This window comes from Natator depressus, chromosome 2 (genome assembly GCF_965152275.1).
Source record: "Natator depressus isolate rNatDep1 chromosome 2, rNatDep2.hap1, whole genome shotgun sequence".
NCBI classification, from domain to species: Eukaryota; Metazoa; Chordata; order Testudines; family Cheloniidae; genus Natator; species Natator depressus.
The window spans coordinates 189,531,726-189,654,337 of NC_134235.1; the positions used below are offsets into that span (position 1 = coordinate 189,531,726).

The following is a 122,612-nucleotide window of genomic DNA, read 5'->3' on the forward strand; positions in this document are numbered from 1 at the left end:
CCAATTCCTGCCAGCTCCTCAACCTTGCACCATACCATCTTGCCCTGGTCAGAAGGCTGCCCCTCCCTCAATGTGGAGAGGACAGGCACCAGTCTTGTAAACTGAGCTGAGATTTCCCAAGCACTTCAAGCAAGATACACTGTTTTAGGTAAAGCATTAAACAGATTTATTAACTACAGAAGGATAGATTTTTAAGTGGTTATAAGTGATAGGCATAAAAGATCAGAGAAAGTTACCAAAGAAAATAAAAGATAAACGTACAATGTAAATCTTAAACCTTCTTACACTAAGCAGTCTTTAGATCAGCAATTTTCTCACCCCACCGGATGTTACAGTTCTTAATGCACAGGCTTCTCCTGAAGCCTGGACCACTCTCCTCAGATGACCTTTGTCATCTCGGCATTCCTGTTGCTTCCAGTGTAGGTAGGGGAGGAGAAAGCAAAAGCATGCAGCAACTGTTCCCTGTTTTATATCCTTTGTCCATGTGCCTAGAAAACACCACCCTGGGTGCTGGTGCTGGGGGTGCCGTTTTGAAGTGGATTCCATTATATACAGGGGTTTACTGTTTGGTTCAACGGCTCTCAGTATCCCCGCTATAAAAATTGGCCCAGCACTGCTGCTTGCCCAGACATGTCCTGGTGGGCTTTGCTGAGTCACTGGGTGGAGCAATCCCCCTGGTGGGGTCTTTTGCAACTGAATCATAGAGTTGATCAGTGCCCATTGTGTGGTGCTTGGGCAGCTATCATTGAATTGTAAATCCCTTGATGACAACTCCCCTACTGATTAATGGTCGTTGACCACCACTTAGGCGGGGTCCTTCATATGTCATTAGCAAATTTACAGCATATTTCAGTAACAACCATACAACAAAATCTCATAACTTTATACACATTAATGATATGTATATTTGGACAGAACAATGGGTTTCAGCAGATCATGACCGTTCATATGCTATCTTACATGGCATGCCTTGTATGAAATATATTCATCATTCACATATGGCTGTGATGAGGGTTACAGGGTGCCATTCTGAGGTACAGCGTGTCACAGGGTACCATCTATTGCCCCACTGCAGTTCGGGAACCCCATTGCTGTAAAATCCATCCACTATATCCTGCAAGAGTCACAACCCTGCATAGCAGGAGACTATTAATAGCCCTGCACACTTGCATGACAATGGCCCTCACGGTGCATTTTCCAACTCCAAAATGATTTCTCACTGACCACTAGCAATCTGGCATTGCAAGTTTCCACAGTGTCATCGCCACTCACTTCTCCACTGTCAGTGTGTTATCCCAAAAAATGAGTTTTAGGGCATTGATACAATAACTTACCTATTGCCTCTTTAATCTGTTCTTTCCGAGGTACAAGTTCCCGGGGTTGCTAAGGAAACACTAAAGGACACAGATATAACCTTTCGATAAAGTAATTGACACAGGCAGTATTCTTCCCACAATAATGTACCTTTTTATTAAAGGTTTCAGAGTAGCAGCCGTGTTAGTCTGTATTCACAAAAAGAAAAGCAGTACTTGTGGCACCTTAGAGACTAACAAATTTATTTGAGCATAAGCTTTCGTGAGCTACAGCTATGTGCTGTACTCATGTCTGTAAGTACACTGATCTTTTAACCAAAACTCTCTCTCTCTACTTTTTTAATAAATTTTAGTTTAGTTAATAAGAATGGTCTGTAAGTCTGAATTTGGGTAAGATCTGAAATATTCATTAACCTGGGAGGTAATGTGTCTGATCCTTTGGGATTAGTAGAACTTTTTTATATGGTGAATAAGATTTTCAGTAATCCTCATCATATTTGACTTGGGTGTCTGGGTGGAGGCCTGAGGCTGGGTTACTTTAAGGTAACTATGTTGTTGGCTTCTGGGTATTATAGAGGCTGTTTTGTGCTGGCTTGGTAAATCTAAGTATTGGAATATCCACCAACTTTTTGGGGATTGTCTGCCCTATTCTTTGCAGTTCACCCTAATTGAGTGACCTCAGTGGGCTCCCCGGGAACCCTGGTCACATAAGCTTACTCTATAAATCCGTTGCTGCTTTCTTTTAAAAGTCACATTACTGCTGCTGCTGTTCAACTCCTGGTCAGTCAGCTCAGCTCCGCTCTGCTCCAGCTTTCTTTTCTCTCTTTGCTGCAGCTTTTCTTTGGCTTCTCTTGCTGGCTCTCCGGCTCTTCCTGCACGCCTATCTCCTTTTCAGATGCAGCCTCTGCACTCCAAAACTGTTGCTGACAAAGGGCCTTTTATGCTCTTTCTTTATCTAGCTTCCTATTCCTAGAAACAGTTCCTTACTTGCACATGCACAGTCTTGACCATTATCTCAGAATTCTGATTGGCACTCTGACCTTTACAACAAGTTGTGACTGGTATGAGTGAGTTCTGACCAGCTAGCTGCTTCTCTCACGGACCTGTTACCCCTTACTGCACATATTCAACAGTTGCCACTACTGCACATGCTCACTGTTGGCCTTTACCTCAGAGCTGTGATTCTACCAAGCCACACCCATACCCACACCCACTTGGGCTCTGTGCCAGGGCACTTCATTTTTTAAAGAAATCCTAAGTTTTCACTGAGCGTTCTCAGGGTCAGCAGTGTCCATCTCAGGGTGGAGTGATTTTTTTGTTTATTCAGAATAGGGATCAAAAATACAAAGTAGAGACTGGAGAATTTTCTCTGGTAATAAGTGCAGCTCTCATTCTGGTGTTCCTGCACTGCAGGGCTGGGGAGAGCTCAGTACACACATCCAGAAATGTGGCCTTGCTCATTCAGAAGTCCTGCAGCCACTGCTCATCACCCCAAGCTTGCCTTATGATGGGATCCCACCAGTCAGTGCCCTTTCCTCAGGCCCAGAAGTGCCGCTCCACTATCTGCTGCTGCTCTGTGAACACTACCAAGAACCTTGACTTGGGTCTTGCTATATCCCACAGCCATCTGTCCTCCATGAAACTGTCAATTTCTCCACTGATTTGGTGGTTCTTGCAGCTCTGCAAATACCAGAGGCCCATGTGTCCTGTGCTTACAACACTCGTGACAATAGTGCAGAGCTGTGCAGCTTCCATACTTCTGACTGAGATGGAAGGCAGCAAGGAGGGCCATGGGGATTCATGGGAATTTTAGCAAAGGTGTGAAAATTATGGGATACACAGGACATTATGGAATGGAGAAAGTTGCATGCTGGGAAGTTGATCCCTTGTTTCTGCCCCCACCCCCATCCATTGCTACAACTTATAAAAAGACAGTGCACTGAACGGTGGCAAATCACATGCTGGGATACCTACTCATGGTGCACCACACACTGTACATCAACACAAGCTCTCCTGGTGAGTATACGCAGTTCCGTTGCAAGGAGCCAAAGCATATTCACAAGTGATATACCAACTACGGTGGCTTTATGCCAACACAAGTTGTGGGGGCAAAAGTTTGTAGTGTAGAGCTAGCCTTGATCTAGTTAGGCCAGGAAGAATCTCAGATGGAAGTCGCCTTTTGCATTACTTACACTTCTCAGATTGCACATGAGAGGTGATGCCATTGTCATCACCAAACTGTGATGTGCAAGTTGCAAAATTAACCTAGAGAACCAGGAATTCAAAGGAACTGCTCTTTTCCCCTCAGTCTGCTGTGTGACTGTATCTAAACACTTTCACCTGACTCGATTCTTCTTAAAGCCCGGCAGAAACCATAGTAACAAACTGCACCATCTATTGACTGAGGGCTAAATTATCCCTTAAGAAAGGAAAAGCCATAAATGGTCTAGAAGGGATTTAGTATGGCAATGCAGGGAAAACAACACAACAGCATGGTCAGCAATTATCTGACATTCTGAGGTGTGGGCTAGATTTGGTCCTATTGAAATTAATGGCAAAACTCCCATTGATTCCATTAGGGTCAGACTTTGGTCGTTTGTAAAGGCAATACAAAAACTCTGTGCTTCAACTAAGTTATTAAAAAAGCAGCCTGTCTAGTGAAAAAGAGAGGTGCCTGAGGGAAAGAATGGAATATGAGATTAATTCCAATGGCTCACTCAGAAGTATGTATGTAAGACTCCGCCTAAATTAATGTTGGCAGAAATTACTTCAACAGGGTTTAATGTGCAACAGATTATCTGTCAGGCAGTGCTAGATACTTCAGTGAGGTAATATCTTTTATTGGACCAACTTCTATCTCTCTCACCAACAGCAGTTGATCCAGTAAAAGATATTACCTCACCCACCTTGTCTTCCTAGTATCCTGGGACTTACATGGCTAGAGCACTGCACAGAATCTTCTGCGATCCTTTATACCTTAAAATGCTACTATTCCTCCAAGTGGTGCTGAGATAGGATTTGGATATACAGCTTTGTCATCACAGTTGCAAGCTTTGGGACCCCCTACCTCCAAACGCAGTGGATTTATTGGGCTTCAGTAATTTCTACTACTGCTCTGAGGCCTTTTGCAATATATCTTATGGGGTCTTTGATAAATCTCACTCCTCAAACAACGCGGTCAAGACCACAGATTTTTCTTCCACCTAACTTCAGACCCCTAGTGAGGCTTTTCCATCAAATAGAATCTGGGCCTATATAATATAACCTAGCATAAGGTCCAACTTGTGGGAATTAATATATAGCCATTTATTTTAATGCAAGAAGCTGCTCACGTATTCATATTGCATTTTTTTCAAGCTTCTTGCAGAGGGCTCTACAAGGCCAAGGCTGTTACTTTCCTGATGCTAAAAATAATCACTGCAAATTAATCTTTAATGATTTTTCAGCTCAGCAAATAGAGCAAAAAATAATTTACCTTGAATATATCCAGTTCTACAATACACTCTGTCTTATTTTGCTATACAGGAAAAGAATGTGGTGCCTACGGCACAACTTCCCAGTGAATTCCCCATGTGTCTTCTCTCTGGTTAATGACAGAGATTGGCATCTAATCTATATATAGTGTAGCATAGCACAATAAAAACAATACCTGCATTCAGCACATATAGTTGATGTCAGCAGTTGATATTTCATGGCATCATGGGAATTGAGAAGAGAAAGAAATGGAGAAGAAAGAGAGAGGAGGCCCCTTGCCCCCTCACTTCACATAACTTCCTTTGCTGCCAGATGGGAAAGCATGGGAATCCTTCTCCTGAATCTTGAGATCGCCATCCTCGGATCCTGGCATAGTCACATCTGTTTCCCCGATTTCCTACTTTTCTGCTCTCCTTCACCTGCACTATACCCACTGTCTTTGTAAAGCTTCCTGAGATGCAGCTTCTGCCATTTGATTTTGCTTTGTGAGTCAGAGCTCTCTCCTTTCTCATGATTACTACTGATTTGCAGTACCACCCAAAAGATGCTAGCACTTTTAAAACACAGAGGAAGACCGTCTCTCTCCTATAAAACCCTCACAAGCCACTTAGCTGTTTTTATTTCAGAAACAACCTTCCCCTCCCGCACACACACAAACAGTTATCCTTAATGTTACTGGATAACAAAAGGGTCTGTCGGATTTAACATAACCCCAACTCTCTCTTTCTTTTAAATAAAATAGATACAAACGATCTATAGCACACCAGCAGATAAATTTGTTTGTTTTTCCTTTAAAATGAAAGGCTATATTCTTCTTTGTAAATGGTGTAGACAATCAGTTATAGTTTCCCCAGACTGAAACCTGCAGCTGTGACCAGATAGCTGATGTCCTGGAGTTTGCCTGAATGGGGAAGCGCTGTCTTGATTTAATGTTCCTGCACCTGAAATCTATACCTACAGCCCCCGACATTTTCAGAAAGTTACCCTTTGTTTTTTCAAATAGCCTAGTTATATCTCCCATGCCAGGCCCAATCAAGGTGTTTCAGAATAGGAATATGGAATGATTTTATACCTCTAGTCCTGTTTGCATTTTTGTACACAGAAATTAAAAACATAAGAAACAGATATTTAATATCTTCCCTAAGAACAAGTGTATACATATATGCTTAAAACCTGGGCCAAATCATTCACTTCAATGGAGCTACACCAATTTACACCCACTGAGGATCTGGCCTTGTATGTTTTGGAAATCATACATGGCATCCTCTGGGGCATGCAAAAAGAGTTTTGTACTGTATACAAGTAATATGATTCCTTTTGAAAATACCTCTGTCATAAAGGGGACACCATGCTGCTCACTCAGAAAAGTAGTATTGAAGGGACACTGCCTGATCAGGATTGCCTTGCAACATGGCTCCTTTGGAACCAAACTGTCAGGGAACTGAATCAGGGGCCAGAAGGAGGACTAACAGCCAGGGTCTCTACACAGATCACCCTGCGCCTCCAGAAAACCTCTGGACATCCCTGGGACTCGGGGGGTGGAACCCCTTGCATCTTGCATGGGTGTAAATGCCTCATCCCATTCCCTCCCCAAACAGAGGAATCTGGAGGAAACTCTACAAGACTAACCTTGCGAAAACTTCTCCTAGTCCTCTCCCTGGCTTTTCCTACAGGAGCCTGATATTATAAGATTACATGGGAAGACTTCTGAGAAACTTCAGCTAATGCAGTATGTGGCTCTCTCTTTATTAAGCAGTATTTCACTGAAGGAGCATGTTACATTTGTGTGCACTAGACTGCACTGGCTTCCAGTTAGTTTCCAGCTGAAGATGAAGGTGTTGTTTTTGACCTATAAATCCTTAAATGCTTTTGGATCTGATTATCTCAGAGACTATACCTCTAAGAGTATATCTTCACTGCAGAGTTAATTTATCTCACTCTACATTCAAGTTATTCCTCTCAAGTTGGCCTACCTCAAACGTAAGCAGCCGCACTGTGAAATAACTAGGTGTGGAAGGATTAGATTTTTGTGGGTAAGTGTTGATTTCACCCTACACCCAAACCAACCAAAAAAAATATTTCCATCCATGATCACTGAAATTTAGAACTTATTAAAATTTTAATTTAAGGATATTTACTTTGAATATTTTGATATGTAATACTGACAACTTGTGTTTAAATGGTTATAAAGCTTTCCCTCTTTGAATCAACATCTACTTTCATTAAATTATTATTGTCTAACTCTCCCCTCATGATTTCCTGCAACTGTGAAAATTTAAATAGATAAAATAAAAATTACTTACAATCCAGTTTTGTGCAACTGAAAATCTAAATTGATAAAAATTGAAACAAATGCTTAAAAATAAATATAGATATCTGTGAAAATTATAAAAAAACCATCAAATTCTGTCAAGCCTAGAAATAACACTCAGGTTGCTGTATCCACACTCACCCCCATGTAGTACTAAGACTTCTGGAGGCACATCCCATGATTGTTAGCACAGCAATAAGTTGATCTGCACTGAATTCTGTCATGGTGCATTGTGGGAGAATTAGTCTGGGCACACAGGGGGAAGCCATTGGAGGAGAGCAGCACTTGTAGAGTTAGTCTGGATTCACACAGTAGTGTGAAAAAAAAAAACCATGAGGATTACTTGTGGCACCTTAGAGACTAACAAATTTATTTGGCCATAAGCTTTCGTGGGCTAAAACCCACTTAATTCTGAAACAGTAGTGTGTGGATGTGTTGGCAGCTGATGAGTTGTATTCACTCACTGCTTTAGCCCATTGCCTGACTGGCCAGCCAACTTGAGTTTAAAACACCACCACACTCAAGTTAAGGATTTGTGTGTGTGAATAGGAGGTGAGTTAGTGGCAACATTTGAATTATAACTTGGGTTAACTGTGCACTGAAAGCAATCCCTAAGTGGGATACCATAGCAGTTGCAACCTCCTGGAGTGCTTCAGTGGATAGCCACCTCTGCTCCCTTCCCCCTACCTCATGCACTTTAAACAGCAGGGGGCTAGTAGCAGTGCATTTTCAATTATAAGCCCTCAGTGCTGGAACCTGGTCTCACCTACTGCCTGCCAGGAGCCTGGATTTCTTGACTTTCATGGTATGTTACAAGGCCTATCTATTCTCCTAGCCTTTCCTTGAAGTGAACTGAAATGTGGGCTGATTGATATAGAGGGAGAGATCTTATTTGGGGTGAATGTGATGTTTGTTGAGCAGGGGGAAGTAATATGAAGGGGGCAAAGTTTATTTGGAGATGGGCTTGGGAGCTTTTAAATATTACTCTAGTGGCTTTTTTGTATGCATTTTATAAACTGTTTATGGCATCTAGTCAGTGGGACTGTGAGCAGTTGGTATCTGAAAACCAGGCCACTTATTTAGCAATCTAGATCTTAATTTAGCCATACTTATCTTTAGGCACCCAAGTTTGAAAACTGTGGTGGATTAAATGACTTGCCCAAGGCAAATCACTGGTAGGTCTAGGATTAGAATTTAAGGAGTTCCCAGCTCCTAGCTTTGAGCATAATTTGGAGAGGTAATGACTATAGTGTAGTCACCTGGGATTAAAACCAGCACAGGTGTTCAATTGAATGGATGCTCAGTTTGATCATAGGTTCATAGTAAGTATTAGAGCGGTTGTATAAGAGGAAATTGTGACAACAGACATGCACTCAGCGTTAGCGATATTGGGGAACAGAGGGGATAGAAGTCCTTGTGAAATTAAATTGTAATAAATTATCAGCACTGGATGGCACTCATTTGACAGTTCTGAGGCATTAAAAAAATCTGTATTTTCTCTCTCCCAGATTGTACCCCCCCACAGTAGTAGCAGAGCTGGAGGATGGCCAATGCTGTTTTCATGTTTGAAAAAGGTGACTCAGAAATTACAGCCCAATGAGCCCTTCTTTAGAACACCCAAAAATACAGGCTGTTCACATGCAGGAGACAGGAAACTGAGATTCTTCTCATTCAGTTCCCTACACATTCTTGAGGGGAGCAAAGTTTGACTCTCCATGGAAGTGAGGGGAAGGAGGGTTAATCAGAAAAGCCAGTTGATTTTAAGGGACAGAGACATCAGCCACCTGGATGAAGGCCCTGTCTCTGGACTGGCCCCTCTCTGCCCAGCCAGTATGACTGTACAGGAGCCATTCTGACATAGGCTCCCTGCTGGCCCCTGAAGGGTGCAGAGCAGGAAGGTGGATAAGTTAACTTACCCTCCACAAAAGTTCCATAGACTTGGTGTGGGGGGAAGGCTCTGCCTCCCCAGCCATCCCTCTTTCCCAGCTTGCAGCCTAGTTTTCCCACAAACAGATCCCAAAGCCAGCTAAATCCACCATAGAGTCTTGGGAACTTGGATGAATCATGATGAGTAGACAGTTCCTGCAGATTCAGGAGAATTATGTTATGTAGGCAGCACTTGCCCTTTCTGTGCCCTCTAAGTCAGGATCCACTGGATCTTATAAAGGTAATTGGAAAGTCACTTAGGGAAGTATCGCAGAGAAATATAGAGAAAGTTTGGTTTATTACTGTACTTGCTCATGGATGGATATGTAGCTGAGCAAGAGTCAATGTACAGATGGGGAAATCTTGTACTTTCTTAGCTGACACAGTAAACTTGGAATCTGGGGTCGCTTTAGCAGTTGTGAGGATCAAGCCCGAAAGAGATCAAACCAGAATTGATTTGGCTGGATTTAGATGGTGCAGCTGGGACTATCGGTTATTCAAATGGTGTGCAAGCCAAACAGAGACAAGATACTTTTCATGGTATTGTGCATTGTATCAGCCACAACCATAAGCTAGCTATTTTGGATCTCAAAAATATTATCCCTGTCTAGAGTTAATTTTGAAATATGGTGTCATATTTTATTATTTAAATCCCAAAAGATGATGCCAACTTTGAGCGCTTGCTGAAGCCTTTGGAAACAGAGATATTTTGGATTTAACCACCAAGTATACTTGGTTGTTAGAGCACAGAAGGAAATGATAAAAAGCTATGGTTTGTCCATCACTTATTTGTAATAAAGTGAGTCAGGGGCATTCTTAAGGAGATCAAGACATGCAGGTTTGTGGGCACATTGTGTTTTATGATGGACTTATTCACCAGGAGAGGATCTTGTGTTGCGTGAGGCTGTGCAAAAGCTAAAAACTAATATGCTAGAACTCAAAGCAGTGAAAGGCAACCCTGCCTTTTATGTCTACAATCTTATCTCCAGAGATAGATAATTTGACAGGGTAAACATTTCTGGGTCTTTGAAGGTAGAGATGCAAAAAACAAAAACAAAACCAACCATCAGATCAGTATGCTTGTAGCTGTCAATGCACATACAGAGATCAGATTCCCCAGGCTACAGCAATTACCATGTACACGGTTTCAGTGCTTTGACTCTATATACTGCCTTGTTGATAAAATGAGAATTGGTCCAGTATGACAGTGTACAAATTAACAATCAGCTGGACTGCTTTACATAAGTGTTGAAGGAGGAAGAAAAGGAGAGCTCCCTATATCAGTGGTTGCCTCTAAAATTACAGTTAAATGCTACCAAATCCACAACAAATTACAGTGCACATTCATGTTTACAAAAGCTTTTAACCAGCAGGTAATCTGCTTTTCAGGATGTATTAGAATACAATAATAATTGTCCTGTAACACTTCAGTGTTAGAACATGGGCTTTCCATGATGACATTAATCAAAACAAGCCTCCACATATATATTGGCAAAAGCATGCTCCAAGATGTGATGCAGATTCCAGTGAATAGCTCAAGTGCAGTTGCTTTCCAGCCCCATCATGCTATTCTCCACTGGTTTGAAGAGGGACCGGAACAAAACATTCATAGACACAGTTATGATGAGCACAGGGAGACAGCACTAATGGAGGACTAGACAAGTGCTATTGTCAGATATAGATTTCCAACTGAATGGACATTAACTCTAATATTGTTTAGGTATTAGAATTTGTACTTTAATTCAAAATAAATTATTAGTCTCAATTCTAACTCATGGTCTCAAACTAGCATTGGTAATGATGTTTTAATTTATATTTAAGTCAGGACAAAATAAAAAATTTAAGTCCAAGTGTGAGTCAAACACATTAAAAGAAAAAGAAAAAAAAAGTGGGGGGGGGAACACTGGCACAATAGTCCAAAAGAGAATTAACAGAATGCAGAGAAACATTACTAGACAAACACAGAAGCATCAATATTTCGTTTTAGCTTACAGAAGAGAATGAGACTATGGCCTGAAAATTAGGACAATTTTCACAAGCAAATTTTAATTACCTGCCCATGAAAAAATTAATAGAAAAATGTTTCTAATCATGCTTTCTACCCATGAAAGTGGAGGTTCTTAGGCTGCATCCATCACCTTTAGATTATTACATCCACTTTTGCAAGATGAGGGTTTTAGTGAACAGTAGATGATTTAACACATTAGGGGGAGGAAATGTTTTTTAACGTAACAAAATTTTGCTGATTCAAAAATGTGGGGGCAAGCACGTTCAGCAGAAAAATCCATTAAGCTATTAGCTGTGCAGTTAAAGATAGACGAGGTGTATATGAATGATCAGTTAGCTAATACTGGTGTGTGGATCTGACCACTTTTAGAACTAAATGCAAAACTAAGTTTAGCTTTACTCCAATATGTTTTTTTGGACTCAAAATAAAAACCCACCCATAATCAAAACAAGTAACTTGCTCTGATCTTTAAAGGGTGAGGGGGAGGTAGAATTTCAATTTAAAAAAACCACTGTAGGTGTTCAGCTCTGAAGGTGATGGTTGTGGCATATGAAACGCTGTAGATAGCTAATTGTTTACAGCAGTTTACAAGCTCTGTTGCTGAAACAGGAAGAAACTGTGTGCTGTAAGTCTTAGAAAGTTTAGCACAAATACAGTGGATCTTGTAAGTGCTGAGGAGCTTACAGAATGTGTGTGAAACAGTGGGACCCTAGTAGAGGCACTTGGAGCATGGAGGGGCAAAATTCCTTTGTTCAAGTTTGTTAGCTGAAAAAGCCAAATAGTGTCACCATGCACAGCAGGGGTGTATGCTGTACATGGAAATAGTCCACCTTGGAAATTCTGTCTGATTAGATGATGATTTCTGAATGAAGAAGCTGACAAGAGCTTCCACCAGCTTCCTCAGCGGATCTTATCTGAGCAACCAAGTGACCATGTTTGCACGTGTTAGCTGTTTGGTGAGCCAGTGCACCTTGCAGTATGAATCAGCCAACTAGCTCTACATTAAACAGAAAAAGCTCCCCAGTAGTAGAGTCCTCTGCTGGTCCAGTAGACCTAAGCTTGTTCACATTTTGGGAGACACAACTGACTTTCAGATAACAGAATTCTGGTTAACCAGACTTCAGATAATAGAAGTCTGACTGTGGCACAATGATTTTGTAATCTCCCCTCGTCAAGCCTGTAGTGCGTTTAACCTGTACACAATGGATAGCTTGGTATTTTTCCTTTTATTGCTTTGGGTGAAACAAAACAACAAAAACAGAATGAGGAAATTAAATGCAAAATGGATGTCTTCTGCAGTATTACCTCAACCACATTGGACATTTGTATATGTAGTATAAATGTATATAGCATCAGGAAGCGTGCTAGGTCCTTTATAAATATGACAAATCCCTGCCCTGAAGATATTACAATCTAGGGCAATGATCCTGTAGTGTAAACATTTGTACCTATACATAAATGAATGCATGTGAGCAGTCCCATCAACTTTACAGCCCACTCCCATAGTCTGATCTGTATGTGTGGACTTTTATGTTCTCAGGGAGTCCTCTCTTGTCAGTGAGACTGTGCAAGAGAAAAGGTCCTCATTTGCAAATCTCTTTGCAGCATCCGGGACCATACAGAGTAAGGCCCCTGTTCTCCAAATACTTAAACATGCGCTTACTTCTTGGCACAAAAGGAAAGCATGTGAATAAATATTTGCAGGACAGAGCTAAAAGAGGAGGAAGAATGATATACAGTCCTTTTACCCTGTTTTTCTTTTTCCTATTTTGCTCATTTATTTTATTAGCTTTTGCCTTTTAGCTGTTTGTTTCACACCCTATTTATGTCATGTTTTGACAGTTTGAGCACTTTCCTAATATTTTCATTTATATATTTGTACCCTTTCGGGCTTTGTAGCTCATTTCTAACTCTAACCCTACCTCATTTTCATTTTTTAAATCTCTTCCGTAGTTTGTTTCCCTTATTATTTCTAAAACATCATGTATCTGTTCATGTATGGTGCATTAAAGCACACCATATATACAGAGGATAGGCAATCTAGCTGAGTTAACAGTGAGGCAGCAACTTTAACTCTTGGAATTTCCTGCCTTTTGAGAGCTTGGTTAAAACACTAAACCTTTATTTAAAAAAAAATTATTTTGCAATATTAATATTACATTAAGGCTAGTTTTGTGTATTTACTTATCTTCTTAAAGAGCTCTTAAATACTAATCCTAGAATCCTTTCACCCACCCCTTACATTTTGATACAGGATTTCTTGTTGTTTTAATTTTAAACTGGACCACAGGTATGGGGGTTTAGTCAATAAATAGTTGTCCAGGACATAACAAGAGGTGTTATTTAAACTGAGTGATTTAAGGCTTAGAACTATATTTTTAATTAGATGTTTTCAAAATTTAATCAAAGTTGTATAATTGTCCTCTCAATAGCTTTTAACATCAAGTCACTCCTTCTTTACAAATGAGAATCACGATTACACGTATAAAAGACAAAAAGTAAAATAATCACAATTCGTACATGTTAAACGTATCTCGCAGTTATAAAAGGACTAATTAATATAAAGACGGTCAGACAAAGCATTAGAATCCTTAAAATACTATAAGCAGCCCTCGCAGTCTTAAAAAGCCGAATTACTAGAAGATTCAGGAATCCACGGCTGCTAGGGCAAGAGGCAGCACAGAAAAGCCAGCAATAGTAAGAGGGTTAATGTTTCCTGTTTGCCTTTAGACCCCCCTCCCCCTAGCCACCCCCTCAGAGCTCAGGCGGAAGTGAGTTCGCTCCTTTGGAGATTAAAAGGATTCCGAACTCTGATCAGTTTCAATAACAGGCGTCCAGAGAGAGGGAAAAGGAGAGGGCGCGTACCCAGAGCACGAGCTGCCCAGAGCCCCTGCAAAAGCCATGCTCTCAAACGCAACCTGAGGGGAAAGCAACCACTCCAAGCCCCCACCGCGACAAAGAGGGGAAGGGGAGAAGCCACCCATTCCCCACCCCCCCCACCCCGTGCGATGGCTCTGCTGGAATCCAACATTATCTGTATCACTTGGGATTCTGCTGCTGCTGAGTGAGTAATTGCCTTTGCTGCCGCTGTTGCTAATTCAAACCCGGTGCCAATTGCTCGTGGATTTGGTCGTGCAAATTGCGGGGGAAGCTGCTTTTTTTTTTTTTTTTTTTACTTTTGTTTCCTAATAAAACACCACACGAAGAGGCGAGATGACAAAGGAAATGTGATCCCAGTCGTTGCAGAGGCTCAGGCAGGCGAGCGAGCGAGCACCGGAGAGGAGGGGGGTGAGCGTGGGACTCTCGGATAGCATTGCACAGCGGCTCCAATTTGTGCAAGCGAATATAATACACCCCCCATGAATAATTCAGGGCGGCCGGCGGGGACCTGCCGCTGCTACTCTACCCGGCGGCTACCGCTGCTGCTACAGCGTGTGCAAGCCACCCTGAGCCTGCCCGGGCTGCGAGTCTAGAGGGGAGACCGCGTGCTGGAGCGAGCCGGTCTGGGGCTGACCCGGAGCGGGAGCAGAGCCAGCCCAGGGGGGCGTGCGGGCAGCGGCTCGGAGCGACCCAGGGCTGGGGAGAACGCGCTTAGCTGGGCCGAGGAGCGCCGAAGCGATTTCGCTGCAGTGCTGGGTGCCTCTCTTTATTGCATCCCGCCAGCCTGAGTGTCTCCCGGGGCGGGGGGGTCCGGCACCAACACCGCCCTCCATCCCCATCCCCCAGTCATGCGGTGGTGGAGCAGGCGTCGGCGGGGGAGGACTGGAGCCGGAGGAGTCTGCTTGGCCACTGTGTTTCAGTGTCTCTGCCTCTCCTAGAGCTGGACTGAGCCGCAAAAGGGGGAAAACCGAAACAAAATATTTCTCTCCGTCCTCTTTCCCCCCCCCTCCCCAACGAGAGGAGCTAAATTGGAAGCCCTTTGCCTCGCCGCCCAGCAGCCCCTCGGGGTCGGGGGGGGGGGCTTGCCCCGCAGACCCCCCGACGCTATTCTCCCGCTGCTGAGGAAATCGGAGCCGAACCTCCCGCAGCGCTAGGTCCAGTTCACACTGGATTGGGGGGGAGGGAGATTACAGGAGTGGCGCCCATGCACTTGAAGAAGAACATAGTCACCAACCACGTTGTCGAACTGCCCACCCCGGGGGAAACAGGCAGAGACTCTGTGTCAGCCAGTGACTAGTTTTGGGGAATCGATACAATTTGTCCAATGCGAACCGGGATTGGAAGCTAAGTGCGGGTAGGGAAGGCGGACTCCACTGGCAAGCAGCGAACGGGACAACCGCACCCAGCGCCCCCCACCTCCCCCGGGGGCGAGGCGCTCCGAGGACCCGGCTCCCTGCAGACACCGACTAATAATCGATGCCAGGCGATTTGCAACCCGGCTCCTCCATGAGTCCCTGCTGCTGAGGCGCTTGCACCCCGCGGCTCGTGCCCCCGCCCCCCCGGCAGCCAGGCCGCTTGCAAATGGCTTCGTTTCCCGAGGCGGACTTCCAGCTATGCCCGCTGTGCAAGGAGATGTGCGGCTCGCCGGCTCCCATCTCCTCCAACTCCTCCACCTCCTCCTCCTCCTCGCAGACCTCCAACTCCTCCTCGGCGGGCGGCTCGTCCTGCGCCCCGTCCCGCCGCCTGCACGTCCTGCCCTGCCTGCACGCCTTCTGCCGCCAGTGCCTGGAGGCGCAGCGCCAGCACCCGGGCGCGGGGGACGCGCTCAAGCTGCGCTGCCCCATCTGCGACCAGAAGGTGGTGATCTCGGAGCCCTCGGGCATGGACGCGCTGCCCTCCTCCAACTTCCTCCTCAGCAACCTGCTGGACGTGGTGGTGGTGGCGGCCGCCGCCGCCGAGGAGCAGAAGAACAACGGCCGGGGGGGAGGCGGCGGCAACAACCGGCACCACCACCCCCGGCAGCAGCAGCAGCAGCAGCAGCAGCACCGCTCGGCCGGCAGCGGCTCCTCCGCCGCCGCCTCTGCGGCCGCCCCGTCCCCGTCCGCCGCCGGGGGGGGCGGCTCGTCCTCGCTGCTGCTCCGGCGGCCGCACAGCCGGCAGGGCGAGCCCCGCTGCAGCTCCTGCGACGAGGGCAACGCGGCCAGCTCCCGCTGCCTGGACTGCCAGGAGCACCTGTGCGACAACTGCGTGCGGGCGCACCAGCGCGTCCGCCTCACCAAGGACCACTTCATCGAGCGCTTCGGCGGGGCGCCCAGCGCCGCCGCCGCCCCCGGGCCGGCCGCCCCGCTCGCCCTGGGCCAGCCGTACCCCGCCACGCCCTACAGCATCCTCGCCTCCGTCTTCCCGGACCGGGCCAGCTACTGCCAGCACCACGACGACGAGGTGAGCAACCCGCCCGCGCCTCTGGCCGCGCCAGTTCCGCCCCCCGGCGTCGGCCGGCCGGGATTTCACTCCCCTCAGGGCTGCCCCTTCCCGCGCGCCCCGTCCCCCACCTCCCTCCGCGCCTGGAGCTGTCCGCGCTCCCCCGCCTGAGAAACCTCCCCGCCGGGCTGACGCCCGCTCGCCCTTCTGCCTCGGGCCCCTTCTCCCAGCTCTTCCCGTCGGGTGCCATGGAGTCCCTTCGCCCTTCTGGGCTCCAGGCTACCTCCGCCTGCACCCGGAGAGGGCTGGCGGCGGCTACTCTGCCCGTGCCTGGATTCTGTTCGCACCAGCCGGCGGCTCCTCTTGAGTCCTCTCCCTTCGGCTAGCGATCACTGTTAGCCCTGGGAAACCGAGTCGGAAATATTCGAGGGGGTGGGAGGGAGCTGGTTAGCGTGTCTTAATTTTACACTTCTGTTTCTGACGGGAACATCAGAGTGTCTCTTGTGTAACGCTGGCTGTGGTAAACTGGGAGAGGATATTTGCGTTCAGAACAAGCACTTCCGAATGGGCCTGAAAGCCGGATAAGCTTTTAAAAGTTCTTTCCCAGAAACCGGTTTACTGGTTGGCAGGGAGAATGTGCTGGTTTGCTTCAGACTGTCCTGTTTGGGAGGCTTCCCATCTCAACTGCACTCTCCTGCCTTAATCAAAGGAGGGAGGGAGGAAGAGAGTTGTTCTAAACCTTTTTCCACTTCCATTTGGTTTCAGTTGGAGATTGTTTCTTGTCCCCATGAGTGTGGTTTCTTTTTTTTTCTTGATTGTTTAAGAGCACTAATCTATAAATTTACTCTTTCATTGGCTCTGAACCGCTAGAAGACCCACCAATGTTCTTAACAGTTCACTTGGTATTGTAAATATAAATATTTCAGAGGAAGAAGTATTAACTTCAGGGATCTAACACCTATTTTTGCTAACCAAAAAGTACTGTAGGTGAAAAGTTGTCATTGGGTTTCATTGCTTACTTCAAAAGATGGTTGTGCATTTTTGAAATTCTTGTTTTTCTGTGGTGGAGAAATTAGTACACCTAGACAAAGAGTATGATTGTGAATCTGCCTTCTGGTCAGACCTGTGAGATAGGGAATGTGTATAGCTTTTCTGTGTTTGTGTGTGTTTGTTAAATATGCATATGTAGTCCTGTCTGTCCCAGGATATTAGAGATACAAGGTGAGTGAGAGTGTTTTATTGGGCCAACTTCTGTTGGTCTCTCTAACCCACATTTGTCTCATTTACTTTTTTGTGGAGGAGGGGGTGGTTGTGGGGGGAGGGATGTATGCTTTCCACAGCACAAACTACTTAAATAGTTTGGGTAACGGATTTCCCCTAAAACTTGAAAACACATATAGTGAAATTAGAAACCGTCTTAAAGAGTCCCTGAATCTCAAGCTTATAGCTGATCAAAATTTTGGAATACATGGTAAACTGGCTTGAGGGGATAGGGAATCATTATATACTTTTTTCAAAAGTTTAAAAACCAAATAACATGTAGAACTGTATTTTTAAAGATTTGAAGAAGTTTGTTGGAATGCAGAGAATATTTACAAAAAGAAAAGGAGAACTTGTGGCACCTTAGAGACTAACAAATTTATTTGAGCATAAGCTTTCGTGAGCTACAGCTCACTTCATCGGATGCAATGTGAGCTGTAGCTTACGAAAGCTTATGCTCAAATAAATTTGTTAGTCTCTAAGGTGCCACAAGTTCTCCTTTTCTTTTTGCGAATACAGACTACTCTGAAACCAGAGAATATTTAGATAGTCAAGTTTACTGTACTTAAGTCCTGACAGTAAGGAATCTTACTTCTGGAGTTAACACCATCAAAATGAATACTTAACAGTAAAGATGACAGACTTGTCTACAAGATATTGGTGTAGCATTAGCAATGCTCCGAATACTCCATTGTAGAAGTAGAAAACCATTAAAAGGTGTTAGAAGAAGACAATATGATGTAGCGGGAAAAATAAACTTTCAAAGGAAGTAATCAGTTTTGGCAAATGTGTTCATACTTGTCTACATACTCCTGGTTAAGATTATAGCTATATATTTGTATTACAAAGGAGTTTTGATATTACCAAACTAATTTTTTTAAAATAATATAGTTATTTTTGGCTATAGTTTCTTAAAGACGTTAGTTGTGAAGACATGCATTTTTCAACATATAGCTGAAATGTCTGTCTGTCCTAAAATAGTAACAATGTGTCAGTTTGGACTGACTTAACTTAAAATTGGAAAATGGCACTCCTCTCTTTCCCTTTCCTCTTTAGAGCTTAGCATGATGCCTCAGTGGAATTTTCCATTAACTTCATTGTTCAGGATGATTTACTCCCTTCTAGTTATTTTTTTTTTGTTGATTCTGTACTACTTTTGGAGATAAGATCCCTGCCTGAAGACTGAATGAGTGCAGAAAAATTTCATGGTCGCTGCTGAATAAATATCTTTTCAATTGGTTAAAAAACTGGATGCATTAGGAAGCGTTAGTTCTATTTAGTAGGGACAGCTAGGCTACTAGAGTTTATGCCAATGTAATTCTAATTGATTTGTTTTCTAGTTCAGTTTTTTGATAAGGTTGTTAGAGGAGCAAAGAACAGAACATTTAAATTTAATAGAATGAGTGTTTTAGAAAGACATGTTCTGGAGAAGGGGGAGGGACAATGAGCGGAAATGCAAAAATCTCCTCATTAGCACTTGGACCTCCTGTAGTGCTTGCAAAATTCCTCTCTGTCTACTAGTGGATGTCCTAAATAACAAATGTAACTATCAGTGTAAAATCCAGAATGGGGTAGACGATTACCCTTTGAAACAATACTTGTTCAGCATGAAGGGCCAGATATTTTTAAAGGAAGGAAATTTGGCCCATAGTGCTTTAGTTTAGAACAGACTTATTGGATGTGTGGTGATAACTGTAGTGAAATTCATTCACTCTTAAAGTTCTTTGTCACAATTTCCTACCAAAGCACAACCACATGCAGTAAGACTATGAGAAGAGTGGTGTTACAGTTTTCAAAGTGTGTGCTCCGTACTCTCCAGCAACCAGCTAAGGGCAGTTCAGGAGCTCGATCTCCCACTTAATACAGGTTAAATTCCAAGGGAGGAGTAAGCCATCTTGCATTCTTCTTCTTTTTATTTTAGATGTATGTGTTTTCTACATAAAAATGTTTTCTGGGGTACTTTTTAAAGTTTATTACATGAGCACTGGAGCTCCTCCTGTGATGGTTATCCTCTTCTATAAAACTTCACTCTGACTTCTTTGTAAAATGGCAAATGTTTCATTTACATTACAGCTTCAAATATAGGAATATGGATCTGTGAAATTTAGTAATATATTTGTAGCATTTCATTATTGAAGTACTAATTGATGGCCGCGTAGTGGTGGTGGTATATTAACTGATGTACATGTGGTGTCTGATAAATGAATAATAAGTACTTTGAAAATACTAAGACCATCCTCTGGAAGAAACCTCCTAATTGTTCTACAGAAACATAACTGACCAAGAAATAAATATCTGTGGTAGCAAAACTATACTGCATGGGGAAGAGTGGCTGAGAAATGGTGAGAATTGTCATCTTGTTAACAAAATGCATTGTTAAATGAGGGTTTTTACTTTTAGAAGCCTCTAATGGAAAAGCAGCCTTCCCTGAGCCACTATTTAAACACTCCACTAAAAAGAAAATATTCATTCAAATAGCTAATAATGTAACTAACAAAAGCCAAGAAACTCCAAAGGAAGGCTGGAGTGGCAGCCTCAGCTTGGAATCTTCTTGCTCTAACAGTAGTTTAAAACATAAGTACGTGTGCATTAATGTTAGGAGAGGATAGAGGTGAGTGTTATGGATAGTTACTTGTTCACAGTTTCAGAATTGAAGTACCCAGGTTCCTTGGGACTGGAAGTTAAAGTTACAACAGGATCAACATAGTCATTCAGCCTTTTACTGTAGATACATGAAGTTTCTTGTAGTCTGTTTGGGAGGGTCTCTTTAGATAAGTTGGGTTTTGTTGTGCTCTATACTGTTGATGCTCAGACTACACAGCTGTGTCGTGTACCATGACTGTTTCTATACAAAGTTATTGATAGGGCCCTACCAAATTTATGGCCATGAAAAACACATTATGGACTGTGAAATCTGGTCTTGTGTGTTTTTACCATATGCTCTACAGATTTCAAGGTGGAGTCCAGTGTTTCTCAGATTGGGGGACCTGACCCAAAAGGGCATTGCAAGGTTATTTTGGGGTGGGTGGGAAAGGGAGGGGTGTCGTGGTATTGCAAGGCAGTTGGGCAGTGGCTGCTGACTGAGGGCCCAGCACTGCAGGCAGTAGCACAGAAGTAAGGGTGGCAATACTGTATCATGCCATTCTTAGGCCTGGTCTACCCTTTTTTTGCGGCGGGGGGGGAATCGGCCTAAGATACGTTGACTTCAGCTATGCTATTCTCGTAGCTGAAGTCGGCGTATCTTAGGTCAACTTACCTCGCATCCTCACGTGCGGGGTCGACTGCCACCACTCCCCCGTTGACTCCGCTTCCACCTCTTGCCACGGTGGAGTACAGGAGTAGAAGGCGGAGCGATCGGGGATTTATCGAGTCTACACTAGACGGGATAAATTGATCCCCGATAGATCGATCACTACCCACCGATGTGGCGGGTAGCGTAGCCGTACCCTTACTTATGTGCTGCTGCTGGCAGTAGTGCTGCCTTCAGAGCTGGCCTCCTGGCCAGCAACCACTGCTCCCAGCTCTGAAGGCAGTGCTGCGGCTGGCAGCAGTGCAGAAGTAAGGGTAGCAGTACCACAACCTCCCCCTACAATATCCTTGTGACCCCCACACAACTCCTTTTTGGGTCAGGACCCCTACAATTACAACACTGTGAAATTTCAGGTTTAAATAGCTGAAATCGTGAAATTTATTATTTTAAATGACCAAAATGGATCCTGAATTTGGTAGTGCTCTAGTTATTGACAATTCAGTGAGACTTTATGGCAACACTGAAAATTGCATAGAGCCCCATTTTCTTTAATGTTTTAATATGATAATGTTGCACTTAAGAAAAATGAAGCAAACTGGGCTTTAATCTTGTTTATGTAGACTATTTCTGTTCAGGACTAAGGGCTTGTCTAGATGGGAAGTTAAGCCAAATTAACTGCAGATGTGAATTTAAAGTGCATCAAATCCCTGTGTGGATGCCTTCTTTCAAAAGTAAAGTGGCCTTTGTGAATTAAGCTAAACAAGTGAACTAAAGCCACTTTCTTTCACAATAAAGTGTTCATGTAGGGGTTTAATGTGCTTTGCTTTGTAAAGTGCCTTGAGATTTGTGGCTGAAAGATGCTATGTAAAAACCTAATATTAAGCAAAATTTAGTGTCTGGGTTTGTTGACAATATCTACAATATGAAATTTGAAGAATTTCTTAGCAATAGTAGTTTTGAGCATTACTGTAATGGTAGATGCTGCACACAGATGCATCTTTATTAAACATGGCTCTACTTCAAGAACTAACTTTTAAAAAGGTATTGTGGGATTCAGTGTTTGGGTCCCAATGATAACAGTATCAAGTGAGCCCAGCTGATATTCCTTAGTTCGCCTGGTATTTAAGTGATCTTTTAATTTTTCTTTCACATAATTGACAGTTGTTAAAGTTCTGCACCTCAGATGAGGATCGTGGCTATGTTTGAGCTCTCCGTTGTCTCCTAGGATTTGCAGAGGGCTAACTAACTGTCACTTAAACAATTCTCATGAAACACAGAATGAAATGGTAACCACATCTCCCTCTTAAAGGGTGTCTACACCAGGGTTTTTTTGTTTTCATGCACAAAATTTTCAATCCCTACGACCACCAATTCAGTTGTGTTGCTGGTAATGATAGGCGTGTTAGTGTAGACGGAATATCATCAATTGCCAGGAGCCATCTACATTAGTGTCCCCATTATTACTGACTTTGTTGCTGTCACTGGCTCAGCTCCATTTGAAAATGGGACGGGGGGGCAGGGGGAGAGAGGGGGAAGCCTAGTTTAGTCAAGGTCTTTGCAATGTTGACTCTTCGATGATCACAGGTGCCTTAAGCAGTAAAACAAATTTAGCAATATGATTCTGATAAACAAAAGAAAAATGGATTTTTTGAGTAAGATCCTATTTTAAATTTGCAATTGAACACTTTACTGTCTGTAGTCTAACAATCATGTTTTTCTTTATTTTAAGACTTTCTCTTCCCAGACTTTTCTACATGGGAAGTTACTCCAAATTTACTAAAGATGTGACTTTTAAGTGCATTTAAACCCCTGTGTGAACACTTTCTTTCAGAAGAAAGTTATTTTAGTTCACTTCAGCATAATTCAAAAAGGCCACCTTACTTTTGAATGAGGGCATCCACACAAGTGTTTTGTTGTTTTTTAAATTCACACCTGGAGTTAATTTGGCTTGTCTTCCTGTGTAGACATGCCCTTAGTCCTGAACAGAAATAGTCTATATAACACGATTATAGTCCACTAGGGTGAATTGTTTTTGTTGCTCAATACATACTTTAATTTAGAAGAGTATTAAACCAGGACACTATGTAGCCTATTCTCTGTCCTCCCAGTGCACATGTTTAGAGCAGTGCAAACCCTTTTCATTTTAGGAGTGTAGAAGTAAATATCTTCAGCTGTCTAGCTTTTGTAACAATGCACAAATTTTACTTGTTTGATGCAAAATAGTGCTCTGATATTACAGTGAAAGAATCCTCTGTTTCTGAGGATTATATGGATATGTATTGGACTGGTGTATTGCTTGCTGATTCTTCCAGAAGTTTCTCTGGTCCCGAACTTTTCATATCTAACATACAGTGACTTCATATGTATCTTGTGTTTTAAACATCAGAGGGGTAGCTGTGTTAGTCTGTATCCACAAAAACAACGAGGAGTCTGGTGGCACCTTAAAGACTAACAGATTTATTTGGGCATAAGGTTTCATGGGTAAAAAACCCACTTCTTCAGATGCATGCTCCTCATTGTTTTTGTTTTAAACATGTAGTTTTTCCTCTTTCATGCTTCATCACACAGAGATTCTTACTTTTTACTAATAGTGTTTTTTTGGTGTTTAACATGGCCAGTTTGCATTCCTTGTTATGGTAGCAAGCACCATACAGTCTTTGCCCAAACATTCCTACAGCATTTTTGGCTAAACAAACTAGAAATCTTATTATTCTGGTGTCAGTAAATTCTGACATCACTACTTTATTTGCCTAATTAAGCATGACTTCAGACAGTTTCCACTGAAACAAAACTTGAAGAAACTCAAAGTCCCTGAAACTGTTTAGATAAGTGCTTTTTTGTGTGTGGGTGGTTGTGTGTTTTTTGTTTTTTCTTTAATTAAAAAAAAAAAAAGCCTAGTCTGTCTCTTTTAGAAATTGGCAACACTGGCTAGAAATTGTATGCAGACTAAACTATAATTGCTGAGTATGTAATAGATTACACGAAAAACACAGTGAAGACATGCATATTGTGTGCATGTACAAGCTGCTCATTGGTGTATATTGAAATTTTGCTTCTCTGGCAATACTGAAATTATGCAGATCTCAAGAGATCAAAAATCATGAGTCAGACCCCCAAAATCATGCTTTTATTTTCTTTTGTTAAAATTATATTGTGGGCTTTTTAGTCTCTTGAATTTTTTAAAAATTCTGTTGGGTGTATGCGAGAGAGTTAGTGTTGCTCTTCTCACAAGTGTATTGGGAAAGGTGATTTTTTTGGCCCTGCTAAAGGAGCTCTCACCCCCATTCCCTGCCCAGCAATTAATCCTGTCCCCCATTCTTTCTCAGTTCAGTCCCCAGCCTGATCACTGCTCCTCTTAGGGTTCTTCGGGTGCAGAAGGGGAGGAGGAGGAGGCGGCACTGTCCTGTTCACGTCCCTCCAAGGAGGGGAAGAGGGAGTGGAGCTCTGCTGAGCTGCTGGTTTGTTCTCCCAAGAGGGAGCAAAGGGGAGAGACTGCTAGCTTCCAGCAGGGCTGAATTTCGCATGGGGTTGGAGCTTCTCTTGTCATGGGGAGACCAACTCCTGCACTCTCAGAAATCCTGTTGCTTGTGATGGCTAGCAGTACATATCCTATGCTAGATGGACAATGCCAGGTGACATCATAACTGATGCGTACATGGGTAAGATTTAAGGGGTCATCTACTGTCTGGGCCTCAGTGTGCCATGACTGTTTTTAACACAATAATTATTTAGAATCTTTGTTTTAAAAAGATCTCAATGTATTTGTAAAACGTCTTTTAAATATTTTGATCAGTTATACAATGACAATAAATCAGAATACATTAATTTTATTTTAAACAATCATAACTGCAAGTAGCTAGGTGTAATTTGTTTCCCTGGGCTCTTCCACGCCTCCCTTTCACCTGCTACCATGACCCTCTGCTCCTTTCATAGGGATGAAAGCAGGGCAGTGGCAAGGACAGGTCTGGTCCTCCAGAGGGTCTCTTGCCCACAGCTGGGCACCCCTGTTTTCAAACCAACTCTGAAAATCACTGGAAGAAAGGAGATTTTTGCATTTTCTCAAGAGCTGCTGCTACAGGCTCCAAAACTGTGTGACTCACAGTTAATTTGCAAGGAGTTGGCAACAGTAATATCAACACTGAGAACTCCTGTCTGCTTCAGTACTATTTAACATTAAAACCTGTGAGTTCAGATGCCTTTACAATTGTTTTTCTTCTCTTCAAAAGAGAAATGAAGAGCTGTCAGAACTGTGGATTTTTTGTGGGGGGTAGGGGTTTCTTTTTGTTTTTTTTGTTTTTTGCTGTAGCAGTTAGATCTTGTATTGCATTACAGTTTTCCTTTCTAAAGGCTGATTGATATTATATATATCAAATTAGAAAATTCAAATGTACCTGCATCTGCTACATTAACAGCTTAATACCTTTTTAAACTTGTGCTAGCTGGTTGTGGTGTAACTTGGGCTCCCCCTAGGACATATTACAACCAGCTAGCTTATGTTAAACTATGCCTATACTAGGTGCTAAGTTGTTTCAATTTTAACTTGAGTTAAAATAAATTTAAACACCTTTTTCCTAGCCTACATAATGTCAAGAGTATATGATATTCAAATGGCTTTCTATGTTGCTGTTATGTAGGCCTGGCAATATTATATATTTTTTTTATTTTTTATTATTTGATGGGTAATAGAGGCTTCTTATTAAGCAATTTTTAAAACATTTCTCTTAAATTCACAGTTGCAGGAAATTATGCAGGGGACAGACAATTTAATGGTAGACATTGAGATTCCAAAAGTTAAAACTTCATACATCATAATGCAAATTGTCCACATGACAAAATATACAAAGCAAATATCCTAAACTCAACAAATCATACCTATTTTACGATTAATTCACTAGTCCATTTTTAACCAGCCTAATTCAAAAGTCTACATCACTGGATTTTGACTAAGTTCTGAAGCAGCATTTTTCTTACTTTGCCTAAATTTCTGTTTTATTATTGGTGGAAGGTGGTTGTCAGTTTGTGTGTACAGTGAGATGGATGTGTACCAATTAAAAAATATGTAATCCTTCCAAGCCTACTGTTACTGCTTTTCTACCAGATCCATTGCTTATCTCTTTTCAAATACAATGCCCACACATGCTGATGAACTGCAGGAACTGTTACAGGGTTTTTTTCCTCCTGCTCTTGAATGTGCAAAGTTTTAGGATTTTTGACTGGGATGACTGGCTGATGCAAGTAGACTGTTACCCCTTTATGTTTAGTTTTTTACTATCTAACACTATTATGCAGGTTAATTATAGCTACAAAGCTTCACATTTCCCCCCCAAAAGTAGCTTTAAAATTCCTGAAAATAAATATTTATTTAAAAAAAAAAAAAAGACGGAACACTCCATCACCCTAGGAATCTTTAGAATATGCTGCACTAGAGAACCATTTGTTTGGCGCTGTAAAGTAAATTATGACTACATAATACAACCTACTATCATGTCAAGGAACCTGGTAACATTGTTTTCGTACAATATGATTCTGTTTAGTAGTATGGATGGCTTATGAGTAGCCACTGGACTAGTCAGTATTGGTCTGTCATGGGACAAGCTTAATATTTTTGTGATCTTGACCCATGTCATGTCAGGTAACTGGGTGCAGGGTGTTAAGATAAAGATTTTCTAGCACTTCTGTGTTGCAACTTTTACATGGTACTGGAAGTAAAACTATATGCTTGCAAATAGTAGAGCAAATGAAGCCACCTGAATCCCTCACTGTGGAAGGGAACTTGTTAGAACTATTCTATATTGACTTTTAATATGCTCATTGATAGGGCCCTACCAAATTCACGGCCATGAAAAACGTGTCCCGGATCGTGAATCTGGTCGTTTGTGTGCTTTAACACTATACTATACAGATTTAATGGGGGAGACCAGCGTTTCTTAAATTGGTGGTCCTGACCCAAAAGGGAGTTGCAGGGGCGTTGCAAAGTTACTTTAGGGGGATCGTGGTATTGTGACCCTTGCTTCTGCACTGCCTTCGGAGCTGGGTGGCTGGAGAGTGGCGGCTGTTGGCCGGGCCCCCAGCCTTGAAGGCAGTGCCATGCCAGCAGCAGTGCAGAAGTAAGGGTGGCAATACCATACAATACCATCCTTACTTCTGTGCTGCTGCTGGCACTGCATTCAGAGCTGGGCCCCCGACCCGCAGCTGCCTCTCTCCGGCTGCCTCGCTCTGAATGCAGCGCCACTGCCAGCAGCAGTGCAGAAGTAAGGGTAGTAGTACCACAACACACCCCTGCCCCTCTTTACAATAGCCTAGCAAACCCTGCCACAACAACTTTTTGGGTCAGGCTCCCTACAACTACAGCACCATGAAATTTCAGATTTAAATATCTGAAATAATGACAAGGAGTACTTGTGGCACCTTAGAGACTAACCAATTTATTTGAGCATAATAAATTGGTTAGTCTCTAAGGTGCCACAAGTACTCCTTTTCTTTTTGCAAATACAGACTAACACGGCTGCTACTCTGAAACCTGAAATAATGACATTTACTAATTTTAAAATCCTATGACCATTAAATTGACCAAAGTGGACCATGAATATGGTAGGGCCCTACTCATCACTGTAGCCTCTGAGCTTCCAGTAGTGAATTAAGCAACATGACTCTACATTTGTCGTGTGTATGTGTTCTCTCATCATCTCCCCAGAGGGGAAAGCATGTGCAGTGGAGTGTCTTGCTGGGTAGGTGGGGTTGCTCCCTGTTCCCCCGAGGCCAGTGCTTCCAAGCGTTTCTGAAGAGCAAATGTTACTGCAGAGAAATTAGAGCAGAATCAAGGATGTCACAGCTTTTTACAAGAAACTGTCTGGCAAGTTAGATCATTGAGCCTTATGCTACAGATCTATGTAATCGAGCTAAGTTGTGGGAGTAGATGAACGAAGTGGAAGCTAAATTATTCGTTGCAACGGATAACTGGGCCAAAATTTAAACCACAAATGGATGCGACCCCGATGCAACTCAAGAGAGCGATGGGCATTGTAGCGCTGATAAAAATTGTGCCTCTCAAATTAGAGCGTTGGCAAGCAATGAAAACTGAAGTGCACCTAACTTAAAAAATACCAAAGCACAAAGACTGAATACAAAGGCAAACAAATAGCAGATACCAGATTTGTTGACACATTTATTGGAAACAAACTGCAACATGACAAAAGCGCAAGGGGTTTGGCGTCACAAATGCAATTAAAAACAACGTCTCTGAGACTGTAAACCCTTGGGAGGCCATGTAACATAAACCGTTGAGTAGAGGCAGAGAAGTTCTGTTGGAGCTAGGCATGGATGCTGCCCCTGATAGTCAGGAATCAGTCCGAAAACAGCAGTAACTACAAGAAACAATGCAAAATAACTACTGAACCATGAGAGCCTTGAAACTGCCTTAGTCCAAGGTTGGCACCAATCTAATTTTAAATAGGAATGATTACAAGTGTCCTAATACTTGACTATTTTTGCTTTCCTTTGTAGTAAGTGTTTGCCTATGGGACAGAGCCATTGCCCTGGTCTACACTAGGACTTTAGGTCGAATTTAGCAGCATTAAATCGATGTAAACCTGCACCCGTCCACACGATGAAGCCCTTTATTTCGACTTAAAGGGCTCTTAAAATCGATTTCCTTACTCCACCCCCGACAAGTGGATTAGCGCTTAAATCGGCCTTGCCGGGTCGAATTTGGGGTACTGTGGACACAATTCGACGGTATTGGCCTCCGGGAGCTATCCCAGAGTGCTCCATTTTGACCGCTCTGGACAGCACTCTCAACTCAGATGCACTGGCCAGGTAGACAGGAAAAGAACCGCGAACTTTTGAATCTCATTTCCTGTTTGGCCAGCGTGGCAAGCTGCAGGTGACCATGCAGAGCTCATCAGCAGAGGTGACCATGATGGAGTCTCAGAATCGCAAAAGAGCTCCAGCATGGACCGAACGGGAGGTACGGGATCTGATCGCTGTATGGGGAGAGGAATCCGTGCTATCAGAACTCCGTTCCAGTTTTCGAAATGCCAAAACCTTTGTCAAGATCTCCCAGGGCATGAAGGACAGAGGCCATAACAGGGACCCGAAGCAGTGCCGCGTGAAACTGAAGGAGCTGAGGCAAGCCTACCAGAAAACCAGAGAGGCGAACGGCCGCTCCGGGTCAGAGCCCCAAACATGCCGCTTCTATGATGAGCTGCATGCCATTTTAGGGGGTTCAGCCACCACTACCCCAGCCGTGTTGTTTGACTCCTTCAATGGAGATGGAGGCAATACGGAAGCAGGTTTTGGGGACGAAGAAGATAGCTCACAGCAAGCAAGCGGAGAAACCGGTTTTCCCGCCAGCCAGGAACTGTTTCTCACCCTGGACCTGGAGCCAGTACCCCCTGAACCCACCCAAGGCTGCCTCCTGGACCCAGCAGGCGGAGAAGGGACCTCCGGTGAGTGTACCTTTTAAAATACTATACATGGTTTAAAAGCAAGCATGTGAAAGGATTACTCTGCCCTGGCATTCGCGGCTCTCCTGGATATACTCCCAAAGCCTTTGCAAAAGGTTTCTGGGGAGGGCAGACTTATTGCGTCCTTCATGGTAGGACACTATACCACTCCAGGCCAGTAACACGTACTCGGGAATCATTGTACAACAAAGCATTGCAGTGTATGTTTGCTGGCGTTCAAGCAACATCCGTTCATGTGTTATCCTCAGGAGAGTGAGATATAATCCATGGTCACCTGGTTGAAATAGGGTGCTTTTCTTCAGGGGACACTCAGAGGAGCCCATTCCTGCTGGGCTGTTTGCCTGCGGCTGAACAGAAATGTTCCCCGCTGTTAGCCACAGGGAGGGGGGAGGGTTGAGGGGGTAGCCACGCGGTGGGGGGAGGCAAAATGCGACCTTGTAACGAAAGCACATGTGCTATGTATGTAATGTTAACAGCAAGGTTTACCCTGAAAGAGTGTAGCCAGTGTTTTATAAAATGTGTCTCTTTAAATACCGCTGTCCCTTTTCTTTTCTCCACCAGCTGCATGTGTTTCAATGATCACAGGATCTTCTCCTTCCCAGAGGCTAGTGAAGATTAGAAAGAAAAAAAAACGCACTCGAGATGAAATGTTCTCCGAGCTCATGCTGTCCTCCCACACTGACAGAGCACAGACGAATGCGTGGAGGCAAATAATGTCAGACTGCAGGAAAGCACAAAATGACCAGGAGGAGAGGTGGCGGGCTGAAGAGAGTAAGTGGCGGGCTGAAGAGAGGGCTGAAGCTCGAATGTGGCGACAGCGTGATGAGAGGAGGCAGGATTCAATGCTGAGGCTGCTGGAGGACCAAACCAGTATGCTCCAGTGTATGGTTGAGCTGCAGCAAAGGCAGCTGGAGCACAGACTGCCACTACAGCCCCTGTGTAACCAACCGCCCTCCTCCCCAAGTTCCATAGCCTCCACACCCAGATGCCCAAGAACGCGGTGGGGTGGCCACCGGCCAACCAGCCACTCCACCACAGAGGATTGCCCAAAAAAAAGAAGGCTGTCATTCAATAAATTTTAAAGTTGTAAACTTTTAAAGTGCTGTGTGGCATTTTCCTTCCCTCCTCCACCACCCCTCCTGGGCTACCTTGGTAGTCATCCCCCTATTTGTGTGATGAATGAATAAAGAATGCATGAATGTGAAGCAACAATGACTTTATTGCCTCTGCAAGAGGTGATCAAAGGGAGGAGGGGAGGGTGGTTAGCTTACAAGGAAGTAGAGTGAACCAAGGGGCGGGGGGTTTCATCAAGGAGAAACAAACAGAACTTTCACACCGTAGCCTGGCCAGTCATGAAACTGGTTTTCAAAGCCTCTCTGATGCGTACCGCACCCTCCTGTGCTCTTCTAACCGCCCTGGTGTCTGGCTGCGCATAACCAGCAGCCAGGCGATTTGCCTCAACCTCCCACCCCGCCATAAACGTCTCCCCCTTACTCTCACAGATATTGTGGAGCACACAGCAAGCAGTAATAACAGTGGGAATATTGGTTTCGCTGAGGTCTAAGCGAGTCAGTAAACTGCGCCAGCGCGCCTTTAAACGTCCAAATGCACATTCTACCACCATTCTGCACTTGCTCAGCCTGTAGTTGAACAGCTCCTGACTGCTGTCCAGGCTGCCTGTGTACGGCTTCATGAGCCATGGCATTAAGGGGTAGGCTGGGTCCCCAAGGATACATATAGGCATTTCAACATCCCCAACAGTTATTTTCTGGTCTGGGAATAAAGTCCCTTCTTGAAGCTTTTGAAACAGACCAGAGTTCCTGAAGATGCGAGCGTCATGTACCTTTCCCGGCCATCCCACGTTGATGGTGGTGAAACGTCTCTTGTGATCCACCAGAGCTTGCAGCACTATTGAAAAGTACCCCTTGCGGTTTATGTACTCGCCGGCTTGGTGCTCCGGTGCCAAGATAGGGATATGGGTTCCGTCTATGGCCCCACCACAGTTAGGGAATCCCATTGCAGCAAAGCCATCCACTATGACCTGCACATTTCCCAAGGTCACTACCCTTGATATCAGCAGATCTTTGATTGCGTGGGCTACTTGCATCACAGCAGCCCCCACAGTAGATTTGCCCACTCCAAATTGATTCCCAACTGACCGGTAGCTGTCTGGCGTTGCAAGCTTCCACAGGGCTATCGCCACTCGCTTCTCAACTGTGAGGGCTGCTCTCATCTTGGTATTCATGCGCTTCAGGGCAGGGGAAAGCAAGTCACAAAGTTCCATGAAAGTGCCCTTACGCATGCGAAAGTTTCGCAGCCACTGGGAATCGTCCCAGACCTGCAAAACTATGCGGTCCCACCAGTCTGTGCTTGTTTCCCGAGCCCAGAATCGGCGTTCCACAGCATGAACCTGCCCCATTAGCACCATTATGCATGCATTGGCAGGGCCCATGCTTTCAGAGAAATCTGTGTCCATGTCCTGATCACTCACGTGACCGCGCTGACGTCGCCGCTTTGCCAGGTTCTGGTGCTGCATATACTGCTGGATAATGCGTGTGGTGTTTAATGTGCTCCTAATTGCCAAAGTGAGCTGAGCGGACTCCATGCTTGCCTTGGTATGGCGTCCGCACAGAAAAAAGGCGCGGAATGATTGTCTGCCGTTGCTCTGACGGAGGGAGGGGCGACTGACGACACGGCTTACAGGGTTGGCTTCAGGAGGCTAAAATCCACAAAGGGGGTGGCTTTACATCAAGGAGTAGTTCAGGCAGGACTTCACGGAGGGTTCCAATAAGAAATGGTGCACCTAAGTTATTGTTCTTATTGGAAGAAGGAGGTTAGCCTGGCCTCTGATTGATACATGGCTAGATCTACCTCGCTGCACCTTCTCTGTGCGTGACTGCAGTGTGACCTAGAGGAATGAGTCCCCTAGACAGGGGAGAAGGCAAATGAGTACAAAACAAATCTGGTCTATTTCTTGTTTTGATCCACTCCATCTATCTTTTACATCTTTGGCTAGCAGCAGACGGTGCAGAAGGACTGCATGCCATCCACATCTCATGGCTGCTCGGCAGAAGACGGTGCAATAGGACTGCTAGCAATCCATATTGCCTGCCTGCTCACTATAAGACGGTTCAATAGGACTGACTGCCGGACTAAAAAAAATGACCTGGTCAAGTCACTAAAAATTTAGTCCCTGCGCCCATGTCTGCCCAGGCGCTCCTGATCGACCTCACACAGGCGACCAGGAGTACCTCGGACATGACGAGGACGGCTACCAGTCGTACTGTACCGTCTGCTGCCACAAGGCAATGGGTTGCTGCTACTGTGTAGCAATGCCGTACCGCGTCTGCCAGCACCCAGGAGACATACGGTGACGGTTACCTGAGCGGGCTCCATGCTTGCGGTGGTATGGCGTCCGCACAGGTAACTCAGGAAAAAAGGCACGAAACAATTGTCTGCCCTTGCCTTCACGGAGGGAGGGAGGGAACGGGGGCCGGACAATATGTACCCAGAACCACCCGCGACAATGTTTTAGCCCAATCAGAGTGCTCCATTGTGACTGCTCTGGACAGCACTCTCAACTCAGATGCACGATTGTTTGCCGTTGCTCTGACGCAGGGAGGGGCGACTGAGGACACGGCTTACAGGGTTGACTTCACGGAGGGTTCCAATAAGAAATGGTGCACCTAAGTTATTGTTCTTATTGGAACAAGGAGGTTAGCCTGGCCTCTGATTGATACATGGCTAGATCTACCTCGCTGCACCTTCTCTGTGAGTGACTGCAGTGTGACCTAGAGGAATGAGTCCCCTAGACAGGGGAGGAGGCAAATGAGTACAAACAAATCTGGTCTATTTCTTGTTTTGATCCACTCCATCTATCTTTTACATCTTTGGCTGGCAGCAGACGGTGCAGAAAGACATATTGCCTGCCTGCTCACCATAAGACGGTTCAATAGGACTGACTGCCGGACTAAAAAAAATGACCTGGTCAAGTCACTAAAAATTTAGTCCCTGCGCCCATGTCTGCCCAGGCGCTCCTGATCGACCTCACACAGGCGACCAGGAGTACCTCGGACATGACGAGGACGGCTACCAGTCGTATTGTACCGTCTGCTGCCACAAGGCAATGGGTTGCTGCTACTGTGTAGCAATGCCGTGCCGCGTCTGCCAGCACCCAGGAGACATACGGTGACGGTTACCTGAGCGGGCTCCATGCTTGCGGTGGTATGGCGTCCGCACAGGTAACTCAGGAAAAAAGGCGCGAAACAATTGTCTGCCCTTGCTTTCACGGAGGGAGGGAGGGAAGGGGGGGACTGACGATATGTACCCAGAACCACCCGCGACAATGTTTCAGCCCCATCAGGCATTGGGATCTCAACCCAGAATTCCAATGGGCAGCGGAGACTGCGGGAACTGTGGGATAGCTACCCACAGTGCAACGCTCCAGAAGTCGACTCTAGCCTCGGTACTGTGGAAGCACTCCGCCGAGTTAATGCACTTAATGCACTTCTGTGGGGACACACACACTCGAATATATAAAACCGATTTCTAAAAAACAGACTTGTATAAATTCGACCTTATTCCGTAGTGTAGACATACCCATTGAAATTCAAAGGTGGTGGCTATTGACAAACCTTCATTAAGAAGCAGCACAATGTATCTCCTTTGTTAGACCTTCAGATCATCTATCCTAATCTCCATCTTATATGTCCCTATGTGGATTTATATGAGTTGGCCATATTTAGTTTGTGGTGGCTTTTCTTTTTCCTGACTCATTAGCTACTGGTTTCCTTTTCAGGGACTATACAGAGATTCTTAGGGTATTTCTACACTGCAGTTAGACACCTGCAGCTGGCCCTTGCCAGCTGACTGAGGCTTGTGGAAGTTGGGTTCTTTAATTGCAGTGTAGACTTCTGGGTTCAGGCTGGAGCCCAGGTTCTAGAACCTTGCAAACTGGGAGGGTCCCTGAGCTCGGGCTGCAGCCTGAGACCCGAAGCCTACAGTGCAAACAGGCAGCCTGAGTCAGCTGGTATGGGCCAGCCACAGGGTTTTGTGTGTGTTTTGTTTTTTATTGCAGTGTAGAATACCCTCAGTGTAGAGAGGTGCTGATGAATGGCTGCAGGCAAGCTCATTTGCTTGGGGAAGGCTTCACGCAGGTCTCATAGGTGCTAATTGTCATTATCTACGAAAATGAGCAATATTTCATCTTCAAACTGTATCCGTTACAGGGCTTACTATAGTAGTGAGACCAACCATACCAAACAGCAGGATGTAGTGACCGAGTTAGATTTTTCAAAGGTATTTAGGTGCTGTCAAGGTTCCTTCCCTACTCTGAACTCTAGGGTACAGATGTGGGGACCTGCATGAAAAACCCCCTAAGCTTATTTTTACCAGCTTAGGTTAAAACGTCCCCAAGGTACAAACTATTTTACCTTTTGCCCTTGGTCTTCATCGCTGCCACCACCAAGCGTCTAACAAATATATAACAGGGAAAGAGCCAGTTTGGAAACATCTTTCCCCCTTCCCCCCCCCCAAAATCCTTCCAAAGCCTACACCCCCTTTCCTGGGGAAGGCTTGATAAAAATCCTCACCAATTTGCATAGATGAACACAGACCCAAATCCTTGGATCTTAAGAACAATGAAAAAGCAATCAGATTCTTAAAAGAAGAATTTTAATTGAAGAAAAAGTAAAAGAATCACCTCTGTAAAAATCAGGATGGTAAATACCTTACAGGATAATCAGATTCAAAACATAGAGAATCCCTCTAGGCAAAACCTTAAGTTACGAAAAGACACACAAACAGGAATATACATTCCATTCAGCACAACTTATTTTATCAGCCATTTAAACAAAACAGAATCTAATGCATATCTAACTAGATTGCTTATTAGCCCTTTACAGGAGTTCTGACCTGCATTCCTGCTCTGGTCCTGGCAAAAGCAACACAGACAGAGACAGCCTTTGTTTCTCCCCTCCCTCCAGCTTTGAAAGTATCTTGTCTCCTCATTGGTCATTTTGGTCAGGTGGCAGCGAGGTTATCCTAGCTTCTTAACCCTTTACAGGTGAAAGGGTTTTTCCTCTGGCCAGGAGGGATTTAAAGGTGTTTACCCTTCCCTTTTTATTTATGACAGGTGCCTAAAGATATGGATAAGTGGGACTTTAAAAAGTGCCTAACGCCAAAGTGAGTTACACTTGAAGGTGCTTCTGAAAATCCCATCTGCCTCTTTAGACACCTAAAATGCCTTTGAAAATCTGGCCATTTGTTCCCTGAATTGTAAGTAGTCTGAAACAAAATAGACTGCTTGAGAGAAAGTTCAGTCAGCAGAATATGTAAAAGAAGATGAGTCAAAAATTCTTGAATTGAGAATCTTTAGATGAGGCTTAACCAGGAAAAACTATTAATCTCACTGGAGAAGGAATTCATCTACCTTCCTTCCTTGTGGGCAGAGGTGACTTGAGATCTTTTGGAGGTTGAACTCCTAGTTCCCTATTCTAGCAATCATTGGCAACAATCGGCCAACCCATCACGGTCTCTCATGGATTCCCTGTCAGTCTGAAAAAGATTAAGAACATTGGCTGTATGTCTGATAAAATGCTTAGCAGTCAGATAATTCAGTGCTGATATTTTATATTGTCATCATTAGACTTCAGAGTTAAACTGAATGGGAGTAGGCTAAGACTAAAACAATATTCCAAGAGGTAATTTGTAGACATGAGCAGATGGGATAGCAGCAGTCACAGTCTGAAAGTTATGTTCTTGGGCTAGAAAGTTTAATTTTGTAAATGAGAGCTTCTGATGAGACAGATTCTGCTTACTATTCTGTGGCAGGATAAGTATAAGGAACATAGACCCCGTTGTTCTTCTTGGTATGGGCCTTGTGGCATTGGCTGCATATTTGTGAGTTCAACATGTACAACCTAAATAATACTTAGTTTGCAGCGACATGCTGTACACAAGAGTTTGGACTGGTTCCAAAGACTCTTCTTACACTAGCAGTTCTTTCATCATTGTGTCGTGTCCATGATGGCCAGTGATGTGAGATGTGTCAGAGATTGCTCACAATATATACTGGTATTCTGACTTTATGTTCCTTGATAAAGCCCCACTTAAGAGCTGTATACCTTTTTGGGGTAAGAAAGGGGGAACCATATACGTACGTGTGTGTGTGTGTATGTATGTATGTATGTATGTATATATATAAAAAAATAAGCTTAATGTTGCCATCAAAATGAAAAATGTATTACACTTTGAACTAGGCCTAAACAATTAGACTAATGAATATCCTTGTTTTCATATCACAATTCTGTTCATTAATCATGCATGTGGCAGGGTAATTGCATACTGCATTGTATTAAATGGACCCTTCTGTTTGTTATAGTCTGTTTGATTTGGAGGTCATTCACGGTGTCAAAACTGCTTTCTAGCTTTATTTCATTACAAATGTGATTCCAGCTGTTGCTTCAAGCCCATACTTATACAGAGCAACACAGCTAGAACCAAGACCTAAGACATTAGTAAACAATACATTTCTTGAGAACCTACATTTAACTCTGGCATCTCCAAGTCAAATATAGTGACTCACAAAAAGCTTCATTTTGTAAAAACTAGTGTCAATGCTTAAATCTGTGGTGTAATTCTGGGGTTCTCAAACAGGGGGTCGCAAGGTTATTACCTGGGGGATTGTGAGCTGTCATCCTCCACCCCCAAACCCCACTTTGCCTCCAGCATTTATAATGGTGTTAAATATATTAAAAAGTGTTTTTAATTTATTGGGGGGGGTCACACTCAAAGGCTTGCTGTGTGAAAGGGGTCACCAGTACAAAAGTTTGAGAACCACTGTTAGTTTGCTTTCTTCTGGACTGGCCTAATTTTCCTAGCCAGTTCTCCCCTGTTACATTTACTCATTGGGGAGCAAAGGGGGCAACTGCAGAACTAAGGCTGGGGGAATCCCTGCTAAACATGCAAAGTTGGAAGACTGGGTGGGGGAAAAAAGATAAAGTGCAGGATTCGGACAGCAAACTGAAATTAACTGACCAATGTCTCTGAGCAAGAAAACATTTTTCTTGCTGCGATTGCTATCTAAAATAAAACTTAAAGGTACCAAACTATAGTTTCCTTCCTCTCGTTCACCTCTTCTCCCCATCCCCCACATTGAAACCTAGTCCCGTAGGCCAGGAGAAGGGATTAAATGACTCAACTATACTGAAATTTTTGGACAAAGGAGCCACAGCTTCCATTTTTCTGTCAGCATTTTTTTTTTTTAAATTTATTGGGGAAGCATATTTTTTTATGGGATCAGAAATCAGCAGAAAGTCTACTTGATCTTTACTGAGTACTTTAAGTTACTTCTGTGTCATCTCCTTGCTTGAGCGAATGACTGGAAAGATTTGCTGAGTATATTAACCCCCCTGCCCCTTGTTTGTATTTACTGTACTTAAAAGCTTCAGTCATGGACCAGGTTTTAATTGCACTGGGCTGTGTGTACACAAACCGTACATATTTCCTCTCGGACTTACCCCAGCTATCTGGCAGTAAATTCTTCCCTCCTCACCCCCAGTGTGCCCTACTAACACAGTGCCAGTGGCTTCCCCTGCAGCCCAAACACAAGACATCATCAGCCCAGACAGAGAACTCCAGGAGGCTCTGGAAGTCCTACTATGACCCATACTATGGGGTTAGGGATCAATGGTACCCTGCTGGGGTCTGTATCTGTTTCCTTATGTACCTACCCTCTGGCCATATGTGGGACCATGGAATCCATACATGTGGAACCCAGACTATGAGGACCCTGGGTACTGTCATCCAGAGATCACCTCCAAGGGAGGAGTCTCAGCCACCTGTTGCTTAACAGGGACAGTTGGTATTGTCCAGTTCACTGACAGCATCTTCATTTTCGGGTGAGGCGGTGGCATCAGTCTCACCTCTCCCCCAGATGATAGGCCAGGAACTCCTGAGGAGGGTTATAGAAACCCTCCAGATCCCATTGGGGAAGGTTCAGGATCCTCCCACCAATAAGCTTCTAGACATTCTCCACACTCTGGCTCTTCTAAAGTGGTGCTCACAGTCAATGAGCCCATATGGGAGCTTGCTAAAGCTGTTTGGCACACATCAGCCACCTGTGCCCTGTCACTAAAGAGGGCTGAGAAGTACTCTGTGCCCTCTAAAGGGACTGAATTCTTGTTCTCTCACTCTAACCTGAGCTACCTCGTAGTCCAGGCTGTAATGGAATGACACAGGCTGTACCAGTCCAGGCCCGCTCCCTTGGTCCATGCGACAGTTGAAGATCTCCCCTTAGAGAGTAACAGCCTGTTTAGTGAAAAGACTGTGTAGCTTCACTCCCTCAAGGACTCCGATGCCATACTCTCCTCCTTGGGAACATGCACCCTGGCACCTTGCAGGAAACATTCTAAGCTGCCACCTCGTAGGTACTGACCAGCCCCCGAGGATATGACAGACATCTCACACCATCACAATCCCCTCTTCAGACCCCAGGCACCTATCAAGAAGGCATTTTGACAGGGCACTTGAGCCATCAACCAGTCCTTGCACAACCAGTCTTCCCCCGTCACCTTTGGTGTCTGCCTGATCCGTTTTCTTCCAGTGTGGCAGCATATAACTTCAGACAGAGAGGTCTTGTACATTTATTTCAATCGGCTACACAATCAGATCCCTTTCTCCAAAACTCCCTTGCCTGCCCCCTCTTCAGGGACCCCACTCATGAGAGGATTCCCAAACAGGAGGTGGGCTCCCTAATTCAGTTGTGAGCAATAGACCACATATAGCCTCAACACAGGTAGAAGGACCCTTAATTCAAATACATCCTAATCCCCAAAAGGAAGGCGGTCTGGAGACCTATCCTGGGCCTAAGCAGCTGGATATCTTCATCCATCATCGAGATTCAGGATGCTTACCCTGGCTGCTATAATCCCTTCCCTGAATGAAGGCAATTGGTATGCAGTCCTTGGTTTGGAGGATACTCGCCCAGTACACAGGAGATTCTTCTGTTTTATGGTAGGCCTAGAGCCCTTCCAGTACAGTGTTGCCCTTCAGCCTATCAACTGCCCCAAGCGTCTTGCCAAAGGTTCTTGCTCTGGTAGCGAAGCACCAGCTCTGACAATGCGAACCAATATTTCCTTAGACGACTGGCTCTTCAGGGGGTGGTCCTATCAGAAGTCTCCTCCTTTCTTGACCTGTTTCACTCCTTGGGGCTCCAGAAAAGTCCACTTTAACCCAAGAGTTTTATAGAATTTATTTGGCGTGAATCTGTTCTCAATTGAGCCACGGCATACCAGCCTCAACAGATTCCTCCCCATGAGTGACCTCATTACTCAACTTGAACTCAGCCCTCAATGAGAGTTTGGTCCTACTGAGGCACATGGCCTGGTGCACTGACCCCCTTTGCAAGGCACTGTCTCCAGTGCCTCTAGGCATGGCTGAGAAAGGTCTGGGCTCCAAGCAGACACCCCTCTGGATAAACAGGTCTTGTAACATCTGTCAGTCATTCATCTGAGGGGAAATAAAGGACAGTGTCTGCATAGGGGTTCCTTTTGTTCCTGTTCCACCTATAAAGACTGTCATGACGGATGCCTCCTTACTGGGTTGGGGAGTGCACCTGGGCAACCATACAGCTCAGGGTTCCTGGCTGCACAAGAGTTTGCACAGCAAGATTTCTGCCCTTCATCAGGTCCTCTCATGTCCAGGTAGTGTCAGACATTTTGACCACTGTTTGTTTATAACCAGGATGGGTAGGGATGCAAAACCATGCTCTGAAGTGTCCCTAGCCTCTGTTTGTGGAAAACTGTAACTGGGTAACAGGGGATCATTTGATTACCTGTTCTATTCATTCCCTCTGAAGCACCTGGCATCGGCTACTGTCGGAAGACAGGATACTGGGCTAGATGGACCTTTTGGTCTGACCCAGTATGGCCGTTCTGATTATATAAACAAATAAGGGGCAGCAAGATCCACCCCTCTCTGCAGAGAAGCAATGAAATTCTGTAATTCCATGTCCAGCATCAGAGAACCCCTTTCTGCAGTGAACTCTGTAACAGACCACCTCTGCATACACTTTCATGAGGCTCTCAAGTGAGAGCTCTGTTCTTCTGGTGGTCCAGCAGAATTTTTGGGCAGTGGGCATTACAATTATGGGACGTCTTTGCAACCCAGGGAAATGCCTGGCCTATTGCTCTTGGGACACCTTGGGCACAATTCCAGAGGAGATTTCTTCCTAGGTCAGTGGCCGGACTTGTCCATGTACGTCTTCCCTCCCACTCCCCTGCTACCTTGTATCATTCAGAAGATCAAGCAGGTCATGGTGCTATCAGGATTACTGCTTCCATGGTGGCAGAAGCAGTTCTCGTTCTTCACTATCCTCTAGATGGCTTCTTACCCATGCATACACTTACAGCCCTTCCTGAGGCTACTGTCCCAGAACGGAGGCAGAACAAACCACCCCAACCTGGTGTCCCTCCGTCTGGTAGGCCTAGTTTTTTGGATGGGCAAAGGTCTTGTCTTGTTCAGAGGAGGTTCAATCCATCTTCTCAATTGGGGGAAATCCTCTACAAGGAAGTGCTATGCCTTGTGGAAGAGGTTCTCCCTATGGCATCAGCAGCATCACTAACCTCCTGTTCTGGAATGTCTTCTCTTTGAAGTCACTGGGCCTATCCATCAGGTCACTGCAGGTACATTTATCAGCTATTAATATTAATCCCTTTTATCTGCCAGTGGGAAAACTAGTCAGTTTTCACCCATTCCACAACTGTAAGGTTCTTAAAAGGCATCATCAGAACATTCTTGTTGGCATTACGCCTGTCTGGGACCTGAACCTGGTGCAGTTGACACTTATAACCCCTCCATTTGAGCCCTTGGCCTCCTGGTCCCTTTTAAACAAACAAAACAACGATAAGTGTGTTTTTTAAGATTGCCTTCCTAACCCCTATCACCAGGTGAGCTTGGGGTCCTCGTGACAGACCTGGCTTACGTTTTCTTTCACAGAAAATCCTCACAGTAGTAGTGAAGACAGCAGCCTCCATTCCCTGGATGTATGCAGAGCTCTAGCCTTCTATCTGACCAGGACAAAGCCCTTCCAAAGATCTCTGAGGCGATTTATCTCTGTCGCTGAGAGAATGAAAGGGGAAGCAGTCTCTTCCCAAAGACTTTCAAAATGGATTTCTAACTACATCCTCTTCTGCAATGAACTTAAGGAAGTCATTCTTCCCCACTGCCTCTTGTGCCATTGTTGGGAGCATAAGGATGCAAAGAGTGCAGGCATGGACCAACAACTGACACTGCTGTTGAAGAGTTTCCAGTCTCAAGTGTGTGCACACCCACAGTGAGCACCCAGGGGGACTCATACAGCTCAAAGAACTCCAGTTAGTATGAAGTAAGTAAGTAACCTTCTCTTTATGGAAACCGATTAGCAATTTTCCAGTTAATTGTGTAGCTGGCTGTGCTGTGGGTGTTAATGGTCTGATAGCAGCACCTATGCTAGTTCTCGCTGGAGGAGGTAGAAGAAATGTCCATGGTTACTTCTAAGGTATGGGTCCAACAACCAGTTTTTAAAAAGTTTATTCAAATTATTACATTTAAAAATGTAAGCCCTTTAGGCAAAAAATGGATGCACGACCCTTAAGGGTGGGGGCAGGGAAAGAAGAGTACTACCTTTCTTAAATGAATTGAGAACTAAGGAAAGAGAATAATCCATATCTGATGTTCTTAGCACTTGCCTGACAGTGCTTCCTGCTGCCACGTGGCTAGACAACAGGAAGGCTGTTTTTTGCCTACAAAAGTGTTGCATAGTTTTCAGTTGGGAACATGAGTGAGAGAACACACGTGTGTGTGTGTGTGTGGGGAGGGGGAGGAAGAAGGGGGTTGTTTGTTTTAAGTTCTTGCTGAACATGAGCAGTGTAGCTCTGAGTTACTATAGCAAGCCTTTGTGGATCTTTTTTTCCTTTTTCTGAGCAAGTAAGGTAGAACTTATTGTATGGGAGCTTACCAATTTTAAACACTTTTTAAAAGCTCCTCCCAGTCCAAGAAACTGCTTTTCAGAGTAAGCTGTCCTGCCTGTCATGTTCTTTTTCCCATGTGGTGTTCCAGAAGGACCCCATTCCTTGAGGTCTGGGGCTCTTCTTTGTTAAATACCCCTGCTGCTATAAATTAACTCTTCACTGAAATGTTTCTGATCGTGGTGTGGCACAGCTTGTGACCTTGACACCTATGTCTGGCCCAGCCTGAACATGTGGATTGAAGCTGCATCTTCCAATATATGGTAGCCACATAAAAAAATTTAGTGGTAGGGCAGTTTTGGGCTTTCCCTAGGCTAGCTATTAAATGTTGGGTTGTTAATATCTGTTTACACTGCTGCCCTTTCCTTCTGTTTGCCATCGCCACCCTAAGCCACAATGAAGAGAATTAAGGGAAGCTTTACTTGAGAGAGATGTTGGGGTTTTTTGTTGTTGTTTTAATAAGGTTAATTGAGAATTTGCATTGTCTGTCAGACTGAAATTCAGATGACCATCATTCATGTTACATTCATATTTACTAGACGCTCTAAGGGTTGAAAACTGTCTCATCTCTCACCTTGCATCCAGCTACATTAGATTAGATAGTGGTATGTATTCTTGTTTGTTCCGCTATAAAACATGTAGAATTCAGTAACACTGTGGCAGGGCTTGTGAAGGATTTAGCTCCTTATTTACAGGCTAGCAACCCTGATGCCTTTAGTTGTTACCCACTGTGACTCCTGAATGTTCCTCTCACATAATTCAATATGGGGAATTGGGATCAAATTGGATGTCTTTACTGAAGGGATTGAATCCATCACAGGGAACCTGGGGCACTGAGGCATCAATATTGAGCCACGTGATTTAATCTGTCTTAACTTTATGCTGTTAGCAAATGCTACTTCCACGATCACATGCGTGGGGAACTATGACCACTCCGTCATTCAGTAAGGGTTGGTGGTTGGGCTGGAGAAAATATTAACACTGACCATGATGATCTAATCCCGTCAGGAACATCTGGGTAGGTTGGCTCCATCTTGTTCCTATCCCTAGCACCATCCATGCCTCAAACTATACACTTCAACAGATATAGCTTAAATATCTGAATTGGGGGTTTCCTTCCCCCTGTTGCTATATGGGTTCCTCAGCCTACTGTTCCCATCTCCTCCTGAGACCTTGGGTTTAGGTTTCCCACCATCACAAACAGTTGCTTGGAGGCCTTTATTTGAAGCTTTTACCCAGATCATATTGAACCTTTCATGGACTTTGTTGTAATTTATCTTGCACATCTGTTCACAGGTTTCCATTCCCAGCAAGGTGCTTCTAGGGATTTACTGATCGTTTTGTCCATTGACTGAATTCAGATTTGTCTGTGTGTTTTCTCCTTGCTCCATATAGCCAGAAAGACCTATCTCCTCCTTGAGCCAGATATATTTTCTCTGCTTCTCCAAGCAGAGAGATGGTTCATCAGCTGGTCACTAATGTTGCACAGTAGCATGTATCCAGACAGTGGTGTGAGCAATATGTTCAGCAAAACAACCTGATGTTCCTCTTTTAAATCTACCTGTGGCTTTTAGTTGATGTAGCTGTTTAAGCTCCATGGAATACTTTGGGCGCAGGGGATAGTCCCCAGAGGTCAGGCTTATAAAGTGGTATCCACTGCATGTGGGAAAGGGCGCTGTGGGATGCCTAACCATATATTTACCTTGGGCTGTCAATTAATCACAGTTAACTCAATTTGTTTTGAGTTAATCACTTAACTTGATTTAAAAAATTATTATTGTGATTAACAGTGCAATTAAAACTGCAATTAAACAATAATAGATCATTTACATTTATTGTAAATATTTTGGATGTTTTTCTGCTTTTTAAAATATATTGATTTCAGTTATAACACAGAATACAAAGTGTCTGCTGCTCATTTTATATTTTTATCACAAATATTTTCACTGTTTAAAAAATAAATAGTATTTTTCAATTCACCTCATACAAGTACTGTAGTGCAATCTCTTTATCGTGAAAGTGCAATCTACAAATGTGGATTTTTTTGTTACATAACTGCATTCAAAAACAAAACCATATAAAACTTTAGTGCCTACAAGTCCACTCAGTCCTACTTCTTGTTTGTCTTAGCAGTTTGCTCAACAAGTTTGTTTACATTTACAGGAGATAATGCTGCCTGCTTCTGATTTACAATGTCACCTGAAAGTGAGAACAGGCATTCACCTGGCCCTTTTGTAGCTGGCTTTGCAAGGTTTTACATTTTTACTTTTGAGTGCAGTTAAGGAAAAATAATTTATACATTTGTAAGTTGCACTTTATTGTGAAAGATTACAGTACTTGTATGAGGTGAATTGAAAAATACTATTTTATCTTTTTTACAGTGAAAATATATGGAATTAAAAATACTATGAAGTGAGTAGTATATACTTTGTATACTGTGTTATAATTGAAAACAGTATATTTTAATGTGGAAAACGTTAAAAAACATTTGAACATATGGTATTCTGTTATTGTTTAACAGTGATATTAAATTGTTTAACTGTGATTGATTTTTTAAATTGTTTGACAGCCCTAATTTTACAGTAGGAACGAGAACAGGATAGAGTGGGATGGTTAAGGATGTCCACATAGCAAATGGAGTTGTGAATTTAGCCACTTAGAAGAACTAAACAGTGTGCTACAATAGGCCTCTAGCAAGGACAGCGCACAGTTAGAATCCACCAGTTATTAACTTTGGAGCTGCAGACATCTTGGGGAGAGTGGTGTAAGATTCCCCATGCCTGTGAATCAAAAATAATTAGCATGGATACCAGCCATAGAATTCTAGGTTCTGTTGTTATCTTTCTCACTGATTCACTGTTTTAATTTAAAAAAAAAAAAGGCTTACTAATACACATGAGCTGTCCTGAGGTGGTAAACACAAAAAAGGCACTCATGAGGCAACTAGAGTAAAACTAAGTGAGGTCAACCCCAGGCTGGTGTATAGCACTGACTTTTTGCCTACTTTACTTCATGAGTAAAACTAAAGTGCTTTGTCTTCGCTGTGGTTTTTACCTTGGGATAGCTTACGCGCCTCAGTTACATTGACGTAAACAAAACAAAAATATGCCTTTTATTTCAGTGAAGACAAGGTGTTGTGTGAACTTGGGAAAGTTGCTTAACACCACTGTATCTTTGCTTAACATCCTTACAGCTCTCTTGTTACAGATGGAGATGCGGGAGGGGGAATAGAGGAATGGAGATGATACTGTTCTTTAAAAAACAAAACCCCCCAAAACAAAAAATCCCAACAACTTTGCTCTACTTTTCCCTCAATTTTGACAGATTTTTGACCAGCTCAAACACTTATCCACCATTTGAAGCACTTTTAATCTCCAAGTGCTGTGAGAGTGCAAGTATTTAAAACAGAGATGTAAGCAAGTAGCCACATTCCTGATCTTAACCACCACAATTCTCTTCAACCAACAATGCACAAGTACTCCAGTATTGCATGTTTTCTTCCACAAAACCAAGAGAAAATAGTAGTGTTCTTTTAAGAATCTGTTTTTAAAAAATGAGTGGTGTATTGGAGTGCTGTATTGGTCTTGCTGATATTTGTCTCTAACCTTATCACTACTTCTCAATGTCTGTATTAATATTATTAAAAGAATGTTGCTGAGGCTTTCACATAGTGCAAGCATTATAAACTTCACTTTCAAAATGGGCTTTGGTAGGGGATGAAGGATTTTAAGGCCAATGTTAAATCTCTCAAACAAATCACTCAAAATATCCATAGTCTCCCAAAAGATGTTTCCATAATGGAACATTTGTTCAGTAGCTTTATAAATGGATTATCGTCTCAAATTCTCTTAAGTATCTATCTGTGATGGATTTAAAAATGCAAAATCTTCTTAAATCTGTTCAAAACTACTTTCAGTTGCTTTAAAACTATTTTGAAGGGGTAGAGGGGGAAAAAACCTAACTTCTTGACAAATAGAAGGACGGGAGTTTAACACTTCAAACATGCCTGACCTCCCACCCCAAAGCCATTTTGACATTCATTCCCTACGACTTTGAAAGAAAGATCCTTTTTAGTAGCCAAATGGCTTCCTCCTCTCTTCCCCTCCCCCAGCCCCTGCTCAGTGTATTTGCAATGCTCAGCCTTTGGTTGTTGCTGCCTGGTTGCATGGTTGTTGTATCTCTTACGTTGATGCTTAAATGGTCCTAAGGAAAACTTAACTGTACGGAATATGGCTGAAAGAATAACAACAAATGTTTAATGTAGTCCAAAACGGAGTTCTCTTGCCTCTCCTACTCTTCCCCCTCTCCTCCCCCGTTTCAAATTGTGTGAAGTCCTAAACGTAGTAGTCATGTATAGAGCTGGTTGGGAAACATTTCCCATTTGTTACTGCAAAAAATTCAAAATCTTTTGTTCAGAAAAACCTCAATGAAAGGGTTTTATCAGGAAGCCAAAAATTTTATAAACTGAAAAGCTTTTCTTTTTGACAAAAATGCAGTTGAACTTTTCCACAGAAACTTCTGTTTTGATTTAAAAAAAGCTTCAAACAAAATTTGTTCAGGTCTTTGTTATGGATGGCTTTTCTCTATTGTTGGTGGTGAGTTTTATTTAGTCACACTTGCATTTATGAAAGCAAGCTAGGTCTTTTTAACACCATCATTTAGGGGGCTGAGATTAAAATTTGTTTTTCCATAAATCTGGTGTGTTCTGATCCAGTATAGACTTAGGGGTGAGGAGAGGCTTGCCTGGCAGCCACCTACTGCAGTGAGGGAAAGGGCGTGACCGGATATTGGGGAATGGGTCCCAGGCGCTGGTACTTCTGGGGATTGATTTCCTGTTTATTAAAGTATGGGGATGAGAGGTTATTGGGATTCCATTTCTGACTGCCGCAGACTTGCTGTGTGACCTTGGAGAGTTAAGTTACTCAATTAACCTGCCTGAGTTTGCACCATCTGTACAGTTACAGGAGTGAGGACTGGTTTGCTGTTCTAAAAGAGTTTTTGGTACTCCAGAAGTGCAAAGCGTGGTGTTCTGTGACCTGGCACTTGTTGCTGCTTGCCCCTTCTCTCCTTACCTTTTAATGAGCAGCCTCTGTTGTGAGCCCAAAAGTACTTTGCATATCTCATAAAGCATGTGACCAACAGTGGACCTTGGCCTGTTGTGAACCCCAGCCACAGAACAGGACAGCAGAGCTACTAGAATTTGCTTGTTAAACCAGAGTACTTTTCCTCCAACGAATGCTCAGAGTGATAGGTGAACTACAAGGAACAAACGGGAGAATATCAAAAGGTAATGAGAGAAGATGGAACATTTTATTTTGTGCAAGGAAATCACGTTGCCCTGCCACCTTCATTTTAAAGTCACCTTTGTCCAGCTTGTCCGTCTCTCCATGAACGCAAGTCGATGCCCCACCATTCTGTGTTGTTGCAAGCACATTCTTTCCATTTCTGGCCAAAGACTTTTGTCATTTTAAAGTGGTCACTTGGAAAGTACAGCTTAGATCTTTCAGAATGCATCTATCAACCTGTAAAGTTAACACTGTAACCTATTCAAAGCAAGATAAGACCTCCATAATTATTACAAATACTGACACAGTTGGAAGTTAATTTAAAAAAAAAAAAAAAAAAGCTTGATGGAATGAACATGGAATTATTGAGTATGTGGGGCCTGCGGGTTAAGCCTCAGTTGTGGTGACTCAGCTGTCTGGAAATTTCAGTGCCGTGTGTCTAGTCTAAGGACTTGCTAGCTTGGGTCCTTTTTAAGAAAAAAAAAAGGGGTGGGTATTTATAAGTCAGATTTTGATTCTCCTCAATAGTAGTGCTGCTTATTCTTGGCTGAAATCTGCTTCCGTCACCAATGTGGAGCAAAGTGAGTTTTATGCACTTGAGCATGTGTGTTGGAGTCAAGGGTTTCTGGGTTTCTAATGTCCCTGTATTTGGCATGTCGGGTCACAATGCCAGGCCAGTCCTGTGCATCAGCAAATTGAGACACAGGAGGGGGTAGGGAATTCTAGTTCAGTTTACAGATGCTTTAGCTTTCATTAACCCCCTGCTGCTGGAAACTCTTCTTCTTGACACTGCAGAGATGGAGAACTAGCTCCAAGAAGCTTCACAAGAGTAAAAAACAAATGTTTCAATGTCTGAATACACTATAGATTCTGGGATTTGGTATGCAAGAGATCTGTGTTGCATTTACTAAAGCTGTCTACACTGCAGCCTGTGTTGGCAAAATGTATGTCGCTCAGGCGCATGAATATTCCACTCCCAAGCGACATAAGTTGCACCAACATAAGAGCACTGTGCACAGGAACTATGTCAGCAGGAGAGCTTCTCCTGCCAATTTAGCTTATTCCACTTGCAGAGGATCTGTGGTGTGGGGTTTTTTTTGGGCTTTTTAAACGCTGACGGGAGCTCCCGTTGGAATAGAGCATCTTCACCAGACACGCTACTGCGGCACAACTGTGTCAGTACAGCTGCGCCGCTGCATCATTGTACGTATAGAAATACCCGTAAAGTGCCTATATTCCTTTACACAGACTCTCTCTCTTCAATTGTTCACCTGTGTATGTGACCGAGTTAGCGGTGAAAGAGCTGTTCAGGCCTAAGGCTAAAAAGGAGGCTGTAGCTTTTGTGGTGTCACTAGCTAAACCAATGCTCTTCCCTGCCTTGTGTGAGCAAACTTAAGTTTTAAAGGTAACCATGAAAACTAGAGGGAATAATTTTTGTTATAAAATTACTGAATTATAAATACTTAAATGTTTTATCAAGTGACTTGGAGTTAAATTGATTCATAATGAATTAAACATCAGTGGCTTGACTTTTTTTTTCAGGTATGCTGAGCCCCCACAGAAGTCCCAAATTAGAATGTTATACTGGTATAACTGTGCCCACATTAGGTGCTTTTTTGTTTTTAACTGCTTTAATAATGCTGACATAAGGGTTTTGCCATTTTAACCTAAATGTATACAAGCCATAAGTTTCCCTTCAGAACCATAAAAGCTGTTGACCCTTCCAAACGTAAATAGGATGCAATGTTGTTGTCTTGAACCAGAAAATCTGCAGACAGTTCCAAAGAGATGTGAACTTCCCCAACTAAAATAGGCTATTAATTCCGAAGCAGCCCCATACCCACCTGCCAAAGCCTCCAGCTTCGCCTTGCCCACTGACAACTGCTCCAGTGAGCTTGTATTGGGAATGCACAAATGTGGAATGCTGAAAATGTTGGGGCACCATAAAATGAATGCATATCACAATAAATTAACTTGAGGATTACTCTACTGTTAATTAAACAGGAAAACGAAGAATAAGGTAAAAACTTGGGTGCTTTGAAGCTGCCACAATTTTCCCTATAATGTTGTCTCCCCCCACACCCCCACCCCAAATACAAAAACAGAAACCAGGGCTTTCCTGTGAAATTTAGGTCCAGCTTTCCAAGGTCGTCGTCGTCTTCATGTTTAAGTAGTTAAAAACAGTGACTCCTGTTGTTTGGGATAGGTAGTATATGATATGATATTCAGGCTGGGAAAGGAGTGAAACAAAAAGATGTAAGCATTCCTAGTGCTTGTGAGAACTGAGAATTTTCTGAAATGATCTCCCCTTCGCTCTAGCACCATTAAACCCTACCAGCATGCACACTTGTGTGGGAGCATTAAATGGACTAAGCGTATAAGTTGAGACCTATAAGTTTCCAGTGACACCTAGAAAAACCAGACTTGACATTTCTGAAGTTTTAAAGTGTGTAGTTTTTAAAAGCACACTCTTTTGCAAGTCCTCTTTTAAATATTGTCTGCATTGAGTGTTCTTTGCAAACAGTGTAAAGGAGTTTTAGACACCATAAAGACTATTTTCAGAGTAACAGCCGTGTTAGTCTGTATTCGCAAAAAGAAAAGGAGTACTTGTGGCACCTTAGAGACTAACTAATTTATTTGAGCATAAGCTTTTGTGAAGTGAGCTGTAGCTCACGAAAGCTTATGCTCAAATAAATTGGTTAATCTCTAAGGTGCCACAAGTACTCCCTTTTCTTTTTGCATAAAGACTATATAAATTATTTTACCTAAATAGGGAAGAGTTCCTATTTCCATAGTTTGCAGTCTCTTGCTACTCTTCAATATATAGAAACATGGTAACAGTTCATCTGGACTTTCAGTTCCATGCAATTATTTTAGGGATTTCCTTCTCTCCTGAGTTTTCTGCCTGATTTCAAAGCTTTATACTTTAAGATCAATAATGATACAATGCTGACAAAATTCTTGCAAACATACCTTAACTCTTCTAACTTGCTGGTTGCATTTGACAGCAAGTTATAATTTTGCCTTTCAAAATACTTATCTTCTGATGATAGCTGGATTCAAATAAAACAAGTGTGTTGTATTGGAAGTAGTGAATAAATGTAACTGTTGGGGACGAGAAGGCTTCTGTTCACACTAAGGGTCTTTTGACCTACTTATTAGTGAGGGCATTGTTTGGTAAGTCAGTCCAGGACCCATCCCGCAAGGCTTCTGCACACGATTAATCATTTCCTCTTGACCTTCTGCTCTTCCGCCCCCCCCCCTTTTTTTTTAATAGCAAGCTGCATTGATCAGAATCCTTCACTCTCAAGCTTGCTGCTTTTTTTAAAAAAGAATGCCAAGAAATCATCTAATAAAAGTTTCCTGCTATTAACATTCTTAGTAACGTTCCTTTAGACACTCATTCTCTCCGCCTTCCCTGTCTGTATCAGTTTTTGATCAAGAAGCATTTGGGAGCTGTTGTCTCACTGGATGGCTCCTTTAAGTAAGCTCAATTCGAAGGAATCTGTATGCTCAGAATAGCAGCATTTTAAGGCTTTGTGTACACTGGGGTTTTTAATCCATCTGTGTAGCTGCATAGGGACTGTCTTCATATTGCATTTTACACACACTGCCAACACTTAATAGTAATATCTGTTTGAGAGGGGTAGCTGTGTCAGTCTGTATCAGCAAAAACAAGGAGTAGTACTTGTGGAACTTTAGAGACTAACAAATTTATTTGGGCATAAGCTTCCGTGGGCTAAAACCCACTTCATCCCATGCAACTGTGTATGCCAAAAATTAAACCATTGTCTGGAATTCTTTACTTCAGTCCTGGTAGCTCTTTGCACCTATACAGAAGGATGGATAGTGCCTTCAATTACAAAAGACTTGCAAGTTATTCTCGCTAGTAACCTCCTTGCTATTTCTTTATCATGCCATAAGGGGGAAGAACCAGACCCATTTGTCACTGGCACACCTCTAATTTTTATCTGCCTCTCTAGTGGCTGACAGCTCAGCCAGTCCTCCCTGCAACAGAGCTCTTCTGAGGGAGATTCCAAGCCTTGCTTCAGATTTCAGAACATTTTTGGCTCAATAATTTGTCTAATTCCTGGCTGTGTTCTAGGGCTGTATTCTCCTTTGGGCAGGTTTGTCTTCTCAGCTCTGCTCCCTGTCTGAGGCACTTGCCCCCTGCAAAATTTGGGGGAGGTGAGGCAAAAGGATGGGTCGGTGTCTCCTGCTTCATTCCTTGTTGAGCCTCTCTTTGGGGAGCTCAGCTGGCTTTGGGCAGAGGTAGCCCCAACCCCTTCCTCTATCAGACCAGGCTGGATGAGGTCGCCTTGGGCCCCATGTCTCAGGCCGATAAGGAGCCAGACAAGATTGGGAATAGGCTGGTTCCAGGGGCTAGCAGCTCCCCTTTCCCCATTTCCATAAGGGGAAGTAGGACAAAGGGTATCATGCCAAATGGAAGATGTGCCTACCTCCCTAAAGCCAGCATCAGCAACCATGTTCTGGGCTAGGGAGCTTTGCTGCCTCCTCCCCGCCTCCCTCACGCTATTAACGGGGAGGGGACTAGACACTGCTCGTGTGTGTGTGTGTGGTTAAGGGGCTTCAGTCTCAGCTCACTCCCACTTCTGCCACTTGTATAACAAGCCTCCTGGGGACCCCTTCTGATCCCAGGCTGGGGCCTCGGGGGGTTGGGGGGAGAACAGACCATCTGGCTCAGGTAGATCCAAAGAAGTACAGAGAGGTGGAGCTTCTGGGAAGTCTATCATTGAGGCCCAGAAAGGACCCCCGTGGGTGAGGGGGGCGCAAGTGCAGCCTTAATAGGGAAATTGTTAGTTGCTTGAAATATACCTGGAGGAATCTGAGCCGCATTTCACACCCCCACCCCCCGAAGCAGAATTATAGGGACAAACTCCCAAAGGGGAAATAAATAAAATAGCATTGTTTCATCTGCAGATTGCAGCAAGGCAGATCAGTTCAAAAAAGACAAAGCCATGAACTTGCCGAAGCTCTGGGCGTGGGCATAGCTGCATCCTTCCTTCCTTCCTGGGTGAGCAAAGCTAGCTGTCTGAATCAATTAAGACCTAACTGATTAGGGGGATCAGATAATAAAATACATAGTTTAAAAAACAACCCCCATGAGAGGATAGACTCCTACAATACTGAGTACTCTGCCTGAGAAACACTGCTTGGGAGATCTGCATTTGCCTTACACAAGCTAGGTAGCTCTATATCACTTCCGATACCCTCTGGGAAAATGTAATAGAAGGATGGGAATTTCCTGCCACATGTAAGACTGTGAAAGTATTGGGCTTTTGTTCCCAGCTGCTGCTGTGGGTCACCGTGCCTGAATGTCTAGGTTATTGTTCCAGCTTCTGCTGCAGGTTGCCATTCATTGACCCCCATCTCCCCTCGACAGGTAGCACGTGGGGAGGAAAGGAGCAATACTCAGCTGTGGAAGAACAAGTAGGCAGTAAAGCACCATTTATTTATAGCCCCTCAGCTTGCATTTTGGAAGGCCATAAGTTTCCCCATGCTATTAATTGGCATTAGAGCAACCCCCCTCACCATCCCCCAAAATGAACGGTCATCTGACACCCTAAGTGTCTTAGCATTGCTTGTGAAAGCATGCAAACATGGGTGGACAGCATTGAAAGTATGGTCTCTCACAACCTAAATAGCACATGGCCTATGGGCTTCTCCTAGGAACAGATAGTGGGATATGAATCTTTTATGCACATGCATGGGGGGTGGGGGGGGCCTTTGGTCCTTTGAGATAAATGCTCAGGCAAATCAATTCCCAGATATTAGTGATTCAGTGAAAAACTTTGTGGAATGAGGAGGCTATTCAGTCATTTGGAAAATCAACTTGAAATCCTGGCCCCTACCAGATAGGAAGGGCTAATGGTTATATGGCACATTGAAGCAGACCATGAAGTACAACAGGAGAAAATATCACTCTGCAGCTGGTAGCTAGAACAAGGGCCGTGTGCTGAGGTAAAGTCATTGGCTGCCTCAGGGCTGATGGGGAGTCCTCCAGATAATCCTAGCTATCCTGATTGGTGCTAGACTGTCAATTTGTGAGATCTGGACAAAATGAGGCAACTGGACATTACCTGGTTGGTAGTGGGAGAGAAGAGTACTCTATATGGAACTGTGTAAGAATCTCAGATACAGATTTGTCCTATTCCCAGCTCAACCAACCCATGGAAATGCCGGGTCATGATACTATCCATCTTCTACAAACAGTTCTTCCATTTTGAATATGGATGGCAGCTTTCTGTTTTTCCAGTTGTAATTGTTGTCATTTGATCTGACAGGTTATCCCAGAGTCTCTTCCAAGGTCTTGGTAGAATTAATATTGACACTAAGAAATTAATTTCTCTCTTGCTGGACCATTTTTCTGATAAGGGTTTTCAAAACCCTTAAGGAAATGCACAGTTGTATTGTTCCTTGAGTACCTTGGGTTCATGATAAACAGACAAATGGCACAAAGGTAGTCAGTCATAGGCCTGGGCTGAGGATGAATGCCATCAAGATACAAGATTTCATCTCAGAAGAATGTTCATGGACAATGAAAATGGCCTCAAGAAAAATAAGTAGTGTCACAGAAATAAAAATCCAGTTCCTACTGGAGCCTGTTGGGAATGCTGATCTTATACACAGACATACTTCAATGAACCAGATGGCTCATAAGCTACCTACCCAGTAATTTATGTTGTCTCTACCTATAGGGCTGACAGAGTTAAATGTGGTGGGGAAAAAAGGTCCCATTTTATATTCTTTGCTCTCTCAAGTGTGTGCACAAAGTCATACTCTCTTTGAACAAATCTACGTGCTGGTGAACCAGGCAGAGTGATTCTTCTGTCTGATACCATGTAGGGATAATGGAGGTGGGTTATTCAAATCCCAGTCCCTATTAGGGAATATGTACCAGAAAGAGAACACCGCATCCACCAGCTGGAACACAGTGATTCATTAAGGTCTCATAGGAACAGTGCTATCATGGATATAGTATATTTGTTTTGGTTGTAACAGTTGTCATCTTTGAGGTTTTTAATAAATAAAATAAGAGAGAACATGATCAGCCTGATCCCAGAGTGAAAATCAACTTCTCCTGCCCTTGGGGGAGCAAAGTTTCCTATTTCGCTGCACTGCCATGTGCCAGGATATGGAACATGAGGTGGTGAGTGGTCCTACAAAGCTGGGCAGTGTCTCTGCTGTATGCCTTCCCAGCTTTTCCTCTGCACCCCAGGACCATACAAAAGATCGGGAAAGAGATGACTTCTGGTCTGAAGAGGCTGTGGCTTTCATGTCTGATTAACCTAGCATTGGACCTTCTGATGTTCTCTTGTCTCAGAGGAGGTCTGCTATTGCAAAACCAATTCTCCATCCAGGACTAGACTGGTTGAAAAGGAAAATTGGATGAAGTGATTATCCCCAGAGAGAAGTCAAACAGAACTTATTCTGCCGTAGTTTAACTACTATGTTAAACAAGTGAACCATTGCCTTGAGCTCCTCAGGAAGGGCCTCAGTGCGTGTGTCTGAGTGCCCAAGAGAAAAGCTCAAGTCGCTGTAGTATAATGTTTTATGTCTAAGCAAATGAAGCTTGTATACACCAACATAAATGTTTCCTTAAAGGAATAATCCTTATTCCATCTCCACAACGCCATAGAACACCACCTCATTCTGCTGCTAGCAGTTCTACTCACATGGAACCACTTCGGGAAGTGCCCTTATGTTACTTATTCATTAAAGTAGACCTCCCTTACTATCTCCAATTAGAAGTTGGGCATTTTTTAGATGAGACACAGCATTTTACTTTTAATTCAGATAAGTAGCCCTTACGCTGTCCTCGCATTGATTCCCAAAGAAACTTCAATAAATATCCTTCCTTCTGTTAAGCATCAAAAGTCCAGTGTTTGGGAGTACTGATAATTAATTCCAGGGCAGAGAAATAATGTCTCCTGTACTGAGATCTCTTAGGTGGCTCCTGGGCCAATACATAAATTCACCAAGATTCTGCAGATTGTACTCTTGGGGGAATTCTGCACCACTGTGCAAGCACAGAATTAATGCTTTTCCCTGCAGAATAATTGATTCACATGCCCCTGCTGGGCAGTGGTTTTGAGCAGGCGTGTCTGGTCTGGGCTTCGGGAACAGCCAGGGGGAGCTGTAAATCATCGCCCCGGGGAGCAGGGCTGGGTGTGCATGCAAGACTCTGTCCCTCTTGCCCACTGTCATGGTGTGCCTGGGGATGGACAGGGCTGGTGGCTCCTACCATGCCGGGCTCCATCTGCTAGTCCTGGGAGGGGGAGAAGAGACGGGACTTCCTCTTTCCCTGCACAGGCTGCTCATGGAGACTGGTCAGAGCCACCCCCGGGGACCTCCTCCCAGCTGCAGGAAGGCTCTACACCCTACCCAACACTGCTCCCCAGCTGTACAAGGAGCATCTCTTTCCTTCCCCCGCCCACCCCACATCTACCCACCTTTGTGCATCAAGTATGGGGGACTCGGTGGGAGGATCTGGAACTCCCACCCACTGAGCCCAGACTCCCCCCCGTCAAGCCCCACACGCCCAGATCCCCGCCCCATTCCCCTGCATCTGGATCTGCACCCTGACCACCTTCACCTGGAACCCCCCAATAAGCCTCTGTGCATCCAAATCCCCGCTGACCCTGGACCACCCACTGAGTCACCCACACCCAGATTGCCTCCCACAGAACCCTTTCACCCCACACCTGGATCCCCTTCCCGCTAAGCCCCTCCACACTTGGATCCTGCTGGGCCGAGCCTGCCTGCCCACACCTGGATTGGGGGGGAAGGACTGGGCATGCAAGCAAGACTCTTGGAGGGGTGGGGCCCTGCAGTGTTCCTGGGGCGGACCCGGTCTTTGTGCTGTGCCTGACTGCTGAGTCTCTGTCCTGGGAGGGTGGGGGAGAGGGGACTGCCGGGTGACCTGCACTCCCCATTGCTGTGCTAGAGCCTCCACTCCAATTTCCTTTCTAATCGCTTGTCTGTAACAATTTTAGTTCTAGTCCAGTGACTGTACCATGACATACTAAGTACTTAGTCATGCCATTCACTAAGGCTCCCGTGTGACAAAGCACTAGTTTCAATGTGGATTCTCAGGTGCTGAATTTTATGCACGTATTTAAGTGCTATGCCAGATGATGGCCTAACTTCACGCCTAAGGATGTGCTTCCCTTTAGGTTAGGTGACCATATTTTTGTAAACCAAATCCGGGGAGACACAGAATGGGAGCACAACAATGTTGACAACACTGAACATGTAAGTTGTGGAGCATAGTGAGGCAAAATGGTTTTAGCAGCTACTATTTTAACAGTTGCACATACGCACTATAAATATAAAACAAATATGCATATAATCCCCCACGGATGTGACGCATTCACTAAAGATATGCTTTCAGACATTGGTTATAAGTAATACACAAACATTGTTCAGGAAAAAGAATACTTCATCTCATCTGCCACATACTGTGATCATCGTAGTAGTGTCATTTAATTCACGTGGTTTCCCTGTCACAAACTCATTTAACACCGTTTTTTCATCAAACAGTGCATCCTCATTAATTGTCACATTTGGGTGCTGCTTCTGCAGTAACTAGGCTACTGTTTCAATCTTAGATCTTAAAGAACATTTCTTTAAAAGCAGACACTTCAAATCTCTCAAATCGTCAGTATGCTTTCCCCATGCACATGTATTTTATGGCTGTATCAAAGAAAGATTTTGACACATTAAAATAGCACTGATGTGTGTCAACCCCCACTCCTTCTAGGTCTCTAAATAATTTGCTCACTAAAACAGGCACAAAGTATTCATACCTTGTAACCAACTTCTTTTTGAGATTAAGATATTGGCTAACCCTGCAGCATAGCAATCATCTCCCTCAAGCGATTTGATTGTATAATGAAAAAGTGTCTCATTCGCGTGGTTAAAAGCAAGCCAGAGTTTGGTACATGGTTCTTCAAATACTTTGTGAAGAACTACTGAGCACTTTTTTCCTCTGACAAAAAAAAATGACTTCAGTGTCTCAAAGTTGAAGGATTGTCTCGAAAGCAGGTAACATCATCAGCAATCTGGCATTACGGTATGCCAGAGTATTCCAATATTCTTGTCCCATGTACTCTCAAAAACTTTTCAGTCTTTCCACACAAACCGTGAATGTATGAAAATATTCAAACTCTTAATTAGAATCCTCTCAATGTTTACCGGGATTGTATCCTTTGCAGTTCGGGCACAGTTGTGCACAAGGTGAGCAGGGAATCCAAGGCCAATCACTTCGCTTTTTAAACTTGTCTTTATTTGGTGTGCAAATTTTCTCTTCCATGTCTGCATAGGCCACCAAAGGTTGTGTTTGTATTATCTGCTGAGAATGCTGCAACCTTATTTTCAGTTCCTTATTGATAATATAGCTAGTTTGGTAAAATCTGCAGGTTAGTTTGCACGCATACACAGCCTTCATAAGCCTTGAAATAGCAAAGCAAGACAGGAAGTAACTTTACATGTCTGTGATTCAGTGCATCAGCAGTGTCTTTCCAGGCATCCATTTGTTCATCTTTTGCTCATGGAGCAAAAACATTTACAGCAGTTGCTTCACGCTTTGTCCACCTACATGAGAATTTTGGGTTGCTGAATTTTATTTAAATTGGAAGTAAAGTCCATTGACCTATGAACTGTGATTTTTGTCTAATGGTATGATAGGTATGTATTTCTTCTTGCAAAGCAAAGTCATACTCATGCTGTTGGCTCAACCTTGTGAAAAAAATCAGTAACAGAACTTGAACTACCATGTGCTGTACAAGCAACTTTGTTTAGTGGTACCTTCGGGTTCTTTTGCAGATGTCCTCCCTCCACTCAAAATGGAATATACTAACTGGCATATTGAACATAATACAGGTGTTTCTTTTCTGGTTGTAAATATGGAAAATCTTTTTGAAGCTGGTTGTTAAAGCAGCATTTAAGCTTTTTTTTGACAATGCCATATTCACGTTGCTCTCAAAGACTGCTTCAGTGCCCCTGCTGCAGCTCCTAGCTCTGTCAAGCAGCAGTATTCTAAAACTTAGCTGCAGTGAAACTGACCACTACCTAGAACCAGTCTGTGGTAGTGGAACTGAGAGCCGTCCAGCACAAAAACAAAAAGTGGAACCAACTACAACAACTCCACAACCCACAGAGCACCACATCTGGGAGAAACCATGACGTCAGGACCCACCACATGGATGTTACATGACAGCCCAACATCATCACTTTATCTAGACTACCCCTAACCAGAGGTGAATTATCTGTACTCTCCAAGGGACTGAATTTCTGCCCCACCACAGGACCTGATGCCATACTAACATTTGAAGAATTAAAATAATTTTTTCGCCATTTCTGCCTCAAAGAATTATTTTCAGCAATGAGGACATCACCTACAATTACCACGTCCCTAGCGACAGTCAAAAGAAAAAAGAATCCTCTGACTGGACGTTCCACAGTGGACAAAGCCACACGCTCTATCATTCCTTTTGATTGCTTAAGGATTTCAGTTAATATTTCTCCTGAACAAACATCACGTCCATCACAGTTTCTCCTCCATTGAGAAGACAGCTGTACAGTCCCTGAAACCCAACCACCAGATAGTGATCAAACTAGCAGACAAAGGAGTGCCATCGTAGTTCTCAACCTCAATGACTACATCAATGAGGCCAACAAACAACTCTGATTCAACCTGCTATAAAGAACTCGAAGACCCCATACCATAGTTCACCCAAGAATTTGAGTTGTCTGGGGAAGATCTGATATCCTTATTTTCCACAGAGAAACTCTACCACCTCATTCCCAATGAACTTGCCTCAGGGACCTTCTGCACGCTTCCCAAGATACACAAACAAGGGAACCTAGGCAGACCCATCAAATCTGGCCAGGGCGCTCTTACTGAAGGAATATCAGAACTCCTAGAAACCATCCCCAAACCACTCATCACACAAAGGGCCAGCTACCTTCAGGACACAGATTTCTTCCTGAAACTCCACAACATTAACAACCCCAATCTGAGCACCATCCTTCTCACCTTGGCTGTCACCTGCCTATACGCCAGCATCCCTCACGATGATGGCATCCGCTGCCTGCCTGAAATATCTAGAAGACAATAGACAACCCTCAGATATCCACCCCAAACGTGCTGCCAAACTCATCCATTTCATCTTTGCGATAACAATATTACATTCCTCAACAAATGCTTTGTCAGTACCATGGGAACAGCCATAGGTACTGGGATGGGACCTGTGACGTTGCGTTCTATATGATTTTTATGAAAATATGCTGATGAGTGTGAATATAATGTAACTAAAATATGCTTCATGCAAAAGGTCTCTTGTAAGGTATCATTACAAAGCTTATAATCTACTGAGTGTGGTCATCATCCTATTTGTATAAATGTATCACTCTTGTATCTGAAACTAGAAATATGAAATATAACTCTGAGAGCCTATTGTAATTATGTAAAGTGTGGGCCATTAATGGTGGTTTGGAATCTTGACGGCTCCCATTAACCAGGACAAATGTCTGTAGATGGCCCTGTTTTACTTGTAAATCTTCCTGTATACCTGTGTGCTGGCATATGGGTAATGAAGTCTTACGGTGACCTGATCATGTCACCTGAACTGGAATCCATCTTTAACCTGGTGCTTTTCCATTTAGAAGGAGGGGTGGGAACCCAGAGAGGGACAAAGAATTCCCGACTTATGCAAAAGATTTTATATAATATATATAAAAAATGGGTGGAACAGAACAAAGAGGGCTGCAATCATGAGAAATCCCCTACCTACCACCTGAGCTGGAACAAGGGCTGTACCAGTGGAAAGGAGTGTGCCCAGACTAGGAAGGCATCCAGTCTGTGAAAGAAACTTATTGAAACATCTGAGGGTGAGATTTTTATCTGTATTCAGTTTTATTACTGTATTAGGCATAGACTTGCATGTTTTATTTTATTGGTAATTCACTTTGGTCTGTCTGCTATTACTTGCAACCACTTAAATCCTACTTTCTGTATTTAATAAAATCACTTATTTATTAATTAACCCAGATTATGTATTAATACCTGGGGTGGGGGGGAACAGCTGTGCATATCTCTCTGTCAGTGTTATAGAGGGCAAATAATTTGAGTTTACCCTGTATAAGCTTTATACAGAGTAAAACGGATTTATTTGAGGTTTGGACCCCATTGGGAGTTGGGCAACTGAGTATTAAATCAGGAACACTTCTTAAGCTGCTTTCAGTTTATGCCTAAAGCTGTTAGGGGACATGGTTCAGACCTGGGTCTGGGTTTGCAGCAGGCTAGCAGGTCTGGCTCAAACCAGACAGGGCACTGAAATCCCAAGCTGCCAGGGCAGAAAAGCAGGAGCAGAAGTAGTCTTGGCACATCAGTTGGTAGCCCCAAGGGGGCACAGGACCCCAATATGCCAACTCTTCATGGGCCACTTTGAGGAAGAATTTCTGGACAACTGCACTATGAAACAAATGATATACCTGAGACACATCAATGATATTGTCATTCTCGGTCAGGTGGTCTAAACTCCCTCATAGATTTCTACCACACCTTCAACCAACGCCACCCATCCAGGAAACACTCTCTAGTACACTTCCACACCAGCATCAAATTCCTGGTCACTGCAATCAGCCTCAACAAGGGAACCCTGCAGACAGTGATGTATAGGAAATGCACAGATCACCACCATTACCTCCACAGGTGCAGTAACCATGCCAGATGCCTCAAGAAATCTGTTATCTACAGCCGAATACACAGATATCACAGAATATGCCCTGAGGGGAAAGTCCAGGATACGCATTTTAACACACTTAAAACAGCCTTCAGTACACAAGGACACTCCACCAGAGAAGCAGATTGCATCATGGAATGAGCCACCCAAATACCCTTAAAGAACCTGCTTCAATACAGGAGTTAAAAACAAAAAAACAACTCTTCCTCCTCCTCACAGCCCACACATAACCCATACAGGGCCTCATTAAATAATTACAACCCATACTTGATGGGTCTTGAAAAATCTTTTTCCCATATTCCTCTTCTGGCCTTCAAACAACCCCCCAGCTCATCATCGGAAGCAGTCTCTTTGCAGACCAGAACCCACCAACTCAAAGCATTATCTGACCCTGCCAAAACAACAGATGCAAAACCTGCAGACGTGTCTCCACTGCTACAACGATCAGTGCTCCTCACAACGCACCTTTCAAGATCCATGGGTCCTATATATGCATACCTATTACAATATGTGGTGTACCTCATCCAGTTCACTAAATGCCCCAATAACAACTATGCATGTGAAACCAGACAATCATTAGGCTCTCAAATGAACGTTCACCTAAAAAAAGACAAAAACACCATATAACCTGTGGGTGAACACTTTTCACAAAACGATCACTCCATATCTGACCTCTCTAGATATGTCTATACTACAATGAGACAACCATGGTTGGCTGGTTGCAGCAGACTTGCGCTCGAGCTAAGTGGCTATTTAATTGGGCTGCAGTCAGAGCCCAAATGTCTACATTGCCCGAGCCCTGTGAGCCTGAGTCAGCTGGCACAGGCCAGCCATGGGTTTTTAATTGCAGTGTTGACATGCCTTCAGTCTTTATCCTGAATTATATCTGCACAACACCTTCAAAAAAGCCTGGGAGCTTAGTCATAACTTTGCTAGACACTAAAAATCATGATTTTAATAAAGGCACTGGATTTGTGGCTTATTACAACAGTCAGAAACCCACTAACCCTCCTTTTTTGTCCTATGTTAACAAGCCACTTCACATTGAATGGTCTCTTAGAATATGTTAACTACTTATGCTAAATAATACAACCTGGAATAGGTTTATTTAGCTGTGACACTCTGAGGACTTGCAGCATTTTAAGTGTAGACAGCAGTGTACTGAAGGCTGTAGTGCATCAGCATAGATACTACATACACCGACTGACAGGCGTGCCGTTGGTGTAGGTAATCTACTTCACCGAGAGGCAGTAGCTAGATCGATGGAAGAATTCTTCCAGCCACCTAGTGCTAGTCTACGCCAGGGGTTAGGTTGGTATAACTAAGTCTCTCGGGGGTGGATTTTTCACACTGCTAAGAGACCTAGCTACATTGAAATAAAGTCTTAATGTAGACTAAGCTTGAATACCTTTTCCAGACCTGAAGGCTCTGTGTAGCTCTCAAGCATTTCTCTTTCACCAACGGAAGTTGGTTCAATAAAAGATATTGCCTCATCCACCCTGTCTCTAATATCCTGGGACCAACACAGCTACGACACTTGAACTACTAAGTCAGTATCTCTCGGCTGATGGTTGACAGAACTATGAACAACAGCAAAGACAGGCGTTGGAGCTATTCCCAGGAGGGGGGATCCAAAACAATGGAAGCCAGGAGAAGGGTAGAATAATAAACTACCCTTCCTTTCTCTGACTTCACCGTGTCCCAAGTATATGAAAAACTGCCTGTACAGAAGGACTAGATACAATGTGTTGGTTTCCCCCTCAATTTCCTGCATTTATATTAGAATTAGGTGATACTTGTAACAATAGTAGGTTTTAAAAAAAAAATGGAAGAGACTGTTAACTGTCATTTTTTATACTCTCTTTTTGAAAGATTAAAAAAAAATCCCCACCACAAAAAAATTAACTGCACATGAAATCTAAACAGCATAATTATTAAATTTACATTCTGCCCTGTGTTTCAACTATGCTGAAAAAGAGACAGTCCCACAAGAGTGGTGACTTACTTTTACGTGTAACTTACCCCATGAATATAAAGATAGTAACACACCTTAATATGAGTCACACAAAAGATTGGTGCTTGAGTGGAAAGGTTATAGTTTAATTTGTGCCTTTAAGGCTTTTTTTTTTTTAAAACATATTTTTCCACTCTGCCAGATTGTCCATACTGCCATCAGAAAATTGCTTGGGCCACTTCTTACAAAATCAAAGGTCATCTCTATGCCTTGGTGGCAGCTGGGAAACTAATGATTTAAAGCTGCTTTGACCTTTTGGCTTTCTAGTTCATTTGAATCTGACCCAATGTTTTAATTTTCCAAAACTGCTGGGCATTTGGCTTTTGTCTGTTTCCAGATGTAACTTGCATTTTGAGGCTTGTTTCTGAATTGAGGACAAAACAACAAAATCCTCTTAGGTAAAAAAAGGGGGAGGAGCAATACAGAACGTTGACTCATCTTATTATTTTTTTTTTTTTGTTTGGAACCACAGATTGCATGTTTCCAGTGAGACTATAGATTATTCTACCACCTAACTGTAATTCCTGGTATATGATGGTAGGATTTGAACACTTGCCCTGCATTAAGATGCATTGTTAAGTCTGTGTTTTAATCCTAATATCTCTTTAAAGCACCATTTCTTCTAGGTCTGTTTAAAAACAAAACATAACTGAATGTAAAAGCCTACCTTTCATTCTCTTAGTTTTTCCTAGCCATTTTATCTGATGGGTGTAAAAGGTATACTGCACAACATTTTAAAACCCAGGGCAGCAATTCTCACGGCCCATGGCTGCAGGCTGGGGCCCGCCCAATGGCTGGAACATGGACTCTGAATCCTGGGAAGGGTGGCTCCTGCCGACAAAGCTAACTCTGCTCGCGGGGCTGGAAGTATTTTGTCGGCAGAACGTTTACACATGCTGACTTTTAGCAACAAGGCTGTGTCGCTAAAAGCTGTGTGGTATAGACAAGCCCGTAGAGTGAGCCCTGTGAGCCAGACTCTGTAACCATGGGCACTGAGACTCACTGCTGCGGGTTTTAAAATGCAGTGTAGACATACCCAAAGAGGTGATCTCTCATTGTGGAGAGTGCAAGTTTGTGTGATTCTGTAGAGGGTAAAGGAAGGGTGAGGTGGCAGAAAAGTGATCACTGTGGGAACTTGCAGAGTGAGCAGGCAGTTCATGTTGTAACCTTTTTTCTATTGCTAGCTTAGTAAAGGACCAGAGTTGCGTGTAATGGTTTTTCCTCTTAGGATTAGAACCATACACACACTGCATGTGCTAAATGTGAGGTGAACGTTACATCAAGTTGATCTCTAATGATCATAAAATCTATAACTTGAGCCTGCTATTAAAGGGGTGATGATAATGGAAGAGGGAAAGCAGCCTAACGTGACCAGCCTTTATACTTGCTATGAAGAGACCCACTGAGGGATTAGATACAGTCCTTCTCCCTGAGCACGTGAAATCTTTTTCTTGTTTTCTTAGTAACACAACTCAGTAAATTTGCCAAAATAAATGGGCAGATTGTGCTTGGTCAAGGGACCCAGGTTACATGGCTCCTTGAAGACCCACAGTGTGACTCTGAAAGCTGGGTTCAAACTTGATCCTTTAAATAAGCATAGGATGCTAATCTTGCAGAACAGATGGGCTTCTAAAATTTTTATTAGTCTTTTTTATGGCCTGTGGCTATATCACCTCAAGCTGTGATCTTGTTAAGTCTTAAGTGAATCAGGATTGGGTCTGATTATTACTGGGAAAGGGGAGTTGCATAAAGTGATGTTGCTAATTCAGTAGATGTTCTTTCTGATGAAATAATAGCAAACTAGTGCCCTATTATGGTTTTAGAGAGCAATGAGCCACAGGAGCCTGAGGGTGGGGTGGGGGTTTTTTGGTTTGTGTTGGTTGGTTTTTAAGTGAGACATGGCTCAAAATCCTCTTTAAATCTCAAAATCCTCTTCCTCCCCTTCGTCACCTTACTTTTTTCTTTAAAAGTCTTGATTTGGCTAGAATGCCTGCCTTGGGAAACTGCTGGCAGGATTTAAATGGGGCTTAATGTAGTTTGAATTTAATAACTTTCCTTACCTCAACTGTGTACTGTTGTTGCACTGTAGAGTGGGGCAAAACAATGCAGGTGTTTAAATACATACGATTGTGATACTCAGTTTTTAGACCTTTTCAATTAAGAACTAGGTGGCTGAAAGGACTGCAGGATAGGAACTGCCAAGATGTGGGTAAGAGGATAGCTGCTATTTGCAAATTCTGTTCAGAGACTTTTATGCCAGATGCAAGAGTGGTTTGAAGAGGGTTTGAGGCAAGGCAGGTTGCATACTTAAAGGGCCTTCAATGAGGGGACTTGACTCAGTCGCTTAATTCTACCATGCTGGGGAGCCTGGTTATATGTGTGGCTATCCCCTGTCCACACCACAAAAACAGTTTGTTTTTCCTTTTCCTTTGAATGTAAACTGCTAAGAGAGCATTTTATATTTACATATTTAACCCCATAAAGCTTACAATTAGTGTTCTCATTAATTTACACAAACTGTGTCCATGCACAGTAAAATACACTTAAAGTATCTAAATTAGTAAATTTGTGTAATGTGGCAGAAATAGGTTGCTGTGGAAGCATTTAGCATTTCCTGATAACTTCTCCCTTTTGGGGTGTGGAAGTTAAATAGAGAACATCAACACTGCACTAATAGTATTTATTTTAATTAAAATATTGTTTAGGATTGGGCTTCTGGCACACCTTACCTCGTATGGAAATATAGATGTTTGACAAAATAGCTGGACCTGTAAATCTCTCAGCGCTGAAAGGTGTATGCTGTTTTCTTGTTAAAAATGTTAATACTCTTGAATATTATAACAATAGAACCACTTTAAACAAGTTAACACTTTATTGTTGAGACTGCTTTCAGTAACAGATTGAAGTTAAAACCACATTTGCATTTTCTTTGTATTAATCTGAGGACACAATAAAACTCCTAAATGCAAATCATTCCAGTTAAGTTGAGCACTGCCTCTTCCCCTTTTCTAAACAAACAAAACAAACTAACTCCTGGCTCACTCAGATTAGTCTCCAACTGTTTCTAGGGTGGAATTGTTCTCCAACCTTATCTGTGCTACTGAAGAAGATACCTGTTGATGACAAGAGTGTCAACAATGGTTGTGCTTGAACTGTGTTGAACACACATTTGATGTAGGAATTACCGAGTGAAATTCTCTAGCCTGGCTAGATATAATGGTCCTTCTAGCCTTTAACAGCTATGACTAAATTGCCCTTGACTACTGTTGTAGATGAGCAGTGCTCAGCACCAATTTAGCTGCACTTGTTGCTGATCTTGTTGTAAGCAAAAGGTATTTTTTGTACACTAGACAAGGCTTAACATCAACAAAAAATCTATAGTAGTAAGATCTGGGGTGGTATAAAGGCCATTTGGGGAAGAAAAAACACTTTTAAAATCAAGGGAGCCAAAGAAGATATTCTTGAATCATGCATTATTACTGTTTCTAAAAACATTTGTTCACCAGGGATTTTCTCTTCCTTGCTGATTCAAAATACATGTAGGAATTCCATTCTCCCACGCAGCCAATTTCTTGATTGGTGTATGTGTGGGATATATTTTAGGAACACTTTTTAAAAAATAATTGAATGGGTTTTTCAATTTACTGCCTATGAATGACAGAGGGAAGGCACCAGAGCTATCTGTAGAATGACTAGTTTCAACATGCACTAAATTTTTATGGTGGTGTATTGAGGCGGGTGGGGGAAAATCTATAGTACCCCCTCCCCCGCCCCCGAGCCCAAAACCCCAAACTGCCTTCACAATAGCATTATGAACAAAGTGCCAAAATCCAGGCACCGCAGTATTGCTAGCTTATTCTCCTTGACAGGGAATGCTTGCAATAAATGTCAACTTAAAAAGTTTGGGAAGGGAGGAGATGTGTAAAATTACATGACTGTACTAGAGGAAAGTAGCAAAACTGATACTCGCTCAAAGAAATATTTTTGTTCTGAGAAACTTTGACCTCACCTTGTTTAAATCTAACTGCCTACTATTTGGCCAAGAGAGGGTAGATTATTGCTGCTAGTGTATATTTTACAGTCCCTTTTATCAGAATATCTCCAAAGTACTTTTAAGATTAATGAATTAAGATTTACAGCTCCACCCTGTGGAGTAGATGTATTAATTTGCATAGATTCAGGCCAGAAAAGTCTACCTAAATGATCAGAATACAAACCATAGAATTTCACTTCACAAATTTGGAAGCAGTCACAACAAAAGGATAAAGTGACTTGTTTGGTTCTGGCATTTCTGAAACTGACATCTCCAGACTCCCAGCCTGTGATTTTTATGATCAAAAGCTGGATTGTTCAGGAAATTGAGCTCTTCAGCATGTACCAATTCATCTTTAATATTTGTCTTTTTTAGAAGCTATTAGTGGTTTTTCCACCAAAAGGCCTTTTGATCCAATATTTGTAGTCAAACAACGCCAATATTTATTCAGTATAATTGATACGTGGTGATGGGGATGAAAATGTTTGAATAAACAATTGGTGATTTCTGTGATTAGATCTTTTTATTCTTAGATCTGTTTTTCTTTTGATTTACAGTACCTTCTTGGCAATAACTGTGTGTTGTGCCATAAAATGATAGATGGACAAGAATTCACTCATTGGTCATATGCAGGGGATTAAAGAATAACCTGCAGTAATGCTTGTTGTATGATTATTGAAATGCCCTTCTGGCTGCTGAGACAGCTAACTCTTCCAAAACAAACATTAAGTATAAGAGCTCGCTTTGAGGGAGTGGAGCACAGTTGCTCATCACCAGAAAATGCTTTCACGAGGCATCCTTCATACAACACATGAGTATAATCCTCCTAAAAATGAAGAGTAACAAGCATATTAATCAGAATAGATAAGTGTGGTCTTGGATCTCTTTTTTACAAGCAACAAAGCCTCTCGTTCTCAAAGGAGAATATCTTAATTTCTCTTCTGGGAATAAGATGCTCTGTGATAAATTAAAACCCAATAATAATTTTACATGGATGGTATAATTCAGCATTGATCTAAGCAAGCAATTGTGATGTAATACCTTTATACTGTATGACTGTACACTTTTGTATAAACTGCTGCTTTTCTCTGGTGCACGTGAAGTCATCACAAATATTTTGTTTGAGGATGTAATTGCTTTGTTTAAGTGACGCCCAAACTTGAACTATGGAATTGCAAGAAAAACCTCCATAATGCTGGACTAAATGCAAATAGTAATACAGGATGAAAATGCAAGAGTTTCTTTGCCTCCTTCTGAATTTGTTTTTTTAACATGCTAGATCTTTATGCTGGCATTGCAGAACTGAGTGACAAGAAGCCTCTAATTTTAAATTTTGTGACATCATTCTTCTGAAAGTCAGTTAAAATCTCTTTGAATTTCTACAAAGTAAATGTTAAACTTTTAAAGTTGCTGCAAAGATTTTGTTCATCATGAGCCTGTAAGTGGGGGATATATAACTAACTTGTATAATAAGGGATGGCTCAAAGCATGGTTAAGGAAGTGCAAGGAATAGAAGAACTACACATCTGCAAGAGGAGATGCAATCTGCTTAAAACATTAAAAAGCAGACCTTGTTAAAGTTGCTTTCAACAAAACCTACTGTACATAAGTAGTAACCAAAACCTTACTGTATAATAATACTCCTGAGGACATTCTGTGCCAAAAAATTTAAAATTCTGCATACAATATTTTAAAATTCTGCAAATTTTATTTGTCAAATAAATATGGAGGCTTCAGCATGACACTGGGGACCACAGGCCACTGGGTGCACAGAGGTGGGAGATCACTGTGCAGCTCCCCCCATCCCCCGGGACACAGACTCAGCGGTGAGCCTGCACCCAATCCTGACACAGTACAAGGATCCAGCCTGCCCCAGAAACACCCTATGGCTCTGCCCCTCCATGCCTGGTGCACGAGGTCTGGGCAGGTAGGCTCAGCAAGGCAGAATCCAAGTGTGGAGGGGCTTAATGTGGAGGGTTCCAGGTGTGGGTTGAGAGGGTTCTGTGTGGGCCAATCTGGGCACAGGTGGCTCAGTGGGGGATCCAGGTGTGAGTGTGGGAATCTGGATGCACAGGAGTTTTGGGGGGGGCGGTTCTGGGTGCAATGGTAATGGGACTCTGCAGGGGGGTCCAGGTGAAGGTGGTTGGGGCTCAGTGGCGGGGGGGGGTAGGGTGTCTAGTTTCGGGGGGATAGAGCTCAGCAGTGGGGGTCTGGGTGTGGGGGGTTCATGTGCTGGGGGAGTGGGGCTCAGTGGTGTGGGGATCCAGGTCTAGTTGGTTGGTGCTCGCTGGGGAGGGGATCTGGGTTCGTGGGGCTCATCGGGGTGGTCCAGGTGCAATGGAAGTCGGGCTCATTGTGGGGGGGATCTGAGTGCTGGGGGGAGGGGAGGGTCTGGGTCTGAGGGGGTCTGGATGCACTGGGGTTGGACGGATGGGGGAGCAGCTCCCTGCACAGGAATCCCTCCCCCTGCAGCTGAGGAGCGATGGGTACAGGAAGCGCAGGGAGGGAGGAGTTTCAGAGCTGCTCCCAGATGGGAGAGAAATCTGGGGGTGGGTCTGACCTGGCCCCAGATGCCGTGCAGGGGAAGAGGAAGTCCTGTCCTCCCCAGCCCAGCCGAGACTAGCAGCTGAGCCCAGCGCAGGAAAGGAGCCACCAGCCAGGTCTTCCCCAGTCCTGCTTCCTGTCCCACAGTGATTTACCTCTCTGCTAGCTGTCCTGAGCACCCTGAACATTCTACTGGGGAAGGTTGCATGACTGCTCTTGTGGCTTCCCTTTGCTTCCCTGTCAGAAAGTCATTTTTCTGCGGGGAAGCAAAGAAATCTGTGGGGGACATCAATTCTGTGCATGTGCAGTAGTGTAGAATTCCCCCCAGGAGTAGTCATAATCTGCTTTTGAATACTGTGAATAGAAATAAATTTTCAGACACAAAAGGACTTATTGTCAATTCTCAATAAAAAGTCGGTGTGCTGTATAACCAATTGTATTCCCAGAGTTCATGGCTATACATTTTTATTCATTAGACATTTATCTACAAGTGCTGAATATGCAGTATAATAACGATACCATAATCCCATCAAGTTCTCAATTATCAGGAGTGCAAATGATTTCTTTAAAAAGAGGGCAAGGGAGAAAGCAATGTAACACTAGTACCATACCTCATCAGAGCAGCATTCCAGCCAGCTATCCTGCCTGTCGTAGTCACCAATAGCTAATGCCTTAATGCAGGGGTAATCAATTTATTTTTTTGTCAAGGTCCAAATTTCTTGGTCAAGGTCCAGACTCCACAGAAAATAATACAAAAATAATAACTAATCATAATTACAAGTTAAATAAAAAGATTTTGCAGTCCGTTCAAAAGTGTTTGGTGGTCTGGACTTGGCCCCTGGTCCGCCTATTGGAATAGACTAAGGGTATAGCAACGACCCAGTTTCGTAGTGATCTTATAGAAGTCAATTTTTAGAAATTGATTTTATACAGTCGATTATGTATGTCCACACTAAGTGCATCAAGTCGGCGGAGTGCGTCCTCACTACTGTGGCTAGCATCAACTTACAGAGTGGTGCACTGTGGATAGCTATCCCACAGTTCCTGCAGTCTCTGCCCATTGGAATTCTGGGTTAAGCTCCTAATGCCTGATGGGGCAAAAACATTGTCGCGGGTGGTTTGGCGTACATGTTGTCAGTTGCCCCTCCCTCCATGAAAGCAACAGCAGACAATCGTTTTGCGCCTTTTTTCCATGCAGATGCCATACCACGGCAAGCATGGAGCCCGCTCAGCTCACCGTCACCGCTGCTGTTGTGTCTTGGGTGCTGCTGTCAGCAGACAGTGCAGTACGACTGCTAACTGTCATTATCCACCGCTTCTGCTGCAACTCTGCTCTCCTGGTGCCATGACTCCACCTCGCAGGTCCTCTCGTCGTTCTGTATAAATATCTATTCTCGTGGCATCCGTCGTCATCCACCGCTTCCGCTGCAACTCTGCTCTCTTGCAGACGCCATACCACGGCAAGCATGGAGCCCGCTCAGCTCACTCTCCGCTGCTGTTGTGGGCATTGTAAACACCTTGCACTTATCCTGGAGTATATGCAGAACTGAGCTAAGAGCACGAGGACGATATTCCTGAGGACATGGACACAGATGTTCCTGAAAGCACAGGCTGTGGCAATTGGGACATCATGGCGGCAGTAGGGCTGGCTGATACAGTGGAATGCCGATCCTGGGCCCGGCAAACAAGCACAGACTGGTGGGACCGCATAGTGTTGCAGGTGTGGGATGATTCCCAGTGGCTGCAAAACTTCTGCATGCGTAAGGCCACCTTCCTGGAACTCTGTGAGTTGCTTTCCCCCACCCTGAAGTGCAGGAATACCAAGATGAGAGCTGCCCTGACAGTTGAGAAGTGAGTGGTGATAGCCCTGTGGAAGCTTGCAATGCCTGACTGCTACTGGTCAGTCAGGAATCAATTTGGAGTGGGCAAATCTACTGTGGGGGCTGCTGTGATCCAAGTAACCAATGCAGTCATTGACGTTCTGTTATCAAGGGTAGTGACTCTGGGAAATGCGCAGGTCATAGTGGATGGCTTTGCTGCAATGGGTTTCCCTAACTGTGGTGGAGCGATAGACAGAACGCATAGCCCTATCTTGTCACCGGACCACCTTGCCAACCACTATGTAAACCGGAAGGGGTACTTCTCAATGGTGCTGCAAGCACTGGTGGATCACAAGGGACATTTCACTGACATCAGCGTGGGATGGCTGGGAAAGGTGTATTCTGCTCGCATATTTAGGAACTCTGGGCTGTTTGAGCAGCTGCAAGAACGGACTTCCTTCCCAGACCAGAAAATTACCATTGGGGATGTTGAAATGCCAATAGTTATCCTTGGGGACCCAACCTACCCCTTGCTCCCATGGCTCATGAAGCCATACGCAGGCAGCCTGGACAATAGTAAGGAGCAGTTCAACTATAGGCTGAGCAAGTGCAGAATGGTGGTAGAATGTGCCTTTGGATGTTTAAAAGCTCGCTGGTGCTGTTTGCTGACTAAGTCAGACCTCAGCACAACCAACGTTCCCATTGTTATTGCTGCTTGCTGTGTGCTCCATAATATCTATATGAGTAAGGGGGAGGTGTTTATATGTTTATGGCGGAGTAGGAGGTTGAGGCAAATCGCCTGGCATCCGATTTTGAGTAGCCAGACACCAGGGCGATTAGAAGAGCACAGCAAGGTGCGCTGCGCATCAGAGAGCTTTGAAAACCAGTTTCATGACTGGCCAGGCTTCGGTGTGACAGTTGTGTGTATTTCTCCTTGACACAAACCTGCCCCCTTTGTTTTTAATTCCCTGTAAGCCAACCACCCTCCCCCCTTAGAAATAAAGTTGTTGTTTTGAGGCCATGTATTCTTTCTTTCTTAATTTTTGTTTAAAAAGGGAGATAACTGACAAGGTGGGTGGGGTGGGGTGTGGGAGGAGGGAAGGACAAGACCACATTACAAATCAGACTGTTTGAATGACAACCTTCTGTTGCTTGGGCCATCCTCTGAAGTGGAGTGGCTGGGTGCCCGGAGCCTCTTCTCCCCTCTCACCCCCACGTTCTTGGGCTTCTCGGTGAGGAGGATATGGAACTTGGGGAGGAGGTCAGCCGGTTGTACAATGGATGCAGCAGGGGTCTGTGCTCTTGTTGGGTTTACTGCAGCTGCACCAGATGCTTCATCATGTCCGTTTGCTCCCCCATTAGCCTCAGCATCGCCTCCTGCCTCTGCCCTTCGCGCTCACTTAATGCTTTCCTAGCCTGTAACACTGAATGCCTCCATGCATTCAGCTGTGCCCTATCAGTGCAGGAGGACTGCATGAGCTCGGAAAACATGTCATCGCAAGTGCGTTTTTTTTTCGGTTTCCATGCAGCCATGGTAAGGCAAAGGGTACGCGGGGTTGGCTTCTTACACATAACATGTGGGAATGGTTTCAAAGTGCAGCACCGTCCTTTCCCATAGCAAGCAATGGGTTGGGTTTCACATTTAAAAGGAGGGACTGCGGTTTTCGGGTGGATGTCCAGCACACACCTCTCCCCACACCACCGCGTGGCTATTCTCCTGGATGATCCCTTTTAGCCAAGCGCAAACAGCCCAGCATGAATGGGGTCCTTTTACTATTCCCTTACAAAAATTCCCCTATTTCAACCAGGTGACCATGAATGACATCATTCTTCTAAGGCTAACACAGAAAGCTATAGACTGAATGTTGCTTGAATGCAACCAAAACCCAGGACCATTCTCTGCCATGCTTTGTGCTGCAATGATTCCAGAATACTTTCAGAGTACCTCCAGGAGAGCTTCATGAAGATGTCCCTGGAGGATTCCCGCTCCATCCCCAGACATGTGAACAACCTTTTCCAGTAGCTGTATTGGCCACAAATGTGTCCCAATTCCTCAGGGCAAATCAAACATTAAACACTATTGCTTTTAAACCCTGTACTGTAGTTGCAAATGTGCACTCACCAGAGGTGCCTTCTTCAGCTTCAGGGTTGGGGATCCTGCCTTTGGAGGGTATTGGCTCTAGGGTGATGAAAAGGTCCTGGCTGCCGGGGAGAACGGATTCATCGCTTGTCTGCTGCGCATTCTCCTCCTCCTGCTCCCTGTTGCATGAGACTCCCCCCTTGCAGGTGTCCACGGACTGTGGTGGGGTAGTGGTAGGGTCCCCTCCTAGAATGGCATGCAGTTGATTATAGAAGTGGCATGTATGGGGCTCTGACCCGGAGTGACCGTTTGCCTCCTTTGTCTTTTGGTAGGCTTGCCTGAGCTCCTTAACTTTCATGCAGAACTGCTGTGTGTCCCTGTTGTAGCCTCTCTCCAACATGCCCTGTGAGATTTCGGCAAATATATTTGCATTTCTTCTTTTTGATCGGAGTTCTGCCTGCACAGATGCTTCTCCCCATACAGCAATCAGATCCAGTGTTTCCCTTTCGGTCCATGCTGGAGCTCGTTTGCGATTCTGGGGGGGACTGCATGGTCACCTATGCTGCTGAGTTCGCCATGCTGACCAAAAAGGAAATGAAATTCAAAAGTTCCTGGGGCTTTTCCTGTGTACCTGCTAGTGCATCGGAGTTCAAAGTGCTGTCCAGAGCGGTCACAATGGAGCACTTTGGTCCCTTCCAACTCTGATATTCTATGATTCTATGACCGCTCCCGGAGGCCAATACCATTGATTTGCGTCTGCACTACCCCAAATTCAACCCGGGAAGGTTGATTTTAGCGCAACTCCCCTCGCCAGGGAGGAGTACAGAAATAGATTTTAAGAGCCCTTTAAGTCACCAGAACGGGGTTGGTTGTGTGGACGCATTCATTTTAAATTCGACCTAACGCGGCTAAATTCGACCTAAACCCGTAGTGTAGACCGGGCCTTAGACTCCTGCCTTAAAGGAACAGACTTCTTCCTCCCTGAGTACACGTGGTCAGTTGCGCGATATTGCACCAAGAAAGTGGGTGATGGGAGGGTGGAATTCCTAATATCCCAGGTGATCAGTTTACACCCTAAAGCATAAGATTATATTACTTTTCTCTTTTTGTCTTTGACTGCAACTGTTAATAGCTATAGAATCATTTATACCTCTTTTAAACTTAGCTGTAATATTTCTGACCTTCTCCAAAAAGTTGAACAAAATAGCACTTTCTTTGCTTGCAGTAGTATCTGAAGCATAAACCAAAAACCATGCAGCAGTCTGACCTCACATATTCTATATATATATTATGTAAGTAAGCCTTGCCTCAAGACAGTCACTGCACAGAGACCCTATTTACTTTAGTGACCTCTAGATCTACAGTGCCCTCAATGTGCATGGCACCAGACAAAGTCCCTGCTCTGAACAATTTCATGGGATTGCTGTTCATCACTAAATCATGCAGCTCCCACTCGTAACATTGACATTCCCAGTAGGTGGGAATGCTTAAAAAGAAACATGCAGCCTCATTTGCCCAACATACCATTTTTTCTCAAATGGAAGTCAAAATAAATAGTAACTGTTCGAACACCAGTGTAAAAATGAGACTTGTTTAAATCCCAACCTATTAATGTCCACTTAGCAAAATAAACTGTTACATCTCTTGTAGGGGCTTTGGAGTTAATTCTGTTAAAGCCAGGTAGTCATCACTATTTTCTTTGCTTTCCAATAAAGACTGTAATATTTGCAAAAACATTTTTGTAAAATTTTTAAAAACAAATTAACATTTCTCAAATTAAGAGACTAACATAGGGCCAAATTTGGCCGCCTTTGTTCAATATTCTCTCGAAAGCCAATAGTGTGTGCATCTTAAAGGCAGAAATTGGTGTACAAAACTTTAAATATTAGAAAACCAGCTAGATGCATTTATATTATTTTTTTTTTCTTGGGGGCGGAGGGATAGCTCAGTGGTTTGAGCATTGGCCTGCTAAACCCAGGGTGGTGAGTTCAAACCCTGAGGGGACCATTTAGGGATCTGGGCTAAAAATTGGGGATTGGCCCTGCTTTGAGCAGGGGGTTGGACTAGATGACCTCCTCAGGTCCCTTCCAACCCTGATATTCTATGATTCGCATCCTGATTTAAAGGGACAGTGTCAACTTGACAGCTAATCAATTTTTTAAAAATGAATTGAAAGTACTTTTAGGTATTACATCTGCCCCAAAGTCACTTTTGTTTTGTTCTTTACAATTTCCTTCCTAGTCTCTTTCCTCTCATGTGTTAGTGGGAAAGAACTATACAAACAGGGGGAGACAGCTATACCAAAAAGCTGCCAAATTGACAAAATACAGTAGAATCTCTGTGTTACAGACATCAGAGTTACTAAATGACCAGTCAACCACACACCTCATTTGGAACCAGAAGTACACAATCAGGCAGCAGCAGAGATGACCTCCCTCTACCCCCCAAGCAAATACATACAGTACTGTGTTAAATGTAAACTACTTTAATTTAAAAAAAGGAAAGGAAAGCAGCATTTTTCTTCTGCATAGTAAAGTTTCAGAGCTGTATTAAGTCAATGTTCAGTTGTAAACTTTTGAAAGAACCACCATAACGTTTTGTTCTGAGGTTCTAAAGTAAAGAAATTGGAAAAAAATGTTCTCTAATCCATTTAAGTATTGTCTGAATTGTTGGATAAATTCAAACAGTTACTTTTAAAGGGGGGGAGGAATGCGGATCTTATACAAATTTAGAGTGCAGTTATTTTTGTATATGAACTGCTATAATCCAGCAAAGAAACTTTAACAAACAAAAGCATTCAAGACTCTGTAGCATCCACTGCTATAGTTTATCTATAATATGTACAATTTTCTAATACTCTTTATATCCTGAACTGAAAATGTATAATCTGTACTTGCTCATTATTTTATCATCTTTCATAGAGGGAAAGCATTTTATTCATGCACTAAAAATGTGAAAGGAGAAAAATTTTTATTTCCAGAACGTGTTAAATCTGTATCCTCAATTGAAGAAAAAAAAAATACAGAGAAAAACTGTCACAGAAAGAGATTAAATATTAAATTCCATAACATTCAACAAAGTCCCAGTCTCTCTATAGGAACTATAGTGTCAGAATACATAAGCACTAAACACACCTCGAATCAAAGGAGACTTGTGAAGAAAAACAAAATTGGGTATGTGCCCTTTTGTGCTTCTTTTGATGTACAATGAAGGCTGGAAAATCCTGTGATTCTTTCCCTTGTACGCTCCACCCTCTGCCCCATCCCCACCCCAGGATACTCTTTTTGTACTTTTAGGACCATGGGATCTGTTTTACTAGGAAGACTTTTTATAGTGACTAGACATCTAGTAAACTTACATCAGAAGAGTCAAAAGGGGACAAGAATCTTTTAGTCATTTTAAAAATACCTATTTAATATCAACTAAGCAACATTTTGGAAAGAGGGCCTCTTTGATAAAGATTAAGCCCCCTGCTTCAAATACACATCTCCAGTTAAGGTGTACGGACTAGCACTATACATCCTCAGAGTGATCCAGTGGTACTCAAACAAGTTCAGGAATACCAGAATGGACATTCTGATATTTCTAAGTTTTTTAAAAGAGAGCATTCCTTCGTCACTTTCTGTATATCAGAGAAGTAAAAAAGGCACAGTTCCAAATTTGTGTATTTATTTAAGGTTAGTCACAATTACCAACAAGGACACTGCTTTCTGTTAATCTTCACCTCTGGCAACATTTTACCGTACAAAAAACAAATGAGCATGAATAGATTGTTTTACCGGTAATGATGTAAGGACAGAACAGGGTTGAGGTGTAGTGATGTGGGGAGAAGCTTGTGTTATTGCTCTCTGGTCTGTGACTAGACAGAATTCAGAAATCTGCAGTGTGTCCTCTTGATTTCCTATTGATGATGAACTGTTAAGAGGAACGAGAGTTACTGAAACAGAAACTTTAAAAAATGACTAGTGATTTTGTGTGCCCAAATTAAAACACCTTTAAAGTGCCTGACTTTCAGAGGGTGCTCAGGATTTTCTGAAAATCAAGTGACTCAAGTTGGGCACCCAAAATTGCTGTCACTTTTTAAAACCTAGGCCTCAGTTTTTGCATAACTGCAGAGGGTTGGTATATCCTTCCCTGGTGGCGGGATAGAGCAGGGTAAATTTTGCCAGGACTACTCACTTCAAGTGTAGAACTTAACCCATTTTTTTCTTGAATATGTTTTCTGCTAACTTTTTTCTCTATACAAGAGTCGTAGAAATTTTATTCTCTCATTCCTAAGCAATGTAGGAATAGAGAGAAATTACTGAAAGGAGCTAGAAAAGATATTCATGAGATTTGCAAGTTTCCTATCTCAAAAAACAAAGTCCCACAATGCATAGTACTAAAAGCATAACCAGAAATAAAATAGCTGACAGTGATGCAGAACTAAAATACTTTAAATAAAATGGGTAGAAATAGTAATAGTGCCACTAAAATGTTGGTTGCCTAGGGACCAGTGCTCATGACCTGATTTCATTCAGTACAGACAAATGGAAGACAGTTCTAACCAGTAGTGTGTATATATACTTGGGGCTTCAAAAGGTCTAACTTCCCAAAGCTGAGGAAATTGGATGAAATTAACGGAGGGGAAAACTTGGATAGAAAAATGCAAATGAAAATTTGGAATTTTAGAAAGAGATTAGATGCCCAAAAAGCCATGATTCCACTATCAAGAAAGAGGACAACTTTGGCTTAGCCCATCCTGGTCCAGTGGCAAACTGAAGGCAGAAATTGGGGGGGGAGGGGAAAGCTATATATAACCAATGGGAAAAGGGGGAAATGGATAGCTATCAATATAAATTAGAAATTATGAAGATAGAAAACTGATAAGGGAAGCTGAAGACCTTGGGGAAAAATCTATGGCTGTCAGGGCTAAGGGCAATGAGTATTTTTAAGTACACTAGGAACAAAAGAGATCCTACCAATGGTACAGGCCCATTAGTACGTGGAGACGGTAAAATTATTGTTAATGCTGCAGAAAAGGCAGAAGTGTTAAATATTTCTGTACTATATTTGAAAAGAATCAGGATGATGTAGTCACATAACTGGAGGATGATGAAGTACCTTCCATTCCACTAGAAACGAAGGAGGATGTTAGACAACATCTACTAGTGATTAAAAAATTTAAATCAGCAGTCCCAGATAACTTGTTCCCAAGAGTCTTAGAAGAATTGGCTGAGGAGATCTCTAGCCTGCTGATAACTTTTAATAATGTTAAAATTCCAGAAGACTGGAAGAGTTTTAAAATTTGCCAGTGTTCAAACAAGGCAAGTCAGATGACCCAGGTAACTATAGGCCAGTTAGCCTGATATCAACCCCTTGCAAGATAATGGAAAAGCGGATACAGGATTAAAGTGATAAAGAATTAGAGAATAAGAATAATTAATGAATCAACATGTGTTTCATGGAAAATACATCTTGCCAACCAATATGGATTTCATTCTTTGGGATTATAAAAATATTTTGATTGATAAGGGTAACTGTGTAGATGTAACATACTTTTAAAGTAGTTGCCGATGGGGAATCACTACCTGGGGATATTTCTAGTGGGGTTCCACTGGGATCCTAGGGATGCTAGGCCCAATATTGTTCAACATTTTTATCGATGATGTGAAAGTAAATATAAAATCGCTGCTGATAAAATTTGTAGGTGACGGCGATTGGCATAATGGTAAAAATGAGATAGGGCAGTTATATTAAGTGAGTTGGATCTCTGGGTAAGCTGGCCCAGTCAAACAAAATGCCTTTTAATATAGCCATATGAAAAGTTTTATATATCTTAAAATGAGGAATGCAGGAGTCAGAAAGGAGCAAGAACTTTGACTAAAGAAGCACCGCATGGAGAAAGCAATGAGGCTCCAGTTGCACCTAGGCCCTGTACATGGGTCAGCTTGAGCGAGGAGCACTCCTCCTAGCACAAGGTCTGCTGCAGAAGGAGGAAACAGCAAACTTCAGGGACTTTTTGTTGCACTTTCACCAGGAAAGCAAAGGTCAATCTCATAGGCACAAGAGCAGATCCTCCTCTACATCCACTCCAGAGGTTGGATCCCTCCCCGACTCTATCCAAGTGGGGGCAACACAGCCTTTTCAAACATGTAGTTACATGTTCAATGTTTCACCTGTCCTCATTACCACCCCCTCAGCCGCATGGGTAGGTGGACATGGAGCCCTAATGGCAGACCCACCATACACAATATTCCATAAAGACAAAGTCTCACTATGACTACACCTGAAATTCAGCCCTAAGGTAGTTTCAGAGTGTCACATAAATCAGATTATCCACTTACTTGTATTATGCCTGAATCCCTAGGCTTCCAGTGGAGAGAAGAGACTTTCATTTCCTTAGTGTAAGACAAGTATTGGCATTTTAACTCCAGAGAACAAAAGATGAAAAAGTCACCTAGACTGTTCGTTGCCATAGCTGAATGAGTCAGAGGACAAGCTGTTTCCTCTGAGACAATCTCTAAATGGATCTATGGTTATTTCCTACTTTATCAGTTGGGACATTTTCCTCTCCTACATAGGGCAAGGGCTTTCTATGAGAGTGTAGCAGCCTCAATAGCATCGCTTCAAGAGGTATCCCTGCTTTGTATTTGCAAGTCAGCAACATGGAGTTCCAGCCATGCATTCACAAGACGTTACACCTGGATCCAGCCTCTTTGATCTGTGGTTGGTCTGAGCCTCCTTTGGGACAGGAGTTCTACAAGCAGCTATACCATCTGCAGCCTCGCACCCTCCACCAATCTGAATACTGCTTGTCACTCAAAGATGAAAGGGAAGTTACCCTCTGTAGCTGGAGTTTGTCAAGACGTGTGGTCCCTATCTATATTCCACTGCCTGCCCTCCTTCCCCTGTGTTTTGGATCACGTCTGATGTGCGGCTAGAGAAGAAACTGGAGATATGGTTAGTCTTTACCACCCTTTATACCATCTGCGCAGAGCACGAGGAGTGCAAGAACCCAGCTGGGGACCAACAGACACTACTTGCAAGAATTCTGTGGTCTCCGGTGTATGGAGCACAGTGGGACAAATTGGGACCAGACACCTCAAACTCCAGTTCAAAAAGGGAAGTAACTTCCCTTTTTGCTGGTATAAGCTGTGTCCACGCTAAGAGCACTTTGCTGGTATTTGTGTGCGTGTGTGTGTGTGTGTGTGTGTACACTAGTATAGCTATAGCAGCAAAGCCTGTTGAGTACTGGCCTGGCCTGAGAGATCTAAAGAGCTCAATTTGTTAGCTTGTTGAGAGGTGACTTGATAACCACGTATAAGTATTTTCATGGGGAGAAAATACTGTGTTACTAACATGCTCTTTAGTCTAGCAAAGAAAGACAAGAACCAACTGCTGGACGCCAAAGCCAGACACAAATATTTAACAATGTAGGTGACTAACCACTGGAACAAACTACCAAAACAAGTGGTGGATGCTCCATCTTTTGATCTTTAAATCAAGACTAGACGTTTTTCTGGAAGATCTTCATTAGCCAAACAGCAGCTGTTGGACTCAATACAAAAGTAATTAGATGAAATTCTATGACTTGTGATAGACAGAAGTTCAGACTAGGGCATCTAATGGTCCCTTCTGTACTTAAACTCTATGAATCTTTAAATGGAGACTAAAAAAGCATTATTTTGCTCTCAAGTTGCTGAGCAGCACTAAATCATGAGCTGGTATCCCTCCTGATGCTTAACTTCTCCGCATATTGGCTTGTCTGATTTAAGAGTTTTAACATTTCTTAAGATGCTGCCAGTATTCTTGTAAAAATCCTATTGGACAAAGATTAACCCTAATTTTGGAGTGAACGCCCTCTAGATCTGATATTCAATTTTAAACACAGACTTGGGCTCAGCAGTTATTGAGGAACAGCTCGCCTTGGGTGCAAGACAAAGACAGTTTTGTTTTTTAAATTTTCAGGTGTCCTGCCATGGATTTCATGATATAGTTTCCTGTGGAGTCATTATGTCCTCACACTAAGGAATTCCAAGGTTCTTAGTTTTTAGATGGATGGTTCTTATAATGACGGTATGGAAAATACTGGCTTAACATTAGAGCTTTGTTGTCAAACTAAATATTTACATTTCAAAACATTCATACATACAAGCTAATAGGTGACTATTAAAAATTATGTACTTGAACACAGAGCTCTGGATATGTGTGTTTTAACAGCTATAAATTCTGCTAAACTGGTATTTAAAGCAGATTGGAACGTAGCTTACAACTGGACACTTTCTTCTGTTGTGCCAATAAGGTAAACAAATCACCCAAATAAATGATCTCCACCAACAAGCTCAGCACCTTCTCATATTTTACATGCATATAATTTATTTTAAAAATTAATATAGTTTGAAGGTTGCTCCACTGAAAAAGTTAAAGACCTACAAACTCAGCTTTACCACTTTTTTTATGACTTAACAGTGGCACTGACTGCCAAATATACCACAAATTTAATTTTTTAGGGCCTTATTCTCTCTCTCTCCTCCCCTGCCTTGGGTATATAGAATTATAAAATCTAGGGCCAGAATGAACTTCAACAGATCATCAAGTCTGACCCCTGTTCAGAGACAGGACCAAGTAAACCTAGACCATCCCTGACAAATGTTTGTCCAACTGGTTTTTAAAAACCTCCAATGATGGAGATTCCACAGCTTCCCTTTGTAAGCCTGTTCCAGAACTTAAATATCCTTATGGAGTAGTTAAAGTTTTTCCAAACATCTAACCTAAATCTCCCTTGCTGTAGATTAAGCCTATTACTTCTCATCCTACCTTCAGTGGACGTGGAGAACAATTGATCATCCTCTTGTAACAGCCCTTAACATATTTAAAGACTGATGTTAGGTTCCCTCTGTCCTCTTTTCTCAAGACTAAACATGCCCAGTTTTTTAACCTTTCCTCATAGGCCAGGTTTCCTAAACTTTTCATAATTTTCAAATTCCTCTGGGCTCTCCCGTTTGTCCACATCTTTCCTAAAGTGTGGCGCCCAGAACTGGATGCAGTACTCCAACTGAGGCCTCACCTCTGCGGAGTAGAATTTACAATTACACCTCTACCTCGGTATAATGTGATAGGATATAATGTGGTAAAGCATTTCCCCTCCTCCCTCCCAGGCTTGTGCAAGCCTGGGAGGGAGTGGGGAGAAGTGGAGCGGCAGCACACTCAGGGGAGGAGGTGGGGCGGAGGTGAACTGGGGTGGGGGCGTGGGGAGGGCTTCAGGAAGTAACTGGGGGACAAGGGGGTGCAGAGGAACCGCTCGCCGCCCCAGCTCACCTCCGCCTCCTCCCCCGAGCATGCTGCTGCTCTGCTCCTCCCTCCCTCCCTCGCAGGCTTGCTGCGCCGAACAGCTGATTCGCGGCAAGCCTTAGAGGGAGGGGGGAGAAGTGGAACGGCGGTGGCACGCTTGGGGAGGAGGCAGAGCAGAGGTGAGCTGGGGTGGGGAGCTGCCGTTGGGTGCTCTGTACCCACCATGCTTTCTCTGTGGGTGCTCCAGCCCCGGAGCACCCATGGAGTCGGAGCCTATTGCGGCAGTGTGTCTGACTCCGACATGCTGCTCTGAGCAGTTTAAGGGGGCGGAGGGGGGAGGGGTTGATAAGGGGTAGAGGGTCTTGGGGGTGGTCAGGGAGCGGGGGGGGGTTGGATGGGTTGGGGATTCTGAGGGGTCAGTCAGGGGGCTGGAAGTAGGTGGGGGTCGGATAGGGGGTGGGGCCAGGCTGTTTGGGGAGGCACGGCCTTCTCTACCAGGCCCTCCCTACACGGTTTAATATAACACGGTTTCACATATAACACGGTAAGATTTTTTTGGCTCTCAAGGACCGTGTTATATTGGGGTAGAGGTGTACCTCCCATGTCTTACATACAATATTGTTGTTAGTACACTTTAAAATTATATTTAGCCTTTTTTCGCAACTTCATGTTGTTGCTGACTCAGATTCAATTTGTGATCCATTGTATCCCCAGTTCCTTTTCGGTGGTACTACTGCCTAGCCAATTATTTCCCATTTTGTAGTTGTACATTTGAGCTCCCCCCCCCCCCCCCCGCCTTCCTAAGTGTAGTACTTTGCAATTGTCTTTATTGACTGTCATCTTGTTGATTTCACACTAATTCTCTAATTTGCAAGGGTCATTTTGAATTCTAATTCTGCCCTCCAAAGTGCTTGCAACTCTTCTCAGCTTGGTGTCATTTGCAGATTTTAGAAGCATACTCCCCAGTCCATTATCTAAGTCATTAATGAAAATATTGAATAGTACTGGACCCAGGACTGACCCCCTGAGGGAACCCACTGATATGCCCTCCCAGTTTGACAGTGAACCATTGATAACTGCTTTTTGAGTTAAATGTCATAGCTCAATTGCAGTCAATAGAGTTATTACTATTTATACAAATTTGAGTATCGGAACCCAAATCTTCATGTCTCACATAGCTTGATTTTTATTTTACATATATTACCCCCCACCCCCAAGCAAGGGAGGATGGAAAAATATGCTTCTGAAGTCACACAGCCAAAAGGACTTTTCTCAGACTCTTCTAAAACATTGCTCTTGAACAGAAACCGAACACGTTTGTCATTGGAAAATGTGGTGATTAAAATGTTTGTAGCATTTTAAAACTTTCATAGTCTGACAACCCTAACTACTGCACTTGCTACCAAGCAGGCAACGGCAGTAATAGATGCAGTAGTCAGTACAGCTAAAAGAAGTGAAATGCTTTTTGCTATATGAACTTCCAGAATTCTGTGCTGAATGGAATAGATATGCTTTTTGCCTTTTTCAACTGATATTGGACTCTGTAAAAGTAGTGTTGAGCTTATTTCAAAAGTGTAAAACTGACGTGCTTTTTTTTTTTTTCCATGCTGTTATTTTTCACCATATATTTTGTATCTGTTCCCAGGGCAGAATGAGAAATAATGTGTAAACGTTACAGTAAACTTTAGAGCCCTAATGTCTGGCTTTCTTTAACTTCTAAATATTTTTGCCTCCATCAGTAGGTTCTTAATGTTGTAGTTTTTTTAAAACTATTGTAATCAGTCACAGTGTCAATATTGTTTGTGCATATGATGCTGGGATAGCATAAGAACTTGAAGAAATCTATTTGTTCCCTCTTAGAGATATAGCTACATGCAAACACATATTTAAAAATATACATTTTTTACAGAGAGACAAATCAAAGTTTTCAATGAGAGCTGTGGGGCAAAAAGGCACACTTTGGCTTCACCAAGAGGACACTTTTTAAACACAAGTTAAGAGAAGGCTCCTCAACTACTGTTTTCACTGAATTTTCCTTGTGGCTACTACATTCCAGTGCTTTTGTCTGTGCCTGGTATTTTGGAAATTTTGGTGAGGGGAGGTAGGTGGGTGGGGCATTCTGGAAGCTGGTCAACAGTAAGGAAGGGAGAGCTGGTGTGGGAATTGTAGAGTCGGGTCAGAGTTTAACTTTAGTGGCCATTCATCAGATGCTGATTGATTGCTGTGGAATCCCAGGGGACATTTAACAACATCTCCGCCCATCCCCCCCATACCCTTTGAAAACAGATGGACCAAAAAATGGGGAGAACGACACCCAGGAATTCTGCTGTTGTAAAATGTTTTTACAGTGCACTGTACAGCCTTTCCTGAAGCAATCACGTTTATTGTCTTGCTGTCGTATTTCTTGGGCTCCTGCAGCTGTAAAAGATGAATAGCCCTCTGATAGGGTTCACTGACTCTGTTTAATTTGAAGTAGGCTGCCTTTATTGTTTTGTGTTTAAAATTGTATGCCACCAATTCACGGAAATATTTTCTATTTGGAAATAATCAACCCATGGTTAACTTATTTTGGAATAAATCACTGTTAACCATCTTTAAAATCATTCCCATCACCACCTTCCTGCCTCTTTCTCCTTCTCAGGATGATGTATTTTTTTGAGGGAGCTTCTTAAAATATTAAGTGTGATAAACTGGAATTCTCAAATTGATAAGAACATTATTACTCTTCCTTTTTACATATTTCATTTCTATCTTTCCAGTAGTCTTCCAGTTAACTGACTAAAATTGACCAGAGTTTAACAAAGTGGAGAATGGTATATTTAAAAAGAAAAAATAAAATCTTATTCCTTAACTATCTCTACAGCAGAACAGCCTACTAATAATTACAAAACCAAACAGTAAATCCAGTAAACATAATTCATGTGATCCCTAATTAATTTTTTTTTTTTTTAATTCAGGAGGAAAGGGGGATCTTTAGCTCCAATTTTCCTCCTCTACACTCCCTGCCCCAAACAAGATGGCTGTTTATTTCTGAGGCTAGATTCACAAAATATTTGTTCTTAAATTGGGGAACTGGGGATGAATGGGCAGCAGTTAATAACACTATCATGGCTTAGAGGTCGTTCCAAAATCCTGTCCGTTAAATTACAACGTGGCAATCTGCCCCTGCCCTTTCATTATCTGTGTATCTTCAAGTGGGACAAAAAATGAAGTCTCAAGGGAAAAAAACAATCTTATGCCCTTATGGTTTTTAAAAACAAGAAAATAACAATTTAAGTGGAAGGCACCCCCAAATGTTAAATATACATCCAGAAAGAGAACTTTTTGCAAGGTAGCTACATACGTTTGGTTTTAGGGGATGTGGTTGAGTGGTGGAAGAACTTGAAATCTTTTGAAACTTGTCTGAGGCGAACCTAAATTCTGTTCTTAAAAATGAATATTTTTGCCATGATAGAATGCTCTTCAGTAATGGAAGATTAACTTTCTATCCTTCTACAGATTCTGTTTTTATTAATCTAAGACTAGCCATAGTTTTTAAAAAAGATATATATGATGTGCAATAATCATGAGCCAAACCCTTCCGATTCTGCTACTCCAGAAATGGGAATTGGGCGGGGGGGGGGGGAGGAGGAGCAGATTTCTCTACAAATTTAGTACATATTTGCCTGCTTGAAACAACCCTTTATTTATATATATATATATATATATATATCTTTCTACTGCAAGAAAAAACTGCAATCTCTACCGTTTTGGTGCAAGGTCTGTGTTTGTTTGGATCTTAATCCTTCCCAATTAGAATCAATACAAAACTTTATTCTGAGCTACAGATATCACAGTTTGTTAGATTTATTGGGCTCAGGTGGCCCTGTTTAGTAGTGGGGCGGGGGGGGAGCAAAATGAACACCATCAAAAACAAAAAAGGACAGGAAACTTGGCTACTGGCCCTGAACTTTGGGGCTGGGTTAAGAGAAGGAGACTGTGAATAATAAATGATGGCAGTCAGTTTTCTTACTCACTAATTCATTGTGGAGTTGGCTGTGGGTGGGCATGGCACTATGCTTCTACGCACAGAGCCCTCCTGGCGCAACTCCCTTCCGTCACCCAGATAGTACGGAAGGGGACAGTCTGGCCCTCTGATTGTTTGTGGGTACATTGGGGTGTATACAGACTCTAAGACTCAGATAAATAAAGAAACCAGTGCAGCTAAACTGCCTCTAATATGTTGCATTATGTTGTATGAAGGTATAAGAATTTAAAACTGAAGTTGGCTCCAAAAGAGTAATGCGCTTTTTGCCTTTTTCAACTTGTGCTTAGAACAGGGGTTCTCAAACTTCATTGCAACGTGACCCCCTTCTGACAACAAAAATTACCTCATGACCCCAGGAGGGGGGACGGAAGTCTGAGCCCACCCAAGCCCTACTTCCCTGAGGAGGGGCCAAGGCCAAAGCCCCACCCCCACTGTTCCGGGCGGGGGACCAAGCTGAAGCTCATGGCTTCAGCCCCAGGCCAGGGGGCCTGCAACCTGAGTCCTGCCGCCTAGGGCTGAACCAAGTCTAAGCCAGCCCTGGCGACCCCATTCACCTTGGGGTCCTGACCCACAATTTGAGAACTGCTGGCTTAGAAGATTCTAGCAGATCACCTTGAAGTTGATTACCCTTCTCTGTCCTCCTCCAGCTGCCTTTCAATGTCTAGTCATCCTCATTGCAGAGTGAACATATGTTGAGGTCTCTGAGGGGGTATATAGATAGATACAGCTTTTTTTTTTTTTTTTTTTTTTTTTTAAGCTTAACTTTATTAAAGGGTGGTGGAGCTGGAGTGAGCATGGTCATATTAAATGATGGTCCCCCACGCCCACTGATTCTATTTCTCTTGTAATTAAATCTAGATTGCAAAGCCTCTACATACATCACCTTAGAACAGTGGTCCCCAAACTTTTTACCTCCCTCCACCCTTGTCCAGGGTCACGGCTCTGGGAGGGGGGAACAGGGTAAGGGCTGGAGGCTGTGGGTGGGGGCAGGAGCAGAGCTGAGGCTGGGGCCCCGGGCGTGGGGCCGGCATCTGAGCCTGGTCCCAGGCCAGAAGGGGGCTGGGTGGCTCTCCCTGCCTGCCGTCCATGGGGGCTGGCCCAGGCCCCTGTCGCACCCCCCAGAATTTTCCTTCTTTTCCCCCTTAGTGGGGCACGCCCCACAGATTGGGGACCTTTGCCTTAGAAACTTGCCAACAGCTTTCTCACTCGAATGAGAAGGTTGGTTTTTCAATTCTGCCTTAAGACTTTATCATGTTCCCTATGTAATCTGCATATCTGAAATAAAATTGTCATCTTTGTTAGTTGGTTTCATTAAAAATGTGATTACTTCATTTGCATCCATCAGGAGAGGGAGGGCAGGAGTGGGTTGATTGAGCAACTGCTTGATTAGTTTCTCTGTCTGCGGCCTGAATGAGTCCTACATTAGGCATTGTATTCTGAGCAGCAGCAGCATCTGGATCTGTGTGACAGGACAGTTCCCTGGCCTTTGCCCTAGCTTTGCTTCTGGCATTAACTCTCTCAAACACCTAATGACCGGTTTAACTTGCTGCTGGGCTCTTGCTCATATGATCGCCATTTTCTTTTCCGCTGTCGTCCTTGATAGTGAGATGCATAATCCATGTTGCATGTTTTTAAATAATATCAGATTCGTTTGACTTGACTTTGATACCTTGCGTGGCTTTATATCCCCCCCCACCGCCCCCGTTGTTTAAAAGTTGGATGGACCAGCAATATTTAATGTATGTTCTTTGTAAACTTACATTGAAAATACAGCACTGCAGGAGAAAACTATAATACAGTAAACTGACTTACCACATTATGCACAAAAGGAATTTTCTAGTACAGGAAGAGGCACCCGTTCCAAACTTAAGATTTAGAATTTAAAGCAGCTTGATATTTTCCAAAACATTTAGGATGTTTGAGGTATCAGTCTTGTTCAGATGCTAATAAGGATGCTTTAATTTTTCTAGCAGAACAGTCTGTGTCCAGAAATGTAACTCTTTTTTTTTAAAAGGTTTTGTTGAAAACCTCCTTCAAAAACTTAATCGAGAAATAAAGATGAACTACACGCACACAACCTTGTATGCTGCTACAGATATGTTTCTGCATAATATAAAATGTGTCCACGCCTGGTGGAGGAGTGAGCCTGCTTGCCTGGCTTATTATGATCAATAAATGGAGTAAATTTTAGGAAAAAGAAATCAGGATGGTAGTCTCCTTTCCCCCACACCCACCTCCAAAAAAAAAAAAAAAAATCAAGTTGGTACAGAGAATGTTGGTTGCCGTTAGACTCGATTGCCTTGCCTCCCACCCCACCACCACTCCACGCTCAGATGAACATTACTTGGTTCTTGTTTCTGTTTTGCTCTTGGTCATTCCTATGGAGTAGATTAAAACTACTAGTTAAGGATGGTGGAAAACCTGTACTTATGGTATAAGACCTTACTTGCAATGTACAGTGGATTTGGCTTTTCAACAGCGTTTTGGATTTTCTAGGACTTTTTATCATCTCCTACATCAAGAATGCTGTGTGTAGGTATAAGTTAGAGTTTTAGATTTCACTCTGAACTTTCTTGTTCTTAGGTTGTTTGGTGGTTTTTACACTCCTCCACAGATCTGTTTTCAACTGATTTCTTTAACTTCTAACAAAACACAAATCTGTATAGGATGCTACATCTGTGTACCACTTCCCTCTGTTGGATGGAATGCAAACATGCAAGCAGTTACTGCTAGTGAATAAATACATGATCTGGCGTATACAGAGTTTTACTCTGGAGTGAATGGGGGTTTGGGATCTGGTTTAGTTTTATTAACCAACATGATTCCATTTGTCTTAAAAATGTGGAGAGGCTAATCTTTAAATTCTGTAACTGACTTACAGTGTACAATTTCTTCCTCCTATTTCCAGCTTCTTCCCAGAAGTTCCACTGACACTGAAAGTCCTGGGTGGCACAGGAGACCTGCCACAATTCTTGGCTTTGACACCACCTTTGGTGGTGATGGCAAGCTTTTGCATCCAGTTTGCCTTGAATGTTCTGTCTTGCAGATAGGCTGAAAGATTAGAGAGAGGATTGTCCTTGTTTTTTTGCTTGATGTGCCTAGTGCAACAATAGTACAGTAAATTTTAAATGGCTCAGTAACTTTATGCAATGTTTGTATATGCAAGAAAAGTTATCTGAAACATGCAATAGGTGACATACCCAAATGGGTGAGTGTTGGCAGATGGTTTCCGTTCTTGAGAGAAGGGTGGGATGGACATCCTGGTATTGTATTGCAAAGAAAACAATCACATTTCTATTTTATTTTTGTCCACGTATGAGTGGCTGCTTTCAAGAGGGATCACTTTTCCTCTATAGAAGCTGTTGTGAACACTTTGCTTATCATTACTACCCATAATATCTCTCTTATGGTTAAGATACTTATTTTCTTCTGTGGGTGGTTTAGTGTGTCATACAATTTTTTCTTCTGTGTCCTTTCCAGGTGCTGCATTTCTACTGTGACACTTGTTCTGTCCCTATCTGCCGGGAATGCACCATGGGACGACATGTGGGTCATAGCTTTATCTACCTCCAAGATGCCCTCCAGGATTCCAGAACCCTCACCATTCAGCTGCTAGCAGATGCTCAGCAAGGACGCCAGGCTATTCAGGTAAGTCGCTCACCTGGATAAGAAAATCTTCCCTTTTGTCTACCACCAGCTGTGCCTGCTGCTAATTAATGTCCCCTGTGTGTGAAGGGCAAAAAGCCTCTCCTTTCAGTGTCCCCTACCCTCTCCCTTGTTGCGCTAGGTGATGTCTTTTCATTATTCAGGAAGGGAGTTCCTTGTCAGCAGCAAAATCAAAGGAAATGCCAACACACTATGCACATGCATCTTTGTTGCATCATCCTTTCATAAATAGGGACATCATGCTGTTTCCACATGAGACTGTGCACAGTTTGATATGTAACTTGTTCTAAGCTCAAAGTTCTGATCTTATAAAGCCCTCTTGGTTTGGAGGTGGCACATGCCTCATTGCTGCTGTATAACTGCCAACAACTATCTCCAGCTTTTCAGAACACGGACTGTCTCCTGGTATGGCTCTGACCAGTGCCTAGCACGATGGGTCCCCAAGCATGGTTGGGAGTTTTGGGCAGTGTAACATGACAAGTAGTAAGCATCAGCTACTTGGATTAGAATGATTAGAATTCCACTCTGTGTGGGTGAGTGGGGATCTATTACAAATATAACCTTCTCAGAATAGGAACACAGATGAATTTAAGCAGAGAGTGGGTGAAGGCATTTCTGCATTCAAGGATCATAAAGCATTTTGTATGCAAGGTGTTATAGAATTAAATAGTGCCACTTCTATGGAGGAATGCAGCAGCTGTTCAACAGTGCACAACAAATCTAAATACGGGACAAGGATGGAAGAAAATTGCCATACCCCTTCAAACGACAGGAAGAATTTTGGTAGGCAGAAAGGAATTTGACCAGATATACAGGTAAGGACCCAATTCAGCCATTCTTACTCTCACTGAGTAGTACCTGACTCTGCAGATAATTCTGCTGATGTCAGTAGAACTTCTTGCCAAGTAAAGTACTGGTCAGCGTGAGAAGCAGGACAGAATCAGGCCCTAAACTACTACCTTCTCCAAAGTTGTAATAAACAACACATCACTTATACAGCACTGCCCACTTTCAAAGCTCTGCAAATATTAATCTTCATAACACCCTTGTAGGCAGTATAGCCAAACTCAAACATTTAAAAAGTCATAAATCAGACTTTGAATCAGATCTTTAAAATGCAATTTAAACCATCCTCCCTACCTCCCTGAAAATTGAGTGCTTTTGATTTGCTTTCTGTTCTGTTTTGTTTAGAGTATATTCAGTTCACGTTTTCATGTTTTCCTCTGGAACTCTGAAAGCTAGAGAAAATTTTTCTTTTAAATGAAAGCTTACACGTACACATAATCATTTGTCTTCTGTAGCTAGGACTTTAGGTACCACACCGAATATTGTGAGACTCTCAATAAAATCAAGAGATTCAGCAGTTCTTGGTAGTTGTATTTTGTTTGTCCCCATCTTACAGATGGTGATACCGAGGCTCTGAGGATAAGCTGAATTTTCAAAGATGGTCTCAATTTGAGTGCTTAACTTTAGACATTTAGAACATGATTATCAGAGGTGCTGAAAACCTACAGTGTGTAAGTGAGACTTCATTTGGAGCTGTTGGCGCTCAGGACCTTCTGAAAATCAGTCCCTGGATTTTTGCCGTTGGGCATCTGAAATCCTCAAAGCACAAACTTTTATGAATGCCATGAATTAGTAGCAGAGCTGGGATTGTCATTTTGTATCTGCTTCCGAGCCGCTTGGCCTGTGGAGTAAACCTGCTGCGTTTCCTTCTGGAGAGCACAGCTCTTGTCTAAGATATCAAGGGGAGAAATGCTTAATGCTTTCACAATAAACGTACAAAAGGAGGATAACCGCTACTTAATTAGAAACTAATTAAAACTCTTCAGTTTATTTTAAATATTAATGAATATAGTTTAACTAAAGGTAAGTTAAAAGTAAGGACAGAAACCCCACCCTAAATGCAGCTGGTGGCTGAGGGTATTGGAAGGTTCTTTGAAATCTGGGTGTGCGGAAAAGCCATGTCTGGTTCAGCACCTGGGTTAGAAGAGAACTGGTTGCAGTAATACTGTGAATAAATATATTCTGCATGTTCAACTCTCAGATGTTCACTCCGATTTTATATATTCCTTCTGTTATAAGGAACACAGGTTACAAATCAGAGATTGTTTGGTTTATGTGGAATTAACTCTTGATTTATTTTTTTTTTTTTTTAGCGCCGTAGCACCTAAGAGCCCTAGTCATGGACCTGTGCCCATTGTGCTGGATGCTGTACAAATGCAAAACAAAAATACTGTCCCAATCCCAAAAAACCATATGATCTAAATCTGTTATAATTCTTTTAACCTAAAAATAGACTATTATGTTTTACCATCTTGAATCTAAGTAAACTGAGTAGCAGCATGAAGTATCTTTAATCCTCCCCACCCCCCCAAAAAAAACAAACAAACCCCAAACAAACAAACCCACCCAACAACAAACAGACTAGGGTGGAGCAGCCAGAGCATACCAGTGAATCTTGACATAAGTTAGAATTTTTAAAAAATTAAAAAAGGTTGATATTACTTATTCAAATCATTATAGAGACCTCAAGGTAGTATTTCTTTCTGTTCCTTGTTTAAAGCTATTGTGTGAGGTTTTTGTCTGGGAACTCTTTGTAATTAAACACACACACACCCCCAAATGGAGCTACAGAACAAGCAACTTCATATCACCAATTTGGAGCATGAGAGATACCTGGCAGCTTGCGTCTGTTATGGAGATACTAGTTTGCAGCTCCATAGTTGAGGATGAGCTTTGCTTTTAAAACAGGAATTCAAAACTTTTTGTTATGTATGAAAAACACTATATTCTTTCTCTGAGGATTTATAAGTAAATCTGTTCAGGAGCTAAAATTAATTTTAAATTAAGGCCTTTAAGAAATTTAGCACCTGGGTATCAGACTTCTTTAGTCTTTAATGATCTTAACCGAATAACAGACTCTTAAAACTTTACATATGATTAAAACTCACTGAATTCTTTGTATAGGCTAAAATTCAATTAATTATTTTTGATTTTTTTTTATGGCTGTTCATGTTCATAAAAAAAAAGTTTTTCCTGCCATGGAGGCTGGTACAGAATCTTCAGGGAAGGCTACAAACTGCCCTCTTTAAAAATGGCAGCCATTTTCTATTGTTCTCAATGCTACTGAAGCCACAAGGTACCCTTGACAAAAGTGCTTGCCAGAAGCTGGGTATAGGCGACAGGGTTTGGCTCACTTGAGGATTACCTGTTTTGTTTATTCTCACTGAAGTACCTGGCATTGGCCCTGGTTGGAAGACAGGATACTGGGCCAGATGGAACATTGGTCTGACCCAGTATGACTGTTCTTATGTTTTTATGCTTGCTACATCATTCCCCAAATGCTCAGTGTCCTACGCATAGTTGAGGGGAATTTAGCTTCACTCCCATTGACAAAAACAGATGACAGGCAGCCATTTTGAAGGAGGGCAGACATTATTTGAGTTTTTCTGAAGATGTTATGCTCCAGCCTCTGATAGATGAACTTTGTTATGAAAAATGACGTACAAATCACGACACTTAACTATTTCTTTTCAAAATCACCCAAAGGGTAGGGGAAAGGGTGAGTTTGGCCTGAGAGGGAGGGATGTGGAGGGCAGGAAAGGGATGGAAATTGTTGAAATAAAGCCACTTCTGCAGGCCAGTATGTTCTCACTACTTCGCGCTACTCCAGAGTAGGGTAGAGTAGCCATAGCAAACCAGTGAAACTTGACATGTTAGAATTTTTTTAAAAATTTGAAAAGGTTGATATTACTTATATTCAAATCATTACAGAGACCACATGGTAGTATTTCTTTCCGTTGCTTGTTTGGTAGCAATGTGTAAGGTTTTTGTCTGGGAACTCTTTGTAATTAAAAAAAAAACAAACAAAAAAAACCCCACTAAGATAGAGCTACGTTTGAGAGTACATATCAGTAATTTTGAGGTTTGAGTGATAAATCACTAATTCTATCTGGTAGAACGTCCTCTTACCAAGGGCTACAAATTGGAGCCTCTTAGCTGCTGCTGCTGGTCATGAGAGGAGGGATTTATGGGTTGGGTTGGGTTGGGAGAAATTGGATGGGAGACTAGTTCCCTGCTGTGCCATAGGCTTCTTGCGTGACTTCGAGCAAGTCACTTAGTTTCTCTGTGCCTTAGTTCCCCAACTGTAAAATGGGCTAATACATCCCTACCTTTTAGGGGTGCAGTGAAGATAAAACGCATTAGATTGTGAGGCTCTCAGTATAGTAATGCTGGCCATATAAGTACCTAAGCTAGAGAAATAAAGAACAAAACATAAATATGATAATTAAGCTCTTGGGCAGCAGCTGTCACTTTTATGCTCATACTATGAGTAGCACAAGAAGTACTACTACAACATAGATATTAAATTGTAGGCTATTTCTTCCTCTCCCAGTTTCTGGAGGCTCATTCTTGGGGGGTTGTGCACTAGTCCTCTAAAAGACACGTGAGCCAGAACACAGAAAATCATTGGGATTTCTGGAGCTCAGAGGTGGGTGGCTCACCTAAAGCTTTGTGCTCATGTAGGGTCTAGTACGTCACAACTCCTTCCAGTCCTGCTTAAGATGTCCGCTTTGTTTCTGAGACAAGAGTTGACAGATGTCAGATCTGTTCCATAGAAACCATGTAGAAATATTTAATGTGCCCCAAGTTTGAGCGAAGAGGAGGGTATGGTAGCTAAAAGAACCTCAGTGGTACAGTAACGTTGAATTTCTTCAAGCTGGCTTGCACAAGGGTCTGTCTGTTAGTAAGTAGATTATTGTTTTTTACTTCTGTTGATGTTGATGCTTTATTTGCACCAGTTGGGATGATTGAGTAGCAGACTGTGCCTCTTAATTTTTTTAAAGCAGAAATTAGCCACATGGGTTACAGTGCCAATCTGCAAAGAGTTATGTGTATTATCACATTCACCTTTCTCCTCCTAAATCTGCTTCATTCCTTTCTCTGCTTCTTTTACTTTCTCTCACCATTCCTTTCTAATTTTTTTCCCACACTTAAAACAGCTGGCAGAAGACACCTAATTTCATGATGAGTGAAGCTGTTAATGACAGTTCAGGACTGAGGAAGCACAAAAAGTGTTGGATCTACAAGATCTTGTAAATGTGAATCCTACAAATAATTCAGAACTGAGGGGGAAAAATGTATACGTGAAATTCGAAGGGTGAGGGTCAAGCTGAAAGGTTAGTGACACTGCCACACAGGAAAGCCAGTTATGGAGGAGAGATTTCTTTCTTCCAGTCCATAAGGGAATCGAAGCTATGGGTTCCGCACATGGAATAGGGAATTCTTCCCACATCTCTAGCAAATCTATGTTGACAGATCCAGAAGAAGCTGCATCGAGACCTTGTAGACTAGCTTGGTTGAGTCTCTTTTCTAAAATGTTGATACAAACTGCGTAAATGACTGGTTTTTGAGACTAGCCCAGTTGTCTAGTATTTAAATAGCACAGGGAGGGCTGTGGAGGTGACATGCTCAATCCTTGGAGGATCACTTCATGTTCCTGTTTTAGCAATCCCGCTGGTTGGTTGAAGGATTGGTGTTTACAGGCTTTAAAAGGAATGTTGCCATGACATTGGAACTTAAGGATAGATAGAAGTGATAGGTTTCTGCCATGTTGATGAACTTTATGTAAAATTTACCAACTTCTTAGAGAAGAAAAGATAAACTGTGCTTAAGTGGGGATAGGAGTTAGGATATTGAGCCCCCTATGTTGAGATGTCTGGAAAGCATGCAGATAACCCCAACTGGAAGTCTTGCAGAAAGGGAAATTTATTTGAACTCTCTCTGAGGTTCTGGAGGAAACTCAGTTAAAAATCTGAAAAGGATGTTGTAAATGAGTTAGTTCAGTCTGCCACTCCTGCTGACATGCATCTCAGGGTATGTCTAGACTAGGATAAAAGAGGTGTGGGTTTTAAAAAAAACGTGTTAGTGAACTTGTTTGTAAAACCCTATCTCAACAGGGCAAGTTGTGTTTTTAATAGATGTTTGAGGTGGGTATTAACCTGCCATAGCATTGGCCTCCAGACTAATGTGTTAAAATACAATTTACGCCATCTACAGTGGTTTCAAAACATGTTGATTCAAATAAGTTGGATAACAAGATTTTAGGAATACACTACCTTGCTTAGCCTGGGCAGTCCCTTAGTTGCCTTTGCTGTGGTGTTTGACAGTATGTTGTTTAAATGCTGAAGACTGTAACAGGCCTGGGTCGTTAGCAGAACACAGAGGAAGTGGTTCTGTTATCTTCCAACATCAAAGACTTCAGAGTTGGTGGTAGGCAGGGCCATTAGGGCAATGCCTTTTTGTCTTACTGAAATAAATTGAGAGGATTGCTGAGGGGATTGCCTGTTGGCAAGGTAATAAGTAGCACCCAGCTAGGAAGCAGATGGGGTGGAGTCTGACCATCTAACACTTAAGAAATTAAAAGGAATCTAGAAAGACCAAAAGCAAAACATATCAATCTTCCCCTTCCCCCTTCTCCCACTCACCAGTGAGTCTGGAAGGCCACCCGAAATCTTTCCATGCTTAGCTTGCATTGATAGGAATTTAATGTTAGAGAGATGTGGAACAATACGCTAGTTGGTGGGGTTTTGGGGGAGAAAGGGATTTTTATTATTTTTATTATTTAGCTGTAATTGATGTCTTAGATCAGGGGACATAAATTGTAAATCTGAAAACTCTGAAATGCTGCTGCCAATCCCTTGATGGAATAAATTGAGACTGATTTATCAGGACAATATTGTCATATCAAACTGAAAAAAGTTAGCAACTGTATTTAACATAATTATAGCTTGATAGAGAATTGTCTGCACCACCGCTGCTGCTGCTGAACTGATTTGAGTACTAATGTAGGCAAGACAACATTGTTCACCAGCATTGTTGCCTAGATCTACTCTGAGCTGTGTCAAATGACAAAGGGGTGAATATGCTGGTGCCCTGTCAGATCTAGTGCTCTCACCAGTGAAGCTGCATAGTAAATATCCAAAAAAGTCCAATATTCTCAAGGCCTGCTGGGTGTATCTTTTGTTTTGTTTTGTTTTTAACCACTGTTTCTACACTTCTCGTTAAACTGTTTCGTTTGCAAGGACCTGCCTTGTGCAGGTTCTGCACTAGTATTAAGCTAGTTACTGTGTAAGAAAAGGATCTTTATTTCTAAGTTTTAAGATGTCATGGACTTGTGTGTGTGTGCGCTGTAAAAGGGCATTGCAAACAATAGCGATAAACTTTATTATAGGTCAGCCTGTATCTGGTCCAAAATATAACTTTTTGGCAAACTGGAGCTCCCTATAAAGCCTAGGACAAATAGAAACATGTCAACAATTTACAAATAAATCCACTTGAACAGCTTGTTTTAACTACCATCCCCCATGCGCTGAGATCCTGAAACTGACACTGATTTTGCCAGTGAAACTGGTTTGGTTTTTTTATTGCCCAAGCTAAAAGAAGTGTAAAACTGTAAACACCATAAATAGTGTCAGATCAAACGATTTACTCAAATCACTCTTAGATTTAAGATTTTATTTACAAAAGTGGTAGAAATGTTTGTTTACCACATATGATATTTAGGTTGATTGAATCCCTTCAAGTATTTAATATTCTTCTTTGCCTGCTGTGTTTGCTAAATTCCTTGAATTAAAAACTTGGGGTGGGAGGAGTGTCAGGAAAAATGAATGTTGCTAATGCTGGCGTTTCTGCAAATTGCTCATGCCTAAAAGTTTTTGGGAAAAGCTTATATGGAAAAAATGCAAACCAAAGTTGTCTGCTTTTTGCTCTGAAAATGGAACTTTGTTACTATTTCTAGTCTGCCAGTTTTCTAGCTTTTTTTAGCCTTATTTCCATCAAAACTCTGCGTTTTTGTTTTAGTCCCCCTTCCTTCAGCTCCCCTCTCAACTCAAAACAATCTCCCCTCCCTCCCGCAAACAAATAAAAATTTCCATCTGGCTGGTCTCTGGCTCTAGTCTATGTTGAAAACTTAAACCAGCTTAATTAGGTGGATTTTAGGAATAGTTTTTAGTTAAACCCAGTAAATATTGAGCAGAGACAAATTGATACATCTCTGGGTAGTCAGTTTTTACTTTGGGGAATATCACTGGATAGGGATTGGAGTAGGGACACATTGGAAGCAGCACTAACATCCCCAATACCAGCAAAGCATTTGGAGCTTTCAGTTTTACCTTAATTTGACAAAGTATTAAAAGCCAAAACAAATCCAGAAACGCAACTTGTCACTAGTTGCTATATATTAGCATCTTTGCTATTTTAACCCATCTGTTTAGCCCACTTGCAAATTAGATTTAATCTCATCAAGGTGCCCTCTTTCACATTGTTGCCAATAGTGATGGTGCCAAAGTTCACTCACTAAGGGCTTCTCTACACTGGCACTTTACAGCGCTCCAACTTTCTCGCTCAGGGGTGTGAAAAAACACCCCCCTGAGCGCTGCAAGTTTCAGCGCTGTGACGTGCCAGTGTAGACGGTGCACCAGCAGTGGGAGCCGCGCTCCCAGCGCTGGTAGCTATTCCCCTTGTGGAGGTGGGGTTTTTTAGCACTGGGAGCTCTCTGCATAGCCACATTAAACTGCTGCCGCTGCAGCGCTTTAACATTGCTAGTGAAGACGTGCCCTAAGATGCTGCTTCCTGACAGCACAGGGGAGCTACCATCTTAGTTGAAGCCAGGTTGGCTTCACTTGTGTGGGGAACAGTGGGAACCAGTAGCTGAAGAAGACACTTTCCATTATGAAGAATTGCAAAAAAAAAAAAAAAAAAAAAAAGTCCATTAATCCTAAAAACGTCTCAAACTACTTGTTGCACCAAATCTATTCAGAGCAGTGGGTAGGAGGAAAGCCTGTGGTCAGGTGGGCATGTGCAGAAGGAAATGGGAGATGGAAGCAGACTGCTTTGCTCTGCGCCAGAGTGGGAGAAAGCAGCCACGTGGTGTACTGGTGAAATTAGCCCTTAAAGCTAAAGTAAAAAGGCTTAAAGATGCTGCTGCTGATCTCCAAACCATTAGAAATACCACATGTAACATTCTCTTTGGCATTCTTGTTTGATGTTCATTTCTGACATTTTAAATCTTTCACAAAAGGAAACTTCCCAGACAAAACTTGCTTAAATGGACTTAAGGTGAAGGATATATAGCTGTAGTTCACGGAATAAACACATCACAGGGCTGTTGTAATCCTCCCTAAAACAAGCATCACTAATTCAGGATTCAGAGTTAGGGTCAAGGCGTAAATTTAAAAGAAATGTAAACATATTAAAATTTGGAAACGCTGTAGTAAAGGCATTTAGAACACTTAACTCCACCTGTTGTGACCACATGAGTCAAAAATGAAAAATCAAATATGTTTTTTAGAAACCAGTTGAATTTAATCCAGACCAGCAAATACCGTAATATACTAATTATAATTGTACATTTGTTTTGCATGGTGTCATTATAGGCTAGAATTGAAGTTACTTGGAAATGCACAGTTAAGACACCTATACCTTAACATGTTTGGATTCTTTCTAAGTTTCCTGGTCTTGTAATGCTTTCTGTGATGTTAATTATGACATCCCTGTAAGGATTTTACTCTTGAGTTACTGATACATACTTTCAACCTTAACTCTATTTTAATGTATTTTTTATATTCACAGATAACATTCACATTAGCTAGATCCTTGGCTTATGTAAATTGGTATAGCTACATTAATTTCGGTGGAGCTATGCAGATTTACAACAGCTGAGTATCTGGCTCTTCAGTGTTACATACGATTCAAAAGGGACTGGAGAAAGTCCGTGTCTTTGAAAGATGCAAATTGTTTTCATATAGTTTGTCAGTGGGATTATCAAGTAGTCCTTTTATGTAGATTTTAAATGGCATATCTCTTTCTGTCAAATCTTGGAACAATAGGGAAAGAATGGTTATAAAAAGTCAGTCATTTTTATGCTACTGATATAAAAAATTAAACCAGTCTGATGGGAAATAATCAAGATGGAACTGTTTCTGAAAATTTATGCCAGCATTTGGCCCAGTTTCTAGCTTCTAGTATATTGATAGGAGAGCAGTAAAAACTTGATGCAACATAATTTGTTATAGCTTTTTTATAATGATTGGATACGGTTTTCTTCATATATTCATCTTGCCTCCTAAAGAGTGGAAAACAGATGTGCTCTGAGCTATGTGTTTGAATGATCCTAATTGTACACTACACACAGTTCATAAGCAGATCTCTAATGTTCCTTTTGTCTTTAAATAAATGCACCTCTTTTATTTTGAGTGTCAATCAGTTTCTAGTTTCTTCCGGCATCCAGCTGTGCACCCTTGCCTTTATATCACAGTGAATGTAACTGATAACACCCCTTTAATGTCAAGACATCTCTGAAGTCCTAGTCCTATGGCCTCTGGAGTGTCACAGTGGTAGACTGTCTCATATTAAATTGCAGAATGCACTTCCTCAGTGTATGTAGTCCAGGCAGAAGATGCACTTCTCTGATAGAGCCTGAAGTGTCCTTGAATGCCTCTGATACCAGTTTGCTGTTCCCCCTTTTTGTGGCAGCGCCACTGAGCTCCACTCTGGCTACAGAGTATAGGAACTGGTTGAGCAGGTCTGGATCTGTTGTCTCACCTTGGAATGGAATGTTTGATTCCAGTATTACCCAGTGGGCTCCTTAGCCCAGACTTTGCCTCTCACTATGTTTGTATATGCCGGGGTGTTTGTATAGCTCAAGTGCTTTGAAAATGTAAAATGTTGTCTGTGTAAGTACTAAGTAATTATTCCTATTAATAATAAACTGAAAAATTATATATCCTCTTAAAAGCTCCCAGGTACTTGGAGAATAAAGACTATCCCAACAGAAGCTATTGCAGTATATGTAATAATACGTGCTTTGAAATCTGAAAGTATGAACAATACAGTATGCCCGACATTTCCTCTGATATTCGAGTTCTGTACACTTTGCACAGTTGCTACTGTACAGGTAGGTTTGTGGCAGAGAGCTGGCAGTGTTGAAAGGTTGCTGGCAGGAATAGCTCAGTGATTGGCAGTGTTTCAGTGCTACGGCCATCCTTCATTGAGACTATTCTCACTTCCACAGTCAGCTGGGGTTTTGTAGTGACTGCTTTTTACACACGCACACGTTTTCTTTGTATGTGGTGTATGTTAAGGTTTAGGCTATGAAAACAGGAATAAAAAGACAACAGAAACTGAGGCATGTCAAATCCTGAAAGAGCAGTCTTTGTCTTTGAGCACTACATTTTCATCATCTAGGTAGATCACTCCAAAATAACTAGAAATGATCAATACAATTCACTAAAACTTCATTTTGGGACTCTCTGTAGGAGGAGATGTGTTCTATGGATCAATATCCAACCAAAAATTAAATTTATTCTTTTGTGGCCTTAACAGTAGAGTATTCCTGAGGTACTTATGAAAACCAAGCTGAGAAAGAAACTGAACCCTGAAAAGAAGACAGATTTAAAAATGGAGCTTTGAGGCTGCCTGAACTGTGATTTCTAGAGAAGATGGAAGTGTCAACACACTGGGTAGCAGAATTTTGTCTATGGAGAGCTAGGAGAGTTTGATTCAGATAAAGTTTAAAAGATTTCTACTTGAACTGGATAATTAGACCACAAAATCAGCCTTGTTTATGTGGAGGATTCATTTTGTCTTGGATTTGTTCTTTGACTATCTTGAGGAAAGGTAACCTATTAGAGGAAAATACAAAAAGCCAAATTTATCTTAATGATACACCGTAAAAAAAAAAAAAACCCACAAGGCTCCTAGCAGTATTAAAGTGACAGGTTTTAAAATGAGATTATCTCTTGCTGTAGCTGGTGAAGCTCCAGATCAATTTAAGAAACACTCACCTTTTCACCGTAGCAGAGGAAGCTGATAAATATTTAGATTACTTGGCCAATCGCAGGTGAGGTAGAAGATGAGCAATTCATTTTGCACACGTCAGACTAGGACTGAATTAATCTGAGTCTGCCTCCATAGCTTCACATGAGAGTTATGGACGCCTTCTGCTGAGCACTTGTTTTCAGATCCTTTTTAGTTTTGTTGTTTGTTTAAATGTAAAACTGGAATCATCATCTTCTAAACTGTATTCAGTTGGCCAACGCAGCTTACAACTGAGCTGGTTCTTAGTTCTCAGAGGCCATTTGGAAGGCTGTCTAAAGCAGACTCCTAAGAGGAAATAGAACTTGCTTCTCATCTAACCCACATATTTCAGCCCTTTCATTGAAAGGGAGCTCTGTCTTGCTTCTGGGGGAGAGCTCACAGACCAGCAGACTGTGATTACAGGAATGAAAATGGGTTACTGCCATCTCCATGCATCTTTCTCAGAATCCTTCTCATCACTCCATTCTCGCTGAGGCTGCAGTTCCTTGACCTCATCTACTGAGCCACAGAATCTCCACTCTTCCTACAACACAGGCTGTTCGTTAATTTGGTCTAAGTCAGGTGTCAGCAACCTTTCAGAAGTGGTGTGCCGAGCCTTCATTTATTCACTTTAATGTAAGGTTTTGCGTCCCAGTAATACATTTTAACGTTTTTTAGAAGCTCTCTCTCTATAGGTCTATATATTATATAACTAAACTATTGTCGTATGTAAAATAAACAAGGCTTTCAAAATGTTTAAGAAGCTTCATTTAAAATTTAAATTAAAATGCTGATCTTACACCGCCGGCCCGCTCAGCCCGCTGCCAGCCTGGGGTTCCGTTCACCTAGGCCGGCAGCAGGCTGAGCAGGGCCTGCGGCCGGGACCCCGGCTGGCAAGGGGCCGGCAGCCAGAACCCCAGACCGGCAGCAGGCTGAGCGGGACCAGCAGTCGGGACCCCAGACAGGCAGTGGGCTCAGCCCACTGCCGGTCTGGGATTCCGTCCGCCATCTCCTGCCAGCCAGGCTGCCGGCCCCGCTCAGCCTGCTGCCAGTCTGGGATCCCAGCCCTGTCCACATAGAGTGGGTACCTACCTTCTCCCTGGTTCTAGCCCATTCTCTTCCTCTCTGCACTGAGCTGAGGGTGGGAGAGCACTGAGCACAAGGCTGGGGGTGAAGGAGCAGGCTGGGGGTTGGGGTGTAGGGTCTGGCCAGGAGCTAGAATGAGGGAGGGGGCTCAGAGTTGGGGCAGGAGGTTTGGGTGTGGAGTGCTTACCTGGGCAGCTTCCATTTGGTGCAAGGGGTGCAGGAGCTCCCGTTTGGTGCTCAGGGTGGGGGTGGGAATGTGGGGGGTGCAAGAGTCAGGGCATGGGGTGGGGGGGCTGGGTATGTGTGGGGGGTGCAGGAGTTAGGGCTGGGGGTATGTGAGGAGGATGCATGAGTCAGGGCAGAGGGCTGGGGACATGTGAGGAGGGTGCTGGAGTCAGGGCATGGGGTGTGGGGGGTGCTGGGGTCAGGGCTGGGTCGTGGGGGAGTGCAGGGGTCAGGGCAGAGGGCTGGAGGTGTCTGAGGGGGGTGCAGGGGTCAGGGCAGAGGGCTGGGAGGGTGTGTGGGGGGTGTAAGGGTCCGGGCAGGAAGCTGGGGTGTGTGGGGGGTGTGAGGGTCAGGGCAGAGGGCTGGGTGTATGTGTGCGGGGGGGGGGTGCAGGGCTCAGGGCAGAGGGCTGGGTGTGTATGTGGGGGGGGGTGCAGGGCTCAGGGCAGGGGGCTGGGGGTGTGGGTTGGGGTCATGGGGGTGCTCCCTGCCCCCTGCCCAGAGCAGCTCACGGCAGGGGGCTGGAAGGGATATGCCCTGATTCTCTCCCCCCTCCCCCCCTTCTCCGCCTTCTCCCCAGAGCAGTGAGCACACTGCGGCTCTGCTTTTCCCCCTCCACCGCAAGGGCCATCAGCTGATCCGCAGCAGGGAGGGAGAGGAGGAGGGGCAGGTACCCAGCATGCTGGGGGAAGAGGTGGGAGGAGCTTGCCTGCTCTGCAACAGCAGCCAGCAGGACCAAGCTTCTTCACCCTGCCCCTGTGGGGGGCGGAGAAGAGCGGGCCGGGGCGGGCAGGATTTTTAATGGCACACTAGTGCCTGCCGGGGTCCTGGCCTGGGTTCGGCAGCGGGCTGAGCGGGGCCGGCAGCTGGGACCCGGCACACAGCAGCATGCTATTAAAAATCAGTTTGTGTGCCGTCTTTGGCACGTGTGCCATAGGTTGCCGACCCCTGGTCTAAGTTATCCAGGCTTTGAGAGGCCGAATTTAGGTGCCTGGAACTTTAATATCCCGTTGTTTTTTTTTTTGCAGTTTCCTTTTAAAAGTAACTTCCTCTCTGCTCTTATCAAGGAGATCTTCTACCAGTCAAGAATATTGCTCCCCTTGTCTTAAATGTAGATGTTCCTTACCCACATTTATAATCAGATTATAGAGTTCTAGCATGACAGTCTTTTATTGAAAGTGATGTTCTTAAAAGTTCCTAACCCAAGTCAGATTTGATCCAGATGTCATAAGATTCTATTAACAACTTCCCTACCAGCCCATCCAATGACCGTTACCACAAGACACTCTACCTAGTTTGAAGCCCCTACTAGATAGACAGCTACTTACAACACTTTTTCTCTATTCTGTTTCTCAAGATTGCATTTCTGAGGATTATTAGCCTCAGCTGTCAAAACATGAGGTCCTAACCGTACAACCCTGGTATATTGCAACTTCCATGCTTCTGAAAATGCTGATAGTTTCACTTTATTAAATATAAAACAGGAAAGTTGACTACACTTGTGTCTAGAGGACTTGAAGTTTCAGTCTCTATCTAACACTTGCTCATGTCTCTCCAGTTTTAAAGTGCCAATAGACTTAATTTTATTTTCATGTGCAGCCACTCCTTTCTCCAAGTCATATATAAAAAGTATTGCTGTCTACATACAATTGACTTGCATAGAAATGGCATACATTAGTACAGTAGTTCCCAACTTCTGAGGGTCACAGCCCCCCTTATCCCTGCCCAAGCCCCCACCCTGCCCAGGACTGGGAGCAGGGTTGTGGCTTGGAGGGGGGAGGGGGAAGAAACACAGACAAGTGTAAGGGGGCTGAGGCTGGGGCCATAGCTGGGGGTGGGTCTGGGGCCAGGGGCTGAGGTTGGGGGTGGGAGCAAAGCCACAGCTGGGCTGCAGTGGGGGCCAGTGCCTGGCCTGTGGCAAAGTGCGGCTCCGCTCCCAGCCTCTGCTCTGGGCCAGGAATGGAGCTGAGGCTGGGGGTGGGGCCGGGAGCCAGGGACAGCTGGGGGCGGAGAGGGGCTGGGTGGCATTCCCTCCCCACACTTGTGGAGACTGGGCCTGGTCCACTGCATCCACTCCCCCCCTGTGGGGGCATGCTCCAACTTTGGGGACCTCTGCATTAGTGGAAAAGAGAAGTCTTACTAGAAGACTAGATTTGTATCCTGTAGCAAATGCATTGTTAGTCTAAAATACTTGAGGATCAGAAGGTCATTTTGGATTCTCAACACACATGTCTAAAGAATGTAGGTTTGATATTGGACTTAATCAACATGTGCATACTGGACCAAATTGTACATTAACTTGAATCCTGTGCAACTGCACTGGTATCAGTGGGGTTTCACAGGCTATGCTGGGGAAGAATTTGGTCCTATGAAGTGAATTTTGTATAAATTCCAGCATCTAATATGTGAAACTGACATGCACTCGGGAAAACTACATGAAAACAGCTGCCTTGAACTTTGTCCTACAATAGCATTATGAGAGCACAGTTGACCTGTTTCTGTTCTAGTGCTGGAGGCATTGGGTTAAATGTAAGAGCCATCACCTAATGCAACTTAAATTGGTTTGACTAAGCAATATGCGTGTCCTGTTTATTCTCCAGCTGAGTATTGAACAGGCGCAAGCTGTGGCGGAGCAGGTTGAGATGAAAGCAAAGGTGGTGCAGTCTGAAGTCAAAGCCATGACGTCTCGACATAAGAAGGCCCTGGAAGAACGGGAGTGTGAGCTGCTGTGGAAGGTAAAAAGCTTTTTATATAGGTATAGTTAGCTGTTCTAGTTACTAACAATTAACCTTTAAGATGGAAATCTGACCTGTCTTTAAATTAGAATAGGGCCATATTATGATACCCTTGTGTTGAGTTATATTTTGAGTGGTATTTACAATACAGGTAGTCCCATTTTAAAATCAGTTTGAGGATTAAGGTATTTTCAACATGAATGAGAATGGTAGAATGTGGCTCATAATAAATATATATCCATTGGATTCGAAATGTGTACTTTTAAGAACAAAAATGTACGGTCACAGAGGAATGGATAGGAAATGCAGTAGCCCTGATTCTTGCTGGATCTGCAAACAGAGCTGGCCAAAATACAGGATTTCTGGTTCACAGAGAAATTGTGAAATTTGGTTTCTGTCTGATTTCTGCATGGCCCTGCAGCAGCACGGGGAACAGGGCTTGTTCAGTTATTAAACAGACGAATTCTGACTACTTCTTCGAGTGATGGTCCCTATTATATTCCATGGAGGATTAACGTATGTGCATCTGCAGCTGGAGATTTTGAAATTAGTAGTGTCCGTTGGTCCGTGCTGATCCCTTGTCTTGCCTCATGGTTTCATCCAAGGGTGGGGCAGACCAACCGCATTTCCAGTTCCTTCTCACCGCTGCATGGTCTAGCCCGGAACTATTAGTGTCCTCTTGTGTGTGACGCACTTAACAATATACAATTGTACATAGCTAGTTTTAGAGTGGTTTATTGTTTTTATAGTCTTTTTATAGTTTTAGGAGTAGAATTGGGGTTCTTTTTTGGGAGTTTTGATCAGTGTGAGTCGTTTCTCCCCCCCAATGCAGGTACTGGACTCTATGGAAACTCCAGGCTTTAAAATATGCGCCTCCTGCCTGCATTCCTTCTCAGTTCAAGCCTCCAGGGTGATAAAATTAAAGACTTTAATTACTTATTATTATTAATGTAAGTAGCATTTTAGGCCTAACTTTTCAGAAGCGATTAGTGATTTTCTAGTCACTTTTGAATATTAGGCCATAGGGAGCTGTTCTAAGGAAGGGATGAGCATCTTTTTAAAATGTCCATGTTGAAAACACACTTGGTAGAAACTGCATGTCTTGTAAGTTTAATAACACATGTCCACACTTCACCATTGCAGAACTTCTTCCTTCATCTGTTAAACATATAACTGCAGTCTTCAAACGCTATGTACATTGACCGTATGGACACACTGGCTGAAATTTCTGAATGTTTGGCTGCATTACTGATGGTGGAGTACACTCTGCAACAATGAAGTGATTACACATTTCATTAATTTTACAAGGCATGTGTTTTTTGCCATTAACATCTTGAATGGATTTCTAAAGTACTGAAGAAAAACATATATATAAACTGAAAAAAAATTGTCACTCTGCCTATAAATCCTATTATGCCAGACACTTAGTGCTCCCTGTGACTGGAAGATGGGACAATTGCAAAGAAAGAAGACTATTTTTAGTTGTTAATAATGACCTTTCTTTTAAGTAGCAAACTAGTGCAGCAAAACGTCATGGCAGAAGTGTGTGTTGCTTTTAATTAAGGCTATATTTGTCAGAGGAGGGGCCAGTGATTCTCAGCAGGTTCAGTTTGCAATGTGCATCAACATTTCCCCTAATTATTTTCCTCACATGGACCACATCTTCACAGAGCGTTTGTCCTGCAGACCACTTCCCCTTCCATTCATGATCTCTTAACATCCCTGTGGCAACTACGCTCCAATTTTATGTAGGAAACAGTGGTGCAAGTAGAAATCATTTCTTGCGCTCATGGGAGGGACACAAGGAAGGGTACGTGACCTCCCCAAGTGACACTCCATGTGACTCCTCCCAGCCCGGGGCCCCCACGCTCTTCCTGTCCCCTCCAATACCCCCCTTACTGTCTAAAATTTTACAACTGCATCTGTTTAACAGATGCAGTTGTAAAACGATGCTTTGGGCCCCTGGTGCCACCTGTACTTCCAGGTGTCATTGAGGATCCAGCAGCACCCCAAATTGAAAACTTCTTAAATGAAAGAAGGATAGGAAAGACAATCACCCCACTTTCCCTTAACACACTATCAGTTCTTCCCTTATGTCCAAACTAAGCTTCTGCCAGCTTGCCTTTATCTAAGTATTGCTCTCCCCCAGGCACTAGGAAAGCAAAGATGCTGCCCGATCTGGGTTTGATGGAAAAGAGGCATAGAACTGTGTGTGCCATGTATTATTTTCTTCAGCATGACACACAGGAGGGGCAATCAAAATCAGCCTGGCAGAACATGCATGAGAACTGTCTCTGGACAGATAAACTAAACTGTATCATGGTATTGTACCCAAACATTGCATTTTAGTGGGAGATTCAACTTCCTTTATAGGAACAGAACAGACTCCTGAACCTCTTACCACAAAAGTGGTCTATGGACATGCAAATAGTAAGAGTTTCAGGAGTCTGTTAGACTAGTTTGGCTGCAAAGAAGAATTCTATGTACACTGGGGACAACACCTGATACCTGTCAGGCTGCAGAACTGGGCTGACATCAGAATCCAAACATCCTCTGGTCAGTGCAAGCAGAGGCATTCTTCTAATGGTTTGGACTTGATGTGATGCAGTATGAATGTCATGGATAATTCAGACCAATGAGGAGAAACAGAATCAAAAACACTGTTTAAACACCTTCCTTCCCCCCACCGCTCCCTTCTTAAGGGCTCGACCAATTTAACAGCACAATGCATATGCTAACAAACTTAAACAAAGGCTTTGTTTAAGTTTGTTAGCATATGCATTGTGCTGTTAAAACCATATAAAGAATGAATGCCCTCCCTAGCCATGTTCTGCTCCTTTAAGGAGCAGACCGCAGCCCAAAGTCTTTTGGGTACCCCCTAAAAATCTCTTGCCGATACTGCGTACTGGAGAGTGCTACCCTACTTGCACTACTGGTAGGAAAGCAACACTAGAAAAATATTTCTGAACTATTAGCTGTCTTTTAATAGAAATGTAATGGGTTTGTTTTGCTTGTTTTTAAGGTGGAAAAGATTCGTCAAGTCAAAGCCAAGTCCCTTTACCTGCAAGTTGAAAAGTTGCGTCAGAATCTAAATAAACTGGACAACACTATTAGTGCAGTTCAGCAGGTCCTAGAGGAGGGTCGTAGCATGGATATTCTCCTGGCTCGGGATCGCATGCTGGCTCAAGTGCAAGAGCTGAAGAATGTGAGAGGCCTTCTACAGCCACAGGAGGATGACAGAGTCATGTTCACTCCTCCTGACCAGGCTCTGTATATGGCCATTAAATCAATGGGGTTTGTCAGCAGTGGGGCTTTTGCTCCTCTGACCAAAGCCACTGGGGAAGGTCTCAAACGTGCACTACAGGGCAAAGCGGCCTCCTTCACAGTGATAGGCTACGACCATGATGGTGAACCACGCCTTTCGGGGGGCGATATGATCTCTGCAGTGGTGATGGGCCCTGATGGAAACTTGTTCGGTGCAGATGTCAATGATCAGCAGAATGGAACCTACCTGGTCAGTTACAGACCACAGCTGGAGGGAGAGCATCTAATCTCTGTCATGATGTGCAACCAGCACATAGAGAACAGTCCGTTCAAAGTCATGGTAAAATCTGGACGCAGTTACATTGGCATAGGACTACCAGGGCTTTCATTTGGCAGCGAGGGAGACAACGATGGCAAGCTGTGTCGCCCCTGGGGAGTTTGTGTAGACAAAGAAGGGTACATCATGGTTGCTGATCGCAGTAATAACCGCATTCAGGTGTTTAAGCCCTGTGGCACCTTTCACCACAAATTTGGCACCTTGGGTTCCAGGCCTGGTCAGTTCGATCGCCCTGCTGGTGTTGCCTGTGATAGCTCGCGTAGGATTGTTGTGGCTGACAAGGATAATCATCGCATCCAGATCTTTACATTTGATGGGCAGTTCATTCTGAAATTCGGGGAAAAGGGAACCAAGAATGGGCAATTCAATTACCCGTGGGACGTGGCAGTCAACACCGAGGGCAAAATCCTGGTCTCTGACACGAGGAACCATCGGATTCAACTGTTTGGACCTGATGGTGTGTTTCTGAATAAATATGGCTTCGAAGGGGCACTCTGGAAGCACTTTGATTCTCCAAGGGGTGTGACTTTCAATCATGAAGGCCATCTGGTAGTGACCGATTTCAACAACCATCGCCTCCTGGTCATCCATCCAGATTGCCAGTCGGCACGCTTCCTTGGGTCAGAAGGCACCAGCAACGGCCAGTTCCTGCGCCCACAAGGCGTGGCTGTGGATCAAGAGGGGCGCATCATTGTGGCTGATTCCAGGAACCACCGAGTGCAGATATTTGAGTCAAATGGTAGTTTTTTATGCAAATTTGGCACTCAGGGAAGTGGCTTTGGTCAGATGGACCGACCTTCAGGTATAGCTGTCACCCCTGATGGCATGATTGTTGTGGTTGACTTCGGAAACAATCGAATTCTCATCTTCTAATCTGTGCTATCTGAATTAGGAAGAAACTGTCTCAGGGAAATTCTTTTTAAGAGAACGAAAAAATACAACGTTAATTCAAACCTACCTCATCTTTAATTTTTTACAGATGAATGTACTTATCCTTTCTGCAGGGAGTGATCCTGTGAAGTTATAAATTCTATCTACCTCATTATCTTTTTGTTATCCTCCTCTCTTCTCCCCCACCCCCACCCCCCCCCGCAGTAAGTTTTACCTCTTCCCCACATGGGGCATCATGCACCAACATATGTTGCTGAACACATGAGGTGGGTGCATGATGAATTCTGTAGACTAAGCCAAAAAGGCGCGCTCTAATTTTTTTTAATGGGGGGGGGGGGGGGGGAATCAGTAGCATTAGATATTTGTAGAGGATTTGTGTTCTTGATCGTACTGTGGTTTTGTGGGGGGGAGGGTTATGGGGGTTTTTTGTTTTGTTTTTGTTTTTTTTAAATGCTGCTGCAGCAGAGAACTTTTTCCTGTTCTCCATTTTATACCTCAGTGTGTTTGATTTATTGTTCAACATAGTGTCTTGTTCCCAGAAGACTTTGATCTTTTTGTGGAAGTGGGTGGGGTTCGCTAGTCAGGAAAAGCAAGTTTGCTTTTTTGCATATGTGTTTTTGAAAAGTGCAGTAATCCTACAGCACAAAGTGAAGCCCCTGTGAAAATGCACAAATTTCTTGGGGAAAAAAATCATTTTTGGTGACTTCATGTAGTTGTCATAAAAAGTTTAATGAAAAAAGCAGGACTTTCTGTAATGTGTTCTCTGTTCTATAATTTCTTTATAGCCCTTTGTCTGATTATTAGCCACATTTTAAAAACAAGGTTCCATTCTTCCTTCCATCATATGTATGTCACTGTTATGTGTATCGATGCCTGTTGCATCAAAACACGGAAGATTGAACCCTGGAGTTAAAATTTGTTTCATGTGAAATGTCTGTGGGGTTTTTTTTGTTTCATTTTGTTGTTCCCATAAAGGCTTTAGTTAGAGGAGTAAAGATTAATAGGTTTGTCAGGACAAAGTAAATTTTCCCAAAAATAAACATAAAGCACAACTTTGGAAATTCAGGGTGCATTTCAGAGAAGTCCACATTTTTTAAAAAGTCAGATCGCAAAACCAGTCAGTGACATCAGCTGAACTTTTTGTTTTCTTTTTCCCTCATCCCTCCCCTTTATAAAAAAAAAAAAAAAAAAAGTTGGATTGAAAGGATTGAAGAACATTTTTTAATGTACAGGCATTCTTAATGGCACCTGGTGAAAGGTAACCAACATGGGGAAAAATGGAGCCATATAAAGCTCTGCATCATCATTCCTTGGCATCACCGAAAAACTGCATTTAAAATGGGGACAGTGTCTAAAAACTAGATTAGTCAGATTCTTTAAACTCCATAAACTGCAAAATTTAGCTCCAATGGGGATAGGAATTTCTTGTTTTTCTGAGAAGCTGAGATCTTGAGGAGGGGCTTTGGTTACCAAGCCACGTGAATTTTATTCCCTAGTGGATTACAGTCCACATTTCAATAGCTTGCATCTTAATATGTTAGATATTGATGTTGACATGGACTCTTCAGAAATTGCCTTGCCTTCTGGATGGGACTGTTATTGGCAAACCATAAAGGCTAATATGGGGGATGGAGAGATTTTGCATTGTGCAGAATTGAAGAGTTCATGCATCAATTAGGTTTTTTTTCCTCTGCAGTGGTGTAAGATTAGTGTTATCAATTCCAGCAAGAGAAGAGCCCTGAAAGAGAAGCAAGGTTATTAACTAAAAGCCTGAAGAAGAAAGGGTTCATCTCTTCTCCCAGCCACCACATACACAAGCAACCTGAAATATTGAAGGACTCTTTCCATATTAATAAGAAATTTCAAGGTGCACTTTCACTTGCTTCCACTGCTTTCTGTATTACCATAACATCTCCAAGAAATTCATTTCCTGTTTTTAGAAATCCTAATAATTTGTCCAGGCTTATGACAGCAGCCACGTAGGAAGGTGAGGATTTTAAGAGGTGGACAATGAAGAGGGAGTCAGTGAGATCCCAAGAACCCTTTTAAAACCGAAAAAAAATCCAAACCCTAAATTATACAGGATAACGTAACTGTGCTATTTTCAGCTAACACCTCATGAAGCAAATGCTCAGCAATGGGCATAAGCTGCATTTCATTTTAGGGATAGTGTTAAAAAAAATCCAAGATAATCTTTTAGAGAGATTTGTCATTAAACCTGTATATGGCTCTTCAGAATTTGTGTGTAAGGGAAAGCAAATTACCCCTTTTTAGCTTTCACAACCCACTTTCCTTCCTTTTGTGGTAGCCTGTGGAAGCTGATACTGTTTGTTTGTTTTTGTTTGTTTGTCCTGTGTTTTTCGCTGAGAGAATTATTTGTAACTTGGCTGTGAAAACAAATTAGACTCAAAGACCTAGATACCAAAGATAACCGGTTGAAAGCTTTAATTTGACAATTTGCAGAATACTTCCATTTCACCTCTGTTTTACTAAAAATGCTTGGCCTTTTTACCTTGACCTTTGTGGTTGTCACTGCTGGATTATGCCAGAAAAGCTATTATGCTTAATGCTTACTGATGTTGCCCTTTTGTATTTTCTGTTCTCCCTGTGTGGCCACCCCAGCCCCCAGGCTTTTTTTTAAATTTTATTTTTTTAAATATAAAGTGTTTTGGGGCTCCTGACATGCTTTGAGTTGAATTGCAACAAAATTCTTCTTGTCTGTCTCCATCCCTATATTGCATAGAGATGTGAAGGCTGGTGGAATTTCCATTGACCTTCACTGTGTCATATGTTGCTGCACAAGACTGGAGAAGGCCACAAGCCTGTCTTTATTTGGGGGAGGCGCAATGTCTTCCTTTACAGTTGCTGTTTACTTAATTCACTGGATCTGCTTACAGCACAAACAAGACTATTTGACTTTGAAGTGTTTCACATCACATGTTGGGAGGCTTTTGTTTTTAAAAAACGGCTGTGTGGCTACCCAAACGATTTCCTATACTGTTACTGTAATAGATAGTGCTAAGCACACTTGTTCTCATTGAAAAATATTAGTGTAGCTTATAAAATGAAGTGCTTATAATGCGATGAGAGTAAGTAGTGTAATATTATAGGGAAAAGTTTAATGCCAACATCATATGTCCCATAGGGGCTTGTTTATTTGGTATATAATTGGTAGGATTTCAAATCTGGCTCAGCGTTTGTTCTATGTATGTTCATGGACAATTGTTGGATAATGCCTCCAGTGTCCTGATACATGTAGAAAATAGGCGAATAGACATACAGGAGAGGAGTGTAGGAAAGGTAAGCAAAGGTTTGATGCTGGGTTACAAACCCCTGCATTTTCTTAAACTGTTCAGTATAATCTCCTGAATTGGTAGAAGTGGATTAGGGGAAGGAGAAGGTTGGTTTATCTTTTCACCCCTTCCCACCCCCCGGGCTCTAGCTTTGGAGAAGAATAACAGATTTGGATCTACAGACTTGTGCTCTGAATGCTCCCAAAGGAATTTAACTGTGCCAGGTTAAACCAATGTTGGCTGTCAGTAAATTTTTGCTTTGTGAAATGTTATCCGTTAACACTCATAATCTCCTAATTCAGCCATATGAAGCAGTCCTGTTATTTCAGAACTGTTTTAGTGAGAGTTTCAATGATGTCCTGGTTGAGGGCTTATGAGGCAGCCATGATGTTAGATGATGCAGTACCCTCCGGTAAGTCACTCCTTTCATTTGTACCCTTTAAGTATAACTTATATGGGGAAGCCCACAAGTGCATACCATAAAGAGGGAAAAACCTAAAATTTAGTGTATATGAGGGCCAAAAATAATCAAGTTGGAAACAGAAGAAGGCACTTCGTTGTGGCGTTCCATTGGGAATTGCTGGCGATCGACTCAGTCTGTTTAGTTATAGTTAAGCCAAATTAATTTATTTCGAGAGCAGTCTTTAGGCTTGATCCAGCCATACGTTTTATTTCTTTTGAAGATCATAAAATTTCTATGTTCAGTTCTGGTTTTTAAAAACATGTGCCAAAGTGTTTTTATTTTTATTTGTTAAAGGAGTGAATCCAAATGGTGCCAAAAGGTAATAGGGTATTTAAGAAAATAAATAAAAATAGAGATGTTTAGACAAACAGTTTGGAGCTGTCTAAAAAATTAAACACTGGTACTTGCGTTAGACAAATATTGTACCTCAGGTCCTTGAGTCCTTTGGAGATCAGTGGAACCCAGTTTGCTGTGGTACAGAATGCACAAATAGAGACCCAACTGTTTTTGTTTCTTAAAGTTCTACTTCACCATGGAGAAGTAAAGCATCTACCTCAATTTAGTATCAGATAGGTCTCAGAAGAAAGGGTTAGTCTGCGTGCAGGGGAAGGGTACATCCTGCCTGTAGGAGATGCATTTTTGTTTAAGTGGAAATATTAGATGTGTACAAGTGGCTGTTTTTTTTGTTGTTTTTGCCTCCTTGTGGAAATATTAGGCTGCCCTTGCTAAAGAACTGTAAATAAAACCAAATATTCGTACACTCAGGCAAATCTAATTCTAATCATCCTCCTGTAAGTGTGACTCGTCTTCACTAGAAATTATGCAAAGGGAAACTGATTTTTTTTCAGTATTATGACACGTACTGGTTGACATGACATGCTTTGTGTCTTTATTTGCAGAGTTCTTATGTCCTTAAGACCTTTAGGTCTTCTCTCTACAAGAGAAAAATATTGTATCTATTTTTGCATGCCTACAAATGTATCCTGTCAGAAAAGACTCTAAGGGTATGATTTCTTTAAACGCAATGCTATACCAAATGCTTGAAGGGAATGAGATTGATTTTTTGACTTGGTGATTGTATATGTAGTTTTCTTGATGCAACAGGATGTTTTCCACCATGACAGTGCAACCAAGTTCCTGGAGGGCAATTCAGACTGAATGTTCTTACCAGAGGCAGCCCTTGTGTTGGGTTTTTATTTGACTTTAATAGTGGCATTCAACAGGCCCATTATTTTACATGTAAAGTTTAGAGAAGCACATTATCAGATTACTGTATTAAAAACTCTTGTTTTTCTCCCCTAGTCATTGTTGAGTGACAAAAGTTGGAAGAGTGGGTACAGAAAACCACTAATGGTTATATGCTGTGTTGGGTTTGGTAAATGTTATGGTGGAAAATGTACCTTGATGTCTTTTTAAGTGATCTTACGGGTTAACAAGCCAATTTGGCATCTTTTTCCATCATGGTTTAACCAATAATGGTTCTAAAAAAGATTTGTGTACCTGCATGGTCTTAGACCTTCTCTTAATGATTGTATCAGCTTACAAACTCAGGTAGATATTTTTGTTTTAAAGCTCTTTTTACAGAGCCTTACTGACTGAATGTTATGTGTCTATGTAGCAAAGTAGAGTAGATACCTTTCTTTAAACTACCAAACCAGTAAACTCCTTTATAGGTTTGTGGAATATTTCTCAGTCTATGTAGTAGTTTCCTTCGGAGGAAGAGATGTCCTGTTTCTGAGGTTTGCTTTTTTTTTTCCTCCTAAAATGACTAACAAGTTTTAAACTAGTTTGTAAGGTGTGTTTAGTCACCCAAATTGGTGGGGGGAGGGGAGGGTTCTTACTGTATGTGACTGTTGTTTCTATTGTGCATTACTTGTCATGCCTATCTTGGTTGATGGTTGATACATTTTAAGTAAAAAGAGTGAGGGCCCCTACATACCCCCCATTTAATTTGGTCCTTTGTTGAAGCATAGATTCACAGAAATTAGAAACCTCAAAAACAAATGGAAGCTCTGTCCAATTAAGACCAGTCTAACAAAAATCTGTAGACAGTTTAAGTCCTCGCTTGATTTACTGTAGATACAAACCCATCTTTATAAAATGCAATTACTGAATTAGAAGTACTGTCATCTTGATATAGTTCAGCGCAGTAATGCCATGAGCATCGAGAATGATTCTGTCAGTTCTTGGAAGTTGTGCATCTTGAGCCAGTTGCTCTGGTAGTTTCCTGTTCTGCTTCACTCTGCTTTTCTATTTTACTGATTGATCATGCTGTTTTCCGAATAATAAAAAATTCTCAGTGGGACAGCCTTTGCTCTGAGCAGCTCATTAAAAACAGAGCATATAAAACTGTTAATGGAACAGGTCAGGTCAAAAAAAACCCTTCCATTAGCACAACCCCCACCATCCAAAAAAGGGTTCACTTGTCTATTTAGACAAAAATTGCTGGACTTTGTAACTTAAAATGTTATGTACTGGAAAGAAGAAAGCATGACAGGTTATGGGCAAACTGTTACGTAGAACAAACTAACAATGTTAGAGAACTCTTGTGTTAATGGAGGCTTCTGAATGTATCTTTGTGGTCCATAGAGAAGGCTGAAGGATGTAGCAAGGAGATGATATATCAGCTACTGGCAGCCTTAAAACAAAGGCAGTGTCTCTCTGGACTTTAAAATGTTCCTATGCAGTTTATTTTATTTTTGTTTAATCAAATAAATGTGAGTTTTTCATGGCAAACTTGGGTCTCTTGTGTATGTGTGTTATCCATTTAAACAAAAATCTTTCTGTTGCATCCTGGAAGAAAGGACAAAGCACATCTTAGAGAAAATAAAACTGGTTCTCTGTAAACGATAAAGTTTCTAAAACAAAAATTGAGGAAGTGTAAATTGGGCTCTGAAACACCAGAGGAATAAAGAATAGGAAATATGAGACCTTATGTCAAAATATATTCTCAGTTCTTCCAGAGTTCCAGTGTAGCCTTCGGCACGTCGATTAATTTTGGTGCCTTCATTTTTTCATCAGTAAAATGTGGGTGATAACTCCTTTACCTCTCGGGGTGCTAAATGTGTTGTTTGTGAAGTACATTGGGGATCCTTTGGCGGGCACAAGTGCCAGGCAGCACAAGTTAGCTTCAAGATTGCATAATAATTAGTCATGCAGGCAGCAGTCCTCTTTAGCCCACACGGCTTTGGACAAATGTTGAAAGAAAATATGGGGGGAGGGGTCTTCAGTAGACTTGGAGATGAGAGAATTAAGTGGGTGAGAGAATACATGGTGTATGGGGGGTGAATTCTAGAGCTTCCAGGGTGATGTAAACAGAAGTTATCCAAGTTCCCTCTAAGCTGTGCAGCCACACAGCAGACTATTAAGGGCCACGCAGGCAGGGAGAGGTGCCTCTCCCCTGGCCAAGGAACCGCTGCGACCCAGGAAAGATGCCTCTTCCCTGGCTCCGGGCTGCTGCGCCGAGTGAGGGCTGGGGAAGTCTTCTCTCCCCGCCAAAGCCCCCTGGCAGCCTTCACCCCAAACCTCTCATCCTCGGCCCCACCCCAGAGCCCTCACCCCCAGCTCTGAGCCCTCACTCGCCACACCGCAACCCTTTGCCCCAGCTCTGAGCCCCCTCCCACACTCCAAACCCCTTTGCCCCACCCCACATCACCTCCATATTGGTGTACATAACAAAATTCATTCCACAAATGGATGTAAAAAATTAAGAGGGAACATTGGAAGTTACTGCATAAGAACAAAAGAACAGCCATACTGGGTCAGACCAAAGGTCCATCTAGCCCGGTATCCTGTCTTCTGACAGTGGTCGGTACCCAATGCTTCAGAGGGAATCAACTGAACAGGGCAATTATTGGGTGATCCAGGAGTGATCATTTTAGCCAGTCACAGCTTCTGGTAGTCAAAGGATTAGGGACACCTAGAGCATGGGGTTGTGTCCCTGACCATCTGGGCAAATAGCCATTGATGGACCTATCCTTCTTGAACTTACCTAATTCTCTTTTGAACTCAGTTATACTCTCCCTTTGTAAAGAGTTATACTCTTGCCTTCATAAAATCCCCTGGTAATGAGTTCCACAGATTGACTGCGTTATGGGAAGAAGTACTTCCTTATATTTGTTTTTAAACCTGCTGCAAATTAATTTCATTGGGTGACACCTGGTTCTTGTGTTATGTGAAGGAGTAAAGAACACTTCTTTATTCACTTTCTTCAAATCATTCATGATTGTATAGCCCTCTTATTGTATCCCCCCTTCGTCGTCTCTTTTCCAAGCTGTACAATCCCAGTCTTTTTAATCTCTCCTCAGATGGAAGCTGTTCCATACCCCTCATCATTTTTGTTGGCCTTCTCTTTACTTTTTCCAATTCTATCATCCTTTTAGAAACAAGGTGACGAGATCTGCACACAGTATTCAAAATGTGGGTTTGACATTCCCCTTGTGTTTTCTGGACGGGTGATCTGCTAGGTCACTCCAATCCTCAACTCTGGGAGCCAGCCTTACTCTGCTCTACTGTGAGAACCCCACTCCTGGGCTGTTGACGCCAAAGCCTCTGGCATGTAAACTGCTCCTTGAATTGTGCAACCGAATGACACTAGCCGATATCTCCAGTCCCAGACACAACCCTAAGAACCTCCATCTTACAGTGTCCAGTTGTGCCCTCTGGACGCTACAAGCTTATATGAGTTTGTCAATTTAACAAAGAAATTGATATGTATCAGGCTTGTTATCCCAAGGGGAGTTTCTGACACGCTTCAAACCAAACACACTGCTTCAGGTAGAATAAACAAATGTATTAACTACAAAGATTTTAAGTGATTATAAGTCAAAGCATAACAAGTCAGATTTGGTCAAATGAAATAAAAGCAAAACACATTCTAAGCTGATCTTAACACTTTCAGTGCCCTTACAAACTTAGATGCTTCTCACCACAGGCTGGCTGGTTGCCCTTCAGCCAGGTTCTCCCCTTTGATCAGCGTTTCAGTCACTTCGTGTTGATGTCTGTAGATGGAGCTGGAAGAGAGAGGAAGAGCATGGCAAATGTCTCTCCCTTTTATTATGCCCTTTCTTCCCTCTTCGCTTTGCCCCCCACCCCCTTTCAGAGTCAGGTGAGCATTACCTCATTGCATGACCAAAGGAAGGGGAGTGACTCACTCAAGAGTCCAACAGATCCTTTTTTGCTGCCTAGGCCAGCGTCTTTTGTTCCTGTGAGGCTGGGCTGGGTTTGTCCAATACATGCCCTGATGAGGTGTGAACTGCCTCTCTGCTCTTGGAGAGTTTTTGCCTGGACTTGTTTTAAGCCATGAGGACACATTTTCAGCCTCATAACTATATACATGAAATTACAACCTATAACATTACTAGAATAACAATGCTCAGTGCATCATGAGCCTTCCGAAGACACCTGACATGACAAACTTTGCATTGGATACCACACAATCATAAGGATGACCATGGGGGTGTAGGGTGTTCTCCCGAGGTACAGAACATCACAGTGGGCGTACCATGGATTTATATAGGGGCATTGTGATATTTTCTGTTTTTCCCCTTTGACTTTCAGGGGGACTAGTATTGAAGTAATTCAAGAGCACATCTGAAAATTCCCACTTTCCCTCAAATATTCTGAAGTTGACTTTTCTTGACTTGGACCCCTCAGGGCAGCAATCCTTTCCTTGGAGTGCAACCCACAATGACTCAGACCACTGCTTTCACAGTAACCTAGAAATGGTGAGGGGCTCAGGCACTTGAGCGGATGCTAGTGTTCTGAGATACACTAGCTAGCGACTGAGCCTCAAGCTCTGAGTGACTCGTTTGTTAGTGACACTATATTAGTTAATGCTTTAAGGCCTTGTCTATTCTAGGCACTTTTGTGAAAAACTTCCCATGGCTGCTACCACCAGTTTAGTTCCACTGCTGTTAGCAACTATGGAAGGACTAGTTCAGAGTGGAATGCCAATGGCCACTGCTGTTTTAAAGACCCTGTGGCTTTGACTTCTGTGAGATATCTGGTAGGTGATGGGACAGTAAAAACACTGGTGGCCAACTGTAGCTCTGTCTACACCAGACATTGCTGGAGCTGAAATGCTGGAAGGCCTCTGTGCCATCATAGCACTTGAGGTACATTGATTTGTAATCGCTGCCTGTTCCCCCACTTGAGGGCAAAACCCAAGCAGAGGGCCTTCACCAGCAGGGGTCTGCAATGAGATGGAGTGATCATTTCAGAGTAGCTTGCTGGATGAGGCAAAAGACTTGCTTCCTTTCTTTAGTGCATGTATTCACTGCTGTTAGGGAAGTGATAAGATTGAATCCTGCACCACTGACTTGAATGGGAGCAGGATCAAGCCCTTACTGCGTGACAATTTTGTTGTTTATAGGATCTGTGTGACTGATATCCCCACATCCCATTCTTGGTCTTGAATCCTGAAGCATTTGCTACTGAATCTTACAAATAACCATTTATTAAATTGGTTAAATTAAATCCTCTTACCAAATTCTTTCAGAGCTTTAGCTGGACCAAGGCACCCAGCAGCCTCCTTGTCCGCCTGCCTCTTGAAGCACTTACACACTTTGGAAAAGAGACTAAAATAATGAGGGGAAAGTACGTGTTGGGAAGTAAGACTAGAGAGGAAGGATACTGCTCATGAGATAATCATCTCACTATTAAGGAGGAACAGGACATCTTCAGCTTTCTGGAACTGGCTAACCAGTCAGTGTTATGGTAAAGCTAGGAAAAAATGGATGTGTGTAAATATTAGAGCTGTCAAGTGATTAAAAAAAATTAATCGTGATTAATCACTAATACCATTAGATGTTTTCTATGTTTTCAAATATATTGATTTCAATTACAACACAGAATACAAAGTGTAAAGTGCTCACTTTATTTTTGATTACAAGTGTTTACATTTTTCTTTTTACAGTGCATTAGATGAATTGAAAAACTAAGTACTGTAGTGCAATCTATCATGAAAATTGAACTTGCACATATAGAATTATGTACAAAAAACCTGCATTCAAAAATAAAAATGTAAAACTTTAGAGCCTACAAGTCCACTCAGTCCTCCTCCTTGTTCAGCCAATCGCACAGACAAAGAAGTTTGTTTATATTTTCAAGAGATAATGCTGCCCACTTCCTGTTTACACTGTCACCTGAAAGTGAGAACGGGCGTTTGTATGGCACTGTTGTAGCTGGCACTGCAAAATATTTGTGCCAGATGCACTAAAGATTCATATGTCCTTTCAAGCTTCAACCACCACTGCAGGGGACATGCGTCCATGCTGATGACGGGTTCTGCTCGAAAACCATCCAAAGCAGTGCAGACCGACACATGTTCATTTTCATTATGAGAGTCAGATGCCACCAGCAGAAGGTTAGTTTTCTTTTTTGGTGGTTCGGAGTCTGTCATTTCCACATCACAATGTTGGTCTTCTAAGGCTTCTGAAAGCATACTCCACACCTCGTCCCTCTCAGATTTTGGAAGGCACTTCAGATTCTTAAATCTTGCGTCAAGTGCTGTAGCTATCTTTAGAAATCTTACATTGGTACCTGCTTTGCGTTTTGTCAAATCTGCAGTGAAAGTTTTCTTAAAATGAAAAAAATGTGCTGGGTCATCAGCTGAGACTGTCCTAACATG

General features: G+C 42.9%; 2 protein-coding genes across 2 annotated transcripts; both read left to right on the forward strand.

Annotated features, from left to right (window-relative positions):
* The first annotated feature begins 14,731 nt into the window (after positions 1-14,731).
* Positions 14,732-111,410, forward strand: TRIM71 (tripartite motif containing 71). Its single transcript, XM_074943297.1, has 4 exons — positions 14,732-16,354; positions 90,641-90,808; positions 106,600-106,734; positions 109,757-111,410. Exons 1-4 carry the CDS (start codon positions 15,494-15,496, stop codon positions 111,206-111,208), a joined length of 2,616 nt encoding a protein of 871 aa, XP_074799398.1. The 5' UTR covers positions 14,732-15,493; the 3' UTR covers positions 111,209-111,410.
* Positions 28,762-35,495, forward strand: LOC141983493 (uncharacterized). Its single transcript, XM_074946694.1, has 4 exons — positions 28,762-29,290; positions 29,870-30,308; positions 34,537-34,606; positions 35,442-35,495. Exons 1-4 carry the CDS (start codon positions 28,762-28,764, stop codon positions 35,493-35,495), a joined length of 1,092 nt encoding a protein of 363 aa, XP_074802795.1.
* Positions 111,411-122,612: the final 11,202 nt, after the last annotated feature.

What these genes read in the sequence shown, in the direction of transcription:
- TRIM71 (XM_074943297.1), top strand. Translation starts at nt 15,494, where the DNA reads ATGGCTTCGTTTCCCGAGGCGGACTTCCAGCTATGCCCGCTGTGCAAG. An exon ending in GCCAGCACCACGACGACGAG is followed by an intron (nt 16,355 to 90,640) that starts GTGAGCAACCCG and finishes TGTCCTTTCCAG; the next exon opens with GTGCTGCATTTCTACTGTGA. An exon ending in AGTGTGAGCTGCTGTGGAAG is followed by an intron (nt 106,735 to 109,756) that starts GTAAAAAGCTTT and finishes CTTGTTTTTAAG; the next exon opens with GTGGAAAAGATTCGTCAAGT.
- LOC141983493 (XM_074946694.1), top strand. Translation starts at nt 28,762, where the DNA reads ATGGAGTCTCAGAATCGCAAAAGAGCTCCAGCATGGACCGAACGGGAG. An exon ending in AGGCGGAGAAGGGACCTCCG is followed by an intron (nt 29,291 to 29,869) that starts GTGAGTGTACCT and finishes TTTCTCCACCAG; the next exon opens with CTGCATGTGTTTCAATGATC. An exon ending in CCCAGATGCCCAAGAACGCG is followed by an intron (nt 30,309 to 34,536) that starts GTGGGGTGGCCA and finishes TATCCGTTACAG; the next exon opens with GGCTTACTATAGTAGTGAGA.